At 27.9% G+C, this 144179-nt stretch overlaps 14 protein-coding genes across 19 annotated transcripts in view; 9 read left to right on the top strand and 5 right to left on the bottom strand.

The window, feature by feature from the left end:
• The window catches only part of LOC123299973 (putative fatty acyl-CoA reductase CG5065), a 27545-nt gene extending 5626 nt beyond the window's left edge, over nt 1-21919 (top strand). For both annotated transcript variants that reach the window (XM_044882413.1, XM_044882412.1), the window contains 10 exons: nt 4548-4715; nt 4791-4884; nt 18662-18958; nt 19671-19777; nt 19920-20029; nt 20088-20280; nt 20371-20613; nt 20845-20938; nt 21370-21533; nt 21756-21919. In XM_044882413.1, the coding sequence (XP_044738348.1) occupies nt 4555-4715; nt 4791-4884; nt 18662-18958; nt 19671-19777; nt 19920-20029; nt 20088-20280; nt 20371-20613; nt 20845-20938; nt 21370-21533; nt 21756-21873 (1581 nt within the window). In that variant the 5' untranslated portion in view covers nt 4548-4554 and the 3' untranslated portion in view covers nt 21874-21919. The remainder of the gene's footprint in view (nt 1-4547; nt 4716-4790; nt 4885-18661; nt 18959-19670; nt 19778-19919; nt 20030-20087; nt 20281-20370; nt 20614-20844; nt 20939-21369; nt 21534-21755) is intronic.
• A 3066-nt stretch (nt 21920-24985) lies between these two features.
• Nucleotides 24986-26256, top strand: LOC123300570. The gene is made up of 2 exons (XM_044883157.1): nt 24986-25116; nt 25984-26256. The coding sequence occupies exons 1-2, from the start codon at nt 24994-24996 to the stop codon at nt 26254-26256; spliced, it is 396 nt and encodes a 131-aa protein (XP_044739092.1). The 5' UTR covers nt 24986-24993.
• Nucleotides 26257-28030: 1774 nt separating this feature from the next.
• Nucleotides 28031-28626, top strand: LOC123300567. The gene is made up of 2 exons (XM_044883154.1): nt 28031-28227; nt 28399-28626. Exons 1-2 carry the CDS (start codon nt 28099-28101, stop codon nt 28624-28626), a joined length of 357 nt encoding a protein of 118 aa, XP_044739089.1. The 5' UTR covers nt 28031-28098.
• A 242-nt stretch (nt 28627-28868) lies between these two features.
• LOC123300830 lies at nt 28869-29793 on the top strand. Its single transcript, XM_044883477.1, has 2 exons — nt 28869-29053; nt 29467-29793. The coding sequence occupies exons 1-2, from the start codon at nt 28928-28930 to the stop codon at nt 29701-29703; spliced, it is 363 nt and encodes a 120-aa protein (XP_044739412.1). The 5' UTR covers nt 28869-28927; the 3' UTR covers nt 29704-29793.
• A 6823-nt stretch (nt 29794-36616) lies between these two features.
• Nucleotides 36617-37879, top strand: LOC123300655 (venom allergen 5-like). Its single transcript, XM_044883261.1, has 2 exons — nt 36617-36855; nt 37086-37879. The coding sequence occupies exons 1-2, from the start codon at nt 36687-36689 to the stop codon at nt 37730-37732; spliced, it is 816 nt and encodes a 271-aa protein (XP_044739196.1). The 5' UTR covers nt 36617-36686; the 3' UTR covers nt 37733-37879.
• A 3772-nt stretch (nt 37880-41651) lies between these two features.
• LOC123299621 (putative fatty acyl-CoA reductase CG8306) lies at nt 41652-56402 on the bottom strand. Its single transcript, XM_044881884.1, has 8 exons — nt 56252-56402; nt 45131-45362; nt 44681-44932; nt 44066-44321; nt 43801-43993; nt 42776-43015; nt 42094-42351; nt 41652-41879 (listed from the first exon to the last, which is right to left on the bottom strand). The coding sequence occupies exons 2-8, from the start codon at nt 45347-45349 to the stop codon at nt 41741-41743; spliced, it is 1557 nt and encodes a 518-aa protein (XP_044737819.1). The 5' UTR covers nt 45350-45362; nt 56252-56402; the 3' UTR covers nt 41652-41740.
• A 7314-nt stretch (nt 56403-63716) lies between these two features.
• LOC123300566 (lysocardiolipin acyltransferase 1-like) lies at nt 63717-66103 on the bottom strand. Its single transcript, XM_044883153.1, has 6 exons — nt 66018-66103; nt 65836-65942; nt 64956-65157; nt 64690-64886; nt 64130-64451; nt 63717-63808 (listed from the first exon to the last, which is right to left on the bottom strand). Exons 1-6 carry the CDS (start codon nt 66073-66075, stop codon nt 63717-63719), a joined length of 978 nt encoding a protein of 325 aa, XP_044739088.1. The 5' UTR covers nt 66076-66103.
• Nucleotides 66104-71115: 5012 nt separating this feature from the next.
• LOC123299720 (regulator of microtubule dynamics protein 1-like) lies at nt 71116-74530 on the bottom strand. The gene is made up of 7 exons (XM_044882032.1): nt 74330-74530; nt 74165-74256; nt 73009-73204; nt 72736-72925; nt 72427-72641; nt 72134-72367; nt 71116-71495 (listed from the first exon to the last, which is right to left on the bottom strand). Exons 1-7 carry the CDS (start codon nt 74432-74434, stop codon nt 71433-71435), a joined length of 1095 nt encoding a protein of 364 aa, XP_044737967.1. The 5' UTR covers nt 74435-74530; the 3' UTR covers nt 71116-71432.
• Nucleotides 74531-74882: 352 nt separating this feature from the next.
• On the top strand, nt 74883-75238 carry LOC123299721 (NADH dehydrogenase [ubiquinone] 1 alpha subcomplex subunit 1). The gene has a single exon (XM_044882033.1). It carries the CDS (start codon nt 74984-74986, stop codon nt 75194-75196), a length of 213 nt encoding a protein of 70 aa, XP_044737968.1. The 5' UTR covers nt 74883-74983; the 3' UTR covers nt 75197-75238.
• Nucleotides 75239-75579: 341 nt separating this feature from the next.
• Nucleotides 75580-77545, top strand: LOC123300597 (uncharacterized protein C1orf198 homolog). The gene is made up of 2 exons (XM_044883194.1): nt 75580-76119; nt 77210-77545. Exons 1-2 carry the CDS (start codon nt 75642-75644, stop codon nt 77377-77379), a joined length of 648 nt encoding a protein of 215 aa, XP_044739129.1. The 5' UTR covers nt 75580-75641; the 3' UTR covers nt 77380-77545.
• Nucleotides 77546-81337: 3792 nt separating this feature from the next.
• On the top strand, nt 81338-105300 carry LOC123299619 (tau-tubulin kinase homolog Asator). 4 transcript variants are annotated; one of them, XM_044881883.1, is made up of 16 exons: nt 81338-81356; nt 95247-95364; nt 95432-95797; nt 96293-96562; nt 96706-96825; nt 96914-97045; nt 97120-97272; nt 97344-97649; nt 97752-97808; nt 99442-100019; nt 101600-101801; nt 101868-102647; nt 102768-102894; nt 103086-103221; nt 103390-103567; nt 103644-105300. In XM_044881883.1, exons 1-16 carry the CDS (start codon nt 81349-81351, stop codon nt 103704-103706), a joined length of 3594 nt encoding a protein of 1197 aa, XP_044737818.1. In that variant the 5' UTR covers nt 81338-81348; the 3' UTR covers nt 103707-105300. The 4 variants fall into 4 exon arrangements, with proteins under 4 accessions (XP_044737818.1, XP_044737815.1, XP_044737816.1 ...); XM_044881880.1 differs by having other exon boundaries at nt 97752-97925; XM_044881881.1 differs by lacking the exon at nt 81338-81356 and adding an exon at nt 93552-93607 and having other exon boundaries at nt 97752-97925.
• A 6515-nt stretch (nt 105301-111815) lies between these two features.
• On the top strand, nt 111816-124025 carry LOC123299793 (choline/ethanolamine kinase). 2 transcript variants are annotated; one of them, XM_044882150.1, is made up of 7 exons: nt 111816-112051; nt 117516-117628; nt 120506-120753; nt 122041-122463; nt 122636-122772; nt 122836-122994; nt 123460-124025. In XM_044882150.1, exons 1-7 carry the CDS (start codon nt 112028-112030, stop codon nt 123559-123561), a joined length of 1206 nt encoding a protein of 401 aa, XP_044738085.1. In that variant the 5' UTR covers nt 111816-112027; the 3' UTR covers nt 123562-124025. The 2 variants fall into 2 exon arrangements, with proteins under 2 accessions (XP_044738085.1, XP_044738084.1); XM_044882149.1 differs by lacking the exon at nt 111816-112051 and adding an exon at nt 116374-116406.
• Nucleotides 124026-125590: 1565 nt separating this feature from the next.
• Nucleotides 125591-126340, bottom strand: LOC123300675 (STING ER exit protein). The gene has a single exon (XM_044883286.1). The coding sequence runs from the start codon at nt 126259-126261 to the stop codon at nt 125605-125607; it is 657 nt and encodes a 218-aa protein (XP_044739221.1). The 5' UTR covers nt 126262-126340; the 3' UTR covers nt 125591-125604.
• Nucleotides 126341-126796: 456 nt separating this feature from the next.
• Nucleotides 126797-138309, bottom strand: LOC123300565 (putative fatty acyl-CoA reductase CG5065; the record flags this gene model as incomplete). The annotated part of the gene is made up of 10 exons (XM_044883152.1): nt 138180-138309; nt 132010-132214; nt 129878-130035; nt 129713-129803; nt 129142-129397; nt 128246-128438; nt 128089-128165; nt 127500-127662; nt 127183-127440; nt 126797-126917 (listed from the first exon to the last, which is right to left on the bottom strand). Coding segments are annotated over exons 2-10 (1521 nt in total), but the record flags the coding sequence as incomplete, so codon positions are not given.
• Nucleotides 138310-144179: the final 5870 nt, after the last annotated feature.

Raw genomic sequence — 144179 nt, 5'->3', positions numbered from 1 at the left:
CAATCATTGCTAAGTTTTAGCGATCGTTAAATAAATATATTAATATTAAGTAACCATAGTAATTTACCAGTAATGAACTGTCTAACAAAAAATAATCTTTTAATGGTCTAGTAATTCTATATAGACAACTACTATAGGTAATTTAAAGATTTAAATGCGTATGTATGACTGCCATATTGATTACTTGTAACGTGATAAGTCATTTTCCCAATAATCAATCATTCGTATAAATGCCAAACAAATCTAATTTCCAGGCGCTTCCACCATAATTTTATTTCGTAACGTATTTTAAGAGCAAATATATTCATATAATGTTAACAAATATAAAGTTAAGAGAAAAAATTTGTAAAAAAATTAAAAATCATGAATCCTCAAAATACCTAAGGGTCACCAAAATTTACAATTTAATAGACTTTCACTAACAAGTATAATGTCAAAATTAGTCATAAATTTTACTACGTAGCTGTAATATTTACTTCTGTGTATAAAAATACTATAGCATATAGAATAAGAGTAATTTTGCAAGTGTTTTCAAAAGGTATTTCTTCATTTGAAAAAGTTTATACTCAGAAATATTCATCTTAACCCATTAGCACTCGCTTTGTGAGCGTTTTGCTCATGCTCAATTAAAATGATAAACGACTTAAGATTACCAAAAGGTTATTCAGATTAACGAATGGTTGACGGTAGTGTTATCGGGTTAAGTTTTATGCGAAGAAAGTATTCTAACATAAGCTCTTCGGATAGAATTGTTAACCTTGTGTCTCAAGCTTGCCGAATTTTGATCGTGCTTTAGACATTTTCTTGAAAATAAGTCATACAGTAAATATATACCTACTCAATATGAAATCGCAAAGTAAGGCTTTACCCAGATCGCAAAGCAAGGCTTTGCAAAAAAACAGTACTGTGAAGACTTCTCGTCTTTTTAAAATAATGCTTTTCACATTATTTTAAACAGAAGCCAAAATACCAGTTAAAATGTTTTACTGAACTAATATCAATTAAATTATTTTGTCTTCAATTAAATTATCTTGATCAATTTTTTGGTATTCATTTTTTCTCCATAAATCCTATTCTGTCTTTTGTGTTTCTTTTCTTAATGTATCAGAAATATAAAGTTTTTAAAACTGAAAAATCACTCATTTTACTCATGAATTCAAAATTCCAAATGGGTTTTTCATACACCATTTTCCTTGCATTAGAATTAGGTTTGAAAACAATGTTTAAAGTTTAAAAAAAATTTTCTTTTTATTCGACTAAATATCAGTTGAGAAAAATGAAATCTACAGGTGTTTTTAATGATATATTCCTACATATAGAGATCGTTTGAGTATTTAATGCCAAATTATTGAATATATCAATCTTATAAATATATATATATATATATATATATATATATATATATATATATATATATATATACAAAAATAATGTTATATTATTAAAAATATGTTGCAAGACCCATATTATATATAAATTTTTACATCAAACTGGTTTATTGTAGTGGTACGACATATGTGTGTACGATTATGAAATTGAAACTAACTCTTAATAAGTAAAAATTCTTTCAAATTATTTATATTTTATTCTATTATAGTATGTCACACGCTAGCTTTATACAATACAATATGATGTACATTCATCTCACGTGAATTTAATAACTTTCTAAGATGCAATCACGATTAATGGCTCCAATTTATTGAATAATGAAATCTGTTAAGCCAAAACGAATACTAAGTAGGAAATTTTTCAATGTCTAGGTTAATTAACGACAAATACATTAAGAGATTTGCTAAAATTTTATCATGACCCAAACTCCATGCATTAGTAATCGAAAAGGAAGACGTACAATCATTAGCACAAGAATTTCAAAATAGAATTATCAAAAAGATTTATGTTAAATGATATACAGCTCAATTGAAAGACTTTCAACTTTTTGAAAAAGTAGTTCAAAAATAAGTGAAAACAAATAATTGACTGACTTAATTGTTCAAATATCATGTATAAACAGTGTTGATTATGCACTCATTTGTTTTTAATGCCATGTAAGTAAAGAAAGATGGCAACTCTTACACACAAAGTAATAAAAGTATCTTTCTTCTCACTTCCGCAGTAGACATAGTATATGCTATAACAAACAAACACATACATAATATATGTAACGTATAAATTTAAAATGTATACAATACCTGTATACAAACTATATAATATTTCTAGCCTAACCTCAAGACCCAATTTATCTATTATTATTTAATTATATCTTTTTTCGTTTTTGAGTTATCGTGTTGACTGCCAGTTTGATATATTGCCAATTTGCGGCGAGGATTGGAAAGGTGGATTAAATTGAGACTTTTGATTTAAAACTACTGTATCTCCTGGAATAATTAATAAATAAAAGTCCTTTGTGGCCTATTTGAAAGCTGAAAGTTTTGTCTGTTTTATAAAAAGACTGGCTTTATTTCGATAAATTAAAAAATAATCCTTTATCGCGTGAAATTTAAAACGATCGAAATAGCGTGTAACTAGACTCAAACGTATTATATATCTAATTTGTAAGTAAAAAAAGTGTATACGCATAGTACATAAACAGCGGTAGTTTTATTAAAATACTTAGAGGCGTGTTTGGAACATATTATTAAAAAGAAAAAATATTTGTAATTTATGATTTATTTAATCAATACAAGCTATATCGATTTAAAATAAAATAGGCCCCAAAGTGAAATTTCTTTAAAGAAATTTTTTCCATCATTATCATGTCATATAATATATAAAAAATGATATTTACGTATATAATTATAAGGTTTTTTTTTATCGATCGTCAACCTTAATCGTTTCCAAGGTCGTTGGGTGACTCATTCATAGACATCGATGATTACCATACCGTAAATGAAATTTTTGATTACGTAAAAGTTTCATTATAGTTTTAAAAATCTATGCATCAGATCACTGATCTTACAGGATGTCCCGTGGCTCGGTGGACATAGTTTATGAACGTATTCTTTGGAATATTTACAGTCGAAAGCGCCTTATACTCTTCTGTTCAAAACTCAATTGTTAAGGAGTTATATGCACTATTAAATTTAACCAATAAAGCAAAGACTTGTTAAGTAAAGTAGTGTAATTATTAGTAATTGAAAATTTTACACCCACAAAAGCTATAGCTGATGTAATTCTGCACATTTTTGTTTTTTATTAAACTTTCTAGCATCAAAATTAGCTGAGATATGCCATTTTTTATGATAAGTACTAATATCTACAATAATAGTATATTAACTTTATAAAAAGTACTTATCGTAAAAAGTGGGAAAAATCTAGGAAAGGCACAAAATCTACAAAACAAAAATCAGGATTATATAAATGAGCTGTAATCAACCTTTATTCATAAAAATTAATTAAGTATTGCGTTCGAATACTTTTTAATATACGTTATTCATAAAGACGTATTCAAAAATTTTTGAAAAGCTTTAGAAAACTTCTTTCATACCTAAAAATCGAGAGAAAATTGAGATATAAGACAGCTTAATAACTGAAATCATTAAAATTTCAATTTTTTTTCTACTTTTTCTACTGAAGGTCAATGTTATGTCACTCATATGTTTCTTATTTATAAATAAAATAATTGACTAATATAGCACGCTGTATGAGGTCGAATATGATTTAAAAAACTAAAATAAATTAATTAAATATAATTTTTTTATGATTTTATATTTGTTATTATCGAATTAAATTGTTTAGTATTTATTATGTACATCAAAAATTAACATAAAAATAAAAAAAAATAATTATTTTATGATTTTATGATGACTTTTTAATAAGTAGCTGTGAAAAAAAATAAGACTTCATCTTGTCTTATTAAAATAGACAATTAAATAATACTATTTTGTAATTTGTAAATTGTAAAAATTACATGTGTACACCACAAAAGCAACAAATGAAAACTGATAGAATAAATTTAATTAATAACTTAATTTGTTCCTTGTTTAACAAAACTTGTTAATTTTTACAACTACGTATTAATTTCTAATAAAAAAAATGTGTAAAACTGATTTAACACATCTTTTGATTTAAGGTGTTTCAATACCAAAACGATAGTGTTACAAAAAAAGTGACATTTTGTGTGTTCATTGATGAGTATTTAATACGTCTTCTGACTCTGTCATTTATTTAAAACAGCCCATTTTAAATGGTTTTATAAGAGGAAGTCATAATTAATATTAGTTTTTAGTAAATAAGTGGTTTTAAAAATGTTTCATAAAAAACTTTTATCAATATTTTTCAAATTTTAAGTTTTACAATCATACCAAACCGATGTTAATATATACTCGGTCAAAAATAAACTCAAAACTTAAACCATTTTAAGTGTTATTACTATAACATTAGATATGATTCTCATATAATGTTATAATCTAAAATTATAGCACTTAGAATAGTAAAACACTAGAATGGTGCTTTCTTTTGATAAAGAGTGAAAATGAAAATGATACAAAAAATTTAAAATTTAACTTATAAATTAATCACCCATTTATACGTCTTTTTTTTTGTTTAAGTTGGAAGATGACGCAAGTAACGAATAATAGAATGACGGAAATAACAGCAAGTTCACAAAATGAACAAGATTTCCCAGATCGAATCGCGGCAACATTTACGAATAAAGTGTTATTTATCACGGGTGGTACTGGTTTTATGGGAAAAGTACTTTTGGAAAAATTTCTTAGGTAAGGAACACATATTTTTTTTTTTTTTTAATCTAGAAGATTTTGAAAGTAAAAATCCTTTTTTTTTTTTGGTAGACGTTGTTCAGATATTGATACAATTTACCTTTTAGTGCGAAATAAGAAAGGTAAAGATCCAGTTCAACGTATTGCAGAAATTTTTACTTCACCTGTAAGTATCGTAATTTTTATCTAAAATTTTTTGTTTAGTTTTATTTTAAATTTTATGAAATATCTATAGTGAGATTCTTTAATTTACAAAAAATCATTGGTCTAGTGAGCTCAACAAATTATTAAAATATCAAAATCGGATGGAGGTCTGGTTTCGGAATTAAGCACATAAGTGATAACTAGCGAAAAACTGACATCACAGCTGAAAAGAATGACCCAAAATTAGTGGGTTTCAAAAAAAATTCCAATAAGATCGGATTAAAATTGCCTGTGTTATTAAAAAAATCGAACTTTTGAACTTGATGACGTCATCAAAATTCAAAATATTTAATTTTGCTCTATTACATCGAAATTTTATCCAATTTTGACAAACCAAGTATGTAATTCTAGTAAATTTGGGCCATACTTTTCAAATTTGTGGTCAAAATTAACCTAGCACTAATAGGTTTCAAGAATGTGGAGGCCTGGTCCCGGAATTAAGCACATAAGTGATAACTAGCGAAAAACTGACATCACAGCTGAAAATAATGACCCAAAATTAGTGGGTTTCAAAAAAAATTCCAATAAGATTGGATCAAAATTGCCTGCGTTATTAAAAAAATCGGATTTTTGAACTTGATGACGTCATCAAAATTCGAAATATTTAATTTTGCTCTATTACATCGAAATGTTATCCAATTTTAATAGCCAGTATGAGCTAGGTAAAATAAAACGATATATCGATTCGTTTATACCTAAGTTCAGTAAGCCTTTCAAAAAACTATTATCAACTTTTATGCATACCTTTATTATCTACTTTACTGCTCCATAGCAGATCTAAAGATTAATTTTTGTTTAAAAGTAAAAGGGTTTCTTCCGTATATAAGCAAAAGAAATTACAGAAATGTTTTGCGATATTGATCATTGAATACAAATTTAAAAATTACTAAATTACTAAAAATGGTGGAAGCGCAAATAAATATAGATTATATACAAGAAATGGATATACCTTAGGATTTATTTGCACCTCCACCAATTTATTTCATAATCCTTTTAAATTGATATTTTATTTGCTAGAATGATAATTGATAGATAATTTGTACTCCTGAAAATTTGAATCCTTTTTTATTTATCTTTCTACTTTAACAAAATTTCTACTAATATTTCAACCCAATAGGGGATCAGATAAAATTTTGTTTATCACTTCAGATAAAGAATTCTCACGAATAGAAAAGTGAAGTTGGTTTTTAAAAATTTTTACTGCAAGATATGAACATTTAAAATTCCTAATTAAACAAAGAGGAAGATACCCACTAGTGACGTTACATATGAGTATCGTCATGGAAATTACATATGAAACTTCGTTTTGTTAAAACGAGGTGGGCAATCTTTGAATGCAATCTTTGATTGCTTACAACTTTGTCGTTTATTTTTGGTATCAAGTCTAGTTTTACGTTTTTATGTGTAATATGGCCAATTCGACATCAGTATTATACTCTATTTACTGTATAGTTCCTTTAAAAAAAAACTGATTTCGCTTTTATCCAAATGAATCGACGATAGTTTCTCTGTGCCCATTATTCATTCAAGGAAAATAATGATTCTATTTTAAAAGTAAACTTATCATATTGTCTTCAATAACAAAGATAATATTTCTTCGAAAGAGAACGTAAAAAAACACGGCCCTTTATTCTACCCTCCATAGATTGATTGCACCTTGTTTTTAAATCACCGATTAATTATCTCAACAAATATTGGAATTCATTGACTTCTATAAGTCAATATAATAGTTTTTTTTATTTACAGTAGACCCGCGGTAATCCGGTCCCTTCATAATCCGGCATCCCTTGTAATCCGACATAACTATAACGGTAATCACAAAGCTAATTTATTATAAATACCGGAATTCTTCGTGAATGAAATTAGAAAATGATTGAAATCTTTTCACTTCGATATGTAATTTGTCGGATTACAAGGTATTCTTTTTCAAAAAGTTCCGGACTACAGGGGGTTTGAGGCAGTACTCGATAGTCCGACAAATTCGATAATTCGACACAACTTTGCAAAACGTTTGTCGGATTACTGCGGGTTCACTGTATTTATATAAAATAAATATTTCAATAATAAATTCATGGTCAATTTTGACGAACTTCAACTTTTTTATATATAAATAAAAAGATAATATGTGTATAATACAGTACAAATATTTATGATTGGTAATGAAATAAATATTGTTATTATATTTATTGTTATTATTAATTTCTTTTGAAAAAATCTCACATACTTCAAACAAACAATAATAACATAATGAAAATATATAAAAAAAAATTCAAGTTTCTATTCAAATATAGTTTAAGATAAACAAAGAATATTTTTGTTTGAATTATATAATAACTTTTATTATAGTTTAAATATTATTCTTTCTGTATAACAACATATCCGACAGACAAAAACTAGACATATATGATTTTTTATATATTTATTTGATGAATACAGTCAAACCTGAATAAGCGAGAGTTCAAAGGAGCACAATCTCATTCTCGCTTATAGATGTTTCTCACTAACCCGAGTTTCTCGCTAATGCAGGTATATGGGTAGCGTTTCTCTCTTATAGAGTTACGCAGCAATAACAAGTCACAGCAAGTACGAATGTAGTAAATTGTAGCTATAGTTTCGCCTAAATAATATAAATAATTAAAGCTCGACTGTTTCTTATAGAGGTATAGATAAGTAGCAGTCTCACTTACGGAGGTCTATGAGGGAAAAACGACTCTCTCTTACATGTGTTTCTGTTTCTCGCTAATAGAGGTGTTTGGAGCTTTAAATGACGGGTCCTGGCTATTACTCTCACTTATAGATTTTTCTCACTTATCCAGTTCTCACTTACCCAGGTTTGACTGTATCTTAATGAGCTGAGCGTATATTTATAGATTCGAAAATTTTAAAGGGGGACCACTTGTGTAATGTTGGTATTTTTGGAAAAAGCTTTCGACCATATGTAAACTAAGAAATTTTTTTCCTAAACTGGAAAAACGACATGAGAATAGTCAAAATATTCCTATTGGGAAACAGAAAACAAAATTCATGCTTTGTTTACATTCTTATTTGTTTAAAAAGACCAAAAGAGAAGAAAATCGTTGAATATTTGTTTAACAGAAATTAAAAATTTTAATCTGTAAATTAATTTTACTTAAATTTAGATAGCATCTAACATCACAAGTAATCGAATTTGTCTAATTACATATTTAATTATCAAAAATAATAAATAATCTTCTTTTAATCACGTGCATCTTGGCGGACGAAAATTTTCGTAAATTTTATGTATCTTTTTAATTGAGATATTTACAAAACTCTTCGTTAGACTATTTTTATTAAATTTTAACATAATGTACGAGATTTAATTTATATAAGTAGAAGTTTTTCGTTTTTAATCTATAGAAGGTGGAGCAACATTATCGAAATACATGTTAATATTTGTAAGGATTTGCTTTAATATCCGATAAACCTGTACACTTTGTTTAAAGGGTCGATATTCTAAATAAGCTCTACGAAAAATAAGTTTTTTTTCTCGATTATTAGGCAAGAGCGAGGTATAAACTATACTTGTGAAAAAGTATTTTTCCGGATGTTGTATGATGAAGAAATTATGCAGAATTTTAAAACTCGATGATAAATAATATAATGATACCATAAAATCAATATCTATTCAATCAACAAATTAACTACCTCTCAATTTATAACATTAAATTTTACTTTACAATTAAAATAATTTTGTATTTTTTAGTCCACATTCAACATAGCGTGTTTTTTAGTTTTTTTTTCTTAATCTTTGTTATTTTTATTTTATACATTGCCTTAGTGGCCTTACAATCTTAAACGAACTCATTACTATAAATAATAATTAATTGTAATTAAAAATTATGCAATACGTAATAAGAATTTTGCATTTTATATCTATTTGCATTTATACAACAACAAATATTATCCTGAAAAATTCTTAGTAAAAGTGAAAATAACTTGAATTACTTTTTGAGTTCATTGACAAACAACTTTTACAAAAGTAATGTATTTATTTATTATTTATTAAAACAGTTTAATGATCCTTATTTAATTACCTACTGTTTACTTCAAACCAACTTAGAGAATACGGTTTTTTCTTAGAAAAATATTTCGTAAAGTTTTAATCACTGTTTTTCAGCAGGCAATTAGAAATTAGTTATACGGGTATAAAAATGGATTCTATGCAACTTTTTCTAATAGTTTTTCGATATCTCTAACCATCTCTGACGCTAGAGAAAATATTACGAAGCGACTCTATTTGCCAATTTGTGGTAGGCTGAATTTAAAGTTTTAATTTCACTTCCACAAATAACGAAAATATGAGGGTGTCTTTATCTTAAATTCGCCACACTGTATAATATATATTTTATACGAAGACGGATGTAGTCCCTCAGTTTCTTGAATAATTACTTCTTTTAGGCATTAAATTTTAGGCCAAAATTTAATATTCCAAATTGTAGATCGTTGAAACAACTTCGTTAGAAACAGATCTTCGGAAAAGTCAAAAACTTTTCGGTTGGGAGCATTAAATTCATTATATACCTCAATGATTTTCTACCATACCCATGAAAAGTAACACTGGGTTTCTAAAAACTATCGAGATTCTGAACTTATACGCGATTTTCATAAATTATTCTACGAAATCTTTCTCGGATATTTGACGAAATGTACAATTTTTATTATTAAGGGTAAATCTCAATAGAACTTTGCTTTAAATTCCAAAAAGTTTTGTTGAGAGATAATGAATCATCCTTCTTCGGGAGCTTAACTTAAGTAAGTTTCAACTTAGGATCTCTTATTCAGAATCTATACTTTTAATGTTTTAGGGAAGATAACATGGATTTCAGTTTTGTTGGTAAACTAAACTTCCCATCCCGTAAGGTCGTTCTATTTTAATATAATAAAATAATAATCAAACAATTATTACAACTAATAGATTAATAGTATATAATGAATAAATTAACCATAGGAAAAGCCTTAGGCCACGGCTAGTAATGTCTCTTAAACTTTAATAATAGTAGAAAAAACCCATCTTAATAATTAGTTTTAAATATTTCAAACAAGTCTATATATAATTAAATATTATTATATAATTAGTATATTTATATTATATTTATATTATATTATAATAAGTATTTGTACGTGAGTGAAGTTTATAAGGCGAGCTAAGTATTCAACCAATTAAAAACAAAAGCCTATACAACACATACCGTCATACTTTTTAAAAAAATTTTCTTTTTTCCCTTTCTTGTGTATTTATTTTTTATTAATTATTAGATAATAAATATAAAATGATTATATGAAAGACTATTGTACCTTGGATCGCAGTTTATATTTTGGAGAGTGTTATTATAAAATAGTAAAGCTGACTCGAAATCAAAAGTAAAAGAAAAATTAATCGTAGTATCAAAAAGTTGTAAATAATATCAAATTTCTTATAAAACACATATATTGTTTTTAAATTTGCATCTTAAAGTCAGTCATATTTATTAAGCCACGCCTTTATGTCAATTGTCAGTAGCTTAACCAAATATAAATAACTAGCGACTTGCCCCGGCTTTGCACGGGTGCAATGCTGATACAAAATATACACCAGAATGTCTTTACATACAAAAATCAGTTGATTTACAACATCACATTAGAAACCTCTAAAATTATCACTGTTTCTCTATTATGTTATGCATGTAAACTTTCCTCATGAATCATTTTATCTATTAAAAAAAACCACATCAAAATCCTTCGCGTAGTTTTAAAGATCTAAGGATATATAGGACCAGACAGCAGGAAACGACTTTGTTTTATACTATGTAGTGAGCATGACCATTGATTTAGGTAAAGTATCATTTAAAACACAACAAATGGTAGTCAACTTGCTAGGAAATAAAGAGTAAAAACAAAATTTTCAACTTTTTGCATTACAAAATTGTATTTTCATTTAATTACTTGACAAAAAAAAAGCGCCTGTATAATTAATCTTTCGATTGCTTGCCCTCTGGTACGTACTCATTAGCTTTCTAGAAAATGATGGCTGATTCAAGGTACAACAACTTACCTTGTGTTGTTTTTAATTTATTATTATTATGTATTTCTTTAATGATAATTAAAAACCAAAAGTCATGGATCATTGCTTGTTTTGTAATTTGGTGTATTGTTTATTAATCTTAGATCTTTTGATTAATGAATGATGAATTATTTTATATACGAAAATAAAATTGAAAAAAAAAACACAAATTCAACCTTTACCTGAATATTTCGCAATATGAATTGTTTTCCCGGAGCGGAAGGGGTATATTGATTTAAAGGAATGTTAATTAAAAAAAAAGATTTATAATTATCGATTAAAATATAATTAATCAAATTCTTAGACTTGCTGAATCAGTCTAAAATCAATCATATTTTACCTGATAAATTTTAAAATTACTTTTAAAATTAAAAAAATTTGACACAATGTATAAAATTTATACAAAAATTTGAAAAATAGGACTCATACTAATATATACATCTATACAAAAGATAATTTGTGGGTTATTCCCTCTTATCGCATTCTGGCAGGACTTCGTTTGAGATCGCCTATTCTTAAAGCTAAGCTTCGACAAAGCTTTTTCTGTCATTATTATTGTGGCTTTGCAAGATTTCTCATATTCCACTTTTGTTTGTTGATATTGCTGAAATATTCTATGATATATCTTTAGTAAATTTAGATTCGAAGGTGGGGTAGTACTATCTATCATTTCAGAATGAGAACCAATATTGAGTGACTGGGAACATCCCATGAATTGAAAAGCCAAAAAGTTAGCCAGAAAAGGCACTTATAAGATAATATCATCTCAAAAAGAAAGAAACGTTGTATAGTGTGCTGATTCTCCAGAGCTGGGTTCATGTTCTTCCTCACCACATTCCCCATGAGTAACAGTTCTAGTCGATGATCCTTCATTTTTATACAAACCTGACCAAAAGTTGTAATTCTGCAAAGTTTTATATGATCAGTCTTTTTATGATTCAATACCTAATCGCCTTATAAAACACAAGCCCATGCTGAAATTTTTCGGGTAAAATGACCCACCAGGAATCATATTGAAAAAGATTCTCCTATATGTAAAAGTAATTTTAAGTCCATGGCTTTAGTTTTGCGAGGTACAGGTGAGTACTGATGAGAATATGAATGTCACTATATGGATACTAGCTCTACATATGTATTTGAAGGAAATTATATAAATGCCGTACTGAAATATATACGGTAACTTCGGTACCGGAAGTTAAAAAAACTCTTTTGATCTCCCGTCAATTTTCGAAGCCCTACATGTTTAGTTTTGTAAGGCATTTATGTTATTCGCTTCGAATACTTATGCAAAGTTATTATCCATAAACCCAGGGGTGAGATACCAAGGGATGTGACATCCATATACTCACCTGTACTCACTTGTACCGGGCAAAACTGACGCCGTGGTGCTTAAACTTACTTTTACATATAGAATACTAAGTTTGAATGATTTTATCAAGTATACACTATAAAATCTTGCTCGTTTCATACTCTTAGCATTGCGTAAATGAAAAAATCTAGTAAGCCAAAAATTCATAACATTCACCAAAACGAATAGTTTTATTGAATTATGTAAAGTCAAGTTCAAAAAAAACCAACAAACTACATTCTACAACCTAATTTACGCAACATTTATCATACGATATTTTATTATTTTAATAAAATAATGACATTACATCCAAAATTTATGTCATATATACTTTCCAAAACAATTACTGCGTCTGCAAAAACCACAACATAGGCAATTATTCATACATCACGTGTGTACGTGTAGATATATAAATAAACAAATATTGTTTTTTTTAAAGAGAGAAGTTATACAACAAACCAACTTAAAAAATTGCTTGAACTAAATTTCACTATAGTAAAGTAAGTATTATGATAGAAAAAGGTATTCTGTGTTATTAGGTCAAGACCTAGAATTTCATATTGAAATTGAAAGTGATTATTATCATACTTATACTATTAAAGTTATTTTTTCCTCTTAAATAATAATATACACAGGTACATACTTACTATTAACACACAAGTCTCTTTCTTACTTACTTTTTTATTTTTACTTTCATTGGTACGAACGCGGATGGGGAGAAGAATGAATAGTAACGTAGTAAGTATATAGGTATATCACTCAGCCGCAACAAGAAATCTTATTATTTAACATAAAATAATCGGTTAAGTATGTAAATAATCAAGATAGGAATGTTTCACGAAACAAATAAATATTAAAAGTCATTTATTTATTATATTATGTTTGTTTACTAAATTTTTTATACTAACTTTAAACGTCAAAGTCTTTCGATTATTATTGATGTTTATTATAGTACAATGGCGTTAACTAAATAACTTACCCAGTTAATCTTAATTTAAAGAGGGTTGAAACAAATGAAAACAAATAATTTACTTACTCAGTTGTTGAAATACTCTGTATAAAAAGTGTTTAATATCAGTTTTTTTAGTCTAGCCCTTAATGCTTTACACGACCCAATTTACCTATGTTGCTAATTTACGAAATTAGCCCTACTTTTTACGTCCTGAGCAAACACAAAAAATTCAAGTTGATTTCTGTTTTTGTTTTTGAGATAGTCAGATCACAGGTGGACAGACAGACAAACACTGGAAATGTACTAATTAGGTGATTTTATGAACACCTATACCAAAATTTTGTTCTTAGCATCAATATTTTAAGCGTTACACACTTGAGACTAAACTTTGATATATATTACATATATACAGTGTATAAAAATACACACATACTAGGAGTCGAACCCGGGTCTCTTGGATCCATGGCAAGTGCCTCAACCAACTGGGCTAAATGTGCTATAAGTTACGGAATTGATGGATAAACAAATGAAAAATTTCAACCAACTGATCTGAGGGGTGATAGATTACGGTGCTTCATTTTCTCGCTTCTACGTCTAAGGTGGCAAATCAATATTTGAATGTATATCAGTTAAATGAACGGAAGTTTGCGATTAAACTTAAGGTTGTCTCGCTATTTACATATCGACAGAAAATACTTATTACGAATATAATAATACATTTACCATAAAAATTTGAAGACGATGGACCATCTCTAACTCGAGATAAATTCAGTAATAAATTCAATAAAGTTTTTAATTCTAAATTTTTGTGAAAAAATTGTCAAAAATATTACCTTTTTTTTACGAAAGAGTCTTACGAATAAGTAACACCTTACCAACTTTTTTTGAATCATACTTCCAGTATCGATTAGATGGAGTGAAGGAACTAACTGAAAATTAGTTTTTCGAAATATTCAGTTTACTATTTTTGCACTAACATGTATATGATACCGTGAAATTTATTGAAAAATAAATAATAAACTGCAAAAAAAGTACTAGCAAGAAAATGTGTTCTTCAGGCATTCTTTAATTTTTAAGTCTAATACTTATTTTATTGAATTAAGGAGCTTCTAGCTAGTGAAACGATCTCCTTAGTCCAGTTTTCATTAATCGCACTCAGTCTAGTATACGATATGCTTGGTGGTGTCGGCGCAGGGAAATGTACGAATTTTCTTTGAGATTTTTCTTTTATTAATACGGCATCCTAATATAAAATTAGTATTGGTGTAACATGCACAAATCATTTTCTACACTACAATCAATGTAGGTATTAAAGTGTATATTTTTTTTTTTAATAAATAAATGTGTTTAGTGAAAGTGTCTACTTCAATTTATAGTATTTGTACACATATACACTATTATTAATATGCACATACAAGACACCACACATAATATAATAATCCATATAATCATAATGCAACTACGTCACACTGAATCATTATATTATTATTGATCATCTTTATGTTATAACTAACCACATATACAAAAAAAATTAACAAAATTATAGAGTTTCGTTTTTTTAAATTTTTATATTCGATGTGGATTAAGCAATCACTGGTTTTTTTTTTTTGTAAATTTTTATATAATTGAAAGAAAACGGTGGTTTTTTATTGCAAAAAATTTGTATTCCTATATAAATAAATAGATAATAATTAGCGAATTTGTTTTATTTCTTCTCCTGAAGATTTATTACAAAACAAGTAATAGTTTATGATACTTTGTAAGGTATCATAAATTTAAGAGCTGCGTTAACTAAGCGAATTGCCTCAGAGATTGAAAAAATAAAACATTTATCTTAAAATCGATTATTGTATTTTTAATTTTTCAAGAATTTTTATTTCTAAAACTAAACGTCTAGAGAAAAACTTACACTAGTACTTTTTTGCTTAAAACTGATTAAAAAATATAAAATATTCATTATTTTGGAAAAATTCAAAATTTTGTACTTTACGCAAAGCCCCCTCCCCCCATCCCTTGTTTATGTGTCGATTTTTCTCATTAACGAACTTGAACTTTCAAATACCAAAACCCTTCTTGGCACCAAATTTTATTCAAATCGGACTTAAATTGTGACCCAACAAGGGATAAGTGATACAGTAAACAAAAATTTTACTGAATCACTTTTTTTTCATTCTTTAAAAGAGCGCAACGAGCTCCATGGCCGAAGGCCGCGTTATTCTCCACAGGGATGGGATTAAAGTTAGTTTAAAAGGAAGCAGTTTGAATAATTATCATGAAGCCGTGGACAAAAGCTATTTTAAAATATAATTATGTACCTAAGATGACTCATTGAAAAATTGAATTTTGTGTTTGATATATAAATTATGCAATTTTTTTTATATTAAATTTGTGGTCACTGAATAAATTTTGAAATTTAGAACAATAGTAACCAAAAAATATTACAAGAATTATACCAAATAATATAGATCAAGCACCTTTTTTGTATGTAAAATAATTGACATCAAAATATAAAGACATTACAAAATCATTTTTGCACACTTAATTCAATTAATTTAAATTAAATAAATAAATAATTTTATTAGAATTAAATAAATCAAATAAATTTAAAAAAAGTAAATATTTGAAATTATGACTAAATACATAACTATTATTGTCTTTAATATACAGAGTATTTGCTAAAAATTGGTGCTAGTTTCAGTGCGAATTGGAGTCTTATGAGGATGAGTTTCCGCTATAAATCATTACATGGACCCAAATTTGCTTGTGCTTACTAAAAAAAGCATAATGATACTGCATTCAAAAGAAAAGTTGATTCGTACTAGAAAAGTAAAATTTTTTTACATTTTGGAATTATTCCAAAATGGTACCTATACAGAGTTGCTTGAAAGGTTTTCGAAACGAATACAATTTGCACACCCGATTGAGAGCCGTAAAAGTGTTTATATCTCCTAAGTTTCGAAATTTTTAACTTCTCTTTTATTTTAAGTGTTATTTTTCAAAATTTTCCTTGTGCAGATTTTCGTAATCATAGTAATGCAATAATAGGTAACTAATAAGTAGCTAAAACTATACAATAAAACTTCAAATGTCGTAATTCACACATCGTAAAAATATTCGTAATAATTGACTTTTTTCTAACAAAAAAAAATAAATAAAAACTCATACAAATTAACCAATCACATCTAAGTTACATACTTCATAAAAAGTCATTTTATTGTAAATTGTGATTGCAACAGTATAAGTAATATAAGTAATAAGAACATAAGTACTTTTAATTCATTTTATGATTTTAATGATTCTTAATTACAAAATGTTTCTTAGATAGATTCTAATAATAATAAATATATGACTAACATGTGTTCTTTTTGTTTAATTTTTATGCGGTGATTTGATGAGAAGAATATAAATTTTACAATCTCTTGTTAACAATCATATCTTATAAAATGTTTACAAATTAAAATTATTTATTATTTTGATTTTAATCAAATATATTATTATTAATAAAACAAACTGATGATTTATTTGTTTAAAATTTTATTTAATTATAAAATAATAAGTCACCTATCATTATTTACCAATAATTTAAAATTACGTTGTCTTAAAATGATATGCATTATAGTAAATTGAAAATTTCAAGAAAGTTTCTCACATTAAATCGGATTCGATCGATTTGAGTGTGACATCGTAGCTCCTAAATGGATGAACCGATTTTGATTTGTTTCTTTTTTATTTTGAAAGATAATTTGATAGTGTTCTTAGCTATGTTTCAAGAAAATCTATTCAGAACTCATGCTGAGGTCCCAACATGTTGGCACTGAATTAACTCTGTTAGTGGGACGAAGCAAACCTCTATATCTAAGACAGCGAGTGAATTTTATGTATGCATTAACCTCTGTAACTATGAACTGAGATAACATCGTTTTGTTTGTTTACTTACTTATTCTTATTCTACCCGGAAATTCCGCACTTAACTAATTTTGAGGATCAATAACTTTCAATTTTAGTTTTGCTCTGCTATCATACGGATGTCTATTTGAAAAATGCCAAAACGAAGGCTCAAATCATTATCAGTACCTACGTGAAAAACTGAAGTTGAAGTCTGTGTCGATGAAGTCTGTGTCGAATTTAATGTGGCAAAATCTACTCTGTGTAGAATAATTCAGAATAAAGATAAAATTGAATCACAATGTTCTGAAGGACAATGAAAACTAAAACGTGTACGTTTATCAGAATATCCTGAAATTGAACAGTGTTTGCTAACATGGGTCTAGCAACTTCGTAACAAAAACGTTCCGGTAAATGAACCGATTATTACAAAAAAGACACAAGGTTTCGCGTGAAGTCTCGGTATTCATAATTTTTGAAGCAACAATGATATTGATAATACGTTATTTTATTTAATAATCGTACCTCTATAACTAAAATAACCTGTATTCTGACTTCTATTAATGGATCCCTCTGTAAATGAGACAAATATTTCTTTATACTTGGATATTTGAGACCCTAGGTAAGTGGAATTCCTCTATAAGTTAGACAAAATTGCAGTTCCTTTGATGTCTCACTTAACCAGGTTCCACTGTAAATTGTACAAATCATCAGATTGAGACTATAAAAATTTCAGTTTTAATGAGTACCATGGTACGGATTACGGAATGCACAATATCAGATGTTTTTTATTTTTATTATATTTAACTTGAATGTACTAGCTAAAAGTAGAGATATTTATAATTTCACAAATGAATAATTTTTTAGAATTAGGTTATCAAAAAATGTTTTTTCAAATAATAAATTATTTTAGTGTCTCGTTACGGCCTATGATTTTCATTGTAAATTTAAAGAATATGAATTCATAATTAATGTACTGCAACAGAAAATTTAATTCTAAAAAAATGTACATGGAATTAATATAATATGTATTTAGGTCCTCGTTAAAAGTAATTCATTTAATAATTCGCAAGGCCGAATTAAACAGGGTGTTTGTGTTTCATGGTCCTTTTCAATGGCCAACCGGTAATTTAATAGCCAATTTAGATTCTAAGCGATAAGAAATAGAATAATACTCTAAATTAGAAAGTTGATCCTCACTAAAAAAACTAACAATTTTGGTTTAAAACATTTATTCGAAAAACGTTAGCTTTCGGAGGAAATGCGCCTTAAAATAATGTCATTAACGCATTTAATCGAAAAAATATTCTACTTAAATTGTAGCATATTCTACTTAAATTGTATCTTAGCGTTTTCGTTTACTTTAATTATGTAAAACAAATAAATTGCAAAAGCTTCAATATGGAGTTTTTATAGGCCACTTGCATACCATACTAGTAATACAAATTGCATAAAAAATACAACTAATGATTGCTTTTCTATCTTTTTTCCAGTTATTTGACTTAGTGAAAAAGCAACGTGGTGGCGTTAAACCATTATTAAAACAAGTTCGTCCAATATTAGGTGATGTATCTTTACCAGATTTAGGTATAAGTAAAGATGATCGTCAAGAATTAACTGAACGTGTACAAATTATCTACCATTGTGCTGCAACAATACGATTCGATGAATGTTTAAAGAAAGCTGTACTATTAAATACACGTGGTACAAAATTAATGTTACAATTGGCTAAAGAATGTAAACAATTGTTATTGTTTATACATATGTCTACATCATATTGTCATTTACATGTAAGTATACTAATTTTTCATGTAAATATTTGCGAATTTTTGCTATATCAAAAAGTTATATCACATATTATATGAGCTGAAACTTATATCGCATAGTGGCACAGGCTAATGTTTTTTGAGTCTTTTTACAACAGCTTTTTTACATGGACCTTTGTTTGTACAATAAAGAGACGGTATAAGGTTGATCTTCACCCGTCTAATAACCAGATGAAACATATTTTTTATGAAATTTTATTGATGAAAAATGTTCATGGCTATTTCTAATAAAATTAATTTTAAGTAAGCCTATACCAATATTTTCGTAATTAAATTATCTTTTTCTGATACCAATTTCGATTGGTTAACAGATTGGTGTAGATCTGTTCATACCATATGAACAGGGAAGTCAATATAGGTAGCTACATCGATTTGTTAACCAATCGACATTGGTATCAAAAGAAATGTAATTTAATTACGAAAATAATAGTATAGGCCTGCCTGCAAAAAACTGTTCATACAAAAAATTGATTAAAATTAATTTAATTAGAAATAGCAATGAACACTTTTCGATAAAAGAAACTATCATAGGAGTGTTTATAAAATCAATAAAATTTCATAAAAAATATGTCTCATTTGATTATCAGATGGGTAAAGATCGGCCTTGTACCGTCTCTAAAACCAATAGCAGAATGCTTTTGATAAAACTGACTTGATTTGATTTCATTTCTTCTAGGTCAAACATTTATTAGAAAAGCCTTACGATCCCCCAGCCGATCCACATAATATTATAAAATGTGTCGAATGGATGGACGAAGATGTAATCGAAAGCATTACAGATAAGTAAGTAGCCCGAAAATAAGTAAGTTTGAATTTCTGAATTCAAATACCTCGTATTATATTTACGATTAATTCTAAATAATTAAAAACAAAATTGACATGGATATTCTGTTCTAAAATTATTTTTGAATTTTTATCATAAAAGGTTATTGGGAAATTTGCCAAATACATACGCTTTCACAAAAGCATTAAGTGAAGGACTAGTAAATGAACAAATGGACAAGTTACCTGTAGTCATTTTACGTCCATCAATTGGTAAGTTTATTTTTTAATTCAAAATTTTAAGAAAATATTTAAAAATATTCGATATTAGTTATACCAATTTGGAGAGAGCCATTACCTGGATGGACAGACAATATTAATGGTCCCACTGGGTTATTAATTGGAGCTGGAAAAGGAGTTATACGTACAATGTTTTGTGATGATTCTGGATATGCTGATTATTTACCGGTAGATGTTGCAGCCAATGGTGTTCTAGTTGGAACTTGGAATTTTATTTCGAATAAGTAAGTTTAGTCTTAATTTATAAGCATCAGCTTTTTTCCCCAAATAAATATTAATATTTCGCTTTCTAACATTGGTAAATTCTTTTACAGTGATAGAACTCGACGTGTATTCCATTTAACAAGTTCGGCTGAAATAAAAGTATCATGGCGTGAATTAATCGAATTAGGACGAAAAATTATACAAGAAAAAATGCCATTAAATGGTGTTGTATGGTATCCTGGCGGGTCAATGAAAAAAACTCGATTTGCTCATAATATTGCAATGTTTTTATTCCATTTAGTTCCAGCTTTATTTTTGGATTTCATTTTAATTTGTACAGGACATAAACCAGTGTAAGTTCGAAATTCTTTCAAGACAACTAAAATTGACCAAATTTAAAAAACACTCGATATAAAATAGAAAATTCTTTTGTACCAAGTATTAAGAAATACTTGAAAAGTATATTTTCATGGCTATAGAAACAGCCATACGCTTAGCTTAGCCAACAGACTCATCAAAATTATATCAATCTTATTTTATCAGAGATTAAATGGATTTTTAACTAATTTGTCTTGGTTTTTCAGCTTAATGCGGGTGCAAAGACGTGTCAACAAAGGTTTTGAAGTTTTCGAATATTATGCAAATAATACATGGGAATTTTCAAATGAAAATGGTCTAGTAAGTATACATATAACTATCACGTAATTGTCTTAGAATTTCCAAATAAATCCAGAGATTACTGTAGGATATCGCACATTCCAAACAGTCGTCTACTAAGACACTTTTGTATGTAGCGCACATTTTTTGGAAAATACCGAAATTCAAGCTTGTTTAATTTTTTCGTGTTTTATTTCGCTGGTTCCGAATTTTGAGGGCGGATTGTCAAAATGTACACATACGTATTTCTCACACTCGAGATGATGCCACTTTTGGAGATTCTACCTTCAGAAATGCGATTCAGAGTATCAAAATACTAAAGATATTAAAGATAAGCTTGGATGGAAAAAGGTACCCCAAATACCGAGGGAACCAACCTTGACCGCCGTACTTTGAGATATATACTTGAGTGCATAAAAGTAATAAAATAACGTATATTTTATTTTTTCTAGGCAATAAGAGCGATGTTGAATCCACGTGAGCGACAATTATACAAAATTGATGGGGACGGTGTTGACTTGGAAGCATACTTTACAGACTGTATACATGCTGCAAGACTGTATATCTTAAAAGAGACTGATGATACAATCCCAGCTGCCAGAAGACATATGAAAGTGTAAGTATCTATTTGAGACACACTAATTTTGGGAAAATACTTTCTGCTTCGAACCTAGAGATGATTAATTTAAGCTTAAGTGGCGAGAGATATATCTTCATTATTCTCTGGGTCCGTTGTAGTACCTTTTGATTGAATATTCTACTGTTCGATTACAGCCCCCCCCCTTCCCCCTCCTTGTTTTTATGCATATTAATAACAATTTTCATTTTTGTTTTTCAGAATGTGGTGGGTAGATAAAATTTCCAAAACTTTAATCATCATTTTATTTATGTGGCTTTTATCAAAACTTTTTTTTTCGACATTACCCATACCCTCCTACTTTATGCACCCGAAATGAAACATTCATACCATTAATTAATAAATTAATTTAAAAAAATTATTTTATATTTAGAAATTTAAAACAAAAAATTAGTAATTAGTTTTAATAAATTTCTTTAAGGCCCAGTTTCACCTCCGTTTATATTTTCATATCGTGTATGGGATTTTCTAGTCTTACAGCCGAATGACATTAGTAAAACTAATTAACGGGTTAAAGTTAATCAGAGGTGATATAACTGGACTCAAATATCATTTTTTACAAAAATAAAAATTTATTTAGTAAAAGGTATTTTTTTTATAAGATAAAATTTTCTGGGACCATTTTTGAAAATTTCTTTTAAATATATTTTTTTCCAATTTTTCTTAATGAAATATTTTCATTTATGAAATTATTAATCATTGCCAATATTTGCTAAGTTCTCATATTTACGAATTTTTTTGGTTACAATCCAGGTTGCTAAAAACTTTTACGAAAAATGAATTTCTTTTTATATGGTAATCTGGTTTACCGCCAATATGAGAAACGTGTTTGCGAACATTCTTACCGATTATTATTAGGAAAATTTCCTTTTGATTAAAGTTACCAATAAACCGATAAATTTTATTGTGATTCAATAATTTCTTCTAAGAAATAATTTTGAATTATATTTTGTAACTATAATTTATTTTAATATTAAATGAATATTAAAGCTCAGCTTACACTAAAAGTATGATATAATTAAGGAGGATAAAATTGGCGTATCAATTGAATTGTATTTAGATTGCAAACTGTTGTAAATGATGCGACAAAATTACAACTGTTACAGTCGTACTACATTTACGCAAAAGCTTATTAAACCGTAAGCTTACAGCAGTTTACAATCAAGAGCTTTAAGCATTAAAATAATCAATAGTTGTTTCGAGTTTGTAAGAGTTTGTAAAGATTTCACTCAAAGTTTTCAAAGAATATCCAAGGATCACAATAATTCTTTAGCTTAGATTTAAGTCAATAACATAATTAGAAATGTGATATTTAATACAAATTGAAAAAAGCGATATCACTGAAATTTTTGATCGCCAATTTTTTGAAAAAAAAAATGCCTGTATAAAATATTAGTAATCAAAAATGAATTTTTTTTTTATAAGAAAACTTTTAATGTCTTTTTTAACGACCAACGTTAAGCACATCGAAAATAACGACGTAAAACTTGTTTTATGGCAAGGAAATTATTTAATGTTTTCACAAAACTAGAATAATTGGGCCTCAAACAAAATGTGCAATATTATGATTATAATGAAAATAATTTTTCCATAAAAACACATAAACTTAAACACTGAATATATAAAAAATTGCATTGTGACGTGTAAAGACCTGTAGATACTAACAATCGGAAAAGAGTCCTTTTCTAATTACAAGGTGTTGAAATTTTTGATGAAAAATGATTTTTTGTTGAATATTGAAACACCGGCTTAGAAAAATTGGAAAGTTAGCAACATTTTAGCAATATTCACAATAATTTCTTTTTTTCTTCAATTGCAACCCACTGTTTCTAAAAAAAGGACGGCTATAAGTGTATAGAGATAATTGTCATTTATCAATTGATGAAGTTATGCTATTATAATTAAGACCACCCTGTATAAATAATTCATATATTCAATGTTTTTGTAAACAACCTGTATATTAATAAAATAACATAATAGGCTCAATCATATATTTTGATATATTTTTAATATACTATATTTTGTTATTGTTATAATAAATTTGAAAATTTTATCGATTATGAAGCATATATTGAAAAATTGTAATATTATTGATTATATAAAATATATTTTTAAATAAAAACTATATGCCTATAAACTATGTGTATTTTATATTATTTGCAAAATTTTGGAAATTTATTTCTGTTATTACCCAAGAATTCTAAGAATAACACATATCGTAAAAAATATAAATCATAAAATAATACATATCCATGCAAATGTACAAAAAGCACTGAATCCTCAAAATTCGTTGGGTAAGTACAAGTAATTTAGTTATTTTTGTTAAGGTAGTATGATCACGGTGCTTAGGAGGAGAATAGACCTATTAGATAAATTTGTTACTAATGTCATTTTTTTTGCTAAATACTACTTTTTTATCGAATCATTTTTGAACAATCATTCTCGAAAAACATCATCCAAAACTTTTCCGGTGGTTTTATATAACCGCCAGATTGCCACAATTATACCACCTTTCTGGCTCTGTAGTAGGAACCGTCCGAAAAGCATTGCATGATGATTTTCATGAATGACTATTAAAAAATAATTAGTTAATGCAAAAAAAGGTTATAGCAAACTAAATTATTTAAAAAGTAACACATTTTTTTAATCGTCCTTTGATTACGCCATGGTAATCAGCGCTATAAACATCATTTTCGTTCCAGTAATCCGACAGCCTGCCATACTATATAACAAATACCTCATGTGTCAGTCATCTAATTCATTTTTTTTGAAATGTATGCAACTTGTATTACAATAATGTAATGTGATTAGATTACTTTCAATATGATACAAGAAAAGTTTTAAATAATCTACCGTTTATGTTAAAAGAAAATTATTGACAAGAAAATAAGCAGAATATGTTTACTGTCGAAAGCATTGAGAAATAGAGTGTTGTTATAAAAAGACAAAGCTAATTTTCAATCCTTTCGACAGTTTCAAAATTTGTGCCTTTCACGGCCAAGTATATATGGAATAGAATAGTGTTCAAACTAAAACACTTCCCAATGCTTGAATTTACTAGCTCCATTAAAATTAATACAGGGATAAAATTTTTAATTAATATTTAAACCACGTAAGCCTTTACAGTTTTGCACCATCTCGTCTACACACTTTTACGTAATAAAACAAAAACAATTAGTAGATTAGTACAGAAAAGTGTTAAAACAAAAATATTCCCATAATGATCTGGAAAATAATTCATATGAGTCACGCAGAATTTAATTTTGTGTATTTTGATTCAAATTTTGTGATGAATCAGTAAGAAAATTATCTTATATAAATAAATGGATATTAATTTTTAAATGCAATACCTTCTCGATTTATCGACAAAGTTTGTATGTATTTAAATCACAACAAATAAATAATAAAGCCAAAATTTTTGAACACAAAATATACAAATATGAATAATTATTTCATTGTTATATTATTATTTTCAACTATTATTTCGATAACTTCTGGAAAAACATTTTTAGATGGAAAACGTGTAGAAGAAGATCGATTGGTTTATCATCGATTTATCAGAGTAAGAAATTAGAAATTTTTTTAATCTACTTTATTGTCTATTTTAATACACAGTGTAACAAGAGTCTTGGCACACCTGATCGATTATTTATCTGAGAAATTTGATGGATCACTAGGGACCTTTGTTAATTATAATATTTATTTTGTGGATTTCATAATACATTCGGAGTTAAAGTTTTATAATAAGGAATGATATAGCAAGTAAATTTTACTATACTTTATCATCAAACTTTTTTTTTTAAAAATATAAAATTTTGCGATTTATATCAAATTTGGAATTTAACATAAAATTAAAATACTTTTCGTTTAATATTTACCTGACGAATTCAATGTCCAGAAATGCCAAGTGTCTCTTGATACACCCTGTATCAATATAATACACAAAAAGTACTTTTGATTATTCCAAAAACATGTGTCTATTAAAATTTATATAATCGCCACTTTTCTCTTTATCGCTGGAGTATGCCTCCTTTCATAAATTTTCCTGTAGTAATTTTTCGTAGATGATTAATTTCACAGCAGGGAAATAAAATAGTTTTAAAGTCAAAACATCTTTGGCATACAATAACAGTCACTTTTGTTTTATCAACAAAGATGTGACCAAAAATGAGCCTCGGAGCGAAATGAATCGTGGCAAAAATATCCACTTTACCGCCTTAAATTAGTTTTCGGTACTGGACTAAAACTTTTACCTGATAACTAGAAATTAAGTAAACCTTGGCTCGTAGGAATATTTTTGAGAAGAATATTTTTGGAAGGACTAACATTTTGCTGAAAAAGCAAATATGTTTTGAAAATTAGACCATTCTTACTAATAAAGCACTAATTCTAAAACAGAATTTCTGAAATTTTTGTCTTATTTTTACAGGCACCATCAAATCCACTACTAAAATTAACCAGACAAGTGATATATCCAGAACGAAATATTTATAAACGTTTACAAGCCAAACTTGTTCAACGTTTACCAACAATCACCCAAATCAATATTACCGATATTGAGCCATCACATTACGATAGTTATGGAATTGTTTCAGTAATAGCTGGTGGTCCTGGACATCAATATGTTATTATCGAATTAAAATCTGAAATGGGACGACCATTAAATTATGAAATAACAATTCATGCAATGTATACCTATTAGTCCAATTCTGAGAATATTTCCAAAAAAAAAAAGGAAATTTTGCAAGCCAAAAATTTGTGTATGTGTTCAAAAATGAAAATTTTTTGGCTACATTCTTGTACGAGCCTTTTTCTTATTTCAATGGAAGGAATCTAACATTCGATTAAATGAAAAGTTCTTGAGGATTTGAACGTTTTTTCTAATTTTTATACAAGAAGAGGAATAATACAATAAATTTTTTGTAATTTTATAATGTAAATAAGATATCATTTACCGTTTCAAAGGTAATATTTAATGTATAATAATTCTAGATTTAATTGGTAGTCTTTCTGAGTCAGAATATTTTTATAGTTCATTAATAATTATTTTCTAGTATTATTATTCCAAAGCATTTTGATATTTTGTAAACAAATGATGTAAAAAGTAAATAAATAAAACTTACATACACCTAATTCGGTAATATTTTTTATTCCCATATTTAGAAACAAGCATATATATACCTAGAAAATTGAATATTTTAGGCATATTATTTTCTATAGAGGGTCTCTAGAAGATATTACGCATTACCAGATACAGTACAGCTCAAAATGAGTTTATTTAGTTAAAATTGTGGCAGAACCATGTTGCTTTGTTTGGAAGCTCAGACAAAAAAGCCCACATAAATTTCCCCACATAATTTTCGAAAAATATAATAGTTTTAAGTATTATAAAAAGCTTTTACCTATATATCCAAATATAATGGAAGCGATGGGACGAAAAAGATTTTTCAAACATACAGGTAATAAAGTAAGTTAACAAAAAGGTGTAATAAAAAAGTTGTATGTCTTCGTAAACTCAATTTATATTTAAATCATAAACTAGAAATTTACACACTTAAATGCCAGCTTTTATGTTAAAGAACTAATAGTAACCTCAATAGAAATGGAGAAATGGACAAAAACTCAATTTTATAATAAATGCAATTTGTTAGTCTCAAGGTTTTTTCAAGTTCTTTTATAATACGCATTTTAAAAGCTTTGTCTTTTAAACAAAAATCAAAAACAAAAGAAAAAATTTGAAGTCGATAGTATAATCGATTTTTACAAGCCTGCAAAAAGTAATGAGAAATCAGGTAGGTCTGTATACGATTTTATTCTGACCGAAAATAGTTCACAGTATATGTTGATAGAATTTTTTATTTCATTGGTTTGTGGGAGACTTTTTCCTACTTTATATTGTTCGATAAATGAGTAAAAATTCGAATAAAAGTAAAGAGTAAAGAAAAAAAATCGAATCGACCGAAATAAACTATCACCAAAAAGAATAATTTTATGCTAGCCTGGCGCAATGTCTAGGCAACGTATGTCAAAGAAAAATCGAATCTATTCACTTTTTTTGTAATTTTGGAGACAAGCGTCTTATCCATTCATTATGACTTTATATTATTGAAATCTTACAAATTTTCATAAGTTTACGGTTGTTCTTGTTAATTTTACACATAAGTTACAGAACCCTAAAAATATGTCCATAAATCTACAAATTATTAAAAATATTTTTAATAATTCACATAAAAATAATCAAAACAAAATTTCTTGACAATTTCAAAATACTTAGTTAATTATTTTGACAAATAATCAAAATTTATTTTCTTCTAATCTCCAAAATAATATTTTGATATTATTAATAATATTCCATTGTATTGAAATATTTTGCTGAAATCCATTTATAATAATTTTCCCTTTCTCAATAAAAAAATTATTTTAAATAAAATTTATCAAGCGCCCTTTTATTTCAATTTTTGAATTCATTTTGTAAATACAATTATTGTTGAATAATTTTACAATAAATTATTAATTAACTTTTGGAAAGTTTCAATACATAAAAATGATTAAAATACTGCTAGTTTTTATTTTAACTTTGATACTATTATTTACGGGAACGATTGGGGGTCGTACTTTTTTGGATGGAAAACGGCAAGTCGGTGATAAAATTTTGTATCAAGAATATATTCAAGTGAGTAATTTTTTTGCTAAAATTATTTTAATACTTTTCATATAATGGCGAATCAGAAGTAATAACAAGGTACAAGGTTTCACAACAGAGCAAGAAAATTAACAAGCCATATTAGTACGAAGAATGAAAAACTCCCTGCGTAGTTAATTTCAATTGTTTTATAAATTTTAGGCTGCTGGTTCACCATTGCATCGAGTAAATCGACAAGTTGCTTTCGATGGCTTAAAAGGACGTAAAGTTACAATGATTAATGTCACAGATTTAGCATTGCCTACGTCAGAAAAAGGTGGTCGAGTCTCATTATTATCTGGCGGTGCTGGTTATACATTTGCCATTTTAGATTTTCGATCGGAAATATCGAAAGGACTAAATTTTGAAGTGGTTATTTATGGAAAATAAAAAAAGCGTTTATATTTTAAGAATACCTACTTATTAATATGAATTACTTAAACGATAGGCAATGTTTATAGTTTTTATGTAGATTCTGTTGTATAAACATGCATAAAATTATTTCAATTCATCATTGGATTGAAAATATATTTGTTTCTCTGAGTGTACTTAGATTAAACGTAAATTACTACTTTAGATAAAGGAATTAATTTAGAAGAATTTTTTAAAAATATTTTGGAATTAAAACCAATTGTTCTTTGATTGAAAATGATTAGTTTTAAAAGTGAAATTTAACCACGTAATAGCAAAAATGAATTTAAACTTTGTATTGTCGTTAAGCATTGTTGTAGTTTTAATATCTACAACTTTTGGTAAAACTTATTTGGAAGGTGTAAAAGGTGATGAAGATAAACTATTATATCGGCGGTTTGTAAAGGTAAGGCAATGAAAGTTTAATATATTTTTTTTTAGCTCAAAAAGAACCAAAACAAGATATTGATTGTTATTCAGATTCATAGCTTGATTTATTTTAGTTTTTTTCTTCGATTATTCCTAGAAAATGAATGAAAATGTGTTCAAAATTTATACACTTCAAGTTTTTGATTTATTATGCATATTTTCATATCAACCTAATCTTCTCCTTCCTAAAAGGTCCTTTATCGAAAAATGATCCGTCAATTTTCAAATTTGCATTCTATTACGAAAATTGTTTTGGAAAAAAGCGAAATGTGTTATTTTCAAGATTTAGAAAATATACCTCGATTTTTTCTGAAACTATCAAAGAAAATAATGCAAAATGAGAATAAAAGATATATTTCAATTTTTAGAAATCAAATTTATTATTTTTAGGCAGCTGGAACTCCATTAGGCCATGCATATCGTGAAATTGTGTATCCCGAAAAAGGTGAATCAGGTGGTCCAATTATAACATGTATCAATGCAACAGATTTATCTAGGCCCACATCGAAAAAAGGTGGAAAAGTGAATTTATTTTTGGGTGGTGTAAATAAGACATTTGCCGTGTTAGATTTCAAATCAGCGCTTTCACGAGGATTGGATTTTGACGTTAAGATTTATGGACATTAATTTTAATTGTCGTGTCTTTTAGCGATAAGTTTTGTTTGATATTACTTTGTATATATATTTTTAAAATAAAATGGTTTTTTTAATTTAAAACATCAAAGTGTAATATTTTAAAGTGCTCTATTTTTATGTTTAACAAAATATTTTTATTCAGTTAGTACAGTCACGGTACCTGATGTAGATATTATTCACTCTAGCGTTTACGTACAGCTTCGTTCGGGTGATTACAAGCAGAAATATTTAAAGAAATTATCAAATAGATTGACGGCAGTCATGGCCTCGATGAATCCAATCTGAGGCTCTTATCTACTTTTCTGGGGTTATAAAACATATATTTAGAATAATCAGACTAAAGACTCTAGTCGGATTTTTTCTGCCCTTGCGAGATCTTCGACCTTATATATTGATCAAATTCCATGATTTATACCTCATTTTGAAGCTTATCGTGCCGATCACTGACGAAAAATAGAGTCATGGTGTAAAAATATCCCGTTTAGGCAAGAACCGGCTAGATAAATAATATTTACATTTAATTTGGTCATTATGTAATTTGTATATCATATCTGTAATAAAATTGCCTATAAAGAAAAAGAAAAGAAAACCATGCGCTTTTAGCCATGAGTACGGTACTACGAAGTTCCATACGATTAGAGCTTGTTTTTGATTATTTTAGAGCTTGTTTTTGATTATTAAATTGAATATAGACCAAAATTATTTTAAGCAAATTTATGAATTGTATTATTTTGTGCTAAAACCATTTTAATTGTTTATTTTTAAATCACACTTTGTGGAAAAGCGAGGACAGTGTTCGCACAGCCGTAATACTTTATATTTTTGACGTAAGCATAATTAAGATGGCCCATGTTTTGCAAAACACTTGATTTATTTAGTTTTGATAAAAATAGTATTCAATTTTAAAGTGTTTGCTATTTTTAAAATGATTTTATTCACCGATTAGTCTGATTGTTCGAATATTGAAATTTCAATTTCTTCATATTTCTATATCGTATGAATGTATCATTTCATTCAACATATACATTTTTTCATTTGGGACTGAGGTAGAAATGAAAAACTTTGATTAGGAGAACCTTTCTAATATTATTAAGAACTCATATTTGGTGATAATTTTTTAGTGGTATCGGAAGTAAAAAAAAATTGTTTTGATCCACCCTAGTATAGATGCAGATGCACTCCAATGTAATCCCATCGGCGCCCATGATGAAGAAGCCTGACATACATACAAGATTTTAATCATTTACATAAAAAGATTTATAACATAAATAGTTTAACATCTTGTTTCATATCCGACGTGTATCAGAGACTATCAATAGCATATATTGTATCAATACATCACGAAAACAGAATTAATTATATTTTAAATATGGATAAAAATTTATTATTATGCCACAGAAATGACATATTGACACACCTCAAATTAATTAATTATGGCATAATCACTTTTAAATAAATCATAATTTATTATAGACTTTTATAAGGACAACTATATAAAAAATATTATAATTGTTTTTCCCGTTCTATATTGTGTCTTCTAATAAAAATAGCAAAGCTTTCGAAAAATAAAATTTATTTCAATGTCTTCTTGTGAAAATAAAACGCAAATTCTTTAGTAATAGTTATATCGTAGTAAAACTCGTAAATTTCGTTAACAATTTACAAATACTAGCAGAGTAGAAGTAAGTTCAGTTCGTAGATTTCTTATGAAGTCTAACATGGCTCATTTAGAAAGACAAAGTATAATATGACTCGTTTATCCTTTGTATACTTAAATTAAAAATTAGATTAATAAGTGAGCTGAAAAATGCATAGAATTTGCATAGAATATTAGAAAGTTTTCTTATCAAGTTAATGAAAAAGATTGGCAATATTAAACTTGAAATCAATTATTATTTATTATTGGTATTGTTCATTATCTAATCAGTAGCTAATTTATGTAAAAAATTTTATCACCGACTTAAACAGAAAAAAAATTGTCGGGTTTATATCAAGCATTTACCTGAACTTTGTATAAAAATCTGTCTTCTCATTTGTGATCGAAATCGTTCAACTCATTAGAATACTTTCCGATCATTTAGAAAATGTAGCTTTATATTTAGTATACAATTTCCAAAAATAAACTATATTCATCTATATTTGAGCTCGGAGCGAAAATAATAAAAACGAACTCCAAGCTTAAAAATCGCGACTTGCTCATAGCGAGCTTCTTCGGGATATTGAACTATCTAATGACTACACCAACACAAACTTTTTACTTTTTAATTCCAAAAACTTTAATTGGGTTACTTTTCACTTCAAGTACTTATTTTCTTGGATTAAGTGTATAGATCGTTGAACAAACAGCTAAGCAAACGCGTTTACTTCTGTTTTTAAATTTTTTTTAACAGTGTAGAAAAAAAACAAAATATAAATAATGAAGATCAAGGCTAAATAAACCAAAATATTACTTTCATCAAATAATAATTCATTGTGTCTAAGCAATTACATCATAACTTTTGTTTAAAATAATTAATCGATTAAACTGACAATAGGTTGTCTCATTCAAGTCTGGTAGAATAGATTCATCCATCATAAAATTAAACATTTAAGTTACTTCGCAAAAATATGATTTTCGAAAAAAAATTCAAGAAATTTGGAAACTGTAGAAAAGCATCAAATGAAGGTTTTGTGTGGAGAATATTTCTAAGATTTCAGTTCCGTGTTACAATAATTTTAGCTAAAACCATTAGTTATCACAGTGTAATTACTTTAACTGAAAATTTCCACATATTTTTCTAATAAAATTAAAAGGGGAATGTCAAATGAGAAGGAAATTAACGGGAAAATAAAAAATAAATGACTCAGTTTCATGATCAAAATAATTATACTCATTTAATGGTATCAAATTTCAATCATACAAAGATAATTATATGATTTAGACAGATTAGTAATTGATACTTAAAGAGCAAAAAATAAGAGAATGACTCAACATTTTAGTTCTTTCCTAAATTCATTTGAATACTCGTCCCATTTTTTAAAAATAAAGTTTAGCTAATTGGAAATTTTAACAATTTATAGTTTGTCAAAATTTGCTATCTCCAAGCATGGTAGAGTAAGGTTGGACTTTTTATTTTAAAGCTCGGCGAAATTTGATGAAAAATGAGATTAAAATATCTTGAATTAATGATGCACCATCAATAGACCAGTTCCTATCCCGAGGAATGGGTCGAAGTGAGCTATAAAAGTTTTTGGGTGGATTTTAACAATTGATATAAGTGGCGCCCAGGTCAGATCTCCAACCCCTTTTTCGGGCTAGGAACTACCAACTGGTCTATAATTATAAGATTCGAAACGTTAATTTCCATGTTAAATTAAAAATTTCGGTACCTTCTCACAAATTTACAGAAAAATACTTTATACACAACGAGGATTATTATTATCCCGGAAGTTTTATAGGAGACAAATTTGTTTTTTTGCAATCATCTAGAATTAAACATAATTTCCTTCAAATAATTCATCGTTGGATTAATTATATGACTCATTACTTACTTAATTATGATTTTTTAATTAGATTTTAGCCTCCAACTGAGAACCATTTAGTTTCCCAGTCATTATTGTTATTCAAAGAAGACAATACAACCCCCAAACAATTTTATATAACAATTAAGAAAATTTTAAGAATCGTTGAGTCTACCAAATACAAGAACTATTTTTTACGTCAAAAAAAATTTTAATAAATTATATCTTTTACTAATAAGTTCTTTTGTGTTATGGTTCGAGAACTGGCAACGTTTTCGAGCTTCATTTTAAGACGGCTGAACTTCTGGATATTTCTTTTGTTTTTGAACTTAGGTAGGGGTGAAGTATGTCTCGCATCTGATAATGGTTGCGTTTACTAATGCTGGATACGCTCTTGTAAAACAAAGAAATTTCTTTCGGGCACACTAAGCAATATTTTATTATTAGACTTATATGTAGCACGATGGTAGCAATCGCAAAATAGACCCATCGTCCTAAAATGTACTGCATAGTACAAAACTAACTAGAGAAATAATATTAAGATTTAATGTTGTTAATTATGTAATTTGTATATCATATCTGTAATAAAGTTGCCTATAAATAAAAAGAAAGTAAATTACTCACTTATATATTAATTTTCTACCCTGATTTTTGCCACGGATATCGCACTACAAGATTCCACACAGATCAAGCTAGTAATTAAAGTTGCTAAAAGAACATGAAAAATAACTTTAAAATAATGCGCACTAAACGTAGCAAATGTTCTCAGTTGTCAAGCATACGCTATCCGTATTCTTTTTCAATGAAAAAGTAAAAATCCAAAATTCCAGTCTGAAACTTTTTCGAGACGTTGCTAGTTCTTATACCTTTATAGTTTACTTTTGATTTAACTCAGAGCAAAAAAAATTTTATTGTAAACAAACTACTTTTAATTCAAGTTTTTTTCAATAGAATTATTAAAAAATTATTATGTTTACTTCCTCATTTTTGTATTATAGTTAATTGTATGAAGTATTTATTAGAACATAATTATTTTATTTCAAGGTGGAAAAATATAAAAAAGGCTTTAGCAGAGCTTTGTTTAAAACAAATGAAAAGTAGATTATAAATTTGCCCACTATAAAATTACCTAAAAGTGGTCTAGATAATATATTGAACACCTCAAGCTTTTCTAAAAAATGTACGTCAAAAAAGTATTTTTGATTTGACTAATTTTAAATTGAAGATTAAAACGAAATATTTCCCAAAGCCTCCACCATATTCATAGTAATATATATTTTATAATATTCTTTAAGTCTCTTCCACCATAAATCAATTCGGTAGCAAAGATGAACCAGATCTTAAAATTTTTTATTGACTTTTCTTTTAGTTTTAAGTAATATGATTGTTTCGACAAGTTGTTTCGGCAAAGATTTTTTGTCTTTATTTCTGATTAAAACGAAAAAATAGCGTCATCTCTAGGGCCAATCTTTACAATCAGTAATTTCCTGGTCGCTTTTTAACAAGTAGATTATCAGCGAAATTTGCATAGCTACCTTTAGTTATTTAAAAAAGTATGCCTTTTTAAGAACATACTCAACTGAAAATTAGCCTAGACATATACTTTACACCATAGCCCATATTTTCAATGTTGAGAAATAGACTTAAGCAGTAAGTTTTGTGTTCTAACCCATTTCTATAAATAAATTAAAATTAATTAAATTAAATAATAATTGTTTTTTATTACTTTTTTTAATTAAATATTTTATATCTAATTGATTTGCTTTCATGTAAACTACACAGTAAATTTATTTATATTAATAGGATATATATAAAATAATTCTATATATCATTTACTCAATACAATCAAAGATATTACAGAGCATTCGTAAAATATTTAAGAATATAATCATATTCTATTATAAAGGATTATTATAAAAGAATCAAGGTCTACCATCATTTTCAATTAAGTCCATTATCTTCGTTTAAGAATTTGAAAATAAAAAAATAAAACTCGAACTTTTTTTGGTAAAAACACTGACTTTGATTGTGAATTTCTAATATATTGTACAAAGAATCGATATGAATTTTTCGCAAAAGACGTATAAAAGGATGATTAATTGGTAAATAAAATTTCAAATTTTTTAGATCTTTTTAATTTTTTCGGTATCGAAATACCTTAAATAAAAATTGAAAATACAAAAATTAGTTTAGTAAATTGGTATCTATGCAATATTGAAAAACTACACCATTATTGATAAGTAGTAACAAATTGATAAGAATGTTGTCAAAAATTTTAATTAGAGAAGTGTGTTTATTGTGTTTTGATAACTTTCGAGAACGATTCAAGTCACAAACGAACTTTATATGCTATTTTTACAATATGTAAATGAAAAAAAACAAATACAAACCTACAAAATTAGTATTCCATTTATAATATAGTTAACATGCTTTAGATAGATCAGTGTCCAGCATACTCGAGTCCGGAACAACTAAACCCCGGTTCGTATCTAAGTGGGGTTTTGTTTGAATTCATAATTAAATAATTTATTTTGTTACGGTCAAAATCGTACTTTTTTAGGCAAATGTATGAACAAGTGGGATTTATTTTAGATTATTTTAAATCCCACCCCCTGGCAGAACAAAAGAGTGATTTGTATTTTAGGTACAGCCCTTTGAAAGCGTGATATACTGAACCGCCTACCCTAGCGTTTGTGTTTCGAAATGCTCTGAAAAAAAGAAAATTTTATTAAATTATATACAGATTATCATTACCTACTACTCTTCGCTCTAGTATTTATAAAATGATAATAGTAATAAAAAACACCTACATAGGATTAACCTTAATTATTTGCTAAGCCACAAGACTTTGAAAAACTTGTTAATCATGCAAGAACTAAAAATAAAATGTATGTGAATAAAATTGAAAAATTAATTTTGTCGTGAAGTCATGGTTGGATGACATATTAAATTTCTTTAAAAAAATGAGTAAATTTGAATAAAGTTTCTTTCTAAATTGAAAGTTGACAAATTAAGAAGGAAAAAAATAGAACCGGTTTTGTGAATTTTTTCTTGGCTTTTTTGGGATTTCACTTTTTACCATTTGTTAATGATAATAAGGGTCTTGTCAGACAAACTATCCATGTTGAGTCGTGACTGGCTGGAGTTGAAAGCCGTCACTGCACAAATGGCGTCCACCTAATAGAAATCTAGATGTTAATGAATGATTTTGATGTCCTATCTACCTTCAGAATTTAACAAACCCATTATACCACAAATAAATCTTACATTGAAAAATGAATGAATTATAAAACAAATAATTCCTCTCAAACAAAACACAAAATCTCGTCGCTATAAATATTAAAACGACAGATCAATACAGATGGTGATTTAGTGTTTGTTTGAGCTGCAAAATTTAAAAAATAAATTGTTATTTTTAATCAGATGCAAGAAACAGCATCACAACATTTTCATAAAACTATTCTTATTAAAAAATGATGTATTCTTGTTTAGTGATTAAATCAATTTTATTATTTTTAATAATTTTACCATTATTTGTGTCGGCCAGCTCAATACAGCAAAATTATTGTGATATTACGTGCAAAAAGAGTTCAAAAGTGTATAAGCACACAATGTGCGTTAATAAAGGATGTCCTATTAAAGGTATGTTTAAATCAAACACCCGGTATTAATAAAATATATATAATTTAATATCGAACTTGCTTAGCGTTATTACTCTCAAATTCTCTATTCATCACTGCATTTTTGGAATGCAGTTATTAAGGAACACCCCATATATTTCTTGCATAAAATTTTCTTGTGAAAGTTTAAGAAAACTAATTTTATTTTTATCTTGACTAAATTTTGTGGATTAATTCTAATGAAATTTATAGGTACATGTGCAAAAATTCAACAAACACTATTAACTGAATCTGAAAAACGTTATGTGCTACATATCCACAACAAATTACGGAACCGTATTGCAAGTGGTCAAGTAGTGAAACAACCGAAAGCAGCAAACATGAATCAATTAATATGGGATGAAGAACTAGCACATATTGCACAATGCTGGGCGAATGCTTGCCAATTTGAACATGATCAATGTCGTGATATAAAAGGAGAACGTGTCGGCCAAAATATCGGTGTATTTGGTTCAACGAAATCATTGAAACAAATTAAAGGAACCGCTTCTCTTGGAAAAATAGTCAATAATTGGTTTAAAGAAGTCAATTTATACAATTCGACATTTGTAAAGAAACATGCATCGAATCCAAAATGTGGACATTATACACAACTTGCATGGGGCAGTACAACTCGTGTAGGATGTGGACAAATATTTGGATTTAATAAGAAAGGTAATAAAACCTTTAATCGAATTTATCTGTATTGTAATTATGCAGAATCGGGAAATTGGTTACGTGAACCCGTCTATGTGGAAGGAAGACCTTGTAGTAAATGTAAATCCAGAAAATGTAGTAAAAAATACAAATCATTGTGTTCGAATCCATTGAAACGGAAGGGTTTTAATTTAACATCATAATTGCGTAAATCGCAAAAAAAAATTAGATTCGTATTGAAAATTTTCCGTAGAAAACCATGATTAAAAGTATGTCATTCTATACCATCACGCGTTAATCCAAAATAGAAGATTTTGCAAAATAGATGTCCAATTTTTAAAAGTCGGAAAATTTTCAATTCAAACTTGAACATTCAAAAAAGAATATTTATTTATTTAAATAATTAGGTATACTTAAAATAATTAAACCTCAAAAGTATTAATTCGATTTGAATCTCGTTAGACTGTGATTTGTACGAATCTTGACTAAATTTGTAAAAAATTTAAATGAAGAATAGGCCTTTGCCCTAATGTCGATTTCAACGTATCTTTCGCTAAAATTAAAATCGGTTGGATACAAAAAGGAGTTATGGAATCAATTTCCCATTCATCTGTGTCTATTTTAAAAAGGTATTGATTTTATAGAATATTATTTCTAAATGCGGGTACAGCTCGAAATATAATTATTAAAAATAAAAACAATTGTCGCTTGTTCTAAATCATCTAAATCGCCTTAAGTTGTCTGTCCATACGAGAATGTACCCCGAAAATTTTGATACGAAACGCACTTATATTTTGACAACATCGCTTGAAAAAATCTGAGACTTCCAATGAGCCTGTTTTTTAAGCAAATTTTTAATTTAATAATAGATTTCTCAATTAGTTTAACTTTCAAAAATAAAAATATTAGAATGATAAAAAAAAAAATTAAAAAATTTGTTCGATTTTGTATAATTTTCAATGTCTACTTTTAAACACTAATTTATACTTGAAAATAACATTATAAATAATATCAAATTAACGAAAATATGATCTGAAATGAAAAAATCAATTTTGATTATTTGCGAAATAAATTTATGAAAATTTTAGTAAAAACTAGTATTTTTGGATGAAATCCAAAGAAAAATTAAAAAATAAAATAACGTAACAGGCTCATTATATTTACTTTTATTAAACGAAGATTTTCCAAAGAAATAGTTTTTACCTATTATGGTTAAAGTATTTTTATTTAAATTTTTTTAAATAAGAAAATAAATAAAATTCCACTAAATTTAACCTAAATAATTCACATGATGTCATCGAAAATATCGTGTAAGCAAACAATGCGAGTGAGAGGTCTTTATCGAGTAGTTTTTTTCAAGTTTATTGCAATTATATTTGAATAAAAAATTATTAAAAGTGATAGTTACTTAACATTTTGTAAAGATTATTGTTATTTCATAAAATTGAGGACTTATCCTTTAAAAAGAGGTCATCAAGTTAAAAAAAAATATTATTTTTTAATAAGCCATAAATTATTATAATTATTTTTAGATTGGAAAAATTTTATGAATTAATGTGTACACAAAAATATGTATTATCATTTTAAACTTATTTTTTTTAAGATTTTAATAAGTTTTATAATAAAAATTAATCAATCAAAATATTTTAATCTAATCTTGTTCGAAATAACAATCAATTATCAATTTTTACATGTAAACAAAGTATTTTAAAGTGTTATTAAAAAGTTTACTAATAAATATTATTAATAATTAATGCATATAATTAATTATAAGCTACTGTTATATTTGATAATAATTTTATCGTTAAAATTAAAATAAAATATAATTTTTATTAATTCGCATAATTATGAAAAAAATTATTTTGAAGTATATGCAACTGCTAATACATTGTAAGTATTACAGTTGCCACAAAAACCAAAATAAGTTTTGTAACAAATTATTGTATTATAATAAACTGGTTAATTAATTTTCTTTTGTAAGTTAACGAAAATTTGTTTAATGAAGTTTAATACAGTTTTATTGATCAGAGTTTTATGTCTATGATTTATTCAAGATAGATCAAATTCAAAAAGCATAAAAATCTTGCTCATTTGACGATTAAATAAGTATTTTATAGGATATCTCCAAAAACACTCCAAAATAAAAAGTTATCGCATAGAATATTAGACGATAAATGAAAATCTACCAACCCAATCGTTAAATAAACCCGATCAACGAACTTTTTGGATCAAACTTACATATGTCAAAATCAAAAAATGTTTGTTATTTACTCGATTGTTCAAAGGAGTGCCCTTGAAAATTGTAAAAAATCGAGAAAAAAAGCTTTTTCCACAGTATTTAAAATAAGCAAAAATCGGATCTATTTCAAGATTAAATATGTAATTTTCGAGATTTCGTCCTCAGAGTACAGTAAAAGATGTTATATAAGCCGGCTAATAAAGTAAAATGAAAGAAACTGGTCGCATTTTACTAAAACTCTTAGATAAACAGTGGCGGATTAAGTATTTTGCCGCCCTAGGCCCTGTCTGATTAGCCGCCCTTTTTAAAAGATGAAATTTTATTTTTTTGAATCCGTTTATACGGTATACTGTGGACGGTCTATACCGTGTAGACGGTATACCGTGTAGACGGTATACCGTATAGACGGTATACCGTCTACACGGTATAGACCGTCCACAGTATACCGTATAAACGGATTCAAAAAAATAAAATTACGGTTTAGACGGTATACCGTCTACACGGTATAGACCGTCCACAGTATACCGTATTGCCTGAAAAAGATGAAATTTTATTTTTTTGAATCCGTTTATATTATTTATCCGTTTATAATACTTATATCAATTCATATATGAAACACCAGAATCATTGAAAATAAAATAAGAAAACATTGTGCAATTCTAGAAGCGGCTTACATGTAAGATTAATTTTACTAAAGATACAAAAAATCAACAGAGCTTTGAAAATTCTTCAAAAAAAGCTTATCAATATTCAATTATTTCTGTTATAAAACATTTTTTATCAGTGTTGCACTCACAAATAAAAAAGTTAATCAGAAAATAAATTCCATTCTATTTCATAGAAATTTATTTGTAAATTTATATAAAAAAAATTCGAATAGATCCTTAAAATGTTTTGTCGTTACATTATAACAGATTTAAAATTTTGACATTCTGAAAAATTTGCCGCCCCCCAAATTGTGCCGCCCTAGGCCCGGGCCTCACGGGCCTAGGCGGTAATCCATCACTGTAGATAAATATCATTAGTAAGGCATAGGTCAACGCAAGTTTTCTTAAAAAATAATAAATAGGCAACTTGTATCACGTATCAGTTATACATGTTTAATAATTTTTCGATTATTATTAACTAGCTCATGCCTTATGTTATTTAACTCCTAAGAAACACATTCCATGAAGTTTTAGCAAAATTCAAGCAATTACTTTCATTTTCCTTTATTTGTAACACCTTCAGCTGATACCCCAGAAATTTACCGTTCAATCGCAAAAACAATGACAATCTGATGTCTATGAATTATGAATTAGCAAAATACAGGCAGTAAGGATCAGGATCTCTAGGATTAAGGATCTAAAAAATTAAACAGGAAAAATAAAATAAAAAATTTATTTTATAATAAACTTATAAATTTTTTATAATTGTATAAAAAAATAATATATCAATAACAATTCAAATAAAAATTAAGTAAGTTATAGGCTTTTCCATTTTAAATTACAGTAGAATCTCGATAAGTTAAAGTCCAAGGGAAACACAAAATATTTTAAGTTATAGAGGTTTTAAGTTATCAAGTGTCTATGTTAGGTAAAGGTTAATATAGAGGTATGTACATGTTTCTGTGTACCCTAGTTAATATAGAGGTATGTACATGTTTCTATGTAGTTACTGAGGGCCTATACAGAGATTATTTATTTAAGTTATAGAAGTTGCGTCTTTTAAGTTATAGAGGTTTTGGGCTCTGATGGGAAGGGAACATAGTATTTTTTGAAGTAACAGAGGTTTTTATGTTACCGAGGTTTAAGTTATCGAGATTCTACTGTATTTTTAATCAAAAAACTATTATAGTTAAAAAAAATACCAAGTATCTTTTATCCTTTAAAACAGAAACGAATAAAAGATATTTGGATTTTTTGTTAATTTAAAATGGAAAGATCTATTCATGAAGAAGATAATTGAATGAGATGAAAAATTATGAAAATTTTTACAGTTGACTTAAAAGTACATATGCAATTGGAACTATAAACGCTGATTTCACCATTGTTGTACCCAAAATACAAGCGAAAATAAACCATAACAGTGCATAAATCGATAATTGTAAGATAACATGAGCAAATAATAACCTAAAACATAAAATACATATTTCAGTTTCACGAAAACCTTATTCATCGCTAAGTTTTAGAAAAAAATGAACATTTGCTGAAATTCTTTCTATTTTGTTTTGAAGCAACAATAAATTTTCATTTTATGTGGAAGTGGACACTATTCGCAACCATTTCGGACCAATTTCAAATGATGAAGAAGAATGAAAAAAAAAATTTCTTTTGGAATACTCACAATGTATCTTTTCCACGTGCAGCTTCTAAAGTTTTAACGCCTTCATTGTTTAAATATCGGCGTACACCCTGAGTTAAATCAATAAAATAGCTTTCCCAATCCAATGTTCCAATATCAATATTAAATTTCTCTCGATCTGTTTTATTCAATGTTTTTTGTAATTCTAATGTTTTTTTATTGTCGAATTTCCATTCTGTAAAGATAAACTTCTCCAAACGATCCAATGAATTATTAACATTTGTATGTAAACGTACTAAGCTATAAAAATAATCAAAAATATAAAATAATTCCAAAAAACTGGAGGACTTCGAAACACTGGCACATTTCAAATCAATTGCTACAAATATGGCGACCCTTAATGGGCCCATTACGTAATTATTGAAAAGGAAAAGGCTTTTACACCGTTGTCGTTAAAACGTAATAACAGGACCATTAATCGAACATGAAGTATAATTTTTTTTAATCAGGAAATTTTGACTATAGAATTGTTTTCAAAATCATTTTTCTATACTTATTGACGATTCATAATAGCCACAAATCTACAGCAAAATTAAGTAAAGCTTCTTCTTTGTAGAGAAAGCTAAAGAAGAATTAAGAGGGAGTAAATAAAATAAAACTACATAATTCGATTTTGTGTCACTGTCTCCAAGTCTATGATTGGATCTGATAAGTAAATACATACATTGGTCGACCACCAGCTAATTTTGTAACAAAATCTAAAATAAATGCAGGAATCATATGTACAAAGAATGCAATCAACTTAAAGACACGAACACTTTCTACAAATTTTAAATGTGGATACCATACAGCGGATTTTAGCGGAAATGAATGTAAATATTCGTTAATTTTATGTTGGATCATATTCCATTTGAATGGTTTGTAAGAACTCGAACAACATTGGAATATTTTTAATGTGTTGGGTCTGAAAGCAAAACAAAAAAAATTTACATCCTAAGTTTGACACCATATGTTGTTTGTGTTATAATACAAAAGCAGCTGAAATACCAAATTTGGACTTTTGTCTATCGTAAAGGTTGTACCAACGACAGTGAGAAAATGGCTTATCCTTGTAAGTTGTGAATTTTGATATAATTTTCCACGTAACAAAAGTAGCAAATGCCACAGGCCTCGCATAATTCACCGACTCCCATTTGGAGACTCACAATAAAAGTAGGCAAAAGAAAAGAAAGTGAAACGACAAAATTTTAAAAACCAGACACACACAACAATAACTTATTTCAGGTCCGACCTAGAGCAAATTAAGACCCTAAAATAAGCGTGAAAATGGGTTAATCTTCAATTACCTCTGAGACAGAAGCGAGAAAATGGAGTACTTTTACATGTCAGTATCCAATGATCTAACAAGCTTGACACTTGTCCGCTTCGCTTGGCTTAAAAATAAAGACCACCGCGTTATAGCGTCCACCTCTCTTGCTTTCGCTTATCCAACTTCCAAGTTACTTGAAATATGCATGGGTAGGGATTTTACAAATCTATTCGCTAGTTTTTGCGTGAAAGCCTAACAAACAAACAAACAAACAAAGGCGTAACTAACATCCTTACTTTCACATTTATAATATATATTATATAGGAATAACACCTCCAATTTTTTTATTTTGAAAAATAAAATTTGTTAAAATTCTTTACTCGATCAAATCGTAAATTTGGTACTACAGGCTTTTTATCATTACTAGAAGAAATATTTACTTCGTAACCATAACGTGATACGCTGCCACAATCAATTCATTAACCACAACATCGACTGGAATATAATCATAAACCAAGTCTGTACCAACAGGTAATCGACGTATAATACCTTTCGAAGCACCCATCAAAAATCCTTGTGGACCATTCTTACTGATTGTCCATCCCGGTACAGGTTCTTTCCATGCTGCTGTAACTGTAAACAGGAAAAAATAAATAAACAAACAATTTTTAGAGTTTATTTCTTTTTTGAAGTATTGAAACTTACTCATACTAGGTCGTACAATTGCGCAAGGAATTTGACCGGCACTATTATTCACCTCATGTTCTGCTAAATGTTTTGTAAATGTGTACGTGTTTGGATGATCTCTTAATATTTCTGGTGTTTTAGCATCTAATTCTTTTTCACTTAATTCATTTACCAATCTGATAATTTCTTCGGGATCAGCTGGTTTTGGATATAGTTGTTCGGATGCTTCTAGTTTGTATGAGTTAACGTAGACACTTGATACATGTACTAATGCCTAAAATTAAACGAAAAATTTATTATTTTCCTCACTTTTACGTCTTGAGCACGCTATAAATATTTCAACTTGATATCTCTTTTCGATTTTGATAATATCATGTCCTCTTTAGGTGATTTTATGAACACCTATACCAAAATTTTGTCTTAGGATTAAACTTAGTATACTTTGATATATATTACATATATACAGGGTATACAAATCTAAAGGAGAAACAACTGACGCCAGCCATCAAATAAATCACAATAAAACCAAAATTTCACGTTTTAAATTTTGTTTTTCCTTCTTCGTTACCTTGAATATCCACCATTGGTAGTAATCAAATACTACATATATTAAACCACAAAAATCAAACTTACCTCTAGATTTTTAATTTGTTTACACAATTGAACAATTCGTCGCGTTCCAAGTAAATTAACATCCACAGTTTTCTTAAGCGTTTCAGCAAAGTCTAATGTTGCTGCACTATGAAATACAACGTTAACATTATTTATTAATAAATTACGGTCCTCTTGTGATAAACCTAAATTTTCTTCGCCCACATCACCGGCAACAGCGTATAATTTCTTAAATATATCTTCACTTTCCGTATACAAAAGTGTTTCGAAAATCTGGAAAATATAAAATTATTTCAATGGGAGAAGGTTTTTTTTAGAATTTTCCGGCAGTTGTGCAGTCAACTAGGCAATTTGTATGACGGAAATGTAATAAAATTCTCTATAAATATTGTCAACTAGGCAATTTGTAAGACGTAAATGTAATAAAATTGTCTAAAAATATCGTAATGGGATGTTATTTATCATACTTACAGCATTTTTAGCAATATCCTTTAAGCGATCCTGAATATCCTTATTCTTTTTTGGCCTTAATAATAAATATATCGTTTTAACATCTGGACAACTCATCAATAATTTATTAACTAAACATAATCCAACAAAACCAGTTCCACCTGTAATAAACACTGATTTTCCTGCAAATTTTTTGGAAATATCTGATCCATCGTCACGTGGCTTTTCAATATCGTCCATAGCGACTGCTGACCTATAAAAAAAATAATAAAACAAAATTAATTATAATTACCGGAATTTTTTTAATTTTTTTTATAATCAATTAATGTAAATAGTTCACTAGATCTCTAGAGCTAGCAGAACATATTTAGTAGGTAGAAAAAAAAAAAATTTTGTATCTAATTTGAAGAGCACTGTGTTTTGTTGGTTCGAAAATGTTAAAATAGTAGGTATTACTAAATCATTGATTTAATGATAAAAAAATTATAATCTTATACTTTTTGCTAACTATACAGACGTCAATTAAGTAATATCAATTTAATCTACATAATTGCATTATGTTTTTAATTTAATTCAGTAGTCAGTTCTTTGGAATTAAAATAAAAATAGTTTTTTTTCACTGTGGAAAAATTTATTGTTAAATTCTTATTATTTTAAACCATATATGTTAATTTAAAACACCTATAGGGGTTAATGGCGACATTAATTTGTAGAAATCTGACTGAAGAAAATTTCTTAATATCCGTAAATTATTCCACCGTGAATATTAAGGTGAAGGTCGTGTGAAATCAATTGTTTCATCATGTTGAAATTTGGCATAAAATGAGATCTTATCTCAACAGAGTTCATTGAATCATTTTAATCACAAATATCGTACCCAGAGCATAGAGAGGGATTTTAAGAAATTTTCCACGCACATGCCATCCAAAATGAACCGCTACATTTTATCTGCCATGGAAAAAAATTCTAAGGAAATTTTAAAAAATTTCTGAAACTGCTTAGAAATAACGTAAAGGAATACATGTAGGACATAAAAACTAAAAATTGGAGAAAAAATTTTGTATTGACTTAATTTTAACCAAAAAATTACGAAAATCGGAATTATTTGAACGCATTGTATACTAGTTCAAGATATGGCAGTTATAATATTTCAATTAAAATTAAATTTGATCTGTTAGCCGATCGAAATTGGTATCAGAGGAAAGATAATTTAATTGCGCAAATAATGGTATAGGCCTCCCTGAAAAAAATGTTCCTGGAAAAAATTTCTTAAAATTAATTTAATAAATAATATCCAAAACACTTTTCGATGGAAAAACTATGATAACAACTTCAAAAATCAAAAAAATTTCATAAAAAATATGTCTCATCTAGTTATCAGATGGGTGAATGTCGACCTTATATCGTCTTTTAGACCATAATATTGGCTCTGAGAGCGCCAGAAGACTTTGCATTTGAAACACCTGCATAAATTAAATCATAATTATTTACTTAAATAATTTTATTGTACAAACATCAATCATCATAACGAAGTTGGAATCAGGTAATGAAGGTCTCTATAATAGCTTTTGGTGAACATGCAAGAAATAAGTATCATTACTTATTTTTATTATTATATAATAATTTAGCTCTGCAAACGAACATGAGATGAATGTTCAAGGTGAACAAACTAACGCATGTAGAATATTATTTATTTTTTAATATTTGTCTAATGTTCTTATGTTCATTTTTATACCATGTATATATGAAATATACATAGTATATTAAGTTTCGTCCCAAGTTTGTAACGCTTAAAAATATTGATGCTACGAAAAAAATTTTGGTATAGGTGTTCATAGAATCACCTAATTAATCCATTTCCGGTTGTCCGTCCGTCCGTCCGTCCGACCGTCCGTCCGACCGTCCGTCCGTCCGTCCGTCCGTCCGTCTGTGGACACGATAACTAAAAAACGAAAAAAGATATCGAGCTGAAATTTTTACAGCGTACTCAAGACGTAAAAAGTGAGGTCAAGTTCGTAAATGAGCATCATAGGTCAATTGGGTCTTGGGTCCGTAGGACCCATCTTGTAAACCGTTAGAGATAGAACAAAAGTTTAAATGTAAAAAAATGTTCCTTATAAAAAACTAAAAAACTTTTGTTTAAAACATTTTTTTGTAAACATCACTGTTTACCCACGAGGGCGTTAATTAGGTGCAAATTTTATAGCATGTATTAATAAAGGAATATCAGTTGTGTGTGTGTCTATTTAAAAGTGAATATCTTTTGTTATTTACGTGACGTCAAAAAAACAAACGATTGCGCATCAACACTGTCTATACATGGTATTTCAACAATTAACTCAGTCAATTGTTTGTTTTCACTTGTTAAAATTAAAGTTCAATAGAAAATTCTTTTTGAAACTTTCCTGCAATGAGATTTGATCTAAAATATAATTAAAATTACAAATCAATTTTATATGAAGTAGGTACACCTAATAATTAATAGAGAAATATTACCATGTTAACAATAAATTACTTTTAATGAAAACGGAGCTCTAGTACAGTAAAAGATGTTACAAAAATCTTCTAATAATGAAAGAAACCGCTCGAATCTTGCTAAAACCTCATGGAATGTGTTTCTTAGGTGTCAAATATCATTAATAACGCATGAGTTAGTGGCACAAATGTTTCTATTTGTTAATAGACAATAAAATGTCAATTTAATTGAACGATCAATGTTAAAGTTCATTTAAAACATTAGTATATATTTAAACATTAGTATATATTAGTATATAGGCAACTTTTATGACGAAAATGTTAAGTGTTTGTCAAATAATCGAAATCTATTATACACGTGTAACGTATAGGTAATTCAAGTTGCCTATTTATTAATTTTGTAAGTCAACTTTAACATTAACTATTCAATTAATTTAACAATTTATTGTTTTTTAACAAATAGAAACATTTGCCCCAAAACCAAATTTTCGACCATTTTCTTGATGTCGTGCAAATCCTTTTATAAAAACATACATTTTTCATATTTTTTTCTCATCTAGTCGTCAAATAGAGTAATTTTGTTGGACCTTCTTTAACTAAATAGGGTGGGCCATTTTTAATCTCTGCATCTGATTATCTCGCCAAAGGCGTCAGATTTGATCTAGTTTTTCGGGTTTCTTTAAAAGCCAATTTAGATAGATAAGAGATAGAATAATACTTTAAATTAAAAAATTGATTCTTATAAAAAACTAACATTTTTCATCCAAACCATTTTTTCGTCAAAAATCGTCAGCTTTCGGGGGAAATGTCAGTTAAAAATATGTCATTATTGCATTTAATCGAAAGAAAACACGCTAATTACGGAAAAATATTTTAGCCAAAAGTTGTCAAAGGCAAAAGAGGAAATGCGCCTGTGTCCATTTGACCTACAAATATCGATAAACCTTAAGCGTATTTTTTTTCGATCAAATGGAATAATGACATAATATTAAGTTGCATTTCCTCCGGTTTAAAATTAAGGAAAATTTCGGTGAAGTTTTCACCGAAACATGTTTATCCGCTTATTATTTCATACGTTTGCAATGACTCATAGTCAATAACTCAAATATTACGATTAATATCAGTTTTGAATACATGATATTTGAAAACGTCACTTGAAAAACCCACACAATAAATATATGCACTGTACATAAATTTTCAATTAAAATTTATCTTTGTTTTCATTTAGAAAATTGTTCCATTGTTCTTGAAATTGGAAATGTAATTATCAAATTAGAAAAATGATGTTTGTCACATTATATTTTCTTTGTCACATTTTACAATGAATTGATGAAAATATAAATAATTTCGTGCTATGGTCTTCCATTATTTTTTAATCGGAAAACATAATCATTTTTTAATTTGAAATATTTTTATTTTTATTGAAATAGATTTATTAAATTAAAGTTTAATTCTTTTGTATAATGGAAATTTAAGAAGGCCAAATGCATACTTTTTTTGTTAAATATTACGTTATTATAATACAAAAAACGTTAAGAAGAAAAAAAATTTCCTTTTACACATGAAATTTTTCCGTTTAATACAATTATTCTTAATTATCTCATTTTTTTCCATTGATTATATTATAATTGTAATTTTCAATCAATAAATTAAATTATCTTATTTATCAAAACAATTTATGTTATTTTTTCCGATTTTAATAGGATCTTAAAGTAATTAGGGCTCAAAAGTTACGAAAATTCAGTTTATTTGACTGTTATGTGACGAATATTTTGAGATTGCATGAAATCGATCCTAAAAATCTTTTATCGAATGAGATTTTGGAAGATATCTAAAAAACTATGCATCCATAAAAGTCGGCGCAGAAAAAAAGAAAGCTTAAGGGTAGAAGAAAACACAAAATTGACTGCGATACCGACTGTTAAATATTCTTAGAAGAAAATTTTCTTAAAATGTATAGAATTTTTAATAAAAACTATTTACCTAACGCGATAAGGTACAATATTTCTCAAGGCCTAATAACACAACCTAATATTAATTAACTGAACATGTGTGTATAGATACTGATAAAATTTTATAGAAGATTCAGGCCACTGAATATGTAACTAATTACAATAAGGCAAGATAATTAATCTTTATTATATTATATATTCTTTTATAATAAATAATATTCAAATATTATTATCATTAATTAATGCCCTTATATTCATCAATTAATATTAAAAACAAAGAAATGGAAAAATTGTTAAAAAAATACGCAGTAATGTAGTCGAAGGATAGTGTGCAAATCTAAAAAAACTGTAAAAAGAAATCCCATCATTTCCAAAATATCTTTCTATCACTTTAAGATACATTTAAAAAATAACAACTTGTAAGATTCGCCGAAACATTTTTTAAGCGCGAATAATGTCAAGAAAGAGAAGATAGTAAACAAAATTAGCAAAGTTTTTACCCAATCTTCTGCGAGTAGTTTTAGCTCAAATATTTCTGTTGATATGACTCACATAGATAATATGACCTCTGTAGTACTAGTTGAGAAGCCTACTGAGGAAGATTAGACTAAGCACGTGAAAATACTCAATTGAGTAATGATAGCCGCCCTAATTAATTAATATTACGTAAATTATCCCTCTATTTACTATGATCTAGTTCCCATAAAATACCTAACTATTGTTTTGCAATTGTCATTAATGTTGTCAAAATTTGGTCAACTATTTGTCGTCCTATTAGGTTAAAGATCAAATCGTTAATTTAAATACAATAATAAACATAAAAATATAGGTACTTAAACAATTATTATAAACCTTCGTTTATAATTTTATGTAAATATTTTATTACATATATTTTAGGTAAACATTTATTAATAGAAATATGTGCACATAAAACAAATAATAATCATTTGTAAACATGTGACAATTTATTAAAAAAATTTCTTAATTTTTGTCCTTGTAACTGTAGTAGATTATATGCTGTTGCTATATCCTGCATGTATTGATAATTGCATATACTTATATAAAATACTTGGAATTGCATTGAATAGAAAAGATACAACAATGAACCTAACAATTCGCTGTAAAATAATTAATAATAATAGTTCATTGTAATGAAATAGTAATTATAACACCAATATTATTGCACTAATCTGAAATCACGTTTTAGTGCAGTAAGAACATTCCTCTGATTTTAAAATAATTCTTCTATCTGGTTTTACAACGGAATAATTAGGAGTAAAATAAGTAGTTTTTAAGTAAACAAACTTTGGAAAAAACGGAGTGTAGAAAGTTGTTTAGAAAAAAATCAACGGAGAAGGATTTTGATTAAAACAAAAATAAAGGGTTGTGGAGCTAAAAAAACGAAAAAATGAGTCAAATTCGCCCGAAATTTAACGAGAAATAACGATGTTATCGAAAAAAATATCTCGTTTTTCGCCTTTTATTTTCTAGGCTTGTATGGCTAGTAGGAAATCCGTTCTGGCCTCAAATTTTAGCTGTTATGGTATGTTTTTGTAAAAATATTTTCGTTGCAAAATAATAATAAGTTTCCGTACAATTTGCGAAGATTCAAAAATAGATGCTTTGGAAAAGTCGTGCGCGATCGATTATTAATCCCGTATATGCATGATGAAACCGTGAAAAAGTAAAGAAAAACGGTATTTTACTATTTGTAAAAGTACATGGCTATTTGTAAAAGTTTGTTTGATCACTGTTTTAAATTGAGCGTCCCCAGCTATTACAGTTAATCATATATGAGTAACTCATAATAAAAATTATTTTCTACTTATATTATTAGTACAAAAAAAGTTTGTAACTGAAAAAGTTTCAGAGCGTTACTGTTTTAGTTTCTAAAAGTCATATTAAAATATTATTAAAAATAAACGCAAAAAATTATTGATATTTGGAAGTTAATTAACTAAAAATCATGAATATTTGCATATTAAATAATCTTTGTTTTATTTTTAAATAAAAACATATTATTATTATTTATAAATTATGAATATAAATTCAACAATGATTATTTTGATTTTATTTTAAATATTATGCAATTGGCTGGCTATATAATCAATAAAATAATAATTGTGTAATAATTATTTCCAATGATTATGCTAATTAATTACTAAAATAAAATGAATTGCATAGCATATGAATGTGAAGCATATGAAGCAATAATAATAATCATAATTTATTTAATTTTATTTTATAATATCATAAAAATGTCATAAAACTGTTGTACCTATTTGTTAGTAAATTATGATGTTAAAATATATAGAGTGTCAATCGAATTAGGTTAAAGGGTATGTTGAATATTTCGGTAAAATAATTAGTTCAAGTTTTAGGCATTGATTTACACCCCCACCCCTTCAATACCCATTTTTTTAAGAAAAACAACTCGCAGAGCTACTGAACAATCATCCTTTTGAAAATAAGATTTTTTTTGCTTTTTCACAAAGAGCGATTTTCTCAAAAAATATGCATCCAATCGATACATAAACCCGATTTTTGTATTTTTTGGGTCAAAATTACCTTATATACCGAGTTTTATCGAAATCGGAAACAAAAACTTTTTCTCGATTTTTTCGATTTTTTCTAAGGGGTACCCCTTAAGAAAATTGCAAAAAATCGAAAAATTTTGTTTGTCTTCGATATCGATAAAACTCATTTTATAAGTTAATTTGGACCCAAGAAATCCAAAAATAAGGTTTATTTAATGATTGGATACGTGGCTTTTGAAATATAATCCAAAATTGGACACAAAGAGCAAATTTCTCAGAAACTATGCATCCAATCGATATATAAACCCGATTTTTGTATTTTTTGGGTCAAAATTACCTTATATACCGAGTTTTATCGAAATCGGAAACAAAAACTTTTTCCCGATTTTTTCGATTTTTTCTAAGGGGTACCCCTTAAGAAAATTTGCAAAAAATCGAAAAATTTTGTTTGTCTTCGATATCGATAAAATTCATTTTATAAGTTAATTTTGACCCAAAAAATCCAAAAATAAGGTTTATTTAATGATTGGATGCGTGGCTTTTAAGATATAATCCAAAATTGGACACAAAGATCGATTTTCTCAGAAACTATGCATCCAATCGATATATAAACACGATTTTTGTATTTCTTGGGTCAAAATTACCTTATATACCGAGTTTTATCCAAATCAGAAACAAAAACTTATTCTCGATTTTTTCGATTTTTTCTAAGGGGTACCCCTTAAGAAAATTGCAAAAAATCGAAAAATTTTGTTTGTCTTCGATATCCATAAAACTCATTTTATAAGTTAATTTTGACCCAAGAAATCCAAAAATAAAGTTTATTTAATGATTGGATGCGTGGCTTTTGAGATATAATCCAAAATTTGACACAAAGATCGATTTTCTCAGAAACTATGCATCCAATCGATATATAAACCCGATTTTTGTAATTTTTTTGGTAAAAATTTACCCAATTGACCTATGTTGAGACCCAATTGACCTATAGCAACATGGGTCAAATGGGTGAACACTTACGAACTCGACCTCACTTTTTACATCCTGGCTGCACTGTAAAAATTTCTGCTTGATATCTACCGAAAATGGACTAATTGGATGATTCTATGAACACCTATACCGAAATTTTGTTCATAGCATCAATATTTTTAATCGTTACAAACTTGGGACTAAACTTTGTATACCTTAGTATATTTCATATACATGATATAAAAAAGTATATTTCTTGCATAAAAACAAGTATGATTTAAACATCTTATGTAGGTATTTCATCTCATAAAACTTACAGGTTATCCACCTGAATGACCTTGAATCTTTCCATACCTTTGATAATATAATATAATATTTCTACTCAACCATTACCAAATACCATGTTTATAAGAAATTCTTGCCTATATCACCAGTTTTATTTCGTTCATAAATTTCCAAACATAATTTCAAACAAAAACTGATTATTTCTTGTTATTTCAATAGACATACTATTTTCAAGTTCTTCAATTTCAAAATAATTTCAATCAGAAGTATATTTTTGAAATCCACTTAGAAATATAGGTACTAATAGTTTTGTACCGACGTCTTTAAAACAATCATCAATTACATTTTTCTTTGAATTCGAGAGCCAAGAAAAGTATTTCAGTATTAACAGAAATCAAAAGACATTCATATCGAAAATTTGTTTTTCATTTTTCAAGCTTTTAATCGTACTTGGCCCTTCATATGCCTTATGGCTTAATAATGGGCTTCACAGTAACCACTCTCATATGTTCGAGGGAAAAAACTTCCAAAATGATCATATTTCCTTAGAAAGCAACATTCTTATTTCAATACTTTTGCCACTTGATATCCTTATGTCAATGATTTCGGATGCCAACTTCCTTTATAGCATTCAGTAAACTGGGCAAAGCTGACAAAATCGTAGACTTATCGAAAAAAAGAAAAAGATTTCAACCTCTTTCGAGGCAGAAGCGGAAAAATGGGGACTCTTCATTATCTTTCGCTTACTCATAAAAAAGTAGTTCAAAAAAAAATTTCTAACATTGTACGCTTATTTAATACATGTTGGAATAAAACTGTTATTTCAATTTGTATAACATCGTGGAATATATAATTATTTATGCTGATGAGTTTGACCAGAATTTATAATTATATTTTGTTAATTATTAAAATATATTTGTTTATTATTAATTATGAACCAAAGACACAAAGAATCCGTTGCAATAAATTTACAGTTGCAATAAATGCAGTAAGTAATAATACAATAAACCAATGAGATTTTATAAGAATAATCGAATCATAAAATCCGTTATACCGCAAGATTTAATTATGAGATTTATTACAATTATTCTGGGCAACTTTTAAGAGACAAAATTATGTACCCAATTTGTCAATAATAGTAATTGTTATTTTAGTGATTAAGGCAATGATAGTATTAAGTATCATTTTTCTTTGAATGAAAATTTCGGCATGTGAACTCGAAAAAAAATAATTCTTCCAGGCTACACTCATCCAAGTTTCAATTGGTATCATTTTCATTAAGAAATCTCCTGAAAATTCCCACAACCGTAATCCAATTCGTCCCGTTAATATCCAATTCATTACACAATCGATAATTTTAATCACTTTTACGTCACATAACATGAGTTACGTGAGTCTTAATCAACAAAATGGAATGTCAATAACATTAGGAATAAAACTTCTTTAGGACCTGCCGTGCCCATAAAAAATAAACACTTAACACAGACAAATGTAGTCGCGGGCTTAAACAAACATATTACTTTAAGTACCTTATTAAAATATTTTTTTTTAATATTTTTAAATAATCCCCGTAATTTAAAATGGTCATTTAGTTCATTATAGTCATTAAAATGAATTAAAAGCTTTAAGTAATGGAACACTTTTGATAAATTTAAAAAAAAAAAAGACAAGTGAAAACAAACAATTGACTGAAATAATAGTTGAAATACCATGTATAGACACCTTGATATTTCTTTTCGTTTTTGAGTAATCGTGTTGACTGACGGACAGACGACAGGCAGACGACAGACGGACAGACAGGCAACCGGAAATGGAGTAATTAGATGATTCTATGAACACCTATACCAAAATTTTATTCGTAGCATCAATATTTTTAAGCGTTACAAACTTGGGACTAAACTTAATAAAATGATTTAACATTATTGCATTCAAAATTTCAAACGCTAAAGTAAACAGATATCTAATTCGCTTAATGGAAATTTTAATTCAGTTTTTACCCATTTCCGGTCTAACCGATACCATATATCGAAAATACTGTATGAAATAAAAATTTGGAATGGTAGAAGTGCATGGAAGACAGAAATTTAATTAGCGTAAGCGATGATTTCTTACAAGAAAAGCTAAATCAATACACTTTATTGATGAATACTAAAAATTACAAAATAATTTTTAAAATAATGTAATTTTAATGTTGGTAATGTGAAATTCAATAAAGTTTTCGATATCTGTTAATTATAAGAATGTTTGTAGAGCTTCTATTCTTATGCTTTTATTTTTGAAAAATGAATAAGCTCGGTTTAACTATTAAAAAAACCGGATACAAAAATTCGACAAAGTGCAAGTTCTCGTATAAACGCTTTTCAAACATTCTAATCAGAAAAATTCTGATATCTGGTGAAAACGCATTTGGCGTTCATTATTTATGATAATAAAATTAATTAGAAAAATGTTTTCCGATTAAACTTCAGTCAAATTTTTTGGCAATATGCGTCTGGCCTAAATAGCAATATTCCAGCAAATTTTATGGATCATAGTAAGCGATATAGGTGATTTCCATAATGTTTTTCAAACATTATTGAATTTTTATTAATTTTTTTCAAGGATAATTTTGTCAAATTTTATTGAAGTAATTGTTGTGTTATTTACAAAAATTTTTGTAAATAAATTAGTAAAAAAATACGTCTACTTTATTCATAACATTTTTTTCCTGTTCAAAAGTAGGCTGTTTACATTAATTTTCTAATTAGGGTAAATTGCATTTCATTACCAAGTAACGCAAGTAAATATACTTTTTAGTAATATTATTTTCAAGAAAAACTGATGACGTTTATTTATTGTATTTTGTACTAAAATTTATTTTTTTTATAAAATAACATTAAAAATAAACTTTAAAAAATAATTAATTAATTAAGTAGTAAAATACTTACGAAATGAAGTAATACAAAAAACAATAATTCTTTTATTGAAGAAAACACTGAAAAACTATTGAAAAAATAAATAATAAACCGTGTAATGTTCCCACTAGAAATGATTTTATAGTACTGAACTTAGTTTAGTTTTTAGTGATGTGAAAGCCGGTTTCATTTAGACATGATGTGTATTTCAATTCACCTACCTCTATTTTTATTGTTTAAACTAAAGTATACTTATTATTTTGTTAATTAGTACTGAGCAGATTATTAACTCGTTCTTGTATACCGTTTTGTTATACACTTCGTGGGCCAGAAAGGTTGCTTTGTTAAATGATTAATACGTACTTGAAAGTGAAATGATTAATACGTTCTTGTGAGTGGCTTCCTTTTCGGCAAGTTTAAAAATACAGTTAAAGATGTCACAGATAAAGGAAAATGGAAGAAACCGCACACATTTTGCTAAAACCTCATGAAATGTATTTGTTAGGTGTCAAAATAATATCATAAGTATATTATCATAGTTATTATAACAGTAAATTGTTAATTCAATAGAACAGTTAAAGTTCAAGTTGACTTACAAAATTGATAAATAGGCAACTTGAATTACGCTTACGCTATACATGTATAATAGTTTTGGATTATTTGACAAACACTTAACATTTACGTCATACAAGTTGCCTAATTACTAATTTTTTAAGATTAGTAATTATGAATAGAAACATTTGTGCCACTAACTCATACGTTACTAATGATTTTTAACACCTAAGAAACACATTCCATGAGATTTTAGGAAAATGCGAGCGGTTTCTTTCATTTTCCGTTATTAGCCGATCTTTAACTGTACTAAAATGCTGCGTTGAAAATCTATATTACTTATACTTTTATACTTTTTCTGATTATAAATTAAAAATTTAGGTAAAATGTCTAAAATAAATTTAGATAATGAATAATTTTTAAAATTTTCCAATGAATCATTCTAACAAGCTCTGTATTATTTACGTTTTTAATTCACAATGTTAAAGGTATTATGAAAAAAGTTGTTAGTTTAATTTGTAATAAAATCCGTTTCAGTTTAAACAAAATGTACAACAGGTAACAATTTCGAAGATTTTGATTGAAACATATCAGCGGTACAGGGTGTTTTTGAGATGCAGAATAAAGAATTTTGTAATTTTTGTTACAATAGAAGAGAAGAAATTGAAATTCCAATGAAATTTTTATGAGTTTATGAATACAAAGAATATAATAAAAACATTGCTTTTTTTCCAACCGCTTTCACCATATTTTCATATTATATGGATATAGTAGATACATACGCTTTTCTTCCCATTGCTTCCACCATAATTTAATGTATATATTATACGATTTTTAGTTGTAATACTAAAAAATTATTTCTGAATATTTTGGTCAGAAAAATCTAATGATCTATAAATCCTTTTCACAAAAAAAAGGCTTTTTTACCATTAGGTATTCCATGCAAATCTCAGCCAGTGCCTGCTTAAATTTTGATAATTTTTTATACGAATACTTCGCATATCTATAGAATCTATTCATAATATTGAAAATATTTCATCTACAGATTCATCCGCGGTGTTTTTCTAGAAATTCTCTCCGTGTAACCAACATGAAATCACAAATCATAATAACATGACCTCCAAAAGGTAATCGCTTCTTGTTTGTACACTCAGTACAAATTAATACGTATAAATTTTTACAATTACATTGAATTTTTTTCAATGAAATTACAAAAATTTATAAATAATTCAATAGGTAAAACTATTGCTTTATCATCTTTCGCTAAAGCTTACACTGTGACCGTCTGAAATTTTCACGAAAAGTCGTCGTTCAAGCCTAATATCATCGTAGTAACAACGATGCTAATAGAATGATAGAAACCGATATCATTTATAGGTTTCGACATATTAGCTCCACAGAACTCAAATTCACTCTCAGGAGTAAACAATGATGTTTACAAAAAATGTTTAAAATTTACAAGATGAATTTACCTATGTTGCTCAATTACGAACTCAAGCTATCTTTTCACGTCCTGAGCATGCTATAAAAATTTCAGCACATCTTTTTTCGGTTGTGAGTTACGTTGACGGACAGATGGATGGACGAACAACTGGAAATAGAATAATTAGGTGATTTTATGAACACCTATACCAAAATTTTGTTCGTATCATCAATATTTTTTAGCGTTACAAACTTCAGACTAAAATTAGTATACCTTTGATATTTATTTCATATCTACAGGGTGTAATAACTTTCGATCGGTAGATGTCTTATCCCAAAAATCAAGGGATTAAATAGGAATCAATTTCGGAAGAAAAAAAACATAATTTTTTTATAATTGAATAACAGAAATTTTAATATCATTTAATGATAAATTAACAGGAATTGTTTAATTATGATTTATACCTACACTTTAAAAATCTGGTCTCAAAAAACCAGAAACATCATCGAATTGGTGCAATTAATTTTCTCAGTTGGAAATTTCTAATCTGGCCTCCAAATGCCATATAAATTTTTTTTTTTTTAAATTTTATAGACCAAATAAAAAATATTAAAAATCAAACAATTGTAAATAATATTCGATAGTTATAGATTGTTAAATATGTTGAAGCAGATGATAACAAATATTTTCGGAGGGAAAAAAATACCATTTTTTTTTAAAACTTATTTTTAAAATTTATATATAATAATATATAATATAAATATAGATTAATATAATTATATGTCATTATATTGTACCCTAAAATAACACTATATTCTTAATTATACCCTATTATATAAACAAACCTAATAATTACAATGAATATACCGATGTTATTGGTAGTTTAAAAGGTCCTTAATTAATTTTGAACTGATAACTAATTTTAAACTTAACCTAGCAATTCATAATACCGGTTATACTGATATTACATACTGATAATAATAATTTAATTTAAAATTTAATACGATTAAGTAATGTCAGCAAACATCAGGACGTTATCGTTGCTGATAACAAGATGGTATTCGATCAACAACGATCACGGAAAATCTGCATAAGTACCAGAGAGCAAAAAGATGTTAAATGCCTTTTTCTGGTGTCTGATGACGATTATTTTCTCAAGGAGTACATCAATCAAGGAACATATACATGCAAGGAATAAAAAAACATGGAATCAACTGAGCGATCTGGAATATCAATACCAAATATTCACATTCCAGACATTGATTTCACGTTTCGATTTGGACACAATTATTATAAGAGTATATACATGAGTGTAATACATTTAACACTAAATTTTTGGCACGTTAAACATGAATTCACAGCTTATTTTCTATGTATAATTGAGTATAATTGTTTTGCTGAAAAAGTTACTTAAATACTAATTTTTGTGTTTGTACTTAATTAAATATATAATATACTAGTAATAGATGTTTTATTTTATATTAAAAATCACATAAAAGTTCAGTAAAAAATTATGAGCAATAGTGTTATCTCTAGAAACTAATTCAAATCAAAATTTTCAACTTAATTATTCAAGGTTTTTTATAATGTTTAGGTTAGGTGAGGTTATAACATACTAATCAAAAATATATTGTATTATATGATTAATTATGAATAAGTTTAAAAATATTATCGAAAATAGAGATTTAAAAACTTTCTTTTAGAAAAATCTACTAATAAAATTGGTTTATGAAAATATCATATTTAATATAATCCAACCCATAATTCTGAATCTTTTTTTTTTTTAAACTTTAATTACACATGCGCATAAAACGAAATTAGAAACCATTGAAATACGAAAAACTTTTACTTATTTAAGTTAAGCTGGAGGACTTAATCTTAAGTGGTAACAGTTTTTAGTAATTTTACCAAAATTGAGTTAAGTAAACCAAAATTAATTTAAGAGTAGGAAAACTGACACACATCATCGTAAAAGGGTCGATCCAACAATTCTTGCACAGAGGAAGTGACCCACACTCTAGTTGATCTTGTTGCTCGGACCCCATTTGCCATACATATGCATAAAACGAGATCATTGAAATTCGAAAAACTCTTACCAATTTACTTGAGTTAAGAATTTTTAATAAATTATTATTAACAGAATAATTAAAAAGTAGAAAAATGAACATACATCTTAAAAAGGTTAATCCAACAATTCAGATTCTCACACATGTTCTTTGCCATTTACAATGACCTAAACAGTGTTAAGACGAACCATTCAACACTATTTAGATTGCTTGAAATTAACAAGAACAAAATCTTGAATCGTTTGAAATAACCGGGAAAAACTGGATTATATATCAGGATATCTCCGATGATTTCTTTTGATCAAAAAATAATAAAACCGAGATAATAATATATCTAAATTGATGTACGGTAGTTCACCTGTGTACATCAGAGTACATCAAAGTCCATCCACGCCCACATCAGTGTTGGTCTACATTTATATCAACAGATGTAGTTTACTACACAAACACTGATGTACGCTTATGTATCTTGTGGACAAAAAAATGCGACACTTTGCTGTCATCAGATATATTTGGTGGTATTAAAACACATATTAATTAATGTGTATTTTTCAACCATCAAATATATCTGATGTACAGCAAAGTGTCGCATTTTTTTTGTCCACAAATATAAGTTGATGTAGTATAGAACCATCCATTGATATAAATGTTGACCAATATTGATGTACAATTATGTACGTTGATGTACTCTGATGTACACAGGTGAACTACTGTACATCAATAATTGTGATGTAGGCTATAGAGATGTTAAATTAATTTTGTTGCGACGATGGAAATCGAACCCGCTACCCTAAGCATACCGCGAACGTAATTTGTTACGCCATAACAAACTGAGCTAATAGGGCGACATCCACTAAGATATAACTAGATCTATTATGATCTCAGTTTTACCTTTTTTTTTATGAAATCATCGGAGATATCCTTATATATAATCCAGTTTTCCGTCGTGTAACTTTATTACACATGTACATAAGATGAAATAAGATAAATGCGATAAAACTGTAACCTATTTGTTAGAGATAAAAATGTATAATGAAATATTTTACAAAATTATATAATAGGAAAATTAACGTACACATAATCGTTAAAAGTTCGATCCATAAATTCTGATCTGTGTTCTTTACAATTTACAATGGCGAGAACGAGGTTGAAAAGAACCATTTCAGCATGATTTAGATTGCTTGAAATCAATAAGAACAAAGTTCTGAATTGTTTGCAAAAACTTTATTACGCATGTGCATAAAACAAAATTTAATTAAAAACGGTAAATGAATGCTTATCACAAATAAAAAATTTTTTTGGATTTATGGTCCTATTGAATATTACGCATGCCTATAATTAAAATGATTCAGAATTGTTAGTTGAATATCATTTTGCATCAAAATTAACTTTGAAGTCTATATATCTCTTGAGTCTTTTTTGTTTGGAAATAAAAAATAATTTTGAGTACGTTTACATCAAATTTAGAAATTTTTCAATTGAAATAATTGGTTATTAAAATAGATCAGTTAATTTTGACCTGTGACTCAAGGGCTTCTATAGTAACAGGTCGGTAAAAATTCACAATATAGGTATATAGAAACAGTTTTCTTTCTCAAATTGACTCCTTTGGTATATGTGTAACTGCTTTCAAAAAATGAATGCTGATGGTATCATGGCGATTGAAACGGAAATTTGAATTAAAATATTTCTATTATTTTAGTGTATTTTTTAAATTTGAATTCACTGTCACATTACAGAGAAATGGGCGATGAGCAACAAGCGATATGCGACAAAAATATCCAATGAACTGCATGAAGTCCCCCGGTAATGATTAAACAATATGTGTCTGATTGAATATTCATTTATAATTTCATTGAGTTCATTGGAAAATACATTTATCTCATTCTACATTGCTCTGGTGGGGAATTCACCTTATCTTAAAACTAGTGTCCGGCCGAAACAGGAGCCTCTTCCGGATACGAAAATGAATTTTCGGCATCTGTCTTTCAGTTTCGGCCGAAACCGGAACTTTTTTAGACAGTTAACACGTGTTAAATAAAATAAAAAACAATAATTGAAGTATGAGAAAAAATAATTATTTAAAAATGTTAACAAATCATGTTAACATATTTCTTGGAACGAAAATTTGTCAACCGACCGATGAGCGCAGCTGATGATGGCGGATGACACATGAGGGGAGCCACTACGGAGCCACATGAGCTGAGCCACTCACCCGAAATCATCCGGACCACTCACGATAGATTTTCTGTCGAAAACAAAACTAGGTTTTTTCTACTTTATACTTAAAACAATTTACAATCGTAAAAATTCGTGGAATAATAAAAAAATCTATTTATAAACCGCCATATTCCTGAGTATATACATGCGCAGTCAAAATTAGATCACCAAGAACAACATTTTTTAAATAAGAATACTGTTTTTATTATCAATACTATGAAATAGTAAATTTTTGATTAAATTTTGATAGTCCAAAAAAATTAAGGATTATTTTCTCCGAATCAATTTGCCTCCACTGTATAAAAACAACAGAAGCAATTTTTTAAATTTTAAATGTTTTATATGCAAAATTTATACAGATATGAAATATAAGTTGTATGTAAAGATGTAAACGTAGGAATTTTATTACAAAAACTATATAACTTTTAAAAAATAATTACGTGTAAGTACTCTACAATTGAAATTGTATGTTTATCGAATGTTGGACTCGCGCGCAATTTAAGCCATATTTAACATTTAAAGTTGTTGAGACGACACAGAAAAGAAAACACCATTGAAAACTAAAATTTTCAGAAATTATTCTTAAACATGTTTAGATGTCACATTTAAATTTTTAAAAAGATTATCTGATAATTATACAAGTGTTTCAAAAAATAAGTTTCAGACAATCTTTTTAAAAATTTATTTGTTAGCATGTTTAAAATTTCTCAAAATTTTAAGTAAATGGTGTTTCTTTCTCCTCTTTAAATGTTAAATAAGACATAATACGGAGCCTCCGCCATCCGACTAGCTATTCGCATAACATACGATTTCAATCGAAGAATCAGCTCTAACCCGTTTACACATTCGCAGTTACCTGAAGATATATACGAAGTACAAAAACACCTATATGACAAGAAAATTGTTTATACAATTTCTGAAATTAAAGTTTACTGTCATCTATCGAAAGTTCGGTATTGGATGCAAGCGCAATTCCGTCCTTATAAAATTTCAAAAAAAAGGTCTTACATTGCGCGTACAATACCACCCGACGACATTTGACAAACAACATACGACTCCAATCCAGAATTGGCTTTAGTAGAATAGCAGATAAAAAGCAAGGCAACAAAACAACAGCCTGTTCAATTAATTAGGCAACACTTTTTCTAATTGAATGAGAATGGTTCGGTGGCCCGAACTTTCAAACCAAAAAGAAAGCGATACCACAAACTATCAGCCTGTTTCGTTTAATCGTTTTTTATTGATTATTTTGCTTTTTAAGAGCTTGGTATCTTAAATTTCTAATAAACAATCCCAAAATATGTAATCCTAAAAGCATAGTCCTTAATGCTAAAAGTCAAAACATATTTGATCAAATAGATATCTTTCTTTTTTGTAATACCTACACGAAACTGATGATGTAAAACGACGTTAATTTTAAAATATTTTGAAAAAATCATCTTAAACACCACGGTTTTAAATAATATAAGAAAATTTCAAAATTTAAAAAAGTATCACCTAAAACAGTGATTGTTAACAAAACTAGTGTATGAATTAAAACTAAAATTTGAAAATAATAATTTGTTAAAATTATATACAATGTTAGAAATGGTAAAATTGTCCAAAATATGAATGGAATTAATAAATATATATTGGACCTATTATTGAATTGAATTAATTGACTATTTTTAATAAAAAATTGATTTGTTTTTTCAAAATTAGCTAGTTCATACTCTTTATCCATCCACTTTTGAGTTAAAAATGTTTTTAACTCCTCTTCGGTTGATGGTACTTCGGTGGATCCATAACGTTTTATATGACAATAAATTTGATTTGGCAGTGAGCCTTTTAATATATCATGCTCGGTTTGTGGTATATGATCGGCATAAACGATTGTTAAATCGTAAATAGCGTCAAAATGTTTCCGTTTTTGTAATTGGTTAACCAAAAAACAAAAGCCTGCTGTACGGGGATGTAATACCTGATAATATTTCTGAAACAAAATTTATTCTTGTTGACATGTAAAAGCAGTAGAAGAATTCTGACTGAACGGGCAGAAAAGTGAAACTGGTTTTTGAAAATTTTTAGAAGTACGCAAAATATGTACGTTTAAAATTCCTAACTAAACAAAGAGGAAGATCTAGGCTAGTGACGTCATTGTCCGATATCACCATAGAGATACATTAAAAAAATTTGGTCCTTCGAGCCGGATAAGCATAAAAAATATTTACCTTCAAATTATATTTATTAGCATATTGATGACTCTTTTCCAATGTTTTTGGTGTTAAATCTGTACCCTCTGGAAAGATCAAAATTTGATAATTACGCTTCAGTGATGAGATATATTCAACTAGATTTTTAATTTTGCATCGATCTTCATCCCAGCGACGTTTGATATATAGAAAACATGATAATTGCATAACCCAACCTGTTGAATACACACATTTTGAGTTAAAATTAAGAAAAAATTAATTGTTTAAAGTATAATTTCTTTTACCTGGACCAGGAAAAAATTTAATTGGATCTTTCAAAATAAATTTTAAATTATGATTCAATTGATCACTTGCATAGTGTACAATTGGCCATAAAAAATTCCAATCGGTCCTAGTACGATGATTCATGATTATTATAGCACGATCATCATGTAAAATATGATCACCGGTTATAATAAATTTTGTTCCAAAATAATGCAGCATCGCCTAAAATAATTGACAAAAAATTCAATTTAACGGAGATAATACATGTTTTATGGCACCAATATTTGACTACAATTTCTTGTTAAATTTGACGAGATTAAATTTTCGAATATTAAGCTTAATATATCATTTTTATTATCAAGTGCATGGTATCTATTGGTGACTTACTGATGTATGTATAATTTTTTTGGCAATTTCGAGTCAATTTTACTCATTTACCTTATTTGCAAATGCCATAATAATATTTTCATTTGTCAATAAACATAAATCAAGATTGCAACTAACAAAAAATTTTTCATTTTGAAAAAATTAAAAATTAAAATAAATTCATGAAAAATCTTGTGAATAGGGTCATTCAAATTCGAATTTAAATGAAAATAATACTTTTACAATTCCGTATCTTGAGAATTAATGAAGAAAAATTCGAAAGAAACATTTGTGAATAGGTTCATTCAAATTCGAATTTATTTAATGTTTGAAAAATCAAGATATATTGTAAGCAAAATGTACGATCAAAAATAATATTTTTAAAATTTCATCCTGGAAATTAATGAAGTAGCGAAAAAAATTTATTCATACTTTATATCGAATCTCGTCCAAAGGCCATATGGCGCCATAAAAATAATATCCTTGCTAAATTGCGCACTAATAAAATCACATTCAAGGTCAAATCGTACTTACCGTTGGATACAATTCCCAAAATCGAAATATTAAATCAGTCAATTTTCGATAATATTTATTACTTATAAATAAAACAGGCCAAATTGGGCAATAAAGCAAAGCATAACCTAAAATAAAAATTTTTGCGCTAAGTACTTAAAAGCAAATTTCCAAAACAAACAAAAAAACACACTAAGTCTTACCAGCAAGAATACTAGAATACCAAAATGTACAATAAAAAATTCCAATTAACAAATTCATTTTTATGAATGCAAACGAAAAAAACTTATTTTGATAACGAATTTTAGATGAAAACGTAAACGAAAATTTTAATGTGAACTAAATAAACATTGCATGGCAAATAAATTATGGTGGTGGTTTTAATTTGCCTTATATACCCTCTACGGTAAGTTTCACATCCCCTTACGTATTAGTGTTGTAGGGTGCATTTATATTTATGTATATGCTCAGAGCACAACAGAGCTATATTGATTTTCATCACACAGCATCCTTGATGTATCCCTGGACCTGCATACAATGCACAAATATAGATAACTTGTTTTGTTGTTTTTTTTTTTTGTACATAGGTAAAATCAATTAATTTGAACTGAATGGTAATATTTCCTAGAATTTCAAAAAATCAAATTTCATGCATAACTTCATTATTATATATTATTAATATATGGCTTCATAATTCAATAATGTTTAAAAGCATATTATTTAGGACAAATAGCTTATGTGAACTTTTACACAAATGTAATAAACACTTCTGTACCCACAAGTCTATCTTAAATTAAACAAACCGTGATGGATTTGGCTCTTAGAAGCCTTACCAGTAGCTTTCTGATTCTAGTCCAGATGATGAATTTTGTTTTTAGTTGCATTTTTTTAAAAATTAGTCGCAACGAATGTACTACTCATGAAGTTTAAGACCGCTTAATGCATACTTAGAATTTGGAGTAACCATGGAAAGGATATTCTAATGTCCTGAATAACAATTGAGGAGATATAAGGTATATTAAGTGTAGGAAAGGCATTAAATTCGCGGACGACTATGGAATGTGCTGCCTGAAGTATCAGCCTCAACTATAGGAAAGTATCAACCGTAAGAGTCCGAGAACAAAGAATATAAGGAAGAAGAGAAGAAGAAATATAATTTTAAGTGATATCTTTAGTCGGTGTACTTCTCGGGGGCGACTTTTAACTATTAAGTTTGAAAGCCTTACTCGGTAGAGACGCTGAAACTCGTACACTACGATTTTATATTAGCTCTTATGGGCTGTTCTCTATCCTATTCTCTTTGTCCGGAAATTTCCTTTTCCTATGAAATTCACACGCCATGTTATTTGAAATTGTTAAAAATATAGCATCTTTCAAGTAGCGTTTTGACCCAAGAAAACCTGTCTGGTATTTTAATAGTTATCGACAATAAAAAATAATAGTACGGAAATTAAATTGCCCGATAATCATTTGAAATGCCAGAAAAACAGATTTTCTGGTGTCAAAAAGCTATCTGGAAGTCACTATTGTTTATTAATTTCAGAAATTTCTTATAACTTAATGCTTTAGCTATCTATTTTCGGTCTTAAAATAATTCTATTTAAATCCTCATACTTACAATTTTTTATTTTTCCAATACTGTTCATACGCCTTTCTTCAGTTTTTTAAAATTAAGGTATATTGTGAACTATAGCCTCGCCATCTGTGAGTGAATTATATAAGTTATCAGAAATCTTAGTCGGTAATGCTAGTAGATACCCGTCGCTTTGCTGGGCAATTTCTCCATTAAAAGGCTATCACGTTATGGCCCCCACATATCCTCTCTTTATCCACAATTTTATGGATTGTAATTTTTTTTGCGATTTTCTCGATTTTTTCGAAGGAGTTTTCTTAAAATAATTGCAAAAAGTCTATAAGAAATTTTTTTTTATCTCCAATTTCGATGAAACTCAGTATATAAGGTAATTTTGACCCAAAAAGTACAAAAATCGGGTGCATTTGATGACTGGTTCAATAGTTTTTGAGATACGGACTAAAATCGAACAAAATATGGCGATATCTCAGAAACTTTGCATCCAATCATTAAATTAACCTAATTTTTATACTTTTTGGATCAAAATTACCCTACAAACCGAGTTTCATCAAGTTCCAAAACATAAAATTTTTTTGCGTTTTTCTCGATTTTTTCGAAGGAGTACAAATATCCAAATATACATATGAACCCCATTATATTATTAGTATTCCGAAAAAGCACAGCTAAGTTTTGTTGGAAGTAAAGAGATCCTATAGATTTTTTCTCATATCTGATTGTGGTGTTGTTGATTCTCAAGATAATTTTGACCTACATCAAACTAAAGCTTTTAGAATATATTTATATTGCTGCTAAGGAACCCTTATTGAAATAATGAACATGAATTTTCAAAGATGCACACAATAATAGTTGCCATGCATTTTCATTTCTCCGAAAACCCTGGAATGAATACTTACCTACCTTATACGCAGAATACATCATTAGTTCTAAAATTAGATTTTCCTAGAATTACTATAAAATGAAATAACCAAACTATTTTTGCATAAATGTTTTTTTTATTTATCATTTTAAAATTTTATTGTAAAAATCAATAGATTTTCATAATTTCAAATTACAAAGTATTTTTTAATACAATTTTTTTTTCCTAAAAATCCTAAAAACATATTTTTTAAATCATACAATATGGCGGTCATTTATTTTATTTATAATATTGTGAATAAATATTGTAAATTATAGTAAAAACTTTGGTAAATTCTATCCAAAATCCGTTATTGAGCTGTTTTATGGCCATTTCAAGCGATAGATTCCCTTGTTTAACCGAGAAAAGTTTTACGATGATTTTAGAGAAGAGTTGTTAATCAGAAAGTATTCACCAACTAGAAACAAAGTTTTTAAGACATCCAATTTAGAAAATATTATGGGTTAAAAATATTTATGACTAAGTACATTAAACAACTGAGATCGGTCATATTCATCAAAATATAATAAATGTTTATACTCGTATAAACTGAGATCGACTAACCTCGAAGTATTCCAATCAAAGCTTTTTACTATCGATCTTAGAAGTTTAACGTACGCATTCTATATAATAAAAATTTCATTAGGGAATCGTTTTGCCAAGAATGGTAATCGTGTGATCCGGCCATACATTTTTTTTAAACCAATACAAATCATAGCATCAAAATTGAGCACCGAAAAATATACATACTATTTAAAGTTTTTAACATGGTGGCCACAACTCTTCCCAAACGGGAAAGAAACTAAGAAGCGAAGAAAAACATGAAAATTTTGTATAAATTTTTATCGAAAATGACAAGGCATGAAATTTTAGTAGTATTATTCGCTCTTGAATTATTTAATACAAAAATTTTTCTTTATTATTTAACGAACTCCCTATTATTACTAACATTTCTCGTGTGGCCACTCTAAATACATAAGTTCCATTTGTTTTGGAAATTTTTGATCACAGTTATACATTGTGATTAAAAGTATCAAATAAGAACTGCGAAAGTGAAAAATTCGTGAAGTGTTAACAAAAAAAGCTTCCCAGATGAACAATTTGATTAATATTTGATCGAAGACACAAAATTAAAACTTACTTAAACTTAAATCCGAAAGCCTATAGAAAAGCTGATCGTGGTAAACGGTCCCTGCTAATACACTTAAGTTCAATTTTTATTTTATTCCACGATTTTCAGAGTGCTTAAAGAAGCAATTTTAATGGTAGGTAAAATTTTTCAGAATAGGCAATTCAAAAACCTCCAGGAAATAAGACATCACTTGTGCCTTTTTATATACAATGTATTAATTTAAAAAGATGGACTTGAGTGTTATCAGAGAATTTATTACGATCGACTATAAGAGGACTAGGTCCATCATATAAAAGAAGCTTTTAAAATTTCAAAGTCAAAAAAGTATAAAAATATTTAAGTAGTAAGATTTTGAGAATGCTCCAGTACGAAATTAATAACTATTCTCAAGGATATCATCCTGTTTTTCAATTGAATAATTTTTGTTTAAATCACTAATAAGTCCCTGATTTCACAACAGAGAATTCCTAATAAATAGCTCATTAAAATATATTATGTAGGATGTTACACAGAGCCGATAGTTAGTAACAGGATTGAACCTTGCACGACTATTCATATATGCAATCATAGACAGGATGTTTATTTAAAAATTTCAAAATTTATGTAATATTTGAGGTGTTTGATATCAAAATCGATCAGCTATTGAAAAAGAATTTTCTGCGTTTCCCAGTTCATTTCCATGAGAGAGTCCCGTCATAAGTAACTTTGTAGCTTATGTTGAAATCTCTCGCCCGTTAAGAGTTCGTGGTTATCAATAAACGTAAATTTCTGAGGATTTAGCAAATTTAACTCACATATAACACCAAATTTTTATCACAATCTGAACATGAAAATAAAGGGAAGTTTAATACGAAGTTTTTTTTTAAAGACTTCGCCTGATTTTCATTATATTTGAAGTTTGAACAAATATTTTTCGAGTTAATTGTATGCAAAAACTGCTTCAATTAACTGTTATTAGCTTGTTATAATAATACAGAAATCTACATTTATCGACAACCACAAATCCTTCATAGCTGACATTAATTTTCTATCGAAAAGTTGCTAAAACGCGGATTATGTCCTTTCGATTTTTGTGAAAATTTATACAAAATAAAATAATTTTAAATAGCTTTATAAAAATATATCGGAGGAAAAATTAGAGAGCTATAATTAATCGTAAAATAAACATTTTGAAAACATTAAAATCTTTAACCACGTTTCGCAAAAAATCGAAAATCTATCTGATATTAAAATTCAAATTGTCAATTTTTTTTAAAACCTCATTTTAAACTATCATCTAAAAATAAATTTTTGATAGTCAACACCTCAAAATAATATTTAATAAAGATTTTCAAATGAACATCCTATATAATAATTAGAAGACCCAGCCGTATCCATGGCTACCTAGCTTTGGCTAAAAATAAATTCAACCTGTGCGTAAAATACATTTAGCATGTTCCAATATTAATAACTCCCCTATTCTAGACGATTCTAAACGGTTGCTATATCACCAACCAGAAAGTTTCCTCCCACATTAAAAAAAAAAATCTAACCTAATAATACCTTCCCATACAAAAAACTATAAACTGCTCCCAAAAAGTACCATTCCCAGAAAAACTAATTATTACATTTTTCAGTTCAGTAATTCGATATCTACGTTCCCATTTCTAATCTACTTTGTTATCTCAGAATAAAAAATTGTTTACTCCATCACATTTTCTTTATTTTTGGGTACAATGGCTAATCAAAAATTGACGTCAGTACTTTTATTACATATTTCATAGAAACCACAATCACACATATACACTCAAAAATCCTAATAAATCCCTGCTCCATAATTATTTTAACTTCAAATGAAAAAATAAATATATCTCTAAGCATCCAATAAAAGTCGATTCCTGTGTTTTTTTATACTTAAATTAAAGGATTTGCTGCTGCTATCTGATGCATCTTCATTAAAAATTAAATGCAAATAATTAAATTAAATATCTAAAGTTATTTATCAAAAATAAATTATTTTAAATACTATACGATTCATATTTGTCTAAAAGCTTATTGATTTCTTCATCTGCAATTTTATCCTGGAAAAGATTAGAAAAACAAAATGGAAATAAAATACCCTTTTTTATAAAAGCCGTTTTCAAATTTATTTCCTCTATATGTCATTTCAAAAATTTTTGAAGCTGTTACAAGGTCATGGGCCTAACAACTTTTCACTCAAATTTTCATAGCTGATTGGCTTCTCTTTCAGGAAGCATGGACAAATTTTTAATTGCACGAAAAACTTAAAATTGATATTTATTGAGGGCGATATTCAAATGAAAAGATAATAGGGAATTACACCCATTTATGAAAATTGTCTTAATGTCATTATGTCATGATAGTTCATGGCCCTTTTTACAGGCTTCTATTGATAATTGCAACTTCTAGCCCTTCCTGAATAGAAAGAAATATGATAATTTTTAATAACCAACATAAATGGTTTTCTGTTTTATTTCATAATATTGTTCACTTTTAAAACTTTCTGACATATTTACAATTAGTGTAACTATGTTAGAGTAAAATCTAAAGGGTTCTCATTATGTGTAAACCAATCACCTAAGTCGCGGATAAAGCTGCTTTACCCATAGCTTTGAATACATACAGCGGAAATAAACTACCATGGGCTGTTAAGCTTAAATAACTCTCGCAAACACAATTTTAAATACATAAAACTTACAGATAAGGAAACTGTTGGAGCGTCTCTTGCATTCCTTAACCATTTGACAGCTTGTTGATAATTTGAAAGTGCTAAATAACTTTTCCCTAATAATAACCTATTTTCTTTCCATGGATTTGGGGAAAGATTTTCAGCTTCATGAAAACTATTAATAGCTTCTTCATATGAGCCTTGTGGTGGTTCTGCGAATAAAGTTGATGCAGCTGTCCTCTCTAGCCAACTTAAACCAGCAACCTACCGAAAAATAACAACTTGTTAGTTTCTTATACGGCCGATGAGAAGAGCTCATTTACCTCAAATTGAAATCTACCATATAAGTAATGAAGTGTCCAGTCTTTTGGGTCGATTTTTAATGCTTTATCTAAATGTTCTTTAAATGTATGGCCATCGTTAATTTTTTCTTTGGTACTTGTTTGTAAGGTGGATCGACTACCAATTAATATGGCATACCATTTATGTGCATGGGCGCTTTTATCATGATTTAACGCACGATCACAATATTCAAGGCCTAAAACAGAGAACATGGTATTACTTAAGGTTCATTTTTAGCTCTCCTATTTCACAGTATTCCTTTTCGAGCTCTTCTTTGAATCAAAACAAACCTTCGTCAATTAACTTCCATTTTTCTTTGGTATCACTAATGCATTCCGATAAACGGTGACAAGCTTTGGCAAATCGCCAATAAACTCCCGTGTGCTCTGGATACTGTGTAAATAAGTCACGTAGTGTTCTTAAAGCACTTCTCACGTCATCTTCATCGCCATCAAGTTTTCGATCCAATTCCACCAACATCTGCAAAAAGGTCAAACATAACAACCAATTCCAAGAAGATCTAACGCAATATTTTGATTTTCAAAAAACTTTCAAATTCAAACCTTTTCTAATTCGCTATATTTTGATTTATTCACATCAAAATCGTTTTCCTCGTCACTACTCAAATCATAGAATTCATCACTTTCGTAATCCGTTCCAACCGCACTTATATATGCATCACTTTCTGTTCCAACAGATGATGCAGTTTCATTTGTTTTGGCTCGACGTCGACGAATAACTCCACCATTTTGTGATTTTCTTCAAATAAGAAATGTTTCAATCATTAGAAATTTCTTTCCAAAGTGTAAAAAAGAGATCAAATAATCTGTTTACAAAATTTTCCAATACCAAAGAAGTTTCTAATTGAAGTTAGAGCGTTCTATGAATCGTAAAAATCGACACTGCCAAACCGAATATACTTTTTCACTCCGTTAAGGATAGAAATAAAAACTAGAAAGTATCTGACAGTACCGTTCCGAAAAACTAAGGCAAATATACTTAGATTCATAAATCGAGATGATTTTAATATCAAGGCAGTAACTTTAAAGTTCATTTGCTAATGCGTCTAAAGCAGATTATAAATAGTGGGGACTGCAGATCCTTGAAAAACATCCCCTAACTCTGCTTATACACAGTAATACAATTAAAAAATGGTTATAATGTATTTGTCTTCTACTATTCTTCCAGAATAAAATACCGAATGCGTTTCTGCATTCAATACTTATTATTACACTTATTTACATTGAAATTGGCACGTTTCGGCTTTCTGGGCATTCAATAAAATGTTAAATCGCAGGACAAATATTTGATTTCATGGAAATATTTAGGAAAAAAAAGTAAGGCAAATATAACTCATCAAACAGCGCAATTTAGTTTATGCGCATTGCAACATTAAGCGGCATATCTATCTCTTATTGAACTTTTTTCATGCAATAAGACAAAAGTATAGTCTACAAATTTTGGATCCTAATAGGCTAAGCTAAGTACATAGTTGAGAATAGTTCATTAACGCATTCGACGCAGATCGAATTTCGAATTTATGTTTTTAAATTTATCTTTGGCGCGTATTGTTTGAAAATATACATGCTAGAACGCATCCTATTAACAAAATTTTTAATATTATATTGTACTGAGTCATTCCATACTTAATTTAAATAATATTTAACAATTAATTATTTTCGGGGTCACTAATATTTGGATTAATGAATGAAAAGAAACCTGTTTAGTTGTTGTTCCCTCAATAAATCTAATTCCTGTCTTAAATGAGCAAGTTCCGCTGACAATTTATTATATTCTTGGGACATAATCATCTAAAAAGTTTACAAAAAACAAATTAGATTTCGAAACAATTTTAAATATTATGTACAAAAAAAATATATCTACCCTGCGCTTTTCTTGTTTGAAATAATCTATAATTAAAACAGAAGCTGCTGTAACAAGACCAACTACACCAGCGGTTAAAAATGCCCATGGTCCAAAATTCGACATTTTCAGAAAAAAAAAATAATCACGAGGTCTTACTTTACACAGACTAAATGTACAAATCAATTTTTTGTGAATTCAGCCAATTTTTTTAACTACAAAATAGACATTATTTAGAACTATTACAACTAACTAATCACTTTAATTATAATTCGACACGTACACTTTTGATTTGTAAATAAATAAACATATTTTAGAAAGTAAAAAAAAGAAATTTTTGATTAAAATTTCACCCCTATTCAACCGATTAATAGATATCTCTAACCGTATTTTTATAAATTTTTTTAGTTTCTATCCGCAAATATTTTATGCATTTTGTATATTTCAATTTTTAAAGCTTAAAATCAACCGGAATCTTTTGAAATGTGTGAAAATTTACAAAGTTTTCATAATTTTTTTTATTAAAAAACATGAAGATTTTCACATCATTATCAAAATTACCTATGCGCATGCCCTAAATCCATTTATTGTCAAGTCGGGGTTATATAACCTACAAAATTTTTGAGTAATTATCGGGGATCATTTATTTTGGAATAAAAATTTTCTTGGATAAGAATGTGGTACGAAATTTTACCAAGTGCTGGAATAATCTTAGTTGCATTAGCTGTACCTGGATATGCAACATTCTATCTAAATAAAGCAGTTTTTGGTAATGCATTTCGACGAAATTTGGATTTTCGATGGGATCGACATATGATGCAACGGGATGAACGTTTAACTGGCGATGCTTATAAGCAAAATGGTTTAGATGCAATTCCAGATAAATAGAAAAATTTATAATTATTTTGTAGTTCATTAAATATTTGAAAATGATTTTCTCATCAATAAAATTAACTGTTATTTAAGTAATTTGTGTTTTTCTTACCACCAGTAAAAATATTTTCAGCTCCAAGCCTCGTAATAAACTTAAATCATGTAAAATATCTTGAAAATTCAACTAAACTTTACTTAATTAAATCCTCAAAATATTTTGTATTTGAATAAAATATTAAAATCTTTATTAAATGTTATAATCAACATTTTAGTTTTAATATTTTTTTTTTTTTTAAATTAAATAAGTATTTATACTTAATTTTAAGTATGAAAGTTAAGTAAAAATACCTGAAAGTTGACTCATAAATAATAAAATATAAACAAAAAACCATTGCTTTCAAAATGGCGGAAACGTCATAACACAGTTCCAATAGTTTTTGAATAATAAAATTCAATAAAAATGTCGGAATATGTGGCAAATATTGCTGAGCAATATTTTAGTACGCTAAATCCAATAGCCGCCCGTTTACATTCCGACATAATTGAAACAAAAAACGCATACGAAAAATTATGGGATCAGTTAAGTCCCCAGGAACAATCGCAGATTATCAACGAATCAATTATAAAACCTGAAGTGTTATTAAAGTATGGATTGTACACGAAATCGGATAAAGAAGAGAAACAAGTTTATGGACAGAAGATTATCCATGACGAACATTTTGCGTATCGTGATGAATTCTCAGCACCGTTCAGTTACAAAACACAATCTCAAATGGATTTGAGGGTGTTTTCTGAAGCTCCGGTATTACCAGGGAGTCCTTTATTAAAGTCGGATATTATAAATAAGAATGTGAGTTCGAATAAGGAGAAGGAAATATTTGCGGATAAATTGAATATTTTAATCGATGATGGGGTTAAATATAATATTCCAAGTTTTGGTAAGTTCTTTATATATTGTAAATTAATACGAAAATTTCACCCGTATTTTTATATTAAAATAAAAAAACTTTTACCAAAAAGAAAACCGAAATAACGATAATATAATGTAGTTAAAATTATTGTTATTTTTGGAGTCGGTGTCAACCAAGGAAACAACTCTGACAGAACAGTTTGCTACATTAGCTTGGCTGACACCGACTCCAAAAATAACAATAATTTTAACTACATTATATTATCGTTATTTTTTTACTTTTTAGTGCATTTTAATTTGTTTTGGAAAAGTTTTTCCTTTAAAGTCGGTTTTTTCTTTGTTAAAAGTTTTTTTATTTTGTGATTTTTAGTAAACCTGAAGTGCACTAACTAATTTATCACTAAAAAAAGAATCATCGAAATCAGTTGGCGTGATATTGAGTTATTCGGCCTCTTGTCGTGCATACTTAATGCAAATTTAAGACTTTTATGATTTTCACATGGATACCGTTATCAAAACTCGACCAAAATGAAATGGGACCACACGGGAAGCACTAGCTTTCAAATAGATAAGAGTTATCAAAATCGGTTCACTCAGTAGAAAGTTCTGAGGTAACAAGCATAAAAAAAAATACAGTCGGATTGATAACCTCCTCCTTTTTTGTTTGAAGTCGGTTAATAAAGAACAATAGAAGATAAAAGTTCATAAATAAAATTCTCTTTCGCGTATAAATTTATTATTGTATTCCTTGCAAATCTCTCCAAACTAAACCGATTTTCTGGAACCATATCTAAGAACACTCTAAATCAAATCGCTTCACCCGTTTAGGAGTTATGATGCCACAGACAAACATACACGCATAGCAATCAAACTTACAACACTCCTCTGTTTGGATCGGGGGTTAAAAATATGTTTAATAACGGACAAAAAACCTTATATAGGCTCAATTGTATTAAATTAATTTTTGAATTTTTTCAAATCTTTGTGATCAATGGGGAAAATTTGGATTTGTAAAAAGCAATATGGGAGGGAAAATAACATTAACTTCACGATCCCCTTAAACTAAGTTAAAAGAAAATTTTCAACTTTTACTGAATAAATATTATTTTGTCTTCTAGATAACTATGATGATAATATCTCCAAATACGAAGATAATATATCAAAAAATTCATCTCCTTCAGAAACGATGAACGAAACACCTTCGGATACGAGTCAAGATGAGAAAACTTGCCTGTTACCAGCTGCAAATGTATTAAAGACTGGATATGATTTCTTAGATAATTGGTGAATCTCATCGAATATATCGATATTTTTATTATAAACGATATTTCTAAAAATATTTTATATACCTATATTATTATCTGCAATTATTAACCAATTATCGCACTGTATCGATACACGATTATATAATCTATATATATATTTATATATCTACCTCTTTTATTAACGTATTTTTAAAAAATTTGTATCGAAAATTTGGATTATTTTGTTGTATAATTGGAGTTAAAAGAAAATTTTGGCTTCGAATCAGCAATATTGTATCCAAATGTAAATTGATGTTTAAACCTGATGTATACAGACGTTGAAATTTGAAGCAAAATTTGTATTGTCTCTGATTTTGAAATATATAGAGTAAAAAGACTCAAAAAAATATGAAAATTCAGTTAATACCGTCGAAAATTTGTTTTCCATTTTTTAACTCTGGCATTGTCCAAAGTTTTACTAGAAGAATTTCAATAGAAAAAAATTATCAACATTGCTATACTACGCCATTTTGGAGCTCCCGAATTACTTTTTCTGTATTAAACTATAGGTTTTACATCCGTTAATTGTCTGAAAAATTCATTAATATTTGCCATTTGCCACGATGTTGCCTGAAGAAAATACCAATGTATACATTGGGTTATTGTATTTTTTAGAATTAATACAATTAAATTTTAAATAATTTAATAATTTGATTTTAATTTTATGTGTTCTGCCTTTAGAATTTTATAAATTTTCAGGACAGAAATACAATTTTTTCAAGCTGCGAAATAAATCAGCAGGGACTATGCGTGCCTCATTTTGTGGATATCACTGGTCAGGTTAAGTTGTCGACTTTTCTTCTAGGGTAAATTACTAATCTTTTTGTTTTATATGAAATTTTTTTTAAAGTTTTATTGAAAATGCCACATTTACAAGGTACTAGTTAAAAAATCCTAGATATGTACATTTCCGGTTCAATGTGAAATGAAATAAAGTGCCATAAAATATTACATAAGATAAACAAGTTATTGAGATCATTTCTCTTTGAGTGACTCTGTAATGGAAACGTTGTTCAATTTCAAACATGTAAACTTATCGAGCTGTATCGAAGGTCAATTTTTCAGCCCCCTTTTCCTCCTTTTTGTGCCAGTATATTGCTACAAGTTTCTCCAAATTGAGTAAGAGAAAAGAAAATGCTCTACACCGGCTCGGGAGATTATTTACTACGCGGTAGAGAGTTAGAGTTCATAGATTTTTTTCGTGCTGTATCCTAGAATATAACTGTACAAGATAAATATCTTCAATTGTTACAAAAGTAGGGATGAACTTTTCGACAATGAGTAGTGAGTTGATGCGTATACTTGTGAAAATTACTCATCCTTTTCAAAGACGCAAAACACTTATGAAAATAACGTCTTAATTACTTAACACATCACTTAAAATGCTAAGAATAATAAAGTAATTTTACCTGTTTACAATCAAATATAGGTCACTTGGTCAACTGAAAAAAAAATTATATTCAGAAAAAAAAACAGAGCATACAAGTAATTAGCAATTTAGTACGTAATACATAATTAATAATAATTTGGCATAATTTTTTATTTCAAGGTCGTGTAAATAATCGTAATAATATTAATACTCTTGTTATTTATGAAAAACTTCATTTTCCCATAATCTGAGTATTTATTTACTTATATTCTGAGTTATTCCTATAAACATAGAAAATAAATTTTCAACATAGTTTATTGGAATATCATGACATGAAACTTTTTTAATTTAATAAATTTTATAATTTATTAAAGCACAAGAGCCAGGTATAGTATTGAACGGCCATTTCATGAAGGTTGAAATTTTCAAAAGCTGTTGTCAAAATCGTGCTAGACAAATTTTTCTTTAACGAAAATTTTCACAACCAAAAATTTCTCTTTCAGGGAATCTGGAAATTTTTCAATTGTGTTATAAGCTTGTTTGACGAGGCGACATTCAAATAATAAATACTTTTACAGCATCTTAAAATACATAAAAACTAATTCGATTCGTGCGGAATTCCGTAGTGCAGCATCCGTGGCTATAAATAATATAATATCAATAGTAAATTACTTCCTTTTCATATATAGGCAATTTTATTTACAGATATGATATACAAATTGCATAGTGAACAAAATTAAACTTAATATTATTTCTCTAATCTGTTTTTTTCTAATCGGTACATTTTTATACCTGGAGTATATTTTTCTTTATTAGCCATAAATTGAATTTTTAACTTCTTGTGAGTAAAACTGAAAAGAGGAGGGAGAGAAACTGCAGCAGGATGACGGATCGCTGTTGAACCACAGGAAGAGCAGAACTGGCAATAAGTCCGCAGAATTTGAACCACTTTTAATACGGTAAAAATGTAATTTGAAAAAATTGATGGCTTTTCTCTTATAGCATTTTTAAAATCACACATTTCAATACCCCACCCTATACTACGTCTGGTTCTAGACCTATTAGTTTTGTGTGTGTAATTAAAGTATAAATTTATTATGTAAATTGTTTTAACGTTCAAGGTCGTTTTAAAGACTACTAATATTAGGTCTTGTGTTTTATTTATTATTGTTAATCATGTTTATGAAAAGCAGGGTAAGTTTTACAGGGTGTAATAATAAATAAAAATGATTTTCATTAAAATTGAAAACAAAAAATGTTTTCAATTTTTTTACATTTTTCCAAGGGATTCCTCAAGAAAATCGTAAGAATTCGATAAATAAATCTTTTCTGGCATGGAAATTTCATTCTAGGCTAATTTGAACGTTATACCATCGACTAAAATCCATTCAGAATTACGGTTTTATCAGCCTCGCAGATTAGACTTTATTATAAACTTAAACAATGATATTGCAGAATTTATTATTTCATTTTAAGTTTTATAATCATCCAAATACCCCAATATTCCACGTGATTCAAAAATGTTTTCCAATCAACACAAACTGATAATTTATGGATGTTGCATATGCTCCAAACAACAAAAAAAAAAAAAAACCATTTCTTTAGTTTAAAAAAATATTCACCCATAAATAAATTTTCGAAATATAATAATAAATAAATAAAAACTTGTAATTTATTTTTTTGTTTTTCTACGAAAAAAAGTTATGAAATAAACTTTTGTAATCGAGGCAAAAAATATTATAGTTATTTTTTATTCACTTCCATGGATATGGGTATCAAATGAAAGGGTTATTTTTTATTCACTCCCATGAATATGGGTATCAAATGAAAGGGTTTGCTGAAAAGAATACGAATAACATATGTAAATCAGATGTTAATGCATTTTTAAAAAGTAGAAAATATTTATGTCTTTGAATCACTTATACATGACTATTGTAAAAGCTTGAGGCGCTCCAAATTATCTTTGATATTTTAAATCGAGCGGCTCTAGCTTTTACAAATAGTCATGTATATGAGTGAATTTCCTATTTTACAGTACAATAAAAGCTTGTCCTTTAGCTTTTTTAGCTTTTCTTTTAAATCGTAATACTGAACTAAAAACAATAGACATGAAAAAGAATTTAATTGAATATAATAAACTTTGGTGGAATCATTTACAGTGATATATATTTTTTTGTGTAATAATTTAGGAATATGCAAGAATAGATGTTTATTATAAAGTGCTGTGTGCTATTCATTGGCATATTTCCAACAAATTCACCAAAAAACATTTATTCAGCAAACCTGTGGGAGGTGAAAAGCACACCTTGATCCTCAAAATCGCATGGTGTTCTTTACATTTTAAACTTTTATGTGAATAACATTTCAACATTACAATTTGATACACTTATTGCAGTGATAATATTATTATTGATTATTGATAATTATTTTAGTGCCCAGTTCATTACATTTTTTTTTAAATTTCAGTTACCTGAAAGTTTTTTTTGTTAAATTTAATTATAATAAAAAATCAATTATTTCTAAGTGTTTTTCTAATTAAAAATGTGTTAAGAATTGTTAAATTAGTGTTAAAAATAATTTAGAAATGAAATGGTATGCAATTCAAAAAACGTTCTTTGGAATGAAAATAAAATTTAAACAATGCATGTGTGATTTCCGCTTCCTAAAAATATCAACACATTACAAGCAGAGTGCAGAGTGATGTTAGGTCAAACATACGTGATATGAAATTGTTTTAAATGTTTTAAAGGTCTTTCAAGGGAGGTTAAAGGTTAAATTAAATTGTAATCGAGTTCTCTGCCAATTATAGTTTAAATAAAGTTTATTTTAAATGTAATCAATAGTCTGATCAATAAAACATTTATGAGGTTTTTAACCCATACTTCGGACTGAATTTGATACAAGTATACACATAGCATTAGTTTAGTGACTTAGTTTACGCAGAATAACTTGTATTATTTGTTGTTATCGTAAACCAGAGTTAAATTATATGGATTTAGGAAAAAATAGACCCAACCAAATCCTCTATAGTCGACAAACTCAACCCAACCAACTCGTAATTACAACAATACTCCGGCTCTTAAATTATGATCATAGACCCGGCAAAATCCGTCATTGAGCATGCATAATTTTGGAAGGATCCCGTTTAAAAAATGCTCTTGAACGTAAAAGTGCAAGTTGCCGGTGGGTAACCCGGTAGGATATTGATTAAAATATTTTTTTTAAACAAAAAAATAATATTGGCCGAATTCCTTCGGAAAAAATTTTTTACATATAATTGGGGCCAAAATTAACAAAAAATGTTCTTACTAATCGACTCGAAATGCAGTCAAATTAACAGAAAGCGATATAAATCCTTTCTTGCTATGATTATAGCCAGCAATTTTACCATATAACTCTTATATAGAGTAACTTTTATTCATAACAAAAACAAGCTTAAGCATGAAACAAATCCCAGTTCAGATGCCTTGAAAAGTTGCTCTCACGAGGGGGATTTTTCACTTTTCAGAATTTGAGATGAGAGCATACTTCATCTACCCCAGGTATGCCAAGCTACTAACGTTTATGTGTCAAAAAAGCTGACTAAAGTTTTTATAAGTTAATTGCCTCGAGACTTTGTTGGTTTTAAGTCTTCCATTGAACATATATTGGAGAAAGCTTAAACCTGAGGGAATTCAATAGTTTTGACGAGCCTTAGTAGTTTTTTTTCCAAGTCTTAGCCATTATAAACTTTTCTCACGTGAAAGTATTAAGAATTTTGGGTTTAATAAAACGTCTTCTGAACCTGGCATTAAAAACATTTCAAACTTAATTATAAATAATACCTTGTATAAAGTATTATTGCATTTTGTATTTATTTATTTTGATACAATTGACAAGGATGCTGTTACTACTCATAATGTTTTTAGTTTTGTTTCCAAAATTTTAATGTGTGACGCCAGTAATAATTATATTTATAGTAGTTTTATAAATGATGCTTAAAACACACTCTTCATTATCATGATTAATGTCTATATATCTATTTGTAATGTCTGTCATTTGTTTTTTAAGTGGTTTTATTTGTAAAGTCGTATTACTTATATATTTTGAAAGCTAATGGACCGATTTTTATTATCTTATAAAATATGCGATTTTATTTAACATGGCACCCTATACCATCAATTATTTACGTGTACAAATTATAATTACCTTACGATTCGGGTGTATACTCTTGTCTTCGGATGTACCTACTTCATGCCTCAGTCTACCTTGCCTAGAGCAATATGCTCTATAATCTACCTTTTTTATTGCTGGGACTTTGGGGATGATGCATGACAGGTAAAGCTATAGTAACTTAAACTAACCCGTTTATCTGTGCTCAATTGAAATTGACCAGGGAGTTAAGAAGCATAGTACCTAGAGCAAGGAGTTATACTATCTTCATTCTTCAGATATAGAAGGTTTTGTGCAAAATTTTAAGCTCAGCAATCCTGGAAGCAATCACGGTAGAGAAACTGTGGTTTTTCGACGTTGTCTCTGGCCTCGACCAAATATTGTAGTTTCATTTACTTATAACAGCATCTTCCAGGTCACGCGATGTTTCTCCGAAGAGGACACAGCAGACCTAGAGGTCTAGGTTCTAGGCACTCGATTGCGATATTCCTGTTATTGTTCATTATTATTAAGTTTGAATTTGACACTCAGCTGATTTATCAATCTGGCCGACTGTTTGCTCCGGGGCAGAAATTAACCTACGGTACGTGCAATACTATTGACAATAAAGAAATCATCAGGAATGAGGACCAAAATTTAATTTAATTTTTTAAGTTTTCATTATTTCAAGGTTGTAATGTGAATTTTTTTTGTTTGTAAATGAATATTAGAGCTATTTTTAACAAAAAAAATTTTAAAACGCAAATCAAAATATATATTCATTCTTCGAATCCAAAAAACATTTGTGTATTTTTTAAAATTTATGTTGAAAGATTTTTTAAAATATATCTATCTACTTTATCGTGAAATCTACTACGATAAATTAAATTTAATGTAATCAATCAATAAAATTTTTTTGTCATGACCATGAATTGATGACAAGTTAATATCAAGATTGAATTATTTTCTTTGTTTTTAAATTTATCTGTCTAAATATTTGGCAGATATCAGTTCCGGCTTTGTCCGAGCGAAATTGTGTTATCTGTTTTTAATGTCTTGAATTTTAACTATATTCAGACTAACTCAGCGATAAGTATTATAGCTAAAATACGGGATGGCTGGGCCAGATTTACACAAAGCGCGTCGCCTCTAGGCAATGGCGAAAAATTTCAACCTAAGTTTATTCAGCTAATTCTGATGCATATACAATTTGAACTGAAGAGAAAAATTCAACGGAAATTTTTTTATCGAAGCTATATGGTTAAGAATTCGTCATTCTTTCAAAAAGCGTATGAATCAGGATTTAAAAATTATACGTATGGCTTGTTTAAAATCAAAAAATTATACTTGTTTAACATCAAATTCCCATGTACCCAAAAAAAATTTAACCTTTCAATCAATTTGCCCCCCAAAATTTTGGGGATGATAGTTTAAGTCATTCTGAATATGTAGCTTAAAATATTGATCTTAAGAGTTCATATTATTGATCCACTGAACATTGAACACTGCTTCCTCTTTGAATTTCGTAACAAATTCTTTTAAAACATAAGAATTAAAAAACAACACCCTTACATTAAAAAACACACGTATGCATGTAGTTATACATATCTGTATATGTATTTGCCTATACACACATAGGCATATATTATACAAATAAGTACATTTTCCTACATTTTCCAACTTTAATTTTGGTATCACATGAAATCCTGTCATTTTCATTACTTGTAACCATCGGAACTTTTTTTTAGAATGACTTAAACTATCATTTGACAAAATTTGAAAAAAGTTGATCGGAATGCAGATTACATCTAATTTGTGCGAGATTTTTCAAAAAAGTTAGGCTGGTTTTAATACTAAACTGAAAAATCAATATATTTTTATTTCATAAAAACATTGATTTTATCATGAGATCGCCAAATTTTGTTTATTTTTATTGAAAACAATTAATTTCAACATAAAACTTTCAATTTACTATTTTAAAAATAATTATTCACAAATGTTTTCAATATGTTTTCAACAATATTTTCAAATTAAATGTATACAGGTACATTGACTCATTTAGGAAGATTAATGTTTATGAGTTTAATGACAGATTGACATAAATAGTAATAAACCTATTTTTATGTTATGATTTTTTATTTTGTAGGTAGGTAAATGACTTTAAGCTTTAACGAATTGTGCATAATGAAAATTTTTGGAACTTATATGTTCTTGGAAATCTTTACAACATTGTAGTTTATATTAGTTTGTAGGCGAGACATGATTGACTCATAAAACTTTTTATAATCATTTCTTTTTCGGTGAAATTATGAAATCGTAAAAATTCGGTTTAAATAATTTGAAACTTGTGAAAACAATGACACCGGCTAAAATTCGCTCCGAATTATGATAAAAATTCTCAAAATGGAAAAAAAATCCATTTCTATCCTTTTGACCTTTGACATTTTCGAATTTTGTAAAAAATACTTAAAATCAAAATTTTTGAAAGCTGGGGTTTAGGCGGTACAAAGATTCTCAGCAAATTTCAAAGAAATCGGTCGAATAGAACTTGATATATCATGTCAACCACCTCAAAAAATCTAGTTTCAAGAAAAACGCGTATTATATTTGAGAGATAATTTCGGCAGAGTAACTCGGATAATAATATTACTCATGCACTTTGGATTAATCAGCGATCTCAGATTCACACATTGGGTCTTCTTTTACTACATATGCAATGTCTTGCAAAGTTATTTCTGCTAACCAAGCTGTCTTGCCTTCATTTGAAGCAGGAGAAACTTCGGTGCCTGAAAATCGGCTGTATCTCATTGAAAAGTCGTAACAATTCTATCGATAAAAGAAATATTTATTTAATTTTCATGGAAATTTCGTTTTAAGCTATTGAAACTTGTTTAAGAAGTCTCCGAGATCATAATTATAAGACTTTATGATCAGATTCTATGTGTTCGCTAGACACAGGTGTAAGAACACATAAATATAATTAAACAAATAATTTTAATTAATATTGACGAAAATATACAAAATAAACGAAGTACTATGTGTAACAGGTGGTGTGTGTACTCGATGTGTACTCGCCTACTCGGTCGGTCGGTGTAGGTCACTGAACTGCATATACACTGGTCACTATATTCAACCGGCAAGCGTTTGACTAGCCGGCCGGCCAAATGCTATTCTATAAATATATTGCACCGCAGCAGATCAAACACAGTGTTTGAAAGTGTTAAATAAATATAATGATATGGCGTTATGAGAAAATTTTGTACCTACACTCTCTCTAAATTTAGAAGTGCTTATTATATTAATTTTAATAATATTATTAAAGAAATTTTATATTTTAATTAATGCCCTTTTAACGCATTTATTTTTGAAAAAGTGTATTTTCCTTTCCTTTAACAATATGGTCCAGAATATGAACGGGAAGACTCCGTGCAAGATGGTTGTGTTGAGATTTTAATACTAGTCAAATAAAACTTTCTGTCTGCCGTCTTGAACCAAAACTTCATCTCGTAAACCCAGGGCAGGATTAAAAATTTGGTCCCTGAGGTAAGTAGTTTTGGAAAGCTACGATTGAAGATCGCATCCTCACTTATTCCATCAACCGTTTGCTGATTGATTTGTTTGTTGGGAGCCCCCAGAACACTCGGAGCCTCCAGAACACATGCATTAATCAAGCCTTGCGAAAACCCTATCAGTGGAAAATATTAACCCCCAAAAATTTCAAAAGCTCCGAGGATTCTTCTTCAAAATATCTACATCGTCAAGCATGAGCAAAGCTACTTTTACGGCATTCATGAATTTTTGCACAACTTTGGGAGCGTATCTTCTTTGATTGAAGATAAGTGTACGAAATTTTGTGCAAATGAAAAATAGGTCCTAATCTACGCAAGACTCCCGGTGCAACAATTGAAGTACATCGCTTTGACTGGTATGGAAATTGAAATCTCGACGCAGCTACTTCGTATGAATTTTTCCCTTGCATCTCTCTGGCCATAATAATAATATTAAGAAAAAAGTTTTGATTAATGCAACTCATTTAGGTACTTATTTTAAGTAAGTAATAAAATAAGTCTGATATGCGTTGGTGGTGAAAATAGTTAGTTATAAATAGATACAAAATCTTTATATATAAAAAAATTATTTAAAACAATAAAACTATTAAATTAATTTTCATAAACGATTACTTCGATATTTAAATCAAGGTCAAATTATACACACACGAGAAAAATTTCTCATGTAACCTTCATGTAGAACAAAAGGCCACTCTATTAAACCCTGCCTCATATAATATACCGAGTGTTTGACAAATAATCGTAAGTAAAAACGCGATGATCTAGATTCTAGATTGTTTAGATATAAAATATCATTTCAAAATCCGGAGCTTTTCTAGAAATACTCTTTTACGTATTAGGTTAGGATACCTGAAGCAATTGTTGGTGACTCGAACAAGAAGGAATGAATAATTTGTATTCCAGTTAGCTAAAAATTTTACCAGATTTCTCCTAAGTGCTTTCCCCTGGTACCTGAATTTTCCATTGATTTATTTGGCTAAGTATATGTTTATATCAAAATACTGTTTATTTTATGAAATTTTTAGGCCTAAAAATCCAATTATGTCGAAAGTTTAAAGCAGAACGTGATCTACTTGCGCGTCAAAATTGCGCTCTATCTTTTCCACTATAGCTGGATCACTGCAGTATATTTAAGATTGCTCTCTGTTTGACTAGGTCACTTGGATATGAATATTACAAGGAGAAATATCTTGCAAAACGTCTGCGAAGGCGACGCCCGTCGTGTTCAAGTAGTCCCTAACAAAGAGTAACACGTTACTCTCAATTTTCAAAAATGAAAATAATTTTAGGGGGATCAGCTTATAATTTATAGACGTTCTATGTAGCAGAGCTTAATATCATGACCTCTTCTACTAATAAAATTATCTGCCTATTTTTATAAGCAATTTTTATCTTTGAAGAAATGTATATTGCGTATTTTTTTTTATAAATGAAGGCGCATTGTATTACGTAATAGTCGAATATTACGTAAATAGAAATGACTGGGCAAAAATAGAAACAGGAAAATCCGTACGTCATCCAGAAAACGGAAAATATATCTAATTAATAATATACTTAAAGGTAATTTGTTCTGTTAACGAATTTTCAAGTAATCTCTACTCAAATAATTATTTGGCAAAGATAAAATTTTTAAATAAAAAAAATATGTAAAATTTTATATCTATACTTAAAACTAACAATAATCACCCATTACTTAATAATTTTTGACATTAAAAAAACACACACAGTGGTCTCGTGGCTAATCAAAATTTACTATTTCTTGGAATACGTTTTATTTTTACCTCTGTATACATATTACAACGTAAATAATGTAATATTGACGTTTTGTTTTAGACCGGGGACACGCGAACGCCAAAACCGACTGATAATGGTTTAAACAGAGTTGTTTATGTTACCAAATTGCGTTAAAGTACATCTATTTTCATGCTTATGTCAGTCACCTTACATTTAAAAAATTGAAATTGAATTTTCAGCAGCTTTTAGTTTTGGGAATCGAAGGACTCGGTCAGTAATACTGACACTTGGAATATTTAGACTATATTTCGTTAACTTCTTTCTCTAAAACCTTCGCTTTGAAACACTTTAAGCGTTTGGCAAAGGTTTTTCCGTATTTTCAGCCACCTCTTTCAAACCAATTAGAACATCACGTCCAAATTTTCATCCAAGTCTATTACCGAATCCCTGTTCATCTGTCCGTCCACCCGTCATTACGATAACTCAAAAACGAAAAGAGATATCAAGCTGAAACTTTTATACCGTTCTCCGGGCATAAAAAGTGATTTTGAGTTCGTAAATGAACCTCATAAGTCAATTTGGTCTTGGGTCTGTATTCATCTTGTAAACCGTTAGAGATAGAAGAAAAGTTTAAATATAAAAAATTTTCGTCATAGAGAAATAAACAACTTTTGTTTGAAACATTTTTTTATTTACACCATTGTTTACCAGTGAGGGTGCAAATTAGCATGTATCCCGCGTTTTTTAAGCCGCTCTCAGATGCAAGACGTACTTCAATAAAAACAAGTGAAAGCAAACAATTGATTGAGTTAATTGTTGAAATACCATGTATAGACAGTTTTGATGACGCAATTGTTTGTTTTTTGACGTCACGTAAATAAAGAAAGATTTCCACTCTTAAATAGAACACACACATAACTGATATTCCCATATTAATACATACTACAAAATTTTCACCTAATTAGCGCCTTCGTGGGAAAACAGTGATGTTTACAAGAAAATGTTTCAAACAAAAATTGTTTACTTTTTTATAATGAATATTTGTTACATTTAAACATTTGTTCTATCTCTAACGGTTTACAAGATGGGTCTACGGACTCAAGACCCAATTGACCTATGTTGCTCATTTACGAACTCGGCCTCACTTTTTACGTCTTAAGCACACTATAAAAATTTCATCTTGATATTTCTTTTCATTTTTGACTAATCGTGATGACAGACGGACAGTCGACAGACGACGGGCGACAGACGACTGACGATAGACGACAGACGACAGACAGACAGACAGACATACGGAAATGGAATAATTAGGTGATTCTATGAAGACCTAAACCAAAGTTTTTTTCGTAGCATCAACATTTTTAAGCGTTACAAACTTGGGACTAAACTTAGTATACCTTGATTTATTTCATATACATGGTATAAAAAGATATATTTGAAATTTAGCTGTCTTCTTTAGTTTGTGAATAGAGGTTCTATGGTGTTCATACACGCGTCCGTCTTTTATTTTTATATACGTAAAACCAAGCAGTAAAAAATTGATATACTAAATGTAATAAATTTTGTTAAATTAATAAATAATAATTTTGCTCAGCTATAAATATGTCAGATTTTAATATGATTAGTTTTTTCTATTGATGGTTTATAAACACTTCCCACATCGTCTTCCTTCCCTCTCGTCTAGCTGGTTTGTAACTGCTCTCCGTACGCTAATAATATTCGATAATATATAAGTGTTCAATAATCTGTGATAGGATTTCATTAAGCAATCTAATATGGGTCATTGGGACTTTACTTTACATATATATGAGTCATCGTATAACATGTACAAGTTTATTTATTTCAAATTAATTGCTTTTTCATTATCGAGATTATTAATAAAACGGAAGATATTTATCTGCTATTTGAATTATTACTTCCTCCGGAATAAAATATCTATCTACGTCATCTCCTTTTTAATTTGAATTCAATATTATTGTTGAAAGAAAATTAAAAGTGGAGATATTTTTCGATTTTATGTGGTTTAACATTTCAAGTACTTCAAGAGCAATTTAAGAAGGGTATTATAAGTTTAAAGCGTCCGTCTGCATCTTCATCTTGGCTCCCAAACGGGTAGACCGATTTAATTACGCCTTTATATGATTGAAGAGTGATTATTTCTCTTGGTAAAATTTGATGAAAATTCGATTACCCGAAAGAAGATTATTCGCCGCAAAAAGATATGCTATTTTACGTCGGAGATATTTTTTAAGCAATAATTTGCGTTATAGGTTTAAGATAGAACAAGTGAAGTTTAGAAAATTTAAAAAAACCCCGAAAAACTTTTCTGGTACGGACTTTTTCCTTCTCCAAACTGAACCGATTTTGAGGATCATCGCCTATTCTTTAGTTGTCCCGGGTACGGAACCCTCTCGTGCTTGAAATATAGAACACTCCCCATTAAATTACCTTTCAAACGAAACAAAAAAATCCAAATCGGTTCATCTGTTTAGGCAGTCAGACAAACAGACATTTATATATATATAGATTTATATTTTATAGGTGATTTTATGAACACCTATATCAAAATTTTGTTACAAACTTGGGACTAAAATTAGTATTTTAAATTTTAGAGGTCCGATAATCTTGAAAACAAAAATCTCTTAGAGGCTTTTCAGCAGTAGTTTCAGAAAATTGGAGAATATTATGTATATGAAATAGTAAATAAATTGTAGAGCGTAAGAAGTTGTTGTGAACACCTCCCTTACCATCGAAAATCTTAATTTGTAAATTTTTTTTCTACTGGGAGTGGCCGGTATGTCCTGTATTCGTCTAAAGGAACCTCCTTTTTAAAATTGATTTACATAATTAATCCATTTTTGTTATGTTATTTTTTTTAATGCGATAGACCGTTAAAATTAATTTCATCACGCTAAAAACTTTCTCCCTATCACTACGTAAATATTATATGGAGAAATATATTCACTACTTTTCTTTTTTTTAATATTTTCATGTGATCAATAGTTGGATGACACTGAATTACACGGACATTTTTTTTTCTTTTCATTTTAAGTTTTTCTTTTTGCATTAGAATTGTATATAAATTTGATTATTCCTACCAATACAAAATATTAAAATATGATATCAACCTTGACATCCACACGACCAAACGATGACAAGAATTTAACTTGTCTGTTTTTATATAAATAAAATTTGAATATATAAACAAAATTTTGGCAAATTATATTCTCTCTTGAATAACATTTCAATTTTTATTTAAATAGAATTATATAGTTTATAATGTATTTGTAAGCGTCATTAATTTGAAATTACTATTTATCAGGTCACGATATTAAATCCTGTAATGGTAGAATCATAGTGATCCAAGTATCATTTTTTTCTTAAAATAAAGATTTTGAGATGTGGGCACGTTTTGGGTAAATGTAATTCTTCCATACCAATCCAAGAGTTTAGTCCCAAGTTTGTAACGCTTGAAATATTGATGCTACGAACAAAGTTTTGGTCTAGGTGTTCATAAAATCACCGAATTAGTCCTATATTTATTTTTACAAATATTAACCTGAAAAAATACTTAAAACTTAAAACATTTTCTTTATTTTCTCAAAATATAAAATATTACATACTCGGATCAATATGATTCTACCGTCCCCAAATGGGAAATTTTCATAAAATGCTATGATGTCAACACGATACGTTGCACGAATGCAAGAAATTATCTAGCGGAAAATTCAAAAACATGGAAATATTGTTGATTTTGCAATTGAACGACAACTGACTGAGTTACTTGATAAGCTACATAGCTATACTTCTCCTTGTTTACGATTTTTGGCTACATTTCAGAAATTAATCGCATTCAATCATCAAATGAACCTGATTTTTGTATTTTTTGGGTCAAAATTACCTTATGTGTTGAGTTTTAACGAAATCGGAGACAAAAAAAATTTCCCACTTTTTTGCAATTTCATAAGGGATTTTCTTTTAAAAAAAAAATGAAGAATGAATTATGCAACTTGCTATGTATGGTAATTTAGACCCAATTTATACAAAAATCGGGTTTATTTAACGATTTTGTAAGTAGTTTTTACGATATCGCTTCAATTTCGGTACGAAAGTTCCTATAATTCTAAGAAATTGCGCCAAGAAATCTCCCAGTAGAGTATAATATCGTGGCCTGTACTAATAAATTACATTAATAAAAATAAGAATTTAATTATTTTGTCATTTGGACTGATAAGAAAATTGAAACTCCCAATCTAAAATTTATTGATAATCAATAAAACAAATATTAGCAAATCAAATGCAATCGTACCATTCATTAAGTTTTTATATAGTAAACGAACAAAATAACCCGTTGAAAACAATACACAAGAAGTAAAAATGCAGTAGAAATAGAAAAAACCTCTTGAGCATATCATATTAGAAAAACAACTTATTCACATGTGAAATCAAATACGCTAATTCATTTAAAATTTCTTAGGCATTTAGTTTTTCGATAGATATTTTCGACATCGAACGTCGTACATCTCTCATCGGATATTTAACAAAATTAATATGATATTTTCTCAATAAAAATATATATATTTTGTTTAGATTTAATAATTTATTCTTTGGGTTCGGCAATACTTCAACATAGATGTTTTAGAATTGCCTATAAAAATAAGTATTGGAAGACTTGAAGCTAACAACAATTGGTTCTAAACAATATAGTTCTAATGTTCAAGAAAAGTAATGGAAATATTTCAACATAGTAAAAGATTTGAAAAGACCAAACAAATCTTGAGTTTTAACCTTATCTAGCTTCGGTGTTATTTACCAAAAATAAGCTTATATTTCTTAATATTTTAATTTTATACCCAAAACTATTTTACAATATTTTGAATAAGGCTCATGATTTTCAAAATATTTTGAATAAAAAGACATTCAAAACAAATTTTACGCTTTAGTCTGCCAATTAATTAAGCTCCATTTTACAAATTTCAACAATCATGTTGTGTAACTTTATTTTGAAGAGATATCCCTAGATATAATTGTTAAGTTGAGATATCTCGAAATTACCGGTTACCCGGTATCTTAAAAGAATTGAGTGAAATACTATTTTATCTCCAACAAATAAAACAGTTTTTTGTTTAGAAATAGTAAAACAAAGTTGCTAAGAAAAATTTACTGTCTGTATATTGAAAATTCTTTTTCTGAATTATTGAAAACGTAAAAAAAATAAACCGGTGCAGTGTAAATTTTTTCTACAATTTTAAAATCTACCTCGAATAATAAAAAACAAACTAACTTGAAATCAACAATAAAAAGCAACGATGATATCTATTGTATAATATATCTATGAACTTTACTACCTTCACGATAGTCTCAAAAGATTCAAGATGGTGCCAGTATTGATTTTTTCACCTACTAAAAGTAAGAATTTATCATAGAAAACTCAAATCTAACAGAAAAATCATGCAAATGCACACAGTGTTTTTATAAACAAAAAAATCAAAATCATGCACTTAATTTATATAAATCAATAATGGGCTATTGGCAATTGATTATTAATTATCAAAAAAGTATGGAAATTTTATATATTATTTTTATATGAAAGAAAATTTTTTGACATTTCATTGTGTGGTATATTTAGAGTACAAAATCAGCTGAACTTACTGTATTTCACATTTTTGTTTCTAAATTGTAGTAAATGCTTTCACAAAATTTTTCTATTTTCTGTTAGAAAATTTATTTTCTTATTTAAATAACGATATAAATCTTTTTATTTTTCAAAATATGTTTTCATTTTTCATTTTAATAGTTTCCTTTTGGCTTGATAAATTTTTTTTCGATTTGTAATCCTTCTTTTAATAAACAGCATGCAACGTCATTTTTGACATTTTGTCAATTTTTATTGACAGTTTTCAATATTTTCATTGTTTTCATAGTAAATTTTCTTTGTTTTATGGCATTATTTTTTCAAAATGTTCATTAAGGTATGCTTTATTTTTCATACTTCTGCATTGCGTAATTTCCTAGTTTTTCATCCATCGATTAAATATTAATATTTAAAAAAATATTTCACAAATTTTAGGGGCAATACAAAAATACCGCATTCGGAAAGACCACCCTAATTAATCAATGACAAATTTGAATACATTTTATTTTGTAGCCATAATGATAATGACCTCGAATTCCGTTGTCGTATTCGGTAAATAAAAAAATGTTTGCTCGAATTTTTTTCTTCTTTAGACTTGACTGCCCTGCTTGTCTCAAATTATTTTAACAAATTTAATATAGTTAGTTTAATTAGGTAAGTAAGAAGCTAGACTCAATTACATCCTTCACGAGTGGATGTCACAATTCGACGTTCGAAATATAACAGCTATCTATCTTCACACAAAAATTTTAAATATTAAATAGAAGGAAAATTTAAAATGGAAACAAAAATTTATTATTTAGTAATTTATGTCAAATTATACTGTCTTATTTTGTCATTCGGCTTTCTTTTACCTATGCTTAGAAAAAACCATATTGAACCATGATTGAAACTGTTACAAATAGGAATAGAGTTATTTTGTTTGCTAATTATTGGCTGCTAATTATTCTCGGTATGTTCTAAATGTGTTCGATGAGCTTTCGTGAAATGAATACAGGAAGATATTAGATTTTATTGAAAACGCTTATTCATTTGGTTTTCGTAAGGTACTATGGAGTTACTTCAACTTTTTTAATGGGGTGTTTTTTTGAAATTACTAACCGTTTTTCCCCCAAGTTTTTTCAGGTTGGATAAAGGATATTTAGTTAAGCGTGGCGTTAGAATCACGTGATATTACTTTTCTAAAGCGAGCTACCGTAAAGACCATTTCAATCCGAGTAAACTATAGTTAATGTAGTTTTTCTGGGCTGAAAGTAATCCAAGGTCATTATGTTTTTAGTTATAGCCATTAAAATTCCTTCAGTCTCTTGGGGAACATCTCTTTATCGATTAGCTTCGAGTTTCATTGCTCGCTCATGTCTTGATAATTTTTATTAAATAAAATGAGTTATCAATATTGTATTTATTTTACAGGCGTAGTAGGTTAACCAGTTCACATACTGGTCTCGATTCCACAGACCAGAATAACAACATCAGAATGACCTCCGAAGATCTCCTTCAACCAGGGCATGTCGTAAAAGAGAGATGGAAGGTAACAGAAAAAAATTATAAATACACAAAAGACAATTTTCTATCGATTTGTTATTTAAAATATTCAGGTTGTAAGAAAAATCGGAGGTGGCGGGTTTGGCGAAATATACGAGGGTACGGATCTTGTAAGTCGAGAACAGGTGGCATTAAAAGTGGAAAGTGCCAGGCAACCAAAACAAGTATTAAAAATGGAGGTAGCCGTATTAAAAAAATTACAGGGACGTGAACATGTTTGTCGTTTTATCGGTTGTGGACGGAATGATCGTTTTAATTATGTTGTCATGCAATTACAAGGTCGTAATCTTGCTGAATTACGGCGTTCACAAGCACGTGGTGCATTTAGTTTGTCAACAACATTACGACTTGGTTTGCAAATTTTAAAAGCAATAGAAAGTATACATGCCGTTGGATTTTTACATCGTGATATTAAACCTGTACGTTAGAAATTTATACTAGATGAAAGTTTGGAAACAAATAAAGACCCTGCAGTTTTTATGTAGAAAATAATTTTTGTGAAGATATTATTTCGCCTGTTTCAATGGGTACAAAGTTTAATTTTGATTTCCACCTTATTAAGCCGGTTTTTAAAAGCAAATTTTTATAAAATGGCACGCGCACAAGAGGTCGTCTAATTTTAAAAAGACAAATTTGTACGGTATTTTGTCGCATATGGGGGCGGATTAACCCCCGGCATGGGTTAATCCGGCCCTGTATGTATTAAGTTCCTCGCACACAGCAATAATAGTCTATTCCGTTAATTTTTACTTCCAAAAGTCCAGAAATAATAATTAAACTCTTTCGTAAAAAGAATACGAAAAAAAATGTAACAAAATTTTTTCCTCATCAGTATCCGCCATTTAGGTTTCCAAACTTTTAAGGCCAATTTACTTCGGAAAACAATCGTTTTTATAACTTTTTTCCGTTTTTAGAGTAATTTTTCAATGGGTCGTTTACCTCATAATAGTCGACGCGTATATATGTTAGATTTTGGATTGGCACGACAATACACAACAAGTAATGGAGAAGTGAGAGCACCACGTGCTGCTGCTGGTTTTCGTGGCACTGTGCGCTATGCTTCATTAAACGCACACAGAAATCGGGAAATGGGTCGTCACGACGATCTATGGAGCTTATTTTATATGTTAGTTGAATTTGTAAATGGACAATTGCCTTGGAGGAAAGTTAAAGATAAGGAACAGGTACTCAAATTTTAAAAACGATACTTTTAGATAGAATTTAATGATTTCATCAGAAAACCATTGAATTCTACGTTGTTTGGAATTGTTGAGTAATCTTTCGGTTGTCTTTGAAATGTTTTCACTTAATTTTTTTCGTTTTTCAGGTGGGATTAATGAAAGAAAAATATGACCATAGACTATTGTTAAAGCATTTACCATCAGATTTACGACAATTCCTCGAACATATACAAAGTTTGGAGTATGCTGATAAACCAGACTATCAGGTGTGTGATTTTAATTAGCTGAGACAAACTACTTTAAAGTTTCGAAAAGTTTATAATGAAAATTTGTTAATTTTTGTTTGTTAAACAGATGCTAATCGCTTTATTTGAACGATGTATGCGACGACGTGGTGTTAAAGAATCAGATCCATACGATTGGGAGAAAATTCCACAAAGCTCTCCGAATATTATTAATCCTAGTCATACTCACCAATCACAGCAGGTAAAAATAATATGCAAATTTGAAAATTATTCATTTGTTGTGAATATATTTTATGAACATATATATATTTTTAGGTGGCGAATGTGACAACCGGTAATGTCACAGCAATTACGGAACAGCCAGCTGTCAGTATGACCACAAATCATTTACGTGAACGGCATGGTTGCGGTCGATTCTTTGGTGGGCGTGATAATCAAGAAAATGTCGAACCGACTGACAATAAAGAAGTAAGACAAGTTTCTCAGTTTTTAATTATTATTAAAAAAGTATGATTACTAACTGATGGGATTTTATTTAGGCACAATTGGAATCATCACGGCGACGAGTAGACGATACAACAACAGCCTTAGCAACGGAAACTCAACCAATTCCTCGTGCACCGGCTACAGTGAGCGTAGATAAAAATCATAATGCTACGGGCGTTGTACCAAATGCATGGAATAATGTAGTTGATTTTAAATCAAATCAAGTTGATGGTAGTCCAAAGAAAAGGCGCACAACCAGTAATGTGGAACAAGATTCTGGTGCTGGAGATCGTGTCGTGGATAACGATGTGGATGTTGTTGTTGCATCGGCTCGTTCAAGTTCTGATACCAATCAAAAAGTTAGTATCATTTTGTTAAATTTAGTCCCTTCTAAAATTGGTAGAAAGATTTCTCTGTTAATTAAAAACATTCAACACTCATATATTTCTTTATATTTGCAGGGCAATCGAAATAATCCAAGTGTTGTACGATTACGTGTTATGACAGCACCGGCAACGGTGAGTGAGTTTGCTGCCGCACAGCCGCAGACCCCCACTACAACAGAACTAGCTTCCCCTCGGGTACTTACCGAGACCGCAACACCACCTCCCTTATCGAGCTTGGGAACGGGAAAAGTACGGGAGTACTTAAATAATAATTTTTTCTTAAATATAATATTAATTCTTGCAACTAATTTTAATAACTAAATTAATTTTATTTTATTTTTTTTTTATTATAGTTTTTTTCGATTTGAACGTTCCCTTTCCAAAAGTTTCGTTTGCATTTTGAATGGATTTTTCGTTTAATTTTCCATTTTTAAATCGGTTATTCACTTTTTTTTAAATAAATAATTCGTTGCACTAAAAGTAATTTTCAAATCGATAATAATTTTAAAGAAAATTTATTTTTATAGAAATTAATTAAAAGCTTAAAGTATAGCTTTATTTTTTTATAACCGGAATGTATTCCTAAGACTACCTAAGAAAAGACTGCCACCAGTATTTATTTCTGATTTTATTTGTAATCATCTTACAAAAAAAACTCGACCTTGAATTAATGTCCTTGTTATTGGGTTTAGTATTCCAGTAAAATAATTACGTAGAAATTTAGTAGTATTTAAATGTAGTATGTAATTAACACGCATGCGTTCTTGTGCAAATTATTACACTCATAGACTTAAAATATTGTTGATTCAATTAATCTAGCATTTTCGCATTCAGAAAACATTTAAGTGTGTTTTTTAGGTATCATTAAGTGAAAATGTTTATTTGGAATGATTAATGAACCAATATAACCCTACAAGTTTTGCATCTAAAACTCTATTCGAAAATAGTAAAACATAGAGCAAAATTTGTTTCGGAATAAGAAAGAGGATGTTGTACTAATATTGGTTCGTTTTTAACCACTCTAAATCTACATTTTACCTCAAAAATACTTAAAATAATTGCATCATTTCGTTTTAGAAATGGTAGAATAGATCATTAAAAAATTACTAAAATATCTCAGCCCTGATGAATATAATAGAAAATTATCTTCTTAGTACATCTGTTATTCATTTAACTAACAAAAAAATTTATCCTTTTTTTTGATAATTGTAAACAAAATATTATTTCCTTTCAACTCTTCCAACTGTGGTCTTTGACTAGAGCTCTCATTTGAACTCATAAAAATGGTAAATTATGATCCTAAATCGAGTTTTTTTTACGTTCCTTGACTCTTGTAAGCCTTTAATTATCAAGTAAAAACTTGTAATATAGGCACAACTTCGGTTCAGTTGAAACTTCGAGAAAGTTTTCTTAAATATATCCAATTATATTCTGTTTGTTTATGAAGGTGCTCCGACCGTAACAGAGAAGTGAAAAAAACAATAATATACTTCAAAACTTTTTGGCCATTTCTTATGAAATGCATTTAATAGACCTGCAAAAACTTAGTTTTTGATCAAATGGACAAGAAGTGACTTTTGAATAATTCTCTGTCTCGAAATGATCCTTTTTATAAATAACCATAATTAAAAGAAAATTTCCTTGTAGCTACAAGACTATAATTAAATGTTCATATTAGGTTTTCAATGTAAAATGCGTTAGATTAATTTGGATCCAATTTAATATTAAATCTGATAGAAATAATGTTTTAATTTGAAATTCACAGGGTGATCCAAATCTTGTACTAAATAGTAGCGATCGTGGACGACAAGGTTCCGCTTCCAAACAACAACAACGTCGTAGCCGCAGTGTTCGAGGTGATCACTCTGTTACACAATTTGCCGTTATTGACGACGATAATGTGTCACAACAAGTGACTCGTTACGGTGGTGGTGCTTTAACATTAGCTAGTCAATGGAAATCACAATTTGATGATAGTGAAGAGACGACGGACAATGATTGGAAACCAGAAAGTCCAGAACATCGTGCTCAAAATCAACTAGTATCATTTGCCTTAAGTGAAACACCAAATCATCGGGGTAGTAATACGTTATTAGCGAATGAAAATGCTAATAAAATATTACCACCCGATGAAACAAATCAAAAGGATTGTATAAACAATATTAATGAAGCAATTGCATCCGATGTTACGAATAAAATTGCTCAATTAAGTATTGTTAATGGCGGGTGTACAGGTGGAGGGGGTACACCACCTGAGTCTGGTGTGATTGAGAATAAGCAATTAAGTGTAACTAAACGACTTGAAAAACCTCTTTCGAAAATTAGTGAAGATAGTGAAGCCAAGTAAGTTAAATTTTACTGTAAATGTATCGTATCGAGGTTTTACTGTAATTCAATGGTCATCTTATAAGGAAAATTGTGATTTGTAATCGATAAAGTACTTGTTCGGCGCATAATTGCTTTGCTCGCTTATTCAAAATTTACATCATACGCTTCAGTAAGCTTGTTTAGTAAAAGTTCAATCAGTATTCTTATCCAATCAGTATAAAATATAGACGAACATTATTCTGAAATTATAACTCGGCTAAATAGCAAAATTTTTTGTGAGAAATGTTATAAATTAAATAAAACAATTTTTGAGGTGAACTGATTTTTGACATCTGCCAGTTTTTTCTCACTTTAGGTATAGTAATAAGTCTAATACCAATACTAATTTACGAAAACACACACTTAACGTATTATCGATTATAATTTAGGCCTGAAAGATGACCATCGACAATGATTGATTTTGCGCTTACATTTTGTATATTTTTTTCTTTTTTCTTTTATTTGCAATGCAGAAAAACTCTTTATGAAACTTCCTATTGAAGAATACGATATAACCCCGTCATAATTTGGTCCGTTTATATTCGAATCGCCCAAATCCAATTTTTTCACAAAAAACACAAATATCGGATACAAAATTATAAGTAAAATATTATTCTTGCTGATTCCCTTTATATGTTGTTAACGTTTTTTATATCTTGCATGAATTCCTTTAGTGTTAATCAAATAATGGTTCAATAGTCAATGAATCGTCTCTATATGTGTTTTTCTTAAGAAGTAGCTAGAATCTTGCAACTGAGATCTCAATATACCTTTTTTTTATTGGGATTCCATTTTTATTGCAGATTTTCTCTAATTAGACCCTAATTAAAATGTAATTTTTGATGTTGTATTCGATTCGTTGAACACATGTTCGGAACACTTGCAATATTATCGTTTCTTGTAGAATTCTACCCCAGAAAATGTGTACAATTTTTGAGTAGTTAAATGATAATAAGTTTGTGTGTAGAGTTCTTTCACCTACAAAAATCAAACTACCTATAGCCAAATTTTCCCAAATTTTTAGACCAATATTTTGTATCTTAGACATGTATTTCAAGCTACGAACTTTCTAGTTATCAAACTTTTTACTTTAATAACTTGGATCTAAATCTAAATTTGTCCTCTGACTTTTAATGCTTTACTTATTTCATTATTTTTTATTTTCTTACTGCTTCTTAACTTTCTTTCATTTTTTTCCTTTATGGATCAGAACTTGAGGCTTTTGCTCAACTTTGTGATAAGCTACTCTCATCTTGTGTTCTCTTTATGAAATTAAATAGAATTTTCTACCAGTATACCTCTATAAAAGAAATTCGGGTGGGAATAGCTTATCTCTATATTTTCTCAGTATTTAAAGATTAACTCGGTAATTTTCGTTTTGATCTGGTCCATGTAGGAATCTTTTCACATCAAAACATAAATTAACATTGTGCTAATCGAATTAATGATATAAAATATTGAGCTAAAATGTTGCAATTAGTTGTATTTGGTTGTTGATTTTTGCAATTGCAAATTTAAAAAATTGTCTAGTTTTATGAAAACATAAATTTTTTCAGAGCGTCTATGTTATTATCACGATGTCGATCGTCACCGTGCGTGGGTGATGTTATACGTACAGGTTTATCGCCGCCATTATTACAACAAGCTGCATTTGATGAAGCGTTATTCTTGTGGGATGTTGTACGAAATATTGCTAAACGTTGTGATCCGGATAATGTTGATAGTCATGCTGAACGTTTGCGAAAACTTAGTTTACCGGTAAGAAAAAAAGATTTTCGTTCGGGAATAGATTAATTTTAATTTCGTATTGATCTTTTGTTTCAGATAATGCACCTTAATGAAATAGTAGATGAAGTAGAACCCGTCCAACCAGTTACAGGTCGATTAGAAATTCATGTGCTTCCATCTGGTGGCAGTGGTACTAACGGCGTACCTGTACCCCCACCTAGTCAACCACCAACATTGGATCCACATTTACAAACAACCGTAATCACATCTAGTCCAGCATCAAGCGTTGCCCAACCAAAAGAAACTACTCCTGCAGCTGGGGAAGGCATGACTGAAGATAATGTCCATGAACCTGAACCTACAAATGAAGTAGCTGAAAACCATCAAGCCGAAGCTGAAACAAATGAAAACAAAGTTGAGGAAAATTCCACTGGGGAAAAGAAAGATGATAATATTAAAAAATTATCACCTGAATCAAATGTTGTTTTAAACTCTGAAACAAATCAATCTTCGGAAAGTACTCTAAAAACTGCCAGAGAAAATAAACAATCGCCGGATAAAGATATTCATCCGGAAATACGAAGCAGTAAAGGGAATCGTGACTTATTAAATGATAAACAAAAAATTGAGTTACAAAGAACTCGTAGTGGTGCAGCTTTAAATGGTAGCTATAAATTAAGTCCTGGATTGGATGATACATCTATTTATTATGATGCATCCGAGAATAATATGCTATTAAAACGCGAGAATTCTTCACCTCATGAGAATAGTGGAATATTGTTAGGCGGTCATCGTCGTTCTTTCGATATAGATAATTTGGATCAAATCGATGATCATAATAAGACTAATGAACATAGTTCGAAGGATAAGGAATTAGTAAGTATCCACAAATTATTACAAAATATTAGCCAATACAAAACCTTCAAAGTCAATGCTAAAACTGCCTGGACTTCCGTTTTTTGACGTCATACATAATTTTAATTTTTTTTTTTACAGTTAATTAGTGATAACTCATCTCGAAGTCGTATTCCCGTATCGAATGCACGGCTCTCAAAATGTTTATCATGGTCAGGTCCTCCAAGCATGGATATGAATTCCGTAAGCTATGGATCATTAGCATCAGGTATGTGTTTATAAGAGTTTTAAAATGCGTCACTATTTACGTATCGCAATTTTCTATACCCAAATTTATTATTTCAAAACTTGGGCGAGATTTCGGCTAGGAAATAATGCCTCGTCTCGTATTCCGATGCGTAAGTAGGCGCATACCTTGAAACAAAAGTAATTGTTTTTACAAATATACATATTTTCTAGTTCCTCAACCAGGTTTAGGTAACGAATTAACACCAGCATTACGAAGACGCCGAAGACAACTTAGTGATAAATACGTTACAGATCCATCACAATTAAATTTACGCTTCACACGACCTGGTTCAACAGACTTAACAAGGTAAGTGAAGTACCAGATTCGACTAGCTACGTAGCCAGAATTTTTATCGACTGAACTTTAGAGAAATGGAAAAGTAAAATGAATATCTCCTCTGGCTACGTGCTTGTCGTCGACGGAAATAAACAAATAAAAATCAAATTTCACATTTGCCGTCAATCGTTGATGTAGAACGCGTGTACGTGGTATACCAACAAATTTACTAGCACCACGTTGTACAACATCTTCAACACCGTCTGGTGGTGGTAGCATAACACCACCGCTAACATCTGCACAACAAACAACAAATTCAACATCAGTGACAACAACAACAAGTGAACGTGGTGAAACACGCCGACGATATCGACCCGTAAGCCAAAGTTCAGGTAATGGTAACGCGTAGCTACAATAAATATTTACACGTTTTACTTTTAATTATTTACAAGGTGGTCAAATCTAGACGCTGTGAAATTTTGTACAAGGTATGTGAGCATATTGATGAAAAATAATGCTAACCAAAATTTTATTATACAATGAACAATTTTCTCTCTGGATACATTTACAACATCCGCATCGTCCTTAAAATAAATCCGATCGATCTCTCTATCAGTTTAAATAAAATTCCATACATCATCCTGTCCAATTTTCATCACCGAAAATCTTTTACAATATTTTAAAAATGTAAGTAAATTTGCTCTCTTTATTCAAAAGGAGTTTGTTCCATTTTTACAGTTCTAGAACCAATTAGGCGTGCGACATAACAAAAAAAAGTAATTTTGGGTCTTTTAAAATGATCATTAATTATGGACTTTAAAATTCCAAGTACTTTCGAGGTAGCTAGAGTTACGAGTACTCTACAGGTCTGATTGTCTCGATTTTATAACGTCGGCAATGTTTAGGGTTATAATTTTACGTGATAGTTACACGTATCAAGCACTGATGAAAACAAAACTTAAATTTGAAATAATTAAATTTTTCCTCCTTCAGTTCTTTATGAACTTGAAATGGTCACAGATTAAAAAATTGAAGTTTGTCACTGAAATTTATCAAATTTCAAATCTGTCAGAATCGAGAAGTATAAAAATAAAGCGAGGCGGGACGATTTTAAAACATCGAGGATTTCTAAACGGTTATTAATTTATGTATGCGTGTGGGAGAGTGTAACTTCAGCGAACTTTAAGGGTTGTTTAATTACTCCGAAGCTAAACCTTATGGACTAAGTTTATAACTATACTTATAATGGGGTGCTTTCGGGATGAAAATATTCGAGATAAAGTAAGAATTAAATTCTTTTTAAAATTTTTAAATTCTAGAACTTCAAATTGTAACAAACTTTAAAACTTTAGACCAGTTATAAGAAAATTTCCATTCGATACGATCGGATACCGATATATTATAACTTTTTTGGTGTATTTTGCCATGGTATCCAATAAAATCAGCTCTGAATAAATATGGTTCTTAAGATATCAACATCATAAGGCTCAAATTTAAAATCCGATGGACGGATTGGCTTTTAATGTTTAAAATTCCTTTGGGATATCTTTGTAAGGCAGATAAAACTCGTAGCTTATATTTTTGGGCGGCGTTTGGAAGGAAATTTTCATAATTCGCATCTGAATAACACCAAGAAATGTAATAATAAAAAAGTATCTGAGCGGTACAAGCAAACCATTTTCTTTAATCTATGAATCAAAAGCGTAGTAATTTTTCATAATTTTTACAGCATATTTATATTTAGGTCCATTACTCCCATATCGTGCCATCCTCCTCCATCCACACAAAAAACGCCCACCTTCTCTTATATTATATAAATGACGTATATAGATATTTTAAAATGTTATATAATTATTTATTTTTGTTTTTTTTTTCTTCGATTTTGTTGTTAATAATAATTTTTTAATTTTGTGATTTGATAATTATATAAAATACTACGACACACACACAGACACACGCGTACACGAACATAATTTATACACACTCGATAGAAACAAAAAAAAAATAGTGGAAATGAAAAAAAAAAGCAACGAACAATTGCCGCCGCCATTGTGCTATAAAAAAAACCGCTGCTTTAATTGTCATTTGTTTCATTATTATTTTTGTCTTTTTTTAGTAAAATTTGTAATTTTTAGTTGTATAAAATATTATAAATATATTTCAGAAAACAATAATTATATTAAAAAAAATACAAAAAATATTTTGCAGCTGCGTAAATAAAATAATAAATATAAAAAAATATTTTTAAATGTGTCGTGATTAAATCTAATATTTAGGTTTAATCGGAAGTTAAACATGAAAAATTAAAAAAAAATAATAAAAAACTCTTAGAGGTAATTATTTAATATTAAAAAATATAAAAAAAAACTTATTACATCTTGCCAATCAATTATGAAAATATTAAAAAAAAAAAAAACTAACTAACCGGCAAATAAATTAAAAAATTAAAATCTATTATTTTTTAAAGACTTAAATATTTAATATAATTAATATATATTAATAAACTCTATATATATTATATATTTAGTAAAGAAACAAGTTTTTGAAACTTAATTCGTAGTGAAATTTCTTTAGTTTTGTTTTGAAATGATCAAAAAGATAGAAATTCAAGCTAATCTCAATATTTTTCACCATCTTAAATAAACTCTACATTGAATACGAAGTTCTGGACACCTTGCTTTGCTGAGCATCGGGCAAAATGATTCTTGCACTTTTTATTGAATCGATCTTCCTCAATGTATTAATTTTAAGCTAGTCGTACAAATAATAATTTCTCAAGTCTCCAGAAAGAGAAATTCTTGACTACGGAAATTACTGTAGATAAAAAGGTTGTTACACACGATTTTGACTACAGTCTCTCGTTCTGATTTGACTGTCAAATGGATATCCCTGACTGGTTCTATCAATTTGTTGTTAGCTGTTTCTGATTATATTGAGTTAGTTATTCGTGACGTTATAAATTTTATGAAAAAGGGATTCAAGTACAAGTGATATTAAGACTGTCAATTTTTTTTTTAAATGTTTAATTTTTAAGCTTGATGTTAAAACTATTTTAATTATTTTGACTGGTAAATAAGACTTGAAAATATAGAAGACTCATTTTCTGCTTCATAAAAACTGATGAAGTTTAAAAGATTTTCATCAAATCTCGGACCAAAAATCAATATAATTATGTTTATATACCTCTGGATCCATGATTTTAACGAAAATATAAAAGGTATACAATAAAAAAAAAACAATTGAATATAAAGGGATCCTATATTCATAAAATTTATACTACACAAAAAAAGAAATATTGTTTTATCTTGCAATTAAACAAAAGAACTTTCACTTCGAAGTAATCGTGTGATATTCCTAGAATAAAACACACATAATTATACACCTTCATTTTTTTAAAATTATTAAGATGTGTACTGACATCATCCTAGTCACTTAATATAATATTTATTTTAAATGAAATTCACAAAAAAAAACTTTAATTAAAATTAATTAATCTTACATATATTTAATTAATATATTTATTAAAATGAATTCTTTTCGAGAGTTCATTTTTTGAATGTGCCATTTTCTGTACTAATTTAGTCACAATAATTTATATTTTTTATTCAAAAATTTTTACTTGTGATATGAAATTGAGATCACAGCTTAATAATCTTTCATATCTCAATCGAAATAATTTAATCCATATTTGAAAATTAGTACAGAATAGCAATTTGAGAAAAAAATGGTGAGTGTACGGACCAAAGGTCATATGGCTGTGCACTCTAATATTAGTATGGAAATATGACGTTATTTGATAGTAAAATCTTCCATACAAAGAATATTCTTGCCGATAAAATAACAATTATTGAACGAAATCAGTATTTTGGCAATAAATTTAGACGTATATAAAAAATTTGCCCTTAACCAAAAAAAACACAAAACGTAAAATGTCTAAATTTTGTTAGTCCTAAGAGTATATAAAAAATAATTCAATACACATTTTTAATTCATCATATAAACAAGTATCTATAAACAAATTATGTACTTAAATTTTTTGTTTGTTTTAATGATTATTTGTGCGTAAAAGACAAATTAAGTTTACAAATCAAGTTGTATAAAAAAATAGTTTATATACACGTAAGATTGTCTCATAGACTAAATTAAAATCGACGTAGTGAGGGAAAATGATAGAGATAAAATGAGGAAAATTTTGAAAATTAAAATAAATAAAGGTGGATTGTTTTTGTTTTCCATATTAAAAAATAATAACACTTCAATTCGCGATTGTTATTTATTTTGATGTGGAAGCAAAAATAGCTATGCCTAAATTTTTTATCATGAGTGTAATTCATTTTGTATTTAGGATATTTAAAAATGAGGAATAAATCTATAACTTTAAAGTCAGGGACAAAATATTACAATTTAACGGAAAAAATGTCTAGTCTCACCGTGAAAAATCTTAATTAATTTAATGCGCTTTTGTAAATAGTTTCTCGAATTTTATAGTTCACGCATAAATTTCGTTTACACAATAGCTCTTTTTTCTCTAGATTCATGCATGTAATTAAGTTTCTTGGGTTTAGGAGCTGTATTGCCTAAAACAGGGATGACGTACATTTATGTATCAACGTGCCATTTTTCTAAACGACGTCATAGACATAGCGTATGATAATTTTGTCAACGAAATTGACAATTATTCTATGCGTAAACAAACTCGCGTTCGTTCGTAATATAACACTCCATAGTGAACTATGCAATCGGCAGCGTGTCTAAAATATTGTGCCGCGTGCCATTGGTTCGCCATCCCTGAGAGGTTGTTTGATATTTGAAATAGTTGGCGACAAAAGACCGTATAGCATTAGTTTTGATCAACTTTAAGAGTTGTTTTGATCAATTCTCAAGATTTTAGGCACAATAACTTCGGTTTTATAGAAGACAATTTTCTAGGGTTACTGTAATCTAAAATTTATACTCATGACAAAATATTTGTTGCATTGTAAGATAAAAAACTGTTTTTGAGTGTAGATAAATTCGATTGTATAGTAATTTTTAGTAAAAAACTTGACGATTCTTACATTCTTATAAATTTTAGATCTCCGTTAATTGTGTCTCGAATTATCGAGTTAAGAATCGTTAGTTAGTTGAATTTATGGTTAAAAAATATTGTTATAATCAAATTAGCTATAGTTTTTATTAAATATAGCTGTTTTTCTAAATTTGAGACAACTTTCTTCCAAAAAAAATATTAAGACCAGACTTCTTTCTTCAGTCTGTTCTGCAATTACTTTTTAAAGCTGTTAATTCGAGTGCAATATAAAATTTTCTAGGTGCAATTATACATGACTCGAAAAAAGATTGATTAGATTGATTAACGTCGATTTTTTATTAATTTAATTTAGTATATTTATATACAGGGTGTACAAAAAATAAATTGTGAATTAAATTTACAATTACGTAAAACACGGTTAATTTTTGTAGTGTAAAAAGTAATATTCAAGTAACCATAGTAACGTTAATATTGTTAGAAAAAAAATTTGTATATTACATTTAAGGGAGTTACGTTCGCAAACTGATTTAGAACGTACCCTAATATTTCATAACCAATAAAAATACGTGTAGTTTTGTGATTTACGAGTTGTAATTTGATCGACGTGTTTTTTCTTTATTTAAATAATTATGTAAAAATTTTAAAGAAATTGATATTTTATCTCTTGAGGAGAAGATTTTTTTTTTGTAATTGATGAAACTAAAAAAGAATAATTAAGATAATTTTCTAGTTATTAGAGATTTAATTCTAGTTTAGAGTGATTTCACTCACTAAAATAATTTAGAACAGAACTTGAATTTGTTTCTTCTCAAAATTATGATTTTTAGAAAATTTCGAATTTTAATCACAGCTTTTTATTTTCATTCAATACTTTGATATATTTTTAGCAGGCATATCCAAGCTATTTGTTTTCTTAACCCCTTTATTTTATCTGATTCCAATTAAGCAATCTCAGATCGACGCAATATTACATTTCGTACTGTATTCATTTTAATATTAGTTTTGACTGGATTTAATGAAAACAAGTTTCATTTGAACTTTATCGAAGGAATAAAGCTCGGTTTCTACATCAGGGGTGCTCCACACCACATGTTGCGGAATCATAAAAGCTGATTGGAGGCTTGAACAATGAAATGGTCAGATATCAAAGGCTCGAAGATTAATGAAACTTCACTTTTGATTTTTCAAAGTTTGGAATCTAGATGATACCGGATTCATTTTGCAAGTATGTCATGGTCTTTTTCTGTTACTTTGTGTCGATTTGAGTTCGCTTTTAATTTTCAGAGTCGAAATGGTTGATAACTAAATTTTCACGTTATATTAAGTAAAGATTTAATCGAAATATTTTTTTTTCTGTAAATAATTAAATTCACATATGTGCTCTTGAAATTTTTAGATAAAAACGTTTTTTAGATAATATTAAAAACACTCAAATTTTGTACTCAAAAGACGCAATATTATTATGATTATGCCTGTCATTGGTTTTTTCTTAAGCCTATTTTTAGATTATGTCGTAAAAATTAGATTCAGCAAATTCCTAATCGTAATAATGTATCTTACCACGGTAAATTTTGTGCAAAAAAACGACATTAATTTTAAAATAGGCTTTCACGCGATATTATTTGTATGATATTCTCCAATTTTTTGTGGATTATTTTCAAAAGATATTTGATATTATATGTGATTATAGAAATGTGTATAAAAAATGATGAAAGTTAATAATTCTAGTCAAAAAAGTAAGAAATGTTATTCAAAATATTTGAGTAACAATTACAATTATTATACAAAAAAATTTTAATAAAAATGAAAAAAAAAACCTTAAATATTGTTGAGCTTTTTTAAATATGATCTATGATATAATTTATTTTTCCGCCATTCAAAAATAAAATACCCAAATCGCCAACCTGTAATTAGTAACTGCCGCGAATCATACGTAGGAATAATACAAACTTACGATTTGCATTCCCTACATACTCCACACTCTCTCAGGTTGAGAATTCCTGGTCATTTTCCAATCATATTGTAAACATCACTGTATAACAACCATTGAATGAATAACCAAAAATGTTAATTGACATTAAAAGATTTATTTTCTAAAAACTAACGCAAATTATATTTAAAAAAGCGGTACATAGTTATTTTTAAATTAACAATTTAAATAAAAAGAAAAAAATATTCATAAAAGATGACATGTGATTGTCACATTTTCATTATAATAATATGCTAAAACAAAGAAAATTTTTAATAATTGTAAGATTATTTTTCAAAAAAATTTAAAAAAAGAAATACATATTTTTACATAATATCAATTTTTGCTATATATAATTATAATTACGTATGTTACAAACATTTTGATGTTTTTCTAATCGTTTACTACTTACGTTTTATAGCGTTTATACATATATGACAACTTTTTAATTAAATTGCGCAATTATTTACGCCAAATATTCTAGTAATACAAATATTAGATCGTTAGATCATTGTGAATGTATTAACGATCTATTCAAATGACTAACGATCGAATTATATGGCGCAAATATTTGCGTAAACTATTTTTACGAATAAATTGTAAAAATAATAATTGTAAGAAAGTTGTGAACGTGTGTGTAAACGCTTATTTACACTACGATTACATCTGTTTATATACTTACCTACATATCTTCTTGATATTGTTTTATTTGAGACATAAAAAAAACGCAAATTATTCTGAAAATGTGCTTGTTAAAGTAAACTTTAAATAAAAAACAAAAAAACAAAAATAAAATAGAAAATATTTATAATAAACAAAAAATATTAAAAAAACAGTTGAGGCCAGTTTTCTTGATCTCAAAAGCTTGTGTATGTCTAATATTTAAAAAAACAAACAAAAAAACAAAAAATTAAATCAAAAATATTAATTGTATTTAACCAGTTTTGTCATTTATAATTTTTTTTTAACATTTCCTTTTTGCTTATCACTGGTATTTGTAAGAGAGAATGTCAAAATCAACGGAAGATGACGAAATATGGGGGAGTTTTAAATTTCTCGATAATTTGTTGAAGAAAGCTTTTAATTAATTCGTGGTGATTGGACAAAAAGAAATCTTCCTTGGGAGAGAGAAAATATTTTATGTAAGACAGCGGGGCAAGAGAGTATAAGAACGGAAAATTGGTTTCCTTTTAAGGCTTGAAATACGCAAAGCTCTGGCGTAACGACCGGCGAAGTCAAGTGTATATTACTTAGGCCTGGAAACTGAATTAGAATCTTGAATATACTCTATTCCATTCTACCTAAGATTCGATAAGAATATTATTTGTGAATGATTTGAAGATTAAATTGTAGTAAATTCCAGTTGATCCAGTTTTATAACAATTGAATAGATTAAAATTGCTTAATTCTGATTAAATACCTACTTAACTAAAAATGACTAAAATTTAAATCAAAGTATTTAAAAAGTTTTTAATTTATTGTGTATATAGAGGTCACCACTTTCTAGAATATTTAAACGTCACTGTGAATATTGTGAATCATCTATTTTATGTAGTCTATGATAATCTTTGAACTAAATACGTATGTTTAATATCTTTGAGTCTATGAGTTCATTGGGATTTGGAAATTTAATGCGATACGTTTATTAGTTCTGTCAACCTCACAGTAAATAAGAAAGAAATAAATTAAGAAAGTAATTGACCAAACTGTTATTTAAATAATCAAAATTTTATACTAGAAATTTTCGGCATTTTGGAAAAAAAACTTATTTCACAAAAATTGTGACAAATAACCTAAGATAATTTTATAATCAAATTATTGATAAAAATTTTAAGAAAATGTCCATCCTCCCCGGTGAAAATGTAAGTTACATTATTTTTTTATATTTTTATATAATTATTAATAAATTGCAAAGATTTTAGTGAGCATGTACTAAATCTTTTCGGCTCTTTTACCTTCAAATTTTTCATTGATTATGTTTAAAAAAAAGATAAAAGTTGAATTAAAATGAAAATTTCCAAGTATTGTATAGTTTTTGGATTATGCATTGTTTATAAATGAATTATTAAAACAATGTTAGATTATGGTTTTCCAAGGAAAATGTAGGATTATTTAGAAATTAGAAATTTCATAATATAATTATAAAATGAAAAGAAACAGTGGCGTATCAATTCTTGATTATTGTTTAAACTGAGGAGCATAGATCAATTATAGAGTGCTGAGGAGTCGATTAAATTTAGGATTTGCTGGTTTATATTTATTCAGATGATAATAAAAACAAATTTAGGGCCATTTTCAATTACTTTTAACTCATTGGTAGATTGTATTGTACTGTAAACTTTGGCAGTGTTCAGCAAAAAACACGCGGGCTAAAAAAGAGGTTAAAATGCAGTCGCTTTTCTTGTAAATTCATCACCCCATACATTTTCCATTTCTTTCTTACCACAGGAAAAATAACTTATGCTAAATTTACTTAGAGGATAATTTTATCTGCTGGACACGCACAATGTGCTTAAAACATTCCTAAAACAACTTAAATTTTTTTGGAATTTTTTAATGACTATCTATTGTGGAGTCAGTGAATGGCCTTGGTTTGACTGTGTTCTTCCGGTTTTTTCAGGACATTCTTGACTTCAGATTCCTTCTTCTTAGTTTCTGTGACAATTTTTGTTTTTCTCTAATTTTTATAATGCCGCCACTGAATGAAGCAATGTTGCAAAAAGTTATTGATATATTACCATTATGCGTCTCACGTGTTTAACATAAATTATAAAAATAACTTTTATTAGCATGTAAAATGTATTTATCAATCGTAATAACTCATATTTTACCTTTGTTTTAAAATTTTCATAACAAATATTTATTTCCTTGAAAATAATATCATGTAACTTGTTTTTTCATAGCATGTACGTAATACGTTTTAAGAAAACTTTTTGTTTTTGATAAAGTTTAAAAATAATCTTGTTTTTGTTTATTAATTAATGCGTTATTGCGTTCGAGCTCTGTAAATTCATTAGCTTACAAAATATAAAGGATGTCTTGAAAATTGAAATAACTATATCTCAAAATTTGTATTAGTATTCAATCTAAGAATTCAAAACAGATTAAGTAATTCAAAATGATATATTTCTAATGATAACAGATGCTAAAAATGTTTCAACAAATTTTAAAACTTATTTTGGAGTGAATCTCACGATTGAACTTCCTGTAGCTGTAATTAAAATAATTATAAGACATCCTATATTTTGTTTTTGAATATCTAACATTCTTAGTTAACCTTGATTCTATTCTAATACAATTCGATCTGTTTACTTTTTGAAATAGTTTTATCTTTTTCAATGTTAATGTATGCAGCAGTACCAGTCTCCTATAATTTATTATTTATTAAATAAATATTTATATCCGACGGATTTCAATGATTCGTTTCTTAATCTCTCATATTTGATCTTAATCCAAAATTATAAAATCGTTGATATTAATAAACTTATTAAGAATGTTCACTTTCAGATATAATTCAGTTAACATTTTTTACGCCATAAATAATTCTATATTCTTCCGTAATTCATCGAATACACCATGTTTGTGAAATGGTAATTTCATACCATAAATGTTAGAATGCCAACGATTTTTGAAAGTATAGGAGTTCTGGTAACGAGAAGATGATGTGGAACTTTCTGTATAAACACTTTTTTGGTATATCTTTCGAAATTCGATGAAATTCGAACTTTTCTTTCATGCGGGTAGCATTTCATCGAGACACATGGCAATAACTCAGTTCTATATCTGAATCCAATGAATGCTGAAAAATAATAAAATTGTTCTAAGATGACTTTCCAAAAAGAAACAGTTGGTGACAGTCGTGTACCTGGGAACCTTGAACCTCGTACAATTTCGTCGCCTGGTACCGTTTATTGATATCAAATTGACTAAACATTCAAATATTATAAGAAAGACACGATAAGTATGAAGTATGTTTTTTTATTGGCCTAGGTCAAAACATACAAAGATCATTGACATCATATTACATCAAAATTGATAAATGATAACAATCAAAAATTTTTAGATAAAATTAATTAAATGCTAGTCGTAATAGCAATGATAGAATTTTAAATGCTTTTGAATCTAGAGGATTAAAAACGCAATATAAATATAAGATGGCTGAATTAATCGAATTTTCGACTCTTTCGATTTCCCTTAAATTGTTGAAATCTACCTACATTTTCTTTAAATATTGAATTTACTTGTCATGAAAAATTCTCTCGAATAGAAAAATAATACAAAAGCCATCTCATTGCATCCAACTTTTCAATTGCAAATGGACTTAAATCGTTGCATTCTGATTTGAAAAGCTTTTGGATACAATATTAGTACTCAATGGAAACATTTTAATAAATATAATTATTAGCAATACACTAAAGAGGAAATTCCAATAAAATATACTTAAAATTTACAAAATCAATAGCCTTGAAATTAATCTACTAAAATGTAATTAACATTAATATACTTTGTTGTTACCTTTAAAGTTAATCTCCGAGCTTAAATGGCAAGATTTTATTGGCTTAAATAATTCTGTTGTGATTTTTTGAAGTGTTTTGTTAATAAATTTTTAAGATAACTGTTAATCATTTTTTTGCAAAAGTGTTAAAATTTTGTATATGAATTTTTAAGTATTTAACCTTTTACCTTTTAGTTAAGTGTGCTTTTAACGGTTTGAAGTAATCAAAGTTAAGCCTGCTCAAATGTCAATTATAATTATAAAAATCATTAATTGGAGAATTCATAACCAATTCAATTCAATGCGGCTAGATCACTTCAAAAAGCAAAGAAGTCAATCCAATCAAACTAATTCCAATAATTATTGCTTCTCTTATAAACTGCGGTAAAAGCTAGTAAATTTAAAATTTCTAGAAGGTGACAATTGATGCGTCATGTCTAAAATATTTTTCCTTTATCACAAAAACGTTTTTTTTTATCTCTAATTAAAACATTTTTGGAATTATTGTTTAGAAATAATTTTATAATCACTAAACAATAATTACGACTATTAAATAAATAATATAAATTTAAATTAGATGATTTATTATTGAATGAATTTACTGTTAAATTCCACTTGATTGTTTTGTTAATAAATTTAATTTTTTTTAATTGTCAAAACAAAACCTGATTTTGTTTTCATTGGTAAAATACCTAGAAGAAAAAGTCAGGGGAAAACCACAAAAATTAAATATAAATTTTGTGATCAGTATGATAAACTATAACTGGTTTTTAAACTGCTCCTCAGTCAGGGACGATTCCCGTCCAACGGCTTAGTACAAAAACTTGTTTTTCCGAAACGTTGAATAGAATCTAATATAACATGAACATAAGACTGGAAATATAATGCAAACTGCGTAAATCGAAAATTATAAGATAATTTGAAGAGGAATTAGGGAAATCTAAAAACTACCTATCAAAAACATCTTCAAATCAATCCATCAATAAAATGGATTTGTATGTTTAAAACTTTTTATCTTTTTTCGGTTATCGGTACGCTGTAAATAAGTAAAACAAATACAAAATACAAAAATTCAGTTCATTTGATGACAAAATGAGTACTTTTCGAGATATTGAAGAAAATTTCTTCAAAATATAGAATTTGCAGTGATATCACGGAAAATACTTGACAATCGTCAAATGAAGTCGATTTTTGAATTTTTTGGGTCAAAATTACGTTATATATCGAGTTTTATCAAAATTCCGAAACAAAAAGTTGTACGCGATTTTTTTCGATTTTTTCAATGGGGTACACTCCTTAAGAAAATTGGAAAAAATCGAGACAAATTTTTTTCTATAATTTCGATAAAACTCAGTACATAAGGTAATTTGACCTAAAAAGTATAAAAATTGGTTTCATGTGATGGTTGGAATGATAGTTTTTGAAATATTGTTCAAAAACTCGTACAAAGAGCAATTTTTCAGATCGATACAAAATTTCCCTAAAAAAACAATTCAAATAAAAACTGAAAATGTATTTATGCAGAAACCTTCATTGATTTTCTACCGTGCTACATCATTTATATAGAAATCGAATACGCATGCTTAGAAACTACCCACCTGTATACAGTAACCTTTTATTATCCCACATAAATTCGTAATCGAAAATAAACGTTTGTAAAAGGTGTGTGCAGGAATCGAAAAAAATATGAAATATTTAAAAAATATGTCTTCGCTCAGATTTGTAAGTTAAAAATTTTCATTTGTAAACTATTCTTTAAGCATGTTAATAGTGCACAAATTTTATGCTCACCGATTTTCTTATCTAAAAAATCACCATAATTATTCTTTTGGCTAAATTTGATAAAACTTTTTGTCCTAAGTTAACATAATTTTTTCCACTCAAATAGAGGTATTGCCCTTTCTAGTCACATGATTTAACAGGAAAACGATTTCCTTTCCAAAAGTAATTCTTCAAATATAATTTAGAGATTCTACTACTTCAGAAAAGATGCTCCAAATTTTCCACCATATTTTCAGCAAAAGAAATTCTAATAAAGCGAAGTAGTTTTTTCCCAAAAATGATGTTCGCTAAAACAATGATGACGATAAACGCACAAGAAAGGAAATTAAACTTTTTCTAGTATTAGAATACACGCGTCTTGCCGAAAATCTTCTGGCATTTCAGTCCAAAAAATTTGCTTTTGGCCATAAAAGTCTATATGGCAAGGTGTACATTTCTTCACTATCTGATATTCTTGTGATTGTTCTTGTTTCGTTAACTGTATCCCTGTCCATCCATTTTCTGGAAAGATATCTAACAGGCTATATTCATTAACGCTAGTCACTTTCATTAAAAACATAACATGTATGGGGAAATCTTATATCGAAAGTTTTCAAAATAAAAAATACTCTTAATATCATATTACGTCATTCGAATAACATTTTTTTTGGTGTCAAAGCATAGTTCTGTAAAAGTGGGATGTCATTTATTATCTTAATGGTATGCACTTTTGCTGTTTACACAACCGTACGATTTTATCTGTTCTCCATACAATGTATTAAGAGCTTTTATCATCCTCTTTTAAAAAAATACACAATTTAAATTTTTATCGGTATACTTCGATTTTAAACACAAAAAAAATACTGTAAAATTATGAGACAATTTTATGTTGGTGGAGGGAGAAAAATTTTTTGCAACAACATATCCATACATTGAATGTTCACATACATCAGTCTTTAGCAAGGTATCATCCGTATTACCATAATAATCGTGCGATTGTTTTCAACTTAGAATCTCCTTTTGTTCAGTGTTTTATTGTATTTTTTTGTTTTTGGGTGAAAAATTTAAAGATGTGTACCAATACTGATGAAATGAAAGAAATGGCAGCAAGAATATGTAGAGATTATTTACATGGAGCTTGGAAAAATATCACAGCCGAAGAAATTGGTTTTAAACGAATAAGGTAAATTTTTTTTTCTTATATTTTCCATATTTTGTTTTGGTCTACACATATTTTGTTTTAGTGTTTTAAATAAAATAACTTCATCATTCATTCATTGTTCGACCTTGAATCTAATAAAATTTTTGACCAAAAATTTCATTCGGTTAATTGCCGCAGGTAGTATGTTAATTTATTTATTTCCTTTTTTTTTGTTAAGTTGATATTTTCGGTTGGTACCTTTTGATTTATAGGCAATTTCACGTACACTCGTACAATGCGAAAACAATTACAGCATCTTTCAAGCATACAAGTGCATTTGCACTTAAAAATTGTTGAATTGAACTTTGAATTTATTCAGAAGTGGCGTAACGTCAGGGTGATCGAATTGACCCTTAGAAGGTTTCCTAATCGAAGGGCTACCGGAGACCCTGTCTTATTCAACATAAATTTATGAAGCAAATATTGAATTTTTCTTATATTTTGTACTTTTATACAGAAAAATATGAATCATTCTACTAGACCTGTCAAAATTGTTGACTCTTATAAAGTTTTAGGAAAATTTTTTATTTTAATGTTGTTTATTTGCCACTGCTTTAAAATTTTTGAATCGCTCTAAAATTTGTGGTATTAACAACTGTGAAGCTTAGGTGAAAATTCATGACGAATTCGGAAACCTTTGACGGGAAAATGTACTGCTGAAAAGTGTACATCTAAATCTTAGATAGCCGCGGATTTAACCATCTAAAAAATTACAATAATGTAGGTATTTCAAAGTAGTATATATGTGGCAGCCAATTACCTTAATTATCCGTTCAGTTAACAGGCTATCCTTTTTGTCTAATACAACATTTAATGAATCAAATAGCGTAACTCAAAAACAAAGTACACATGTATTATTTGTTGACGCAAGTTTAATTTCCATGGCATTCGGCAAAGAACTATATTTTTAGTCACAGTAAGCTTACAACTACATTTTTGAAATGCTTGAACACCAAAAAGTAACTGACTTGCCACAGTCTCTCTCAAAGGAATAAATTTCGATTTTTGTCCCAATTTCCTAGATCAATTTTTGTATTTTATAAATACTCATGATTATGACTACGTAGTAGTCGAAATACGTATTTATAAAATACACAAATTCATCTAGGAAATTGGGACAAAAACGAAATTTATTTCGAAATATCCTAGAGATCTCATTTATTATCTTTGATAATATTTATATCTCTCAAAGAAATTTTCTTTTTTGAAATTTCGTCGCCATAATTTGTTTCTGAGTACTGAAACTCTTACAGTGAAAACCACTTTTTAATAGTACCATATTTGGTTCCAACTTTATATCACTTCACTCTTCCATTGTACTTTTTTTTTTGCGTAAACGCAATAAAAAACAGTGAGAAGCACCAACAATATTTTTGCTTTCCGATGCCATATTGACAATGTGTGGGATTCAGCGCCAGGTGGCAGAAAGTGGACTTTAATTTAAATGACTAGACTAAACAAGTAGTTAAAAGTTATCGATCAGTCAAGTCATTTGCCTAGCTGTTTGATTAAATTTCTGAATAACGTTCTACATTTAGTAAGAAGGCTAGAATGTTAATTGACGGCTAAGCTAGTTTGCTGCGACATTTATATCTCTACCAACCGAAAATGTTATTATTTAATATTGTGAAATTCGGCCCTGTATATGTAGTTAATTTATTATAATGCAGTGACTATTTTCATAATACATATATAAAATTTATTTTGCCATTTTGTTTAACTATAGAGATAAGATAAGATTTCATAAGGTATTAAAATATAATACCCCATAAAATAATCATTTAAGTAAATAATTTAATATTAATTAGCACAATATCGATTCAAATTACTCATATTTTATTGCGTGCTAAATTGTATAAATTTTTATTTTGCTATAAGATAAATATTTACCGGAAATCGATTTAGGGCTAGGATTATTGCTTTAAAAAAAATAAATAAATATGCATTAGTGAGAGAGATGTGTATCCAACATCATTGAGCTGATGAGAGGATGACAGCTAGTCAGTGGGCAATCCAATCACATTCAATCGTGTGTGGGCCATGCCTTAACGCTGAAAAGGATCAATCAACAGCATTGCGGTGTGTGTATGCGCGGTGGCATCATCCAAAATCTGATGAGCTGAAAATTTTTCAAATTATGGTAGCGCTTCAATATTTAGACCAATTAAATATATTTTTATCAATGAATGATTAAAATAAATCTTTTGTTTCTTGATTAAAATTCTTGAAAAAGTAATTGTTTATAAAAAATATTTTTTATTGCGATTTTTTTAAAAACTTTTGAAATTGATTTGAGTATCTTTTTTTATCAAATACAAGAATACTCGTTTAAATCTTTATTATCATTTTTGAGATATTAATTGTAATTTTATTAAGTTTTAAGGATTCTGTTCGCTAAATTGCGACTCTCTCGATTTATTTCTAGCTTGAGTTGAAAAAGCAAAATCAGACAACGGCTCGTGACTATGGGACCCACGAAAATCAGTCTTTTATACCGCAAGAGAAATTAAAACCTCTTACGGTTTTAATTTTTGTGGGTTCCTTTATACTCAAGGCAGTTCAATATTAATCGAACCTATTTTTCTTTTGGTTAAAATCTTCAAAATTTACATTCTTTGGTGTGTTTTGAAACGAGTATTCTTGACTTAGTAATATGAATTCTAAAACAGATAAAAATATTTGCTAATTTCTTGATATTTGATGCAATAAATGGCTTCTAGATTCTTGTTTTGCATGATTCAATGCAAAAAAAAAATCAATGTAATTAAAAAAATCTATGTCTTCAGAATTTTTCTTTTTCTTTTGTATTTATATCACACAATTTTCCACGTTTCTACATCAAACAATGAATTCTTTCAGTGGTGGTCTATCAAACTGGTTATATCATGTATGGTTACCTGAAAATAAATTAAAAGATCAAAATCAAAATATTAGTTCATCACCACCAGAACAATCGTTAAACGAAGATGAACCAAATCAAGTATTGTTACGTGTTTATGGTCAAGTGCATGGAGAACGAGCTTTGGAACATTTAATCACTGAGAGTGTTATATTTACATTGTTATCGGAACGACGCATGGGACCACGTTTACATGGAATATTCCCAGGTAATATTTTTAAATTACATTTAATTTTTTGATAATTCAATGATCATTTTAAGCTATATTTTGTTTCAATGTGAAAAAAATAAAAATTTATCGTTTCTGGAGCAATATAGGCAATATCTATCACTTTCATGTAAACTAAATAAAAGTCGGTTGTGATCAACTGTAAATTTTCCATTAATTTCTGGAAAAAAACAAATTTATTTAATGATTTTTTTAAATGATTGTTAAATCTTTAAAATTAATGACTTTATAAATGGTTTAAGTAAGGAAATACTCATATTTTTAATCTTAATTAATTAATTTAACTTTCACGCCTCTTACAAACAAAAATTCCACGCTAATTAGTGATGAAAATTGCTTTTTAAAGTAAATTGGAAATTATGATTATAAAATTCTAGCCTCCGCATGTTGATAAAAATGATGATTTAATTTGTAAACAAATTGAGATAATTAAATTAAATTTCCGTTTTTAATATTAATTACAAGTGAAGGATGTTTTTGGTAGATAATAAAAAATCATCCACACGAGTTTTTAGTCTCACCATAATATGAGAGCAAATATGGAAGCTAGTGACCTGCAGTATTAGAGATCTTAAATGAAGGAAAGTTTTCGAATTGGATTTGCAACATCCATTCACTAGGAAATTTGACCGCGACCGCTAAAATTGAATCAATCAAAATAAAGGTGGGCGATGTTATACAATTTTGAAATTAAAAAAAATGACTGATACATGATATTAACACGCCCTGATTTTGGCTGCGAGAAACCGTCTGGTAATCGTACACGATATACTGGCTGCAACTGACCAAGATTCTGTTATTTCCGTGATTTTGTTGGAATTTTCCACTAGTGGGGCTTGTTTATAGAACTAGGTTTCTAAACCGAAGAAAGTTGTGTTTTAAAGAAGTCCGGAGAGGCATGAGTATGAGTAAGACAGTCTAAAATCAATTTGTTGTTTATTCAATCATTTATTATTAAAAATATTGGCGCCTCTATTCCAAAAATTTACCTAAAAACTTAAAACAAAAAGAAGAAAACGTAGATTCGTTGTGAAAAGTGACAAATTTTTGTTTTGATACTGTTTTTTTTCGCATAATGTATGTTTTTACAGATATTGATTTAAAATTCCCTTCCTAAAGAAAATTTTTTGTTAACAACCAAGTCAAAATTGGCAAAACCAAAACGATTTTTTCTAGCAAAAAATCGAATAGGTAACTTATGAACAAATCAATTTATAACTTGGAAAAGTACGTTTAAATGACAAATTTTTTAATATTTTTTTCAAGGTGGTCGAATTGAACAGTATATCAACGCACGTCCTTTAACCACAACAGAGTTATCTATTCCCTCCATCAGCCGCCAAATAGCAAACAAAATGGGTATAATTCATTCAATGGATATTCCGATCTCAAAAGAACCACAATGGATATGGAAAACAGCTGAACGTTGGATTAACACGGTGGAAACATGCGTTGTAAAGGATCAAAAATGTCGTACACAATATAATGAACAAATATTAAAAATTAAAAATTATGATTTAAAAAATGAATTAATCTGGTTGCAACAATATGTTAATAATTTAAAATCACCTGTCGTATTCTGTCATAATGATATGCAAGAGGGAAATATTTTGATCCAACAGCAAAATGCTTGCACAGATGAGACTGTCACATCATCCATTGGTGATAATGATCAGCTTATTTTGATTGGTAAGTATTTGATTAGTAGTCTACTGTTTGATATTTCAAAACGTTTATACCAAAATTAGTTCGATTTTTTGCAGAGTCATAAATTAAATATATTTTCTCGAGTGGCTAAAATATCCAAAAATTCGTTTTATATTTTTCGTCTATTATATAATTTTTACAATTTTATTTACAGATTACGAATATTGTTCATATAATTATCGTGGTTTTGACATGGCAAATCATTTTTTGGAATGGACATACGAATATACAAATCCCGAATATCCATTTTTCTATGAACTTCCAAATAATTACCCAACTAAAGAACAACAGGTAACAATTTTGTAAATTTTTTTTATCACCTGTATTTTAATGTTTTTTATTTTTGTTATTCAGTTAAACTTTATTCAAGAATATATCAAAGTAACGGGTACCACAAGTGAGCCATCTGAAATATTAACTGAAATTCGTGTATTTTCATTGGCTAGTCATTTCTTTTGGGGTTTATGGGGTTGTGCAAATGCTCCATTATCTCAAATACCATTCGGTTATTGGGTAAGTAGATTTTTTAAAATTTTGTTATAAACATTGACGGCTACCTCGTTTTGTTCTTCTAATAGTTCAAGAACCAATCTTGGAAACTATACAACAATAAAATGGATTTTTAGAGCTTTGGGTTCTAATTACATTAGGCAATGATTTTTATTCTAATCACCAGCAAAAATTTACTGATACTTCTTTATATTTTTAAGTTTTTAATTTTACTGTTATGTACTTGTTTTTAAAATATTGGGCTTCATATACGATTTTGGGCGATACCATAGAAAATACTCACCCAATCGTCAAATAAACTCGATTTTTGTATTTTTTGGGTCAAAATTACGAGTTTTATTAAATTCGGAAATAAAAATTTGTTTATGACAACCATTTTGATTTCGGACGAGAACATTGAGTTATCGAGTATAGAGGGCTTATTTAAAAAAAAAAATATACTATATACTTTTTAATTATTTTTTTCAGGATTATGCTGAAAGTCGATTAGACGCATATTTCAAACTAAAAGACGATTTAACCAGTTCACAAGTAATCGCAACCAAACGAAACTTACATGACACAGATTAATCAGCACAACCGTTTTAATTTAACATGCACGGCAAATGTGTTAACTTAAAAAAAATAAACTTAGAACTCGAACGTCGTCCGTTGGTTGCTGATTGATCTAACTCTAATCTTAAAAAAAAAAACATTGGAAGAAAGCAACCTTCTACAAAAATAATTGGACATTAAGTCTTCCTTAAAAAAAAATCATTGCCATCATTGTGTCAAAGACACACATAGACTGCGAGAGATTAGTAGATTAATCGAATGCGAATGGAAATTCCTCATTCAAACACTAGGGGAATCCTTTTGGATAAGTCTTAATGGCTTGGATACATTTTTGACTGATCTAAAAATGGTGCTGTGTCATAAAAAAATATAATCCTGCCTTTCTCAAAATAATAACATCCCCTTCCAACTAAGTTTTTTCGAATCTTTGTAAGTTGTTTAATTAATAATAAAAAAAAAGATGGATTTGAAGAAACTTTAAGCTCCTCATATTGAGAGATTTGTTTTAAAAAATCATTTTTGTTGTATGACTTAAAAAAAATTATTTTAATGGAACGAATAATTTGTGAGTTGATTTGTTAACAAAGTTTTAATTTAGATATTTTACAGCATTATTAAAAACATTTTTTTACTTATTATTTGTAATTTTATTTTATTTTTTATAAATTAAATAAAATGAACTATTGTTTAATGAAAATTCTAATTACTTTTCCTCTTTCTTACAATCTTAATATAATTATATATCAAAACAAATCGACTCACTTTCAAACTACTGTAATGAAAACAATTTTTTTATAAACACCGAAAAAAACCAAAATTCTAATACTCCATAAAAGTAAACTTGGCCTTATTAACCCTATTTTTTAATGCAGTGGCCAATATATTGACATTATTAAAGAATACGAGTAACTTGGTGTCATTTTCTCTTCGTCGGGGCTGTACCTAAAAATAATATCAAACTTATTAAAGCGTTAAAAAAAAAAGATTAAAGCGTTTATTTTAATAATCTTGAAAAGATACATTAAGTAAAATATACATGTAAAACTTAAATAATCGAGCAAAGTGTAGTTTAAAAAAATAATATAAATAGAAATAAAAAAGTTTAAAATTGTTAAAAACAGATAAATAAAATTAGACTACATAATTAAAAGAAAACAATAAATAATTAAGAGAGTTTAAAAAAAAAACAGAAATAAAAGTGAAAAAGTAAAAAAACAGGAAAATAAAATAATATTACACTGACGGATCCGTTGTAGATAATCGAGCAGGATATGCGGTAACAACCGAAACAGCTGTATTATCCACCCAACGTATGAACAACCAGTGCTCCATCTTCTACGGTGGAATGTAGCTCCTACACGGATAAACAGATTTTGATTTTTTTTTTAAACGTAATTTAATGGAGAGTGTTCTTAGCTTTGTGTCAAGAAAATCGATTTATTTTGAAGAGAACTGCAAGGAAAAAACAGCATTTGTGGAGGGGCTTTTTAATTTTGTAAATTTCATTTGTTGATTGAAACAATTAAAACTATTATTGTTGAATAACTGAGGAAAAGAAAGCAGGCTAATGAAGTAATCAGACTAGGTGTAAGAACGTTAGAAAACACCGTCGATTTCTTTTTAATAATTAAGTCACCATTTTAACAGCCTACGGGCCAGGCCTAGTATTTAACAGCCATTTCAGAACTGCCAAAAATTGAGAAACAAAAAAGATGGGTCCAATCATTAAGAAAATACTTGCATGAAAAATCTTAGAAGGATGAATTTTTGTTGACTTCGAGTTGAGACATAGTTATTGACATAAAAACAGTTTGTGGAGTATGGGCAGAAAATTTCTCAATGTTTCTTTGGGAAAGGTCTCTGCATCCTTGTTGAATGTTAATCCAATGGTGAGTACACTTGAATTTTATAAACATTCGTGATATAAAAAATATGGAAATATTATCAGAAAGTAACTTAAGGATTCTATGGGTAATTTAATACAAATTTGCTCGTTTAAAACAATAAGTTACTTAAAAAATAATTTATTTATATACAAATATACATTAAATGTTAAAATTATTTATCAATAAGCGTTCCACGATGTCGTTTCGTTTCTGTATCTCCAATTAATTGTGTCATCTCCGGTTTTCGTTTATTCATTCCCTTTCGTTCTAATTGTTTCTCAATAATTCTTGCATTATTCGCATAGCTATCAGCAACTTCACGCGCTTCAATTTCATCCTCTTCTTCATCAATTGTAGACACTGTAACCGAACTAAATTTACCCATATTTTTCGTATGTTTCGTAACCATAATTTTCTTTGGTTTTTCCACTGTTACTTGATTGTAAATATCCATTATTGGTTTTTCACTAGACGTAGTCGTTACTGCTCCTTTTACAATGAAAGTTACATTTGGCTTATTACAATGCTTGTAATATAAGAGTAGCCCACATTTTTTGCATTTTTGTCGTAGCTGTTTTTCAATACCTTCGGCACGTTTTAAGTAAACAGTTTCATCGGGATCGCTCGTTACTTTGTGGGCATGTTTAGCTTTATCCAAAACACGAGCTCCGTCACGTTTTCTTAATGGAAGTTTGTCGATACCACAATCGAGAATTAACGTCATTTGACCACAAAGACAATAATACGTATGGAGAGGTTTTTCTTCGCTGTATTCTTCTTGGTCTTTTGTATCTGAACATATAATACTTCGCGACACTACTTTTGGCATTTTTAGATTTTAGAACAGACCATAGAATAATATGATGGGATAGAAAAAAGTTTTGAACTTTCGATGTTTGATAAATGAAGGTTATGTTTATATTTTAAAATGAAAATGTCAAATATGACGTACCCCCTAGGTAAAATCATATTTAGCTTTCTTTTGGTTTTGATCTTGGCTATAAGTTCATATCTTCAAAAATAGAGGGCTCTATTTTAATAAAATCCTCTTGGTACCATCTATCTTTTTTTTATTCAACAAAAAAGGACAGAATATTTTTTGAACGGGGAAAATGAGGTTTTCATGTTTCTACTTTTTAGCTGCTTCGTTGCCCATTGACACAAAAAATCCTAATAATATACGGAAAATCCAAAATGAGAATAACATTTTATGGCAGTATCAGAGATCTGACTGGTCGCGTCGAGATCTAAAATAGATTCTAAGGATCAATTCATTATTATTGTTTTATATTTTAAAATATTATAAAAAATTTATTTATTTATTAAATAATAATTACAAAAAATATAATTAATTATACAATATTTCCAATAATTGATTTAAATCCATAATCAATTGTAGATAAAAGTGGTCCAAAACAACTGTATACAATCCACATTAAAAATACAATGAAACACACATTTGTTATTCGATCCAAATAATACAACCTGCACAAATACAAAACAACAATTAATAAACTTACTTACTCCTTAAAAATTGGAAATGTGACAATTTTTTAGATCCTACTTTTATTCACAAGAAAATGAAAATTGTCAGAGCAAAACTTTGGTACATGCAAAATTTTTTACAATCTAAATTTTCTTGTTTAACAAAAACAACGCATAATTTTTTAATCACATTCCCAATTCTGTTTTTTTAACAATCTTTTCGAACCCGCGATATTTTGTCTCAACTTTTAAAGTGTTAACAAACCTTTTCAATAATTTTCTGGCTTGTGGTAATGTTTCTGGACTCTCTTTAACACAATATTCTCGTGCACCTAATACATATTTTAACGTATACAAATCCCAGTCGATCTCCATACAGTTCATGTTAAAAACAGTTTTATCTTCTTTGATTAATAAATTATTTAACATTTTAAAATTTTTATTCGAGAATTTCCATTGTTTTGTTGTGTAATATTGTAATACATCTAAACCACCTTGGATTCGTTCTTGTACACGCACCATGCTAAAAATTATGAACCAAATAAAAATATAGATCAAAATTTTGTTGGCAAGTAAACTTACAATGGTTTTTTCCGTAGCAGGAGTAAGAGGCCATCAATAAAGTATGCTGGTATTAAATGGAAGAAAACTACACATAGCATATGATAAAATTTATTTTTCTTAATAGATCCATCCGGATACCATAAGCACACACTGAACGGGTGATTATAAAGATGTTTACGACCTACGAATTAAAAAAAAAACTGATCTTTGATTCTTTAATTTTTGGAGATTTAGATTTTTATTTATCTGGCTCGAGCCAGATAATCCATTTCGGGATCCTGCAATGATACGAAAGCTGGTCACGTTTTCGACAGTTTATTTAAAGACGATAGAATTTCGGAAATTTATTTCCTTACTGAACTAACGTACGGATGAAGTACGCTTTGTATCTAACAGCGTACAGCAAGAAATGCATGACGTTTATTACAATGCTAGTATGCAAGAAATATCCAAATTTCAGTCGTCTTGAAATCAACTTTTTCGAGATGTTACCTGCTGTTATACCACAAGGACTAGTTTGAATTTCTTAACAAACCACCTAATTCATAATCATGAAACAACTTCATAAATTAGGCATCAAAATGTATTTTATTTTTGCAAAACTTACCCATATCCAAACATTGGCCCCATGTGATTGGATTATCACTTGATGATGTAACATTACATACAAATGCTTTATTCGGTCTAACAAAAAACAAATATTTAAAATAAATAACGAAATTCGTTCACAAAACTGAATTACAGATATTGCAAATAGTAATTACCTGGTTATACCAACATGCCACGCTGAAACAATTACAGCATTAATGGCAATATCCACGGGCATTATATCAGCATTATAATTTTCATTACAATGCATTGAACGTATAACACCCTTTCCGGCGCCAACAAGTAATCCTGTTGGTCCATTTAAATTATCAATCCAGCCAGGAAGCGGTTCATTCCATGCTGCCGTTACTAAAATCGAAAGTATTGAAATAATTTCACCTTTTTGAATAGTTATTTTGATTGAGACTATAAACCAATAAACTTTCTTGATTTTCTCAAATGATTTTTGATAAATTTTGATCGAATTTAACGTATCTTTTCTGGCGTAAAGGTCAATATTATCGAATTACTAACAAGAAGAATGGCAAAAATTACCCAAAATTAGTGGATTTAATGGTGACTAAATTTGGATAATAATTTTTAAATTTTTTTTAACGTTTCTCTAATAAATTTCATAAATATCTTATCATGGTTTCCACTTTTGGTATAAGATTTAATATTAGTGGATTCCTAACAAAAGAAATGGGAAATATGACCCAAAATTAGTGGGTTAGAAAGAAAAATTATTCAGATCAGATAAAAATTGACTATTTTATCAAAGAAATAGTTTTTTTGAACGCCAACAAAATCAAAATAAATGAGTTTGCTTTATGACACACAAATTATATCAAATTGTGGAAGTATGGAACCGTATTAAATTTGGGTCACAATTTTCAAATTTTTGGTCGAAGTTAACACATCTTTGCGACTTTTGGTCATCGTTAATATCTGAATATAAAGTAAAATAAACAAAGTAATATGTTTACTTAAATTTTTGTTACATAAACACAACACTTCAAATAGAATTAAGTAAAGTAAATAATAATTATTAATAAAAATAAAAATCACTTACCAATTGAAGGTCTAACAATCGCAACAGGGAATTTACAACTGTATTGTGAAACAAAACCTTCAGATAAACATTTTGAATAAGCATAAGTGTTCGGTTGAGAATCTAATAAAATTGGTGTGATTTTTTCTAACGCTTGTTGAGGCATCCATGCACACATATCGATCACACCTTCCGGTGGATGTGGTGTAGGATATTCGATTTCTTCTAATTCATCAATATCACAGTGACAATATGCTGTTGATACATGAATAAAAGCCTAAAAAGTTAAAATATTTACTTTGTCGAATAACTGTATAAAAAGAAAATAGATCAATAATTTTGTGAGATAGGCAATTTTATATACAGGAGTGTAATATTATTATATACACATACATGGACTATATCTCGGACAAAACTTGAAAAACACTACTCCCATTGCAATAAAAAGTATCTGCCTTAATATAGAATTCAAACAGAGAATGCAAATTTTAAAATAAAATCAATATTGATTTATTTAATATTTATACATTTAATTAACGCCATGTCAAGAAATATTTAAATAGAATAATAATTAAAAAAATAAATTACTTACATGAATTTGTTTAAATGTATCAACCAGCTGTAACACACGATGTGTACCACCTGTATTAAAATTTATTGCATTTGCTAATTTTTGATCGAATCTGAAAAGTATTAAGTTTAGTTTAGCCACTTTCACATTTAGGAGCGTTCAAATTTTAGACTGTAAAAATTTTACCGAACATTTGCAGCGCAATGAAAAACAACTGTAACATTTTTCCTTAACGTATCAGCATCTTCTTTTGATAATCCTAAATTTGGTAAGGAAACATCACCAGCTAATGGAACAATTTTTGTCAATTGATTTGGATCGGATTCGCGAATATTTGCAAAAATCTATAAATTAAATTTTAAACCAATGATTAAACGTAAAATATCGATTGATCTTTCCTTACATAAAATAAATACTTAATTAAAAAAATCAGGCTTGTTTAATTTTTTTTATTAACTTATTAATATTTCGCTGCAAAAATCTGCCATTTTGGTTTTTTGTTTTCAAACACTTATCTAAGGACACTTGAGGTTTTAAGACAAATATAACTATCTCTTAAATGCTGAAATCCATCGAGCCATTTCGCAGATACTGATAATCAATATATTGGGAATCAATAGTATTGAACGTACGAGACAATTAGTAGAATATACGCGAGTACATAATTGGACATCATAGAGCGATAAATTGAATAATTTGATTGACATTTTAAAATTAATATTTTGAAGAAAAAAAACCTATTTTATTTATCTTATTATCTAAACAATAATAAAATATTTACATCATATCGAAAATCAGGTCATTTCATTGTTATATCAATAATAATAATTGTTACTAAATTTTGATTGGTAATAAATTTTGGAAATTTTTTATAAAGATGAATAGATTTGTCTTTTTGTTCAGTAAAATGCATATAATTTATAATATATTATGTCTGCATTTATTAATATATACAATAATAATATCAATTCACACGCTAGCGTTAATATATAATCTTTTGGTAACATTTACCTAAATCTTTTTCACTCATATTTTTTATATACTGATTAGTAGACCTTCGTTTATTATCGTTTATAATTTTGAAAATTTCGATCAATTAGTATTTGTTAAATTGCATTTTGCTCAAGCCACATTAAATGCGTTTCTTAAGTGTTAAATATTATTACTAACATATGAGCTAATGCAATGGACAATCAATGTTAAAGTTCACTTAAGAAATTAGTAATTAGGCAACTTGTGTGACGTAAATGTTAAGTATTTGTCAAATAATCGAAAACTATTATACATGTATAACGTATACGTAATTCAAATTTATTAATTTTATATATTTATTAATTTTGTAAATCAACTTTAACATTAACCATTCCATACGTTACTAATGATATTTGACACCTAAGAAACACATTCCATGAGATTTTAGCAAAATGCGAGCGGTTTCTTTCATTTTCTTTTATTTGTAACATCTTTAACTGTACTAAAAGAAAACAATTCAATATTTATATTACGTCAATTTTAATTTGGCCCTAATATCTGTGACCTAAAAGATTCATCCCGCTAGCATGTAGACATAATGCGTTTTTATTATTAATGTATTAATAAAATTAGAAAGTATTATAATAATTGAAACATTATAAAAATATTATTTAATAATAATTATTGTTTATTATTCTTAGAATCATACTTTATCACAAAAATTTTTATTATTAAAAATGACAGACTCGACAATTGCCTTTAAGGTCTTTTCAAAAAATTTCATAATATTTAACGGTATTGTTCATATTTTGAATAAATAGGTACATTTACTTATTAAATATTGCATAAATAATTATGAAAAATAACAAAAATTTAAAGTTGTTAATTTGATTATCAATTTTTGAAGGTCTTTGACAAATAACTATTTAGACTTAGTCTGATATTAAAAACTCGACGCGTAAAGCTGATGTGTAAATTTTTGAAACACGTTTAATTTACTTGCTTTGTAGTCAAATTTCGACTAGTTTTAATTGAGCAAAAGCTTTAGAAATTAACTACCATACACTTTTGGTTTTGATCACAATTAAGACAATTTTAGTTGACCCAAAATGACTCCCCTAAGAAAAAATTTAATTTATATCCAAACTATTCGAGATATGTATAACGTCGAAATATTTTTGCGATATTAGCATGCAAAAAGTGTTGCACTATTGGCATGTCAATTTCTTTTGATTTGTTCAAATTTTTAGAACTTAAAACAACGAGGGATCATTTTTTAACACTTTCCCCTATCTTTTAGTCATAAAGTTTACAAATTGACACTAATATTTATCCTGAATACTTACTGGAAAGTTTAATAATGTTTCCAAACGTTGAATGTGATCATATCCATGTTTATTTCGCAATAAAATATAGATACTTTGAACTTGTGGACAGCATCGTAATAATTTTTCCACTAAAACTTTTCCCATAAATCCGGTTGCACCAGTTATGAATATATTTTTTCCTGCATACCATGATGCAACGGTTGATGAGTAATATTTATCCATACTATAAAATTTAACAAAAAAAAAGATTTATTAATAATAATACATTGACAAAAATGCCTCCTACACTTTTTTTCTAAAGCTCTATAGTCAAGGAGCTATGAGTAATGTTTAATTTAATTTGAGGACCAGGAAGCCATAATAGATTGGTATTTAGTCCACATTTGGCAAAACAGGCCAAAACATACAATTTTCAAAACTAACTAAGTATGTACAACAAAATTAATTTAAGGACTTTCATTTATCAACCTCTTTTGCTATGTGCGTTTATATGAATTTTCTATTAAATTAATAGAAAATTAGAAATTTTGTAAAATTCTGAAAATTATACATATATGCGGGTATATGCAAGAAAATGTCAATTATTAGGCCGGAGAAACAGGGTCTATAGAAAAAAAATTCGCTATGACTACGCAAAATCTTCTTGGCATTTGGCAAAATTTCATAAAATGATGTAGGAGTTTTTCTTTCTGCATTTAATTATTCAAAAAGTAATTGTTTTTATATTACAATGAGATAGACAAACCACTCCTTTTACAGGTGTATATGTATTTTATTTTTTTAACTAATTAATAAAATATGTAAATTCAATAAAAATTACATTGTAATTGTTCAATAATTACAATGAGTATTGATTACTTAATGTCATAAAATTCTTGTTAAGTATTATTTAAGTATTTACTATATATTTACGCATAAAAATTTGTATAGTCATAAACGTACATATTTACTTTTTGTGATTCTTCGTTTAGGGTCATTTATCTCATCTTTAAATATCATTTGTCAATAAAAAATCAATTATAAAATTAAAAGTGTAAGTATTAATAAATACTCAGACGAGACCATGACATATTTTTAGACACGTAAAATAGAATAAAACAAAAGAAAAGATGATATATAGCAATCATATTCCACGCACAATTATATGAACCGCAATAAAAATGGGCGATAATGAAAAAATAAAACTTTCAGTTTTCTGGGATAAATCAAGTGTATTTGAGTGCTGTTCTTAAATTTCTCTTAAGAAAATCGCAAAATTTGAATAAAAAATTTGGGCTAATATCATAAAAACTCCATTCTCGATATATACAAGGTTTAGAGAGTCGAAAATAGTTCTTATAGGCACTAATATCGTAATCGGGATATTTGCTTCTTAAATTGAGAAAATAATACAATTGTATCGGCTTGATTTTTTTCCAATTATTGCCAAATTATTATTCAAATATTGCAAAAGAAATTGTCTTTAAAAAATAATTGTGTAACCTTTTTTTGTATAAAAATTAATTCCCACTTGGGATTCGTTAATCAAAGACTATTCGTTAATCGTTTTAACTTTTAATTAAACCGAAATTTAAAAAAATAAAGCAAAAAATAATTTTAATTCATAACAAAAATAATCCAAAAATTATGGAATGGCGATGATAAAAAAATGAAATTTATATATTTTTTATTCAAATAATTAATACAATCTAAAAAAATTTCATTTACAGAAATGCAATAAATGAAAACGTCGAAATTTTAATAATGCAGAATTTAATAGAAGTTACAATGCGTGAGTAGGTACACGGAGATAAATTATTTTTTAATATACATATTATTAATTTTAGTTATTTCAATGCTTACATTTTGAATAATCTTTCATTGCTGTTTGTCCTAACTTAGTTAGGACCTAATAGTTATCATAATATCAACTTCACTGGGCTCAAATTTAAAATCTAATGACCTAACGTCATATCGTCAAAAACAACTACAAAAATTTTAAAATTTATTTTTATTTCATTTATTTATTTTATGGCATAGCAGATAAAATTCGTAACATTATTATATTTAGGGCGATATAATTTGGATGGCATGTGAGCGGAAAAGTTCTTAATCAATCATCATCTCTGATTTTCCAATTTTTCTTTAGGAAAATAAAAAGCTAATATTGTTAATTATAATTTTACAGATAATTAAATATTCTAAAAATTAATATAATAATACTGTAAATTATTATATTAAGTAAATTTGAAAAAAAAAAACGTCGCAATTAATCGCAAAAACAACAAGATTCACAAATTATATGACATACATTGCATGCTAACTTTTAACTGACAAAATTTCCCCGTGTAGGTATGGTATGGTAAATTTAAAAAATAATTACATTTTGTAAATTGTAAATTCGTGAGAAGTAGACATGCAAAAATGTGCAATCCATAATAATTACTCTGTTTCATGAATTAAAAATATTTAAAAAAATTTATTTTCAAATAATAATCTCACCTGTAATTATATTTTTTTAATGACTAATTAATTATATCGATTATTATGATGTACAAAATTTAAAAACACATATAATTTAATTATTTTTTGTGTTATTTTTCGTTTATTTTCAAATATTATTTTTCGATTTTTTCGATTTTAAAACACAACTGTTTTTAACAAATGACACAACCCAAACATATAAAAAAATTTAAAAAAATAAATTATTTTAAATTATAAAAGATAATTTATGCGTGTTTTAATTTAAAAAAAAAAAAAATTTTATACATTTATGTTAAAAAGGCAAAAATTCTTTCACTGAATTAAATTTATTTGTACTGATTTAATGAGACACAAAAAGACATCGATCAGAGAAATGTTTAATGTGTGTATTTTTAAAAAGTGTATTTTTAATTAAATTTTTTATTTATTTTAAAGTCCGTTGTAGTGTGATATTATTAATATTAGTTAGAAGGAGGGCTGAAGAGAGAATTATTTTATTATTCTTATTGCCTAATAAAAATATTATTTAAAAGTTTTTATTTCAAATATTAAAAACTACAGTGATACCCACCCGCTTCGCTGGGTTTAAAAGTAAAGATTGATAAAGATTACTCTCGCTTATCCCCTTTCGATAACACTCAATGGTAAGGATTGTTTTACACAGATAAAATATATACATATTTCTTAATTATTCATTGAGTATATCAGAAAAGATGGCCTTGAAATATTTTATATTGACTATTTTTACAGAAATTTGTAATTTATGGTTAATTAATTTTTAAATTTTGTTGTTATTTTATTAATATATCGTTATAAATTATATCTCATGTGTTATTCTGAAATATGAGCTATATTGCTGAACAGTTTCATTAAAAACAATTCGCTAGTGTTAGCGTGAAAGCGTAACAAACAAACAAACATGCTTACTTTCGTATTTATAATATATAGAAATGACATAGCAATAAAAATGAACAATTAAAAAATTATTACATCTCTAATAAATAAGTATGCGAGCGCATATTGATTGACATTTAAAAAGTAATTGGATATATTTTTATTCAAAAAAAAAATTATCAAACATTTTTAAACATAAAAAAATAACCAACTTTTCTAGTGTGGGTTATGCCGAAACGAGTCAAAATGGATTCAGAGATGCTTAAAATAAGTTTTTCGTTACTCACATCGAAATTTTTCAACATAACAATAGCTATAAAGTAAAATTTAATTTTTATGACTTCATTATTAATTCAATTAGCTTATTATGCTAAATATTTAATCATAAATTTTATATTTTATAACAGTAAATTAATCGTTAATAACTATGTAAATTTTTGATCAATAGATTCCAAAATTAGACAATACAGGTTTTCTAATGAGCATGATAAAATTTTAGATAACGCGTTTTTTTTTTTATTATAAAATAGCGGTCAGGTGAAAAAAGCCAGAAATATGGAATCATTCTGTTTTTTGACATGTTTTAAAAGTAGGTGGTTTAAATTTTTGAATGATATTAAAAAAATTTCAGTGCGATGATTTTTACAAAAGATAAAGGATAAATTCCGAGTCAATTTTGCTTGAAAAGCAAATATCTTGGTCCAAAAAGATCGAGTGGGAATTTTTTACAGCTTTTTTTCAAAAAAAATAAACAAGCTTTTGATTGGTCTTAACAAATTTGATGTAAAATTTTGGTACGCTTCTATTTTTTTTTGGAGCGATATACTCCAAAACTTGAAAGTACAAGTTTTCAAACGAGTTATTGCGGTTCTAAACTTGATGACTTTTCGCAAAGAAAAGTACAGCTGTTTTAAATTAAGATAAAATTTTGTTTAAAAAAAATTTTACTTTAGTACTTTGGTTGCGTATATTTTACTCACACAAAAATTATGATCGAATTTTACCTAAATTCGATTCGAGAAACTGGGTGCTAAAGTATAATATACGGTTAAATTTTTCTGGTAAATTTCTGGAAGCTTTTCTTAGTAAAAAAAGTGTGTTAGAGAAAAATTATTAGATTGTACATATTGTGTACGCAGTGTGTTAAAATTTTTCACAAAATATTCACAAATTCAATAGAACAAAAGTCTAAGCAAGTAAGAAATCATAAATGGTTCGATATGATTTGATAAAGAAAAAATTAATCTGAAAATTTTTACATTTGATAGAGAAAATGGTTCTTAAAAATAGACAGCTGAACCTGTAATTCGAGTGATTTTATTCTGATATAATTATTTGTATAACAAGACGCCTTTTAAATCGAATACAAACGGCAATAAAACCCTTATTTCCCAAAAAAAAAGTGCATTTTCTAATAAAGAAAACGCCTCCACATAAAAATTTAACATAATTTTACAATAGCCATTTCAAATTTATTTATTATAAATATTATTTAGTGTTCTCTGAAGGCGCTATTAAATTAAAAATAAACAGTAAATTTTTGAAATGAAAAACGATATTGAATTTATTTGAATTTTTATTTCTATGTAGTGTACTGTGTGCTTCAGATGGAATGATACCTATTTTATAAATATTTGAAGTTATTTATAACAGTTAATTAAAATATTTTCTCCTGCTAGGTTTTTCTTCGAGAATAATAAAATTATTTAATTTACTCATATTTTTTAATAGATTTTTTTGCCGAAAATTATTTTGTCCAATCAATTTTCATGAAACGCGCTGTAATTCTAAAAAAAAAAAAAAAAACTAGCCAATTTAAATACACAAACACTGAAACACCTTTGCAAAAATATAATTGAAAGATCGGTTTCTTGTATAAAATAATCGACGCACCTTTTTTTTGACCAAAAATAAAAATTCATGAATCATGTTTTTTAATAAATTTTCCAGACAGCATCCGTATTTTAGAAGAATGCTGTGTTTATTCACACGCTAGAATATTTTTAATAGTTTTCGCATTTCAACTAAAAACAAAAACAAATTTCAAACAGAAAACTGAAAGTAAAAAAGCTTCTGATTTTGTAAGTTATTTTATATTCATCGACTGTGTTAAAATTTATTTTCTACAACTTGATTTATGACAAAGATCTAACTCTCATCATTACAACATCTTATACAACATAGCTATTTACTTGAGAGAAACGCTATCTTGTGACTAAACACAGTCTATAACAAGATTTCGTAAATAAATTATTGAAAAATGCGACTAATCATTTTAGTTTAAAGTCCAATTTTTGGTGCCAATTTTCGAACTGAATAATCACTAAATCAAATATTAGCAAATTGTCGAAGGAAATAAAGCTATTGCTTTTGTACTGATGATGGAGTTTTGAAAAAATTTCTTCAAATGTTCATCAATTCTACCTAATAGATGTCAAAAATGACCATCGTTAAAATTTGTAAATATATTTATATGTATGTATTTGCACATCTAAATGTTTTTGTGTCTGTAAACTCTCTAGATTTGGATAATTTGAATAAAATTTGGTATCAAGAAGGGTTTTAGTATTTGAAAGGTCAGGTTCGTTCAAGAGAAAAATCGACCGATAAATAAAAAGTGGGGGGTGCCCATAGTAAAAATTTTTGAATATTTTCAAAATAAAATTTTTTTTTATATTTTCTATCTCTGAGGGAATTTGCTTAGCTAGCACAGCTCCTGCGCTACGAATTTTTTTTAATAGACAATTTTTAGAATTTTTTTAATTTCAAAACAATGAAAACTATGAAAATAATTCGCCTTAAAATAATCTTAAAAACTATTTATAACTTACTTTAGGGAAAAAATTTATTCAATTCGGAAAAAAATTCACTACACTATTTCACTAATAAATTTTGGTATTTATTCACTTCGAACAAAATTTCACAACTAAATTCCAATCTTGAAATATTTTATACTTAAAACTTTTGGGTAGACAGATATGAAATAAATTCTTTTTATTTTTTATTTCACATAATTTTTCTTTAGGTATACAAAAAAAAAAAAGAAAATAAAAATCTGAATTAAAAGATTCTCAGTCAAGGTTCTTCATCCAAAAAAAAAGTAAAAAATTTTCACAAACCCAAATCACAATTGTACGGAAACCAATAAGAAATTAAATTAAAAAGACGGTTAATAATAATATGCAACCAACTGGAAGACAATAAGAATTCTTATAAACAGAAAAACAGTTCAATATACCACCTTCACTAATTCATCTTAGCTTCTTAGTTTTAACGTCCGTGTGTCTGGTTTGTACGCGTCAATTATAATAAATTGTTGGTTTTTTTTTTTTCTTGACTTCGTCCTCTCTTGAAGCAGTGAAAAAACCCCTTTTTGAGATAATGATAGAGTATGGCGCAATTTATTATTTTTTATTTTATTTCTCTTAAGTATTTATTCAAAAAACTTTAAATAAATATTACACATTTTTTGTGAGTGTTGGAATATTTAAATTTTTTTAAAGATTATTGTTATTATTAATCATTTTAAGGTTGTTAAACAGGATTTTTTTAACATACAAAAAAATGTGATTTTTTGTATTATATGCAACTGCTTTTACCTATATGCTATAATAATTGCATATATATAAAGGAGTTTTTTTAAATTTTATTTAAGGTCGCTTTTAACGTCTAGGTCATTAGCGACCGCAGAGAATTAAAGGAGTATGTTATTCTAATAATCTCAGTCTTTTTCTTGATTTTGATCGAGTTTTGTTTTTAAACTTGCATCATTCATGTTTCGAACTTTAGAGTTGAGTTTCGATTGTTTATTTCAGAATTTTAGGAGTCTTATTTTCGACTCCTCATTTTTTATAGTTTTGCAGAAGCGGGGCATCAAAGTTTTGTTTAATTCGCACACTCACGAATAAACAATGATGTTTGCGAAAAAATGTTTCAAACAAAAGTTGTTTATTTATTACAACGAACATTTTTTACATTTAAACTTTTGTTCAATCTCTTACGATTTACAAGATGGGTTCTACAGACCCCATTCCTAATTGACTGATGTTGCCAATTTACAAACTCAAACTCATTTTTTACATCCTGAACACGCTATAAAAATTTCATCTTGATATCTCTTTTTGTTTTTTAGTTATCTTGTTGATAGACGGGCGGACAGATAAATAGATAAACAGACTACTTAGAGGATTTTATAACCACCTATACCAAAATTTTGTTCGTATGATAAATATTTCTAAGCTTTACAAACTTGGGACTAAAATTAGTATACCTTGATAGTTATTTAACACATACAGGGTATAAAAATCGGTTCCATTCAACTCTATCCGTTCATAAATTTTATAGATAATTTAATTAATTCACGCCTTTAATTAACACCATTTTATTTTTTTCTTTTAAATTACAATTGATTTATATTTAAAATGTTATAAAATATGTTATAATCTTACCCACATTAATAAATAATAAAATAATATTTATAATAAAAGTGTGTTGATGACTTGAGTTGGTATAAATTTCACTTTCGTTAAAATAATAAAACTACCTTAAATATTTGAAATTTATATTAGTTAAATTTTATTTAATTAATACTAATTGAATTTTTAGATTCAATATATTTAATATTTTTTATTCAGGGTCTTCGTTTACCATCACTACTTGCGTATTGAAGGTTCAAATGTATATATTTGAAAATGAAAAATATTATGTAATTGCAAAATCAGCTCTAAATATCACACTTTCAGCAAAGTAGAATAAACTAATTAATAAGAGTTCATAATTAAATTAGATAATGGATGCATGAATAATAAAAAAAATTTCAACAAAAATTCCTTCTTTCTTTTTTTGGCTTGATTTTTTTTGTTATAAATTAATAAAAATCGTTATATATTTTAAATTTTGTTTTATTTTTTTTTCTATCTAAAATTATCAATTAATTAATTATTTAGTAAAGGTAAGTATTAAATTAATTGTATGATAATAAATAAGCCGAGTAGCTGAGTGGATATAGCACTTGACAATGAAACTAAGGTACGCTAGTTCGTACCCTGGTGGAGTTAACATTTATACTTTTATATTAAATGAATTTATCCTTATGTTAAAAATTTTCCACTCTTTTTATAGTTTAAATTATATATATAACCCGTCCTCTTGTATATATTTCACCTAAAATAAAAATGAATGAATAATAATAATTATTTTATACAGTATAAAATCAATTTTCGGGATAACAATTTTTTCATTTTTTCTGAATAAATAAAAATTAATATAAATAAATAAAAATCTTTATATATTTTAAATTTTGTTTGATTTTTTTTCTATCCCATTTTTCCTTTCAGAACAAAATTATTAACTAATTAATTATTTAGTAAAGGTAAGTATTAATTTGTATGATTATTAACAACCCGGGTAGCTGTGTGGGTATATCACTTGCCTTTGAAACAAAGGTACGCTAGTTCGTATCCTGGTGGACGTAACATTTTTACTTTTTAGATTAATTGAATTTTTCCTAATGTTCAAAATTTTCCACTCTTTTTATAGTTTAATTACCTATATACCCCGCCCTCTTGTTATACATAACGTCATAAATCATATGTCATAAATCATTATTTATTCATATCATAAATCACTATTCTATCCTGAAAATCATGTTCTCCTGTTGCAAAATATTAAAAAATTTGTACAAATGACTTGGTTATGCTAAAATATGAAACTTTTTAATAGGAGAACATGTCCTATAGTTTATCTCACTCATATTCTCCTATTACAAAATATTAAATTTTGTAGTTTTTTTTAAAAAAGTAGCTTGTTTAGACTAAAATTTGAGATTTTGTGATAGGAGAACATGGTTTATATTTTATCCCATTTTTTTTTTATAACATATTCGCCTATTACAAAATATTAAATAAATACTTATTTTGCTTGCTTTTTTGTTGTACATGCTAAAATTTATTCTTGTTAAATGTAATTTTATAAGATTTTGTAATAGGAGAATATGTTATTTCACAAAAAAAAATTAATTATGTTAGTCCCACCTCCTACTTATGTCATAAATCACTTTTCTGTCAGGGGGTGGGAATTAAAAAAATATAAAATATATAGCGTTTTTTTCTCATTTGTTGCTTTTGATCCTCATAACAATTATCTAAATAAATGACATTAACTCGGTATAATAATTTATTTAATTAAAAAAATCAGTCGTTACCATGCTAGGATACGAACCGAGTTACTTTGTAACCGTAAGCGACTGAGCTAGCCACTACTCCGCTTTTGACTTATTATGGTTTTCAATAATGTAAGATACATACCTTTTGCTCACCTTTGTTTTCAATAAATTTACCTATAATATAATTGTAGTTATATTTTGTTAAAAATATATTCTTTTTGATATTCCTGAAATGGATGTAAAGGATAAAAGATAAAGGTAGGTATAATTTGGAATAAGAATAATTAAACCAGAAATATTGATAAAAATGATATTTTATTTTATATATTTATACATATTACACCTAAAATAAAAATGAATTAATAATTATGATTATTTTATTTAAATTTAAAAAAATGGTCGATACCAGGCTAGATACGAACCGAGTTACTCTGTAAGCGGAGGCGACTGAGCTAGCCACTACTCCGCTTTTGACTTATTATGGTTATCAATAATGTAAGATACATACCTTTTACTCACCTTTGTTTTCAATAAATTTACCTATAATATAATTGTAGTTATATTTTGTTAAAAATATATTCTTTTTGATATTCCTGAAATGGATGTAAAGGATAAAAGATAAAGGAAGGTATAATTTTGAATAAGAATAATTAAACCAGAAATATTGATAAAAACGATATTTTATTTTATATATTTATACATATTTTATATATTTATACAGTATAAAATCAATTTTTGGGATAACAACTTTTTAATTTTTCGTAAATTATTTAAAATTAATAAAAATAATAGTTTATTTGATTAAAAAATTAGTCAGGATCACGCTAGATACGAACCGACGTACTTTGTAGCCGGAGACGACTAGGCTAGCCACTACACCGCTTTTGACATATTATAGTAATCAATAATGTAATATACATACCTTTTACTTACCTCTTTTCAATCTATAAATGAATAATTGTAGTAATATTTTGTTAAAAATATGTTCTGTTTGATATTCCTGAAATGGATGTAAGGGTATAATATTGAATAATAATAATTAAACCAGAAAAATTGATAAAAACGATATTTTATTTTATATATTTGTACAAATTTCACCTAAAATAAATATGAATGGTTATTTTATACAATATAAAATCATTTTTCAGGCATTAAACACAGCATTAAACATGTTTTATTATGATGCTAGAGTGTTTTTAGAATCATAAAAATAAATCATATTCGATTTATAGACACACAAACAATAGAGTACAGTAAAAGGTGTTTCAATAATCGGCTAATAAAAGAAAATGAAAGAAAACTTTAGCATTTTGCTAAAACCTCATGGAATATGCTTCTTAGGTGTCAAATATCGCATGAGTTAGTGGTGCAAATGCCTCTATTTGTTAATAAACAATTTTTTAATTCAATGAAACGATCAATGTTAAAGTTCATTAAAAAAATTAGTTAGGCAACTTGTATGACGTAAATGTGTTTATCAATTAATCGAAAACTATTATACTTGTATAACGCATACGTAATTCAAGTTTCCTATTTATTAATATTGTTAGTCAACTTTAATTAATATCGATCGTTTCATTCAATGAACAATTTATTTTTTATTAACAAAAAGAAACATTTTCACCACTAACTCATGCCTTACTAATGATATTCGACACCTGAGAAACACATTCCACGAGGCTTATTGCAAACTGCGAGTGGTTTTTTCATTTTCTTTATTTGTATCATCTTTTACTGTACTAATAGCATTTTTATGTCGTCGAATTAGCGGTTTAGAAAGTACAGGTTATTACGAAAAGTATTCCTATTACTGTACATTTATCGAGTGTTTCTATTATCGAGACTCCACTGTATAAAAAATAAGAAAAACAAATTATATCTTTATTTAAATTGTGATTTTCCTTTGAATACAATTATTATTATTAAACTTGTTTACTTTTAAAAGGTGTAAATTTTTTAAAATAAGTGACCTTTTTATATAGATAGGTTACTTATTTTTAGTAGATACATCTTTAGAATGCTAATGATATGCAATTGATTTTTGCTAATAAAAATTATTTTTTAAATTAAATTTCTGGCGTGTCATTTTACATCTGTATACAAACAATATTATAATTACATGTTAATGCTGTAATAGTTCGATTCCCACTCGAGGATTGGCAACATTTTCAAGAGTTAATTTTAAGATGGCTGAATTAATTTGACGTTATCTCGAAAATTACTACTCTAAATGTTAAATGAACCCGATTTTTGAAATATTTGGGTCAAAATTACCTTATAAACTGAGTTTTATCCAAATCGGAAACGAACAATTTTTTGCGTTTTTTTACAATTTTTTAAGGGGTACCCCTTTTAAAAAAAATCGAAAAAATCGAAAAAAATTATCCGTTTCCGATTTGGGTAAAACTCATAATTTAAGGTAATTTTGACCTAAAAAATTCAAAAATCGGGTTTATTTTCCAATTGAGATAGTATTTTCTGAAAAAAACGATATTTTGGATCGATTTTTGACGTTATCTCGAAAATTACTACTCTAAATGTTAAATAAACCCGATTTTTGAAATATTTGGGTCAAAATCACCTTATAAACTGAGTTTTATCCAAATCGAAAACGAACAATTTTTTTCGATTTTTTGGAATTTTTTCAAGGGGTACCCCTTAGAAAAAA

The sequence above is a fragment of the Chrysoperla carnea genome, chromosome 5 (assembly GCF_905475395.1).
Source record: "Chrysoperla carnea chromosome 5, inChrCarn1.1, whole genome shotgun sequence".
Classification (NCBI taxonomy): Eukaryota; Metazoa; Arthropoda; class Insecta; order Neuroptera; family Chrysopidae; genus Chrysoperla; species Chrysoperla carnea.
The sequence above is the reverse complement of the archived record's forward strand: the minus strand, read 5'-3'. Positions and strand labels throughout refer to the sequence as shown.

Bases quoted from the DNA above. Each gene is read 5' to 3' on its own strand.
- LOC123300570 (XM_044883157.1), top strand. From the start codon at position 24,994: ATGAATAATTATTTCATTGTTATATTATTATTTTCAACTATTATTTCG. The intron at 25,117-25,983 runs GTAAGAAATTAG...TTATTTTTACAG, and splicing joins TTTATCATCGATTTATCAGA to GCACCATCAAATCCACTACT.
- LOC123300567 (XM_044883154.1), top strand. From the start codon at position 28,099: ATGATTAAAATACTGCTAGTTTTTATTTTAACTTTGATACTATTATTT. The intron at 28,228-28,398 runs GTGAGTAATTTT...TATAAATTTTAG, and splicing joins TGTATCAAGAATATATTCAA to GCTGCTGGTTCACCATTGCA.
- LOC123300830 (XM_044883477.1), top strand. From the start codon at position 28,928: ATGAATTTAAACTTTGTATTGTCGTTAAGCATTGTTGTAGTTTTAATA. The intron at 29,054-29,466 runs GTAAGGCAATGA...TATTATTTTTAG, and splicing joins TATATCGGCGGTTTGTAAAG to GCAGCTGGAACTCCATTAGG.
- LOC123300655 (XM_044883261.1), top strand. From the start codon at position 36,687: ATGATGTATTCTTGTTTAGTGATTAAATCAATTTTATTATTTTTAATA. The intron at 36,856-37,085 runs GTATGTTTAAAT...TGAAATTTATAG, and splicing joins TAAAGGATGTCCTATTAAAG to GTACATGTGCAAAAATTCAA.
- LOC123299621 (XM_044881884.1), bottom strand. From the start codon at position 45,349: ATGGACGATATTGAAAAGCCACGTGACGATGGATCAGATATTTCCAAA. The intron at 44,933-45,130 runs GTAAGTATGATA...TATATTTTCCAG, and splicing joins AGGATATTGCTAAAAATGCT to ATTTTCGAAACACTTTTGTA. The intron at 41,880-42,093 runs GTGAGTATTCCA...TTTATGTTTTAG, and splicing joins GCACGTGGAAAAGATACATT to GTTATTATTTGCTCATGTTA.
- LOC123300566 (XM_044883153.1), bottom strand. From the start codon at position 66,075: ATGAATTTGTTAATTGGAATTTTTTATTGTACATTTTGGTATTCTAGT. The intron at 65,943-66,017 runs GTAAGACTTAGT...TTTTTATTTTAG, and splicing joins GTATTCTAGTATTCTTGCTG to GTTATGCTTTGCTTTATTGC. The intron at 64,887-64,955 runs GTAAAAGAAATT...TGTATTCAACAG, and splicing joins TAAATTTTTTCCTGGTCCAG to GTTGGGTTATGCAATTATCA.
- LOC123299720 (XM_044882032.1), bottom strand. From the start codon at position 74,434: ATGTCGAATTTTGGACCATGGGCATTTTTAACCGCTGGTGTAGTTGGT. The intron at 73,205-74,164 runs GTTTCTTTTCAT...TCTTATTTGAAG, and splicing joins AGGGAACAACAACTAAACAG to AAAATCACAAAATGGTGGAG. The intron at 72,642-72,735 runs GTTTGTTTTGAT...TCTCTGTTTTAG, and splicing joins ATGGAAGTTAATTGACGAAG to GCCTTGAATATTGTGATCGT.
- LOC123299721 (XM_044882033.1), top strand. From the start codon at position 74,984: ATGTGGTACGAAATTTTACCAAGTGCTGGAATAATCTTAGTTGCATTA.
- LOC123300597 (XM_044883194.1), top strand. From the start codon at position 75,642: ATGTCGGAATATGTGGCAAATATTGCTGAGCAATATTTTAGTACGCTA. The intron at 76,120-77,209 runs GTAAGTTCTTTA...TTTGTCTTCTAG, and splicing joins ATATAATATTCCAAGTTTTG to ATAACTATGATGATAATATC.
- LOC123299619 (XM_044881880.1), top strand. The intron at 95,798-96,292 runs GTACGTTAGAAA...TTCCGTTTTTAG, and splicing joins TACATCGTGATATTAAACCT to AGTAATTTTTCAATGGGTCG. The intron at 96,826-96,913 runs GTGTGTGATTTT...TTTGTTAAACAG, and splicing joins CTGATAAACCAGACTATCAG to ATGCTAATCGCTTTATTTGA.
- LOC123299793 (XM_044882150.1), top strand. From the start codon at position 112,028: ATGTCCATCCTCCCCGGTGAAAAT. The intron at 117,629-120,505 runs GTAAATTTTTTT...GAATTCTTTCAG, and splicing joins ATTGGTTTTAAACGAATAAG to TGGTGGTCTATCAAACTGGT. The intron at 120,754-122,040 runs GTAATATTTTTA...ATTTTTTTCAAG, and splicing joins TTTACATGGAATATTCCCAG to GTGGTCGAATTGAACAGTAT.
- LOC123300675 (XM_044883286.1), bottom strand. From the start codon at position 126,261: ATGCCAAAAGTAGTGTCGCGAAGTATTATATGTTCAGATACAAAAGAC.